Genomic DNA, 144,179 nt, shown 5'->3' with positions numbered 1-144,179 from the left:
TCAAAAGCACTAATGACATACCAACAAAGAGGCATTCCGCTACTGGTTTTGACATACAAGAAGTGCTGAATCACCACAAAACGTATACCGTGGTGATTTTCTGCTTTGTCAAGAGGATATTTCTATCAGTGATGTTGAGAGAAACACGAAATATGATTGGGTCAAGCTGTCTTAAATTTAATACTTTCAAATTATTTTTCTTAGTGATTTTTTTAAAAACTTGTGACCTACGATAATGCTGATCAAGATTTCTACTCGACTAGAAAGTGTAGAAGCAAAGCTTATCTATATAAACCGGATATTTTTTGTCAGTTACCTTAGGGTAAAGACATATTACTTTACCATCCAAGTGTATTTGATTTGAATACAGTAACGGTCTCGGGGAAGTAAATAAATATTCTAAAGAAATAAAGTTTTAAAAACATTCAGTTTGTTGATTTAACTGATCTTTGTCTGAATACATCCTGGCCATCTGTACACTAAATATACGGACAAATTTCGAAAGTTTATCTAGAGAAAAAACATTGCGATAAAATCTTACACGCAGGCTTTAATTCAAATACCTATAAACAACAGTTGCCGCCCGAGGAAGTATTTGTTTGAATTGTAACATACAGCTCTACGTTTTTAAAATACATGTCTTATGTTCTCTTATCACTTTAAATATCAGCCACGGCCAAATTGAACGTAAACCCATCGAAGGATGAGAGAAAATCCCTCAAAATATAGACCATTGAGAGTTTACATTTAGTATTTATGATTTCTTAATACGCATAATATCAGACTCGGAGTGAAAACTGCTCCAAAATTGTTTTCTCATCCCCTCAGCTTGTATTATGTCTTATACGGTACGTATGTAGAACATTGTTGAAATATAACATTAAATGGACAGCTCGTGAAAACACACTTTTATCATAGGAATGTATCGGGAAACTAATTATTTGGTTCAATGATCTCTTCATACACAGTTCAAAGTATATAGAGTATTATCTATAGGTAAAATATAAAAGTTAATTGTGTTAGCAAGTAAAAAACACATTCAATATCAACACAGTCATAATTCGCAAAAAAATGGCATGTTGCACGGGTTTCTTCTCGCTTTACTGTTAAATCATACCTATCAAAAGATAAAACTTTAGTTAAGTTGATCAGACACTGGATACTTAAACCATAGTCTATACAAACGAGCCGTTCTTGTTGTTACCAACAACACTCGGTCGAATTATCGTCTCAAACACATCAACGCAGAGATCGAACGACTTTTAAATAAGAATATGCACTTACATGAACCCCGGTGTCCTAAGAGAGTTTTTATATGATAAATAACTTAAGCATTATATTTGAGGTACTCTCGGGTCGTTTGAATATGAATGCTCTGACAAATCTCAGTACTACAGTATACATCGCATCGGTGCAACATGCCAGATCGCGATACCACCTAAGTTTACAAAGAAAATCATTACGCTAAAAAAGCATCATCAATTGTTTTTAAAACGCGACAAAATTAAAACAATAAATCTATAAAAAAAAAGTTATCAATATTAATTGCAATTAAGAAAAATTGTGGCTTTTTCATGTACAATAGTAACACATTTACAGTGTTTTATTAATTATGTACAGATCACAGGGTTCAACGGTATCAAATAGTCGTCCACAAATAATAGATGGATTTTGTCGGTTTGAGTACAGAAACAAGATGTAGGTAAACAATATAAGTAATGTTTCGTATTCATGTATATCAACTACAAAAGATCAAAAATCGCTCTCACTCATAAAGAATTTATAAAATAGGAACGAAGGATACACAAAAATCACTGAAACAGATTACTACATACAACCATGCCTACACACGCAAGGATTAACAAAGCAATCCTCGATATTCACCGGCATGCTTAGTAAGTGAGACTGTTATCTAGGAATGACGCTTAGCAAAACTTGCACAAAAATAGTTACGATGGCAACAGATCAAAACGCTGTCTGAATTCCATGGAAATCTGTATCATTTATGCATTAATATCAGTTTCTCGCATATTACTTTTTAACTTTTTGTAAACCGCGAGTGATGGGTGTTAACGCCAAAAAAACAGCGATATGTACACAACAATCCAAAACCGTCAGGAGATGCATTTTAAAAGGTTGTTTAAACCGTACCTACACCGAAGTACAGATGGCAGGGGGTGGACCTTACCTACACCGAAGTACAGATGGCAGGGGGTGGGCCTTACCTATACCGAAGTACAGAAGGCAGGGGGTGGACCTTATCTATAACCGAAGTACAGATAGCAGGGGGTTGACCTTATCTATACCGAAGTACAGATACAGAGGTACAGATAGCAGGGGGTGGACCTTACCAACACCGAAGTACAGAAGGCAGGGGGTGGACCTTATCTATACCGAAGTACAGAAGGCAGGGGGTTGACCTTATCTATACCGAAGTACAGATAGCAGGAGGTGGACCTTATCTATACCGGACTACAGATGGCAGGGGGTGGACCTTACCTATAGCGAAGTACAGAAGGCAGGGGGAGGACCTTATCTATACCGAAGTACAGATAGCAAGGGGTGGACCTTATCTATACCGGAGTACAGATGGCAGGGGGTGGACCTTACCTATAGCGAAGTACAGATGGCAGGGGGCGGACCTTATTTATACCGGAGTACAGATGGTAGGGGGCGGACCTTATTTATACCGGAGTACAGATGGCAGGGGTGGATCTTACCTATACCGAAGTACAGATGACAGGGGTTGGACCTTGCTAAAGTAAAGTACAAATGGAAGGGGAGAACCTTATCGGAAGTAAATATAAACAGAAAGGGTTGATCTTACTCAAGTTAATTAAACTTGAAAAGGTGGACCTTTTTCGAAGTGAAGTATAAATGGAAATAGTGGGCCTTGTCTAAAGTGAAGTAATGATGGGAAAGGGTGGACATGACCAAAACAGATGTACAGATCAAAGAAGAAGGATTGTAAGTATTAAGCAGTCGATATTTTCCGAGAAGAAGTTCATTAGTATAAATTTGAAGTTTGCATGTCAATCACCTCTCATGATATTTTAGCACCAATTCATGGTTTATATTTAGAACGCTTCAGTGTTTTCATTATTCATATAAAATATATCTTATCTTAAATGTCATGTTTTGCCACGAAGTCAAAAAATTACCTTAGCGAGTACAGTTCTATATTCTATATGTATGTATACAAGTAGGAATGAAACACAATATCATAACGACCATAATATTATCATTTACCTCTATAATATTTTAATGAACATGGAATATAGCGATCACCGCTAATGATGAAATGGCTATATGTACATATGACAGTTGTCTACAACACTGAAATGAAAGTTACTGAAAGTGATCGCCTTAAACTGCTATGTTTAGGGTCATATACAATGTATATTCTGTACTGTTTACAATAGGAGATTTTACCATGCAGATAAAAAGACAATAAATGGTTAGTATAGTAAAAATTAATTATCTGAAAACGGATGAGGTCGATCAAATCAACAACAGAACTATCTCGGCAACTTAAATGATGTTAAAGGTATCGAGGAGATTGAACAATCTTTTTTTAGCCAAAATAGATTGACAACCTTTAGAGCTACTGATGAACGAAACCCAGACACACGACGTAATCCCGATAAGAAAGACATGACAGAAAATGTTCTCATTCAGCAACAATTTCAGCGTCTGGGTCACTATCACGTCATTATGTCTGTAATGGATAGAGAGTCTTGGAATAATAAACTACGGTCTCCGTCTCCTGGTTAAGTGAGGATTCAGTTATACCTTTTTTCAACAGAACAACATTTCCTCGAGGCATCAAACTTTGACCATAATGAAGGAAAAGTTTAAAACAGATAAAAAGATCTAGAGAGACAATTTACAGACCAAGAACGTAATGAATATTTTGTGAACACAATTAGAAAGCGCAAAAAATTATTATGGCAAGGAAATAAATCTTTAAACAAAATCGAGGAATAGAAAAACAAAATTTAAAATTATACACTATTATATGTCATCTATACATCTACAGCATTAAAAAGTAGGAAGCATACAAATTGTATATACCTGACGAATGGGTTTTGAAACTGACTTGATATATGTATGAAATGGATATTGCACATATTGAACAGGTGTGTGGATCAAAGCAGCCATCAGTTATCTTCTATTTTAGCCTCAAAAGTAACATCTGGCCCTCCAACTTCAATATCAAATTATCTTCCTGATAATTAATGAAGAATTTACAAAATTATGACACGACTGTTGTCTAATTCGAGGTATGGTGGTATTAACAAACGTATTGAAACGATTGAAAGGAACACGCCTGGAAGGATATTGGAATCAATGGTCCATCCCTGACAGTTTCTCTCATACTTCTACACGAACACCGTCTCGCTTCATCATGACCTCTCTCTCTCTCTCTCTCTCTCTCTCTCTCTCTCTCTCTCTCACACACACACACACACACACACACACACACACACGCACGCACGCACGCACACACACACACACACACACACACACACACACACACACACACGTTTTCTCACTCTCAGTTTCTCATAGTGATTTTTAATCGACTGTTCGGTGGGTATAGACCGCATCATCAGCTACACGGCCATCTGTTCTACTCCATAACATAACGTTCTGAAACGGCTGAAACGGAAACAAAACAAAAACCAGGTATAAATACGCTACAACTACGGACAAGGCAAACTATGTAGCCACGTCAAGCAAACCAAGCAGGCAGGATGCATGGTGGATAAAATGGTACCGTTGCGAGGTACAAAACAAATTGTTATACTTACAAAAACATCGGGATGAAACAAAAAAAGGTCCATGCAAAAATGTTAAAATTTAAACTCTTTTTCCGTTCACGTTTTATAAAGCTATATTCAAATCAAAATCGAATGGAAATAATCATATAGATATAAAATAAACCCTATAAACAAATATATATCTAGTCATACGTTCGTCCATGTAAAGCTGTTAACAGTTTTCTTTTGTAAGCAACTAATCAACTGTCCGAATTAAATTAACCACTTTTTCATAATCTCTTACACATTTAGTGCTTTCAAATGAAGAACACATCAGCAGGTCGGATTTCCTGTTTTTCTAAATCAATGACGTCCCACCCAAAAACAAAATGGTTTCATGCGGTTCTTCAACACCGAATCCTTCTTTTATGTCTAGATATAGAACAGGGCCGATGGAGCAATTTCGTCACGTTTCAATTGATCTTAAATACTCTAAACACCAGAATGAGTAATGTTTTGTTACAGAACTTTTCGTCTCATAAAAACATAATCTCAATAAAAATAATAACCTGCAGGGTTCCCGACGTTAGCCACGTGAACAGTCATTGGGCGGAGTCCTGGTCTGGGAGTGTCTGTCCGCCGTACGATCGTCCCCCAGTTTCTTTGCTTCCGTTTTGTAGGTTTTGACGCGTTGTTAGCGTAGTCAACACTTTGATCAGACGTCCTCTTCCGCCTAGAGACCAATGAAAAATACACTTTAAAATAAACGATACTGTAGAACAACTTTTTAGCACTAATGTCAGACTTCTTTACACAAGGCGCAGTGATCTTCTAATACCATTTGAAGAAAACACTGTAAAGGGTTATCATTTTTCGATGGATAGAATGATCGCAGCTTTACCGAAACATTGATAGAAAGCAGCGTGTTTTACGGAACACATTAAATGGAATTGTTTCTTTTATCAATTTTATTTCAAATGTGTCTTTTCTCGCGGTTCAATTCAATACTCGAAATTAACAACCCCGCTCAAAATTCCACTCGGAATAAGATGGCCAATAGGATAATGAATTATATTCAACTGAGCGCGTAAGGAAAGCCTGTATTCAGATAATGGTGACCTGCTAGGCGATATAAGCTTTTAAGGCCTTGCTTGGTAACACCTATGTGTATCTCTACCAGCCTGTAAATTTACTCACTTCAGAATACAGGAGAGAAGAACTACCAGCAGTACGACTCCTATAAGGGAAGCAACTCCAACCACGACAATCCAAAACATTCCAAACGTGACCGTCTGCTCATCTTTTTGTAACTCACAGCTGTAACCATCCCAGCCGCTGATACAGCCATACCGGCAGGTCCCATTGATCGAACACAAATTATCGTAACAATTACTGCTGCAGTTTTTAGTACAATGTTTGCCCATTTTGCCTTTCTCACATTGTACGCAATCACCGTTAGTAAAGGTACATGCACCGACGCATTCCTCTGGACAAAATTTTGTACAGTTCAATCCGAACGTTCCGTCCGTACAAACACGACAAATTCCCCACCGTCTATCACACAACGTACAGTTTTCACCACAAGGCACGTCGCAGTGATCTCCGAAGTAACCAGGTGCGCAATTGTGACAACGGGCGGATGTAGTATCACATCCACCAGCATCACATGGACCTCGACACTCGCACTTTGACCCTGTCCAATCTGCCTTACAGACTAAACAATCACCGGAGGTTCTATTACATTCCGAGGCATCACAGTTTGTAGGGCATGCCGAAAGACAAAACTTGTCATAGAATCCGTTTTCGCATTGATGACATCGTCCTGTGACTTTGTTACAGCCAGTTTTATCACAGTGGCCAGTACACTCGCATGTCTCACCGTACCAGTGTTTCTGGCAGCCGTAACATTTACCACTGTGTCTATGGCAACCAGACCCACTGCAATTCCGAGGACATGACTGGTCACAAAGTTCTCCGAACCATCCAGGTGCACATTCCGAACATATTCCCGTCGATTTGTTACATTCGTCCTTGACCTGACAATGACCACGGCATTTACACCGAGGACCGTACCATCCGTTCTCACATGCATGACACCGTCCATTCCGTTTGCAGATGTTTTCGTTACAGTGTTTCGGACAACGTTTTGTACAAAGAGCTCCTCTCCATCCGCCTTCGCATTTGTAACACCCGCCTGTGGAGTTACATCCGTCCTCACCACAGTGACCGGAACAGTCACAAGTGGCACCGAACCAGCCTTCTGCACAGTTACATTGTTGCGGATTACGACGGTTGCATCCTTTGTCACCGCAAACTGTTGGACAAATGGACAAACAAAGTTCGTCATGGAACCCTGTCTTACAAGTATGACATACTCCTTCCTGGTTACAACCCGCTTTGTCACAATTTCCGGAACACTCGCATGTGGGACCATACCAACCTGTCTTACAGCCAAGACATGTGCCGGTATGCTGATCACACGAGTTGTCAGCACAATTCTGAGGGCATTTAGTGGTACAGTTCGGACCTGACCAACTTTTGGCACATTTATAACAACGACCCTCTGATGAGCATGAATCATTTTCACAGTGACCTGTGCAATCACACTTATCCCCGTATCTGCCGATGGGACAGTTTAGACAATTACCGGTGTGTCGGGCACACTTCGAGTTCAGACAGTACTGAGAACAGGGTCGTAAACAGTTTGTTTCAAAGTAACCACCCAAACAATTAAAACAGCGTCCGCCTTTGCTACATCCGTTTCTGTCACAGTAGCCAGTGCACTCGCACTTCGCACCAGACCAGCCTGGTTTACAAGATGCGCAGGTCCCGTTATTTTTTTCACAAGGGCCATTACAGTTTTCAGAGCACCGAGAAGAACAGTTAGCCATATAAAATCCTTCTTTGCAAGCGTCACACACCCCGGTCATTCGGCCACAAGTATCTGCACAATTTGATGGACAGGCAACAGAACAATCACTTCCAAACCAACCGACAGCACATTCAGTACACCTGCATCAATGAAGAATTTATTGATTTGATAAAAGTGCATTATTTGCAATTGAACAAATCTGATTATAATTTTTTTGTAATAAAAAAAAGACATGGCTTTATTTCAAAAATGTTGGAAATATTATACAAAGAATAGAGTAAATTGAATTGGCCAAGTTACGCCTTACCATCTCTGCAGGCTATACATACAGACTTGTTCCACAAAATGAGTAAAGTAGACGCACTAAGTAGATGTAAAACTCAGAATCTACTAAAATTACTTACGTTCCATTTAAGTTGCATCCCTTATCTCCGCAGTGCCCTGTACACACACACTGGTCCCCAAACCGGCCTGGCTTACAGCCCTTACTACACATCCCTGTCGACTGGTTACACTCATCGTCAAGACAGTGCAAAGGACATTTCTGCTCACACGTGACACCGTAGTAACCTGGAGAACAGTTTTCACATTCACCAGATGACTGAATGCAGGAATGATCCCTGCAGTGTTGGGGACAAAACGACTGACATTTTTCTCCAAAATATCTTGTTTTACATTCGTTACATACTCCGCTCTCACGAACGCAAGTGGTTTCGTAACAGTTTGCAGGACATTCCTGTCTGCATTGTTTTCCGTGAAATCCAGGAGAGCATTCTAGACAAGTTCCGTCGGACGAACAGCCGGATTGGGCGCACTCTCCCGTACATGAACACGTGGATCCGTAATACCCTTCTTTACAGAAATGGCATTGTCCACTGAACATGTTGCACCCATTTTCACCACAATTAGAGGGACAAGATGAATTACAATAAAGTCCATGCCATCCAGATTGACATCCCAAACAGTACTTAGTTTCTTTATCACACCCACTTGTATCACAAAATCCAACACACTCACATTTGTCACCGTACCAACCATCCTCGCATCCAGCGAGGCATTCTCCAGTCAAACGAGCACATGCTTCGTCGACACAATGCGATGAACACCTTACATCACAACTATCGTCATAGAATCCGGTTTGACAGGACACGCACCTTGATTCGGGACATTCATCATTCATGCAGTTGCCCCTACATGCACATGTAAGACCAGTATATCCATCCTGACACGAGATGCATGCGCCTGTAAATCTGTCGCATCCAGATCCCTGACAATTTTCCGAACAGGCATGCTCACACCGCGTGCCGTACCGCCCATCGGGACATTGGTAACACGTTCCGTTATCACGCTGGCATCCCTGTGTGCCACAGTCTTTGGAGCATGTCAAGTTACACCAGCGACCAAAATAGCCTTCAGGACATGGAAGACAGTTTCCGGTTTCCTGCTCACAAGTGTTGTTGAAGCAGTCGGAACTACATGACAATGTACACTTGGCTCCATACCATCCAGGCTTACAATTCTGACATTCTCCCGTGATCCGATCGCATCCCACACAGCCTGTTGAACACGATTCCTTGCAATTAGTTCCAAACAGCCCTGGCAGACAGCCCAGACAGTCACGAGTTGTTTTATTACATCCTCTTACGTCACACCCGGCTAGTTTCTCTATGCACTCACAGTTGTCCCCGTACCAGCCAGCTTCACACCCATTCTTGCAGCGTCCAGCACGTTCACCATCACACTCACATTCGCGTATGTTTTTGCTGTAATAATGGCTGAATTCGACAACGCAGTGTTCGCTACATTTGTTTGTGCATTTTCTTCCGCACCATCCTGGCATACACCCGTTTTCACATTCACCCGTGATGGAACTACAGTTCTGTATGTGTCCGTATATGCTTGTATGTCGATATTTACATCCTTCACTACACCTTTGATCGCATGTTGTTCCATGATATTGAGTTATACATCCAAACTCACACACACCCGTGTACCGGTTGCAGAAATTCCCGCTGTGTATCCCAATTTGGCCTGATTCGCACCCGCTGTTACAATCTTCTTCACATTTTGAGCCTTTCTTCCCTGCAGCACATGGTTCCTTGCATGTGCCATTAAGTCTATCACATAATTTGACGCTTTTGGATTCGAATTCGCTGATCTTGACGGATGTTAAAGAACAAGATGCTGGACAAAGCTGATCACAGCCCTCACCGTACCACTGTTCGGCACACTCGTAGCACCTCTTGTCTGAATCACAGCCTTGGTCGGAACATCGACCCCGACAAGCTGAAAAAAGAACAAAGTGTCATTAGGCATTAGGTTGTCTTCCCTTATAAGATAAGAATCGCAAACATTGAATATAGTCATTGAACAGCTTTCAGTTGTCATTCATGGGCTATTTAACATGATGTGCTGATGTACTTAACTAAATTTGTCCTTATGCTGTTGAAATTCATATGCCTATGAATGCCAACTAAAAACAGTTTCACGCTTAAACCAAGTGATCGGCTCTTACACTTACTTATGTGTTCGACTCTACTGTAACGAGCATTGGTCATATGAGTACTGACAAAACCACATCTTTTGTCGGTCTTGGAAAAGATGGGTGTCTGATGTGTCTTGACTAAATGACCAAATTGATATCAATTGTTGTATATGAACTTAGAAAAGCACTTAGAGATTTTAATCATGTGAAAAGGAGTTACAATTTCTTACTTTCGTGTGGAATCAATTGCATGTTTTTAATGTGATTTTGTTTGTGTGGTTACGGAAGTTACCATGCCGGTTATTCAATGGCGTACAAATAAACACAACTCCTTCGGTTTTGTGTTCAACATTGTCTTACATTTACATGGCAAGAAAAAAGGAAATTTTAATCAATTCACTGAGCAAATAGAATGAATAAAATCGATTTTCGAGTGAGATTCCTAGTATTCCACACTTTGTGAGATGCATGGGTGTAAGGAGCACGACCTGGGGACGGATTTTGCAACTGATCTTAAAAGTTAACTCACCACGTATAAAAACAGCATTTAATAAGTTTCCTGACTAATAAAAACGGAACTGGACAGGACGAGAGTAAGACCCGTTACCCAAAGGTACATCGATCTTTCTGATATTATATCTCAAAGTTATGGATGTTAAATCATAGACAAGCATCTGGGACACGAATTATTTCATACAATATTTTCTAACCAATATCAATATTTAGTTCTTTACCATTTTGCTCCAGAATAAAATCTTGTTAGCATAAGGCCAAATGTACGACCTGTTCTGTGAGCAATGAAAAGAGCCCAGACAAATGTCGTAAGTGTTAAAGTAAAGTTTTGTCAGGGTGTGACATTCATTATATACATGAGGTTACATATGAATGCAAAGGACAACGTCACCGCCAAAAATGGCCGGTTGTTGAGAAAATGTAAAGATCCTAGGTGTTTCAAAAGGGGATGGTTGTAAGAAAAATGTAAGGATCCAAGGTTTTCCAAGATGGCACTGCAACTACAGCACGGATTAGAAGAAACTCATTGGATCTGTACAGTGTTCTATACAATAGACCTCATTTAACTGTCCGGCTAAGTCCCGTCATTATACGACCTGCTAAGTCACATCATTATACCGACCTGCAAAGTCACATCATTATACCGACCTACTAAGTCACGTCATTATACCGACCTACTAAGTCACATCATTATACCGACCTGCTAAGTCACATCATTATACCGACCTGCTAAGTCACATCATTATACCTACCTGTTAAGTCACATCATTATACCGACCTGCTAAGTCACATCATTATACCGACCTACTAAGTCACGTCATTATACGACCTGCCAAGTCCCGTCATTATACGACCTGCTAAGTCACATCATTATACCGATCTGCTAAGTCACGTCATTATACCTACCTCTTAAGTCACATCATTATACCTACCTGTTAAGTCACATCATTATACCTACCTGTTAAGTCACATTATTATACCTACCTGTTAAGTCACATCATTATACCTACCTGTTAAGTCACATCATTATACCTACCTGTTAAGTCACATTATTATACCTACCTGTTAAGTCACATCATTATACCGACCTGTTAAGTCACATCATTATACCTACCTGTAAAGTCACATCATTACACCGACCTGCTAAGTCACATCATTATACCGACCTGCTAAGTCACATCATTACACCTACCTGTAAAGTCACATCATTACACCGACCTGCTAAGTCACATCATTATACCGACCTGTTAAGTCACATCATTATACCGACCTGCTAAGTCACATTATTACACCTACCTGTAAAGTCACATCATTACACCGACCTGCTAAATCACATCATTATACCGACCTGCTAAGTCACGTCATTATACCGACCTGCTAAGTCACATCATTATACCGACCTGCTAAGTCACATCATTATACCGACCTGCTAAGTCACATCATTATACCGACCTGCTAAGTCACATCATTATACCGACCTGCTAAGTCACGTCATTATACGACCTGCTTAGTCACATCATTATACCGATATGCTAAGTCACATCATTATACCGACCTGCTCAGTCACGTCATTGTACCGACCTGCTAAGTCACATCATTATACCGACCTGCTAAGTCACATCATTATACCGACCTGCTAAGTCACATCATTACACCTACCTGTAAAGTCACATCATTACACCGACCTGCTAAGTCACATCATTATACCGACCTACTAAGTAACGTCATGTTAAGGGTTTGAAGTGATGGAACCTGGGAGGCAACGAAAGAAATTGAAAACTTATCTACATAGATGAGGACTTACACAAGTCCCATAATCCAACCAATTTTCTTGTTTTCAATTAATTTTGTCTTAATTCTGAACTTTACTACTATCTAAAATTCACTGAAACGCGTTCACCTCTCTGTGAATACAATCTAGAGTCGAAATGGTTGCGTGTAGGTCATGGTCCAGTGCATATACCATATACAGATAGGAGACTGACATGAAGGAGTGGGGCTAGGACGTTGACTGAACAATGGATGTGTCTAGATCGGGTTTACATGTCCCATGTAACAAATTGTGTCGGGAAATAGACAAGGGACATAAAAGTAGGAGTATATATACTGTACGAGACAGAAGCTGTGAGTGGGATTTTAAAGGAATTGACTCTGGTGCAAATTCGAGATTATGGGTTGGAACGAGGTATTGATAAGAGTCGTTTTAAAGATAGAGCTAGGATGCTCAGTAGGCAAGGCTAAGAGACAGAGTCTGTGATTTTAAAGGATGAAGTTAGGACTCCAAAGAATGATTTGTGTAGACGGGAATACAAAAATGGTAAAACCATCGAAAACTCCAGAAAACAATCATTGTGACATACAAGCTTTCCTCAAGAGCTATATCTGTCAAATGCAATATGCCACATTAAATTGGGGAGATTAGAATCCCTAACCTTACGCTATAACGAAGCAGTAGAAGTTTTGACAAGAAAAAATGACGTTACATGTTCGTATACATGTGCACGACATTTACGTATGAAGCTGAACAATAACCAGAAGAGACGTGACGTATCTTCATAGAAAACACAATTTTGTATGTTTTCTGGCACCAGTGTCATTGATCCGTACACTCCAGACCTTGTCGAACAGCATCGCCTGGCCTACCCTCCCCCGACTTCCATATTTAGGCTGAAAACAAATATCACAACAGAGGACTATTTGTTATGTAATCCAATCAATATATTTCCAGGCGCCAAGATAGCAATGTATGAGGTTGTGTTGTGTGGCATCCCGCTATACTATAGCGCCAAGCAGCATTATAACAAGCATCATCACTCCTATATGCCAATGACTATTTCTTTAGTTACAATGTATCCCGAGTTTCCTTCAAGAAAACCTCTTAAATAAAAAAAATCTACAAAAAATGCAGCTGTGTGTCCTGCGTATAAAAAGTGCAAAACGATAGCACTTCAGAAAGCGTTACAACTCTAAATTCATTTTGTGCTGTACGTTGAGAAACTGATACGGTTGAACTGAATGTGAATGAAATAGTATGTGGACATATTTCATATACATTTAGGTTGTATTTCTTCGCTACTATAGCTTTTAAGAATTCAACACACAACACCCCTTAATTTTTTAAAACAAATCTACGTTCATTCTTGCATGCTAATAACATTATTTGTTTATCTCAGTTAAATAGGAAACCGCAAAATAGCACTGGACCGGGGTATGAGACTGTCACTGAAATTGTCTATCATTTTAGATGAAAACGTAATTTGTTTTTTAATATGTAAGTATATGTGTACAATAGACCAGTCATCATGTACACTTGTTTCACCCCTGAACTCGCACGAGTGATGCTAGGCAAAATGCCCATGGCGATTACATGGGTTATTACCAGCTTGTGTCATCTCTACGGCTGGATGATTTGATGACAGTAGGTGTTTGTCCCTGACTAACCGTCTGTAAATCGGGGTACCAAGCGCCTCAGTGCCGACCTCCGGGTGGGTTTTCTTTGTTCATCGCAATGTGACTACCCATCCATGTCGTTTGTTTCCTTCATCTCTGTATCCAGTTAAACATTAATACACCTCAGAGATGTAGTACTTTTTACAATATGACCCAGTGTAAACAATGCCTTGACATATCTATATGAAAAAGTCATAAAGCCAAATATTCGAGATACCTAAACGGCCACAATTTTTTGTTTTCATGCCTTTCAGTGCATAGGGAAATTCAATTAACTTATAATTATAAACGTCTAATAGTAATTAAATTTCAGAGCAGTGAACTCGATTTGGCGATGAAGATCAAAATCTAATATAAGTCTTACCTAGTCACAGTCTTGTGACATATACGTCACAAACTGTCTAAAAGCTCCGACGTCCGGACGAAGACCATTGAGCGACAAAATGGCAAATCTTCCGTGTCCGATTCATACCTTCGTGACACGTTACATTTCTCATTCTGTATAAAACTGTATACTTGGCGTCAAACCACAACCCGGATTAACAAAGCACCATAACACAAAAATAGCTCACCAGAAGTGATCGACGTACGACAAGGTCATGTTTGAGATCCCAGAGAGATATTGGTGTAAACCATCTTTTGGTTTTTACCTGTTCTTTAAAAGTGCCCCACCCCACCTTTTTTCTCTCTCTATGCTTTTGCTCTTACTTACAAGATATTCAAAATTTCCTCTGATGAAAGAGTGATGATAATCGTTCACTGTAAAATCCAAGATGCCGCCTGTCGGCCATTTTGTTTTTGTGATAAGGCTTAAATAAAAAAGGCACCAGGAAGTAAGGCTTTTGGGGTTTTTTTTTTTAGAAATATCCATTAAAATGTTTAGCAAAGATTGGATAACAAGAACTGGTCATGGACGGACGAAGGACGCCGGACACATGGCTATTTAAACAGCTCACTACCGTCAGATGGTTGGAGCTGTCAGGCCAATCCGACGTGCATCCGAATCACATGACATAACAGCAGTCCCAGAACAACGTACGGACATAAACTGTTCTGTGTCAACATTCGACGCATGGCTAAGATCACAGAGCGCAAACTGTCCAGTGCCAACATTCAACGTACGTTAAAGAACATGGGACACAAACAGTCCAGTGCCAACATTTAACGCACGGCAAAGAACATGGGACACAAACTGTTCTGGGCAAACATTTAACGCACGGTAATGAACATGGACACAAACTGTTCAGGGCCAACATTCGAGGTTCGGCGAAGATCATGGGATAAAACCTTTCGGACAAAGCGTCTGTGACGATGGGTTCTCCAGTTTCATTTTTCGACCTCGTGCGTTTGTAATGGTCGTGTAATGGCCACTGGCATTATATGACAACACAAAAGTAGTATCACCCAATGCAAGTAGGGCAGTGCGGTTGACAATGGATGACATCGGACACAGGAATATATGTGTAAAGTTTGTGTTTACTTTTAAATTCCATTTAAATACTTTGATATCCACTGACCAGATTATCTTAAAGATAAATCCCCGTCTTTCAGGTGTCGTTAAAAACGTCCTGGACGGCCAGTTGCCAGAATTTATAATTAGACCTTGAATACTTGGCTATGTGTTGTATTACATATATACAAATGTGTGTGATGTGACAGTTTTCTTTAAAGCACAGAACACGCCAAACACACAGAATAACCACTGGCGTTTTGGTGGGTATAACTTATACAGCTGACTTAACATCTGGACCATACCGCGTGATTAGTGGTACCGTGATGCTGTTTATAACTCTACAGAAATAGGTATATCAGCATTCTCATCAATTCTTATGAATGCAATAAAACAGCATAACAATTACAGCGGGATACATTTTACAAAACTAAGGATGGACATAATGTATAAATGATATAGTATTTCAAGCGATTAAAGAAAAAAACTGCAAAGTCGTTGATACTGAATACTAATATACAGGTATGCCCTTATTCAGGACTTAATCTGCTTTTACGCGTTTCGGTCTTTTCAACAACTACATAAATGAGAGTTCGTCCACTCCTACCCCGCCCCCGCGGTTTACAATGTTACGCAACCATATGCATACCTTCCTACTCCGCCCCCTACCGCTGGCCTATATCTATCATTCCTTGGATGGCACCCTGTGATGGCTGGAGGGTATAAAAAGGACAAGTGTTTCCTGCTCACGAGCGCTGTTTAAGGTTCATTTAACACCAGACAAATCAAAGACCTGTATTTCAAATATCGCCAGACTAAAACCGATTAAAATACACCGAACCACTCATAACACTAGTTTCACCGGAAAATTTATTTGAACAAACACAACATGGTTTAAACTTTAGTATTTATCATAAATCATAAGAAGTATTCTGTCAGCTTTACGAAGCGTTATAAAAATTATCGCCAAGTGTAAGTATTAAGTATTTTAATCTTCTAATTCTTCATATGTCTGAATGTTTCATGTAATTTCTATAACGCTGAATTCCGTGGTCAACCCGTAATGCACGCTGTGCCCATTTGAAAGCTGATAAAAAGGTATGAAAAGCTGACCAATCTTTGACTGGTCAGATGTCTTTGATATATATATAGTTATGTATATATATATATATATATGATATTATTGATCTAGAGGGAAAAAAGACGGTGAACAGATCGCGTTGAACAGAAATCTCGACAACCAACAGACAGTTCAGCACAAATGTGACACTTTTAATCCAAAGAATCGACCAGTGTCACAAATTAATCAGAAAATCTACCTACAGACGTACCTATCGATATATTTATCACAGGTATACGAATAACGACATACTTACCTACATACCAGCAAATGAATTGTACGATATGTCGTATATAGCTCGCCCATAACATTTAGAGTATGTAGCCGTTGTATAATTGTACGTTGCCTTCAAATTAACTATACTTAGAACACTTTAAAATGAAATTAAATTGTACACAGTTTCCATACACCTATAATGATCAATCTACACACTGTTAAAATACAGTCTCGCATAATTACACTATGCATTTTCTTCATTATCAATCAATTCAATAGTTAGCGTAATATTCAATACCAGAAACAACTTACTACTAATCAGTGATAGTTATATAATCACCCATATCAACCACGATCTTCAATAATAAACACAATCTCCCATGTCAACCACGATCTTCAATGATAAACATAATCTCCCATGTCAACCACGATCTTCAATAATAAACACAATCTCCCTTATCAACCACGATCTTTAATGATAAACATAATCTCCCATGTCAACCACGATCTTCAATAATAAACACAATCCTCATATCAACCACGATCTTTAATGATAAACATAATCTCCCATGTCAACCACGATCTTCAATAATAAACACAATCCTCATATCAACCACGATCTTCAATAATAAACACAATCTCCCTTATCAACCACGATCTTTAATGATAAACATAATCTCCCGTGTCAACCACGATCTTCAATAATAAACACAATCTCCCTTATCAACCACGATCTTTAATGATAAACATAATCTCCCATGTCAACCACGATCTTCAATAATAAACACAATCCTCATATCAACCACGATCTTCAATAATAAACACAATCTCCCTTATCAACCACGATCTTCAATAATAAACACAATCTCCCTTATCAACCACGATCTTCAATAATAAACATAATCTCCCACGTCAACCACGATCTTCAATGATAAACACAATCTCCCAGGTCAACCACGATCTTCAATAATAAACACAATCACCCATGTCAACCACGATCTTCAATAATAAACACAATCTCCCTTATCAACCACGATCTTTAATGATAAACACAATCTCCCACGTCAACCACGATCTTCAATAATAAACATAATCTCCCACGTCAACCACGATCTTCAATAATAAACATAATCTCCCACGTCAACCACGATCTTCAATAATAAACATAATCTCCCACGTCAACCACGATCTTCAATGATAAACATAATCTCCCACGTCAACCATGATCTTCAATGATAAACACAATATCCCACGTCAATTACGATCTTCAATAATAAACACAATCTCCCATGTCAACCACGATCCTCAATGATAAACACACCACGATCTTCAATAATAAACATAATCTCCCACGTCAACCACGATCTTCAATAATAAACATAATCTCCCATGTCAACCACGATATTCAGTATCAAACATTCGAATATATTTCATAGTGAAGTGGTCAGAACAGATATGTACTGAGACAATAGTTCATCATACCGATTACAACTTTCCTGTTGAGAATTTTCCATTTTTCAATACATACAAATGTATGCGTGTCATTTGATTCGGTATGTTCTCAATATCACTGTTATTGTAAAAGATGTCCGCTGCTGACAGCTTACAACACTTAAGCTTTAAGAAGATGCAGATGAATGTAAAGATAATGAGGGAATTATGCGATAAGTCAGATTACCTCCTTGTAATATAAAAAATATATATGGTTCTATTTTGAATACGCAAGTGTGTGGTGATATCGATGGTGCACTGGATCTCAGTTGCAAAACGTAACACTATTTATTTTTGGACCGATCTAAACACATCCCATTTACTTTTTTCATGAATCCGAAAATTTTTCCTTTTTCTTGTATTTTCATGTTTTTGTTGACATGATCGTATGGTCTTGTTTTTTAATCAATACCAAACATAATATCTTATCCATCATCAACAGGCTTATATCCGATCTCCAAATCCCCCCACCCCAAAAACAAGTATTTAAATCTACTAATGTTGTGGAAACTTGGCTAATGACACATGGTAAAATAATAATCCGAAGATACGCGGTTTTGTTTTTTATTTTCATGAAAATGACAAATCAATCATGGGCAGGAATGATATCATGTATATATATATATATATATATATATTTCTTTTTCTATAACAACTCAAAAATTACCATCCAATATTCCATACATATCTGTGTTGTATTTCAGTACCTGACGCCCCACCTGGGCACGGATTGTTTACTTTTTTAAAGCCCAGGTTACAAATTGTGTCTGACACAGGTAGGCCTAAAGGGTTATTCACAGCGCCTACACCACAACGGGCCCATCCCTCTGTACATACGTAGGTATATATATATATACTGACTGAATTATCCAGTTTTTCTTCATTTCCGTGTCAACAAATGCTTACAAATTCGATATCTATTTGCACACGTTATATTTTACGGTCTTTGTTTAAACTTACTGATCACTATCTCTATAGATGCCTTACAAAGAATTACAGCAGAGATGTTTTGTGATAAAATCAAACATGAACACGGTTTGTAAGTATGACGTAACATATTATGAACAAAGCGGGTACTCTTTAGAGAACAGTGTGGTAAAATGTCACTGCACTCACATTGGGTATGTACCAAGGTGCATGTTAGTAGCCATTCTACCGCATTCCTCTTCAGTGAACCCACGAAAATGTCAAACAAAACGTTGGGTTTAAAACATATACCCTAACTTAAAATTATAATTTTCTCGTGTTTACCCTGGCGCAAATCCCTGTCGTTATAACACGAAGTCTCCTTGTTAATACACAATCTAATGTATATACTTTTATAAATACAAATATAGGGATAGCGGGGAGCAGAAATAAAAAAGACCAACCCCCGGGATTTTTGTACGCGATACCCTTAGTAAACTCATCCTTTCTCGAACCCTGTAATAAAATATTGCAGTGTGATTTCACGGGAAATTATCTCGTGATTATATATATATAAAGGGTAGGGTTACTCTGTATGTTTCCGTTGTATTGTCAGAAGTATAAGTGACGATGTATGACTCGACACAATATAACACACCTTTTAGCACCTCCGGGTGATTCAATCACTTTAAAAACCGTTACAACGCAATGATCACAGAATGTACAGGAAACTGTCATTATATAAGTGCACTTATTGAGAAAATTATAAGTAAGAGATAACGATATCCGCCATTAATAAAATAGATCATTCTCAATGTCAGGGCTTTGTAAGGCTAAGATGATTAATTTTAATGACTTATTAACTGAGCTCAACACTACATGTACTTAGGTTTAATCAAGTGGGACATAAAATTTGTATGCAGTTAACTGTATGGAACTTTATCTCATATAAGATATTATTAGACCAACCCATCCCACTTCTGCTGATTCCTGAAGGACATTGCCGGACACCCGAGATAGAAATTGTTGAGTTTGTACATACTTAAGGGAGAATTTTCAAGTTAATACCCAATGCTATAGTTCTAATTCTAAAACCGCCATTGATATGATTGTCATATATCGTTGTAAATATAAATGATTTTTCTATGTTTGACACGGAAAGCAGACACCTGAATAACAGATATCTATTTTGTAACAAGTCTTTGTCGAGAACGAAAAATGTTAAGCAATATTTCCGCTTCAGTGTTAAACTCGATCTGACTCGATAACCACCAGCTTTAACTACGCCAATATCTTACGGTGTTAACACATGCTCTTTAGGCATATCAGTCCACGTTTGCTTACAGGCAGTAAAAGCACAGAGAATTCCCCCCTCACACATATTGATTAATAGTTACAATGTCAACATTTTCTTACCTTTAATTAATATGATGTCACTATCAACAACCGTGTCCATTTCACACACGAGTGTCAGTTTGTCACGTGAGACAGGTGACGATCGGTTTGATAACATCGATCAACACATGATAATCTACTGTTTACCTGGAGGGGTCTACCAACCGACAACCTGTCCTTATAATGACCACCAGGATGAACAGTCTTAATTCAATTATTGGAACGCTCAATGAATATTGATTGCATGAAATCTACATAATTAGCTAGTGTTTTGAATAATTGTTGGCCACGTCTGTGATGTCGTTAACCAAAGGTGGACATTCCTGTTATATAGCTATCAGGATCTCGTGATAACAAATACGTTTCCTAATTAGGTAAAAGTAAATAAATGAGCTGGGAGTATTATTACAGTGGGCATGTAGTCAACTTTATAGCTTGCGTGTATGTTAATTACAAAAAAAAAAAAAAAAACGCTGACATTTATTACAATTTTTATAATCGATTGATTCTTTTAAAAAGTCATCGACATACATATTTTCTATGAAAACATCGGGCATTCGTGTCTCCCAGCGACTAAGACAAACTAACCACATGTCAATACACTAATGCTCGATTCATTATGCTAATCTGTATTTTTTTAAAACTGTCATAAACCCAGTTACATAATTTACAAAACAACTCAGTTTAAAGCTCATGCTACATATCAAACTAAGCGGTCGATGACACGACATTAGGGACCAATATTTTGATACCTTAAAAAATAATGTAAAAATCGACTAAACATCTTTCATAATATATATTTTAAATGTCATGAAACCGTTTACATGTATGCACACACGACAGCTGTTCCAGCTCGCATCCTACCTGACCTGTTATAATACAGAACTTTATAATCCGTTATAATTTATTCATGCACTCAATTCACCCAGTCAATTGGTAATTCAATATTCAAGAAAAGCAGAGACAGATATGAAATAAGAACGGCTGTGATTCTACTTCGGACCGCCACCCTCCCCCTAATGGTGTAGTTGCGTAATCAGTTTGGTTCAATATTGATTTAAGCGTGGAGTCTACTGGGAGATGTGAAGATTAAAATGACATCCCTCCAATAGGCCCGACCGATTACATACACAAAAACACATTAAATAAAACAAAGTCGAGAAAAAGTATGGCGAAACCAAAACATATATCAAATAATGTTATGTTTGTGTATTGTTAATACATGAATACCCATAAAAAACCAAAACAAAACAAAAAATAAAAATTACATATTATTTAGGTTATTTTAGATGTATTATGCATGTGTTACTTACCTGTGACATTCCTCAGTTGTGACATTAACATTAAGAAAAGTATCATCCATTTTGTACTGTCAACAAAGGACAAGGTACTCTGCCAGGCCATGAATGAATGGAATCTGGTGTTTCTAATACCAACGACACTTCAGAACATGTCTGGTGTGAGATATGGTTTGAGAATAGCAAACACGCGTCCACCCTCTTCTCGGATCTAGCCATTTATGACCAGCTGATATATTGAAAAATTACATCCGATTCGTGTTGAGAATTTTATCATATCAGTCACTCAAGGAAAACGGAAGTGAACAATGTTGTGCCGTCCCTGGCGGTGTGTCCCTATCTCATAGCACTTTCTGTATGTAGAGTGTTCGTCTGCTACAGGCGAGTACAGCCGAGCACGTGTACTAGACCCACATACGAGTCGTGTGTGGAGCGCTGAATGAATTCTGACCAAACAGCACGGAACGACACCTGATCGGTGAATGATGACACGCGTAAACAGACACCTACAACAAAATCAAAGGCGTGACGGGAACAAACACCATCAGATTTCTACAAATCCTGCCTCACGTCACAAAGAAATCCCTAACCGCATATGTCAGCACGCGCGGTTAAATTACCTGGCGGTGGAAGGTTACAATGAAACGAAAGCTAATTGCTTTAATGACTTTCACACCTGATCAACAGGTCAATGTTTTTCTCATGTACTTTACCGAGTCTAAAAATAAAGTAGATTCTTTAGTTAGGGAGAGTCCATTTAAATGTAGCACGTGTTTAAAATTAATCTGACGCTGTACACAACTTCAGCCTGAACTCACCTGGCCACCGATTAGCCACTTGGACGCCATATAGATCGAAACCTGTAACTAGCTTGATGTTATGAGTCAGCTGAGGTCTGGTTATAAAATGTGAACTAAGTCAATGGGACGCGAATTCGGCAGGAAAATAAAATAAACGAGCCCGAGCACTTTTGTTTTCATGCGAAATTTTAGCAAACAAGTCGTTTTCATCATGTACGTCATATATGGTGGCTGATTCTTCGTATCAATATACAACACATCGATGTACTAACCCCCCCCCCACAAACAAAGTCGTGATGTCGTAAATTCGTAAGTTGATGTCTGTAATTTTATTGTGCAAATATCGGGTTTAAATGGTACAATATGGGACGTTTTATTTAAGTGTTATTAGAGTTTACAGAACTAATATCACAAATCAAGGGGCTACAAAACATGTTATCACTTAGTCTTTTCGATGATTTGTGAATCGCGTCGTGACAGCTATATTGCTGTGATAAAACGACATATCAGATCCTCGAATTGTCATTGCTATTAAGTCATTCATTTGTTTAAATAACCTCACTTTATGTTCGTTGTAAAGTTGTTAGCCATTCTGTTCCTATTTGAGATGAAATTTCGATGACGTAAACAAAATTTTATGTCAGTTAATTACACTAGCTCTATTAATTAATGACATCAATTTAGAGTTGGATGTACAGATCTTAACATTTATGTAACAGCAGTATAGAAAACTGAAAATATCAACAAAACCATGTTTTTGTTTCGTCAGTAACGCACCAGTACTCAGATTTAAGTCAAGGAATATATTCAGTCCATTATCATCTACTTCCGGATCAATCAATCAACCAATCAATCAATCAGGGACGATCGATCATGTCAATCACTCTCGAGATCGGATAATGCAGTGGATCACGTGCAGTATGAAATGAAAAAGAAATGTTTCTATAAAGGGTGTGCAGAGACGAACAGTAGTGACATGCTTTCATAACGGCGTGAATCACCAATGGTGGCGATGATTAGCTAGACTTTTCACTAACAGATGTACATGCATTTTTCATAAGCCTCCAGTATTTTCCAATGCTTTCATAAAAGCGGCCATTTTATTCTCAATGGATATTTTGTTGAAAGCATTTACTGAATATGCAAATTATCATCCCGATTAAAAGGAAGAAATGTCACTCAGAAACCACAGCACCCCGATGCCATATGATAAGGCTCTGTTTTAGGGTTGTATAAGTGTCTATTGTCATATAATACCGCGACTGTCGGAAATAGTCTCTGTGTCAAGAATTAAGAATTAATAAAGAATAAACATGACGACCTAGTGTGATATGTTAGACGTATCCATGATGTACTTTTCCAGCCAATATAGATATATTTTTGATATATACAATATTTAGATGTCAGATGTAGTCCTCTCGCTGCCTATGATGAAATAGGATTTCATGGTTTACAAATTTTGTCAGATATCCACCTTCACCAGAGAGTCGTATTATACATGTATTAAAAAGCACACACAGAACTGAACATTTGGTGCTGTTATTAAATAAACCTGCTCCCAATCACTAAGTCACATTCGTTAATTAGAATTGATTAACACTCAATGGCGGGACATAGTACAACTATCTCCTATTGAAATGCAGTATTGCTGGCTGTTCAAGAGAACGTATACATCAACACGCAGACTTGTGATGGAATTGGATTATTATCTATTACCAGACATCAGAATCTGTATACAAAATATGACGATGATATTGTCAAGGATAAAAATACAATAATCTGGCAGACATATTTCAGCTTGTTGTTATAGATTGTCAGAAAAAAAAATACATAAGTGTAATGCAATGTTTAAATGTCCAAACCATATCTAGTTGTATTTTAGAAACGCAAACCTCACTATTGATGTACAGATTACATTATAGATGTACAAGTTACATTACATATGTACAAATTATACCATAGATTGAAAATTATACCATAGATGTACAAATTATACCATAGATGTACAAATTATACCATAGATGTACAAATTGCAGGATAAATCTAGAAATTACATTATAGGTGTACAAGTGTACAAATTATAGATGTACAAATTACATTACATATGTACAAATTACACCATAGATTAAAAAATATACCATAGATGTACAAATTATACCATAGATGTACAAATTATACCATAGATGTACAAATTATACCATAGATGTACAAATTATACCATAGATGTACAAATTGCAGGATAAATCTAGAAATTACATTATAGGTGTACAAGTGTACAAATTATAGATGTACAAATTACATTACATATGTACAAATTACACCATAGATTAAAAATTATACCATAGATGTACAAGTTACATTATAGATGTACAAGTTACATTAGAAGAAGTACCGTGTTACTTCTAGTGCTAACATTGATGTCAAATATGCGTAGTACTTGACTTCATGTATTTGGACAACAGGCGGTTTGTTTGACTCACTTACTGCTATGTATACTGCCCTACTGCCTATGCTGCCTGTTTGCTTGCTGTCCCCTCTTCACGTTCACAAGAGGCAGCTATATATTTTTATTCTGTCCTAGTGCCACACGTGATTAAACTTCTCCTTTGGGCTATTTGTCCCGAGTCACAGTCCAAAGTAAAGAAGGTTGAGGATTCCTCTGACATTGGTTTTCGTTGCTCTCGGTTGGACGCCCAGTCTTATTGTTCTTGCAAGAATGTTCATGTTATGACATTTCAGTGAGATGACACTATGAAATCGTTCTTCAATGATCCTTGTGATATGGACTTAGCTTTAAAAAGAAAATAAAGGATTTATCAGACACATGATGAATGAATGTGCTGCCAAGAATTCGTAAATTATTCTATTCTATGCCATTGCTTATCGCAGTGTCACGCAGATCTGCAATTGATTTAATTCATTAAATAGTATATCGGAATTCCGTTCAATTCTCCAGATATGCACAAGTGTATACTGAGCTCTGGATGGGGGATTTTTCTCTACAAAATACGACCCTAAATGCTGTAGCAGATCGAGTGCAAATTATCAATAACTTATCAGCCACATGGAGTCTGCTCATTAATATTGATATACACCAACACCAGGAGGATAGCAGAAGAGTTTCAGCGAATCGTAGAGTTTGCACTCCTTGGCACGAGATTGCCAAGGCACACGTGTGATGTAATCCAAATGAGAGAGTAAAGAAAGCGACACACTGGAACACAGAACAGATCTTTTGCAGGAACTGTATCACATCAAATGTTGCCTTTCCGTGCTCAGGCATAATATCTAACAAACAAAAAATTGCAATGATAGTAACATATACGGCATCCCGTGTTTGCAAAACAGTTGTTTGTGATATTTACTATTATAGAAAAGGAATTTTATTAAATAATACATTATTTTATGAAGTCAATCTGTAGTTTTGTCTGCATAAACAACACACCAGTCTTTTGTACGATGGAAAAGATTTACGATTTCTAGATTTCTTGTTATTATTTGGTCTTGCTGTGACGGACGCTCTAGCTGGCATCTCTATTTTAACTAATGACATAATCTATTGCGACACAATTCTTTGTCTGCATCAACTACCTCGTATCATGTCTGGGATACCATTATGTATCAAGCGATATCAAGCTTCCTTTCGTCATACCCCTTATCACAAGGGTTACCACTTAACACACCGGAAGTTATTACTCGAAATCTGCAATATTATCCATTGTTCTGTATTTGTATCACAAGTGGTTGGCGGATACAGACACACAGGTTAAAAGAACATAAAATTGGATGCAAACAGATTTAACGGAAAACCAAATCGGATGTCCAAACGAGATTTTGTGGAAAATATGAGAAACGTTTAAACTACACAAAGACCACAGACAGAATCAAACAAAACAAAGAAAATTACAAAAAAAAAAAGTTAAAACAAAACGCACACTAATCCAAAGGTATCACCCGTTAAATCAAATGCCCTGCACCTATTGTAAATACTGGAATCAAAGTGAAGTGAGTGTATGATAAAAGCAATATACCAATATCCAAGAATGCTCTTTCGATTCCAAAATTACACCAACCCAAGTGTCTCGTTCCTCTGCTGTATGTATTCATGAATCGATAGGTATATAATACAGAAATGTATTATATAATATGATACGTAGGATAAGTAGAATATTTATACCTAAAATTTTTGTATGGACATCAATTTAGTATTTAATCAACATGTAATATGAACAAAAAAAGAGAAAACATCTTCTCTGATCCATCGTTTGAATACGAAGTTAAATCACCAGTGTTTTCTCGTGCTGAACAATTTGACATGGAGTTTTTACCATTTTTTTTTTTGACAGGAATGAGCAAACACTCTTTTTCCAAACTTTTATCTGACTCAGCAACTTACATACATAAAGATACGATGAGGGAAAAAATTAAATATCATCCAATTGCGAAAAATATTAATGCGATTAGGACGATATCTAAGATACAAATCTCTTTTGGTCAATAATAACGGGAGCTATGGATTTGATTCGGTTGTACGACGACTAAAGGTTGAAATTCGTACGATCAAAACGCTGGTCTTCTGGAAGCCGTAGCTACGAGACCATGAATTGATGTGAACCATCACATCGGATGCCGTTATTTTGGTCACAAAATAATCGGCAGAACATTCAAGCTTGTGACGTTACTCTCGTTATTTAGCTTATTGCTGGCTTTTATTGATACAGGTTTAGTGAAACCCGCACACACAAGTACAGGTTTGTACAAGATGGCCACAGAGAATCCACCAGACTCGTCGTTTGTGTAGAGCAAAATCTCGTGGGTTTCTAACGATGTCCCAAATTACATTAGTAGTCATGTAATCGTATTTCGGAATGTCGAAAGTCTTGATGACATTTTCATTTATGGCATTTTGGAAAATTAAAGGTATTGACAAAGGTTAACGGGGAAACACGGACTACTCTAGGTATCATTATGCTTAAATTTCGATTCATTGGATTAAGCACTGACGTCGATTCACGGTTTTCTACTGAAGAAGAGTAAAATTGATCAATTTTCACGTAGACTTACATTAATATGTAAGCTGTCCCGTACCACGTATTCCAGGTTCGGTATCAGAGGGACAGAATGGTGTTCCGAGAGATGGGTTTTTGTAAAATGTCTATTCCGTTGATGAAGTCCAGACTTTCGGCGCGGTGAATGGAAAAGGAAACCATGCTGAGTATGTCTTATTTTGTGGCTTATAAAAATCAATATTTCGACGTGAGCAGTTTTTATAGCATATACATATGGTAGGAATCACGTTTAAGACGTTGAAAACAAATATTCACCAACCGAAATGGATGTCTAAAGTAAATTTACAACCGTTATGTCTGTATTCATATTTATCGCATTTAATAATGTGATATTTTTATGAAAGCGAGCATGTCGTTGATTAGACAAAAGCTACGTATATGTTTTTCCGATGACAGTATCACGGTCCTTCTTCTATTTAAAAGTGTGTCTGATTATACTGTTAGACATTAGAAGGCATACTTTCCAATCAAGACAAAACTGTAAAAGGTGAAAGAATTTAAATTCGAAAGGTTTTATCCTCATTGATGTCTGTTTATGATATGTAAAATCCCCCACCCTTAGTAACCACTCTTCAATAGGTCTGTTGTCTTAAGCTCCGTGTGAAACAGACACTGACAGAAGTATCAGCATTAGTAACACTGATAATAGCAGTAGGGGTAGTTACAGTTGTGTAAGTATATAATACAGAGAGATGGACACAGCACAATGCAAATTGTAGTTGTAGGGGCAACCTTGTATATTTTAGCTTTGTAGATTGTTCACAACTGGTGTTTAGGCTTGATGTATGTATTTACATTCGCATGTTTGACTAAAATTTCGTGCAAAATATTTATATTGCCTCTTTCAAGTGTTGATATATTTTCGTCTGTTTGTGTGAATTTCACTGTAGACATGACCATAAATGGTCACCTTTGTGTACTTAATATACTATTTTACCTTAGTTACAAGTGGTCGTGATCACTACAGCCAAAAACCATTACTAGGTCATTGGTACTCTCCTGATCGAGTTTGATTAGGTGGCGCAAGTATAGGTAGTGTGAGGTGTAGACAGTTTCGCCTTAAAGACCGATCACAAATTCATATTCTACATTCTAAAATCGACCCACGAGAAGAAAGTGTTTTCTGTAAGAGATCTAGGTCAGACGATTAACCTGACATGAACTAAACCGCATGTTGCTATGGTGATCACACACAACAGGAAAGAGTTCAGACATTTTGTATATGCCGTTTTAGTTGGACTGCTTGGTCTCTCTGTTGTGTGGCTGTCAAACCGAGAAGTCTATGTAGTGTCGGTCTCCTGATCAATCAGAAGTAACTAAGTCACCTGAAGCTTGTTAATCTCTTGTTGACATTCAGCTAACAACCCTTCTCTCGTGTCAATTTAATGACATTCCAGTGTGATGACACTGTAAAACCCATTCATATAGTCGGTATAACGTGATCGGGTACTGCTGTGCGTCCTGGTCATGACATTTCAGTGTGATGACACTGTAGAAAAGACCCTGTAGTCAGTATAACGTGACCTGGAGTCGTACTAAGGTGTTCAGATTATGACATTTCATTGAGATGACGCTATACAAAATGCCACTGTGATCAGTGTCACGCGATCTGGGGTCGTGTTGCCGTGTCCAGGGTATGACATTTCAGTGTGATGACACTATAGAAAAGACCTTGTAGTCAGTATAATGTGATCGGATTCCGTGTTAACGTGTCCAGATTAATATTTGTTCACTGGCATGAGAACTACCTATTTTTTTTAATGAAACACTGGCAGCGGCGTAGCGAATGTTTATTTAGGAGTGTATGCTTTCAAAAGAGGGCCCAGGGGTGAAGCCCTGGTAAGATTGGGGATGAAGCCCCCCTGAAGCTGTCGGATTTTAGTTAATCAGAAATATCTTTTCTATTTACACCTACACATCTTATTCAACAAAAATGACAAAATGCTGTAATATTTTTGTTCGCTTTTTTGGGCGTATGCTTAAGCATACAAACATATATCATTGCTACACCACTGACTAAAGCTGAACCTTATTCGACGGAAAAGCACAAACGCATTGATTTCAAACACTCTCGGCAGACGAGATGAGGGACACCATCTTACAACAGACGAAATACAACCATTTTACGTTAGAGTGCGGTTTCATTAGCCAAACGCATTATCCTAATCAATTAATCGGAAATTAAAATAAAACGTTTACATGTGGAGTAATTAGGAGTAACCTTTCAAAAGTAACATGAACCTATTTCCTGTTTGTAAACAAAGACAGGCGGGCAACAAAAAATTACATATGTACATGTTCACATCTCGTTGGTTCTACAAAGCAATCTATTGTCTTTGAGCTTTGTCTCGCTGTATAGGGAAAAACGGCCGAGGGGATTTGTAGATCAACAAGGTTTGAAGATAACTTATCCAGTTATCCCCCAGAGTATCGGTAAATAAAACAAATTCCTAAAGCCTATCTACTTGTACTGGCTGTTATATAATACAGAGGAACAGCGCGCCAACAATTCTCACGGTGGGTGAAACAGACTGGTGACACATTTCAAGTTACCTTTTCCTGCCTTCTAAACGATCGATTTTCTGACTACGTGGAATATTTATAGCCCTCCATGAAAGATTAAGCGAATTTAAAAGACAGTTTTTCCTAGAAACACATGCTACATTCTTGCATGGTTTTAATTAACCTAGTCACATATAACATGCGGGTAAATGTTAGATAGAAACAAGTATCTATTGCATGTCTCTAGCGCCATCGTTTAAAGAACGCCATTTTGTTTTTTTGTTTACTTTTGGCATTGAGTTGGAAATAATGTAACGAATTGAATTGAATTATAAAAGCAGCTAGTACAGGTCGCCTAACTAGCCACAGCTAGTGGGATTTCCCCTTTAGTCTATCGGTAGAATGTCCTGCTAGAGACCGTAGGGTTGCTAGTTCAAACCCTGACTGAGGCAGGGTGTTTTTCAATACTCTTTACTTTAACAGAATTTTATATCACCAAACTGTAAATAATATACAAATAATTGATTCCGATAATATACTCCCTATTGTGCCTCCTGTTTTTCACTGATCAGAGCTGAGAGCTGTAATGACTGACCTTGACTCTAGCGTGCCAATACGTAAGCCATTGTCGACAACACAATGACCTTGACTCCAAAGCACAAGTACGTTTATAAGCCATTGTCGCTAACACAGTGCTCTCCAGACGAGGGATTACACCACCCTCATTATGGCGTATAGACGAATGTGATTTAACATCGACATGTACATCACTTAAACGTTTGTATATAATAGACTGTTATATATACTTGGTATAACGACCACAATATAGAAATCCATTAGAAGTGTTAGTAGTGGAAATTACACACGAGTAGAATGTATTGATACACAGCTTAGGGAGCAGATGTGCCAGTTCACGGTTTTGTCAGCGACTGTTATTACATATTATTGCCAAATGTAACAAACAACCTCGAGTATTTAAGAGAGGGAGGGTGAATAAAGATTTTGCAAGCTGAAATGATCGATCGATGAAGCGATCCACGTTGAACACATATCTGGAAAGTTACAAACGTTTACCTCAACAACACACGCCTCGCAATCAACTGATGGTCTCAAACAGCAAACATCTGGCAATCCATTGATGACCCTAACAGCAAACGGCTATCATTTTAATGATACAATATTATTGGTCTATTAATTCATTGATGACCTAAAACAGCACGAGTCTCTCATGTCTAATAATCCATTGTTGATGTAAAACAGAAACCCTCTTTATACTCATTGATTCATTCAACTCAAGGAGTTTGCTAATTCCTAACACACGAAACACGTGTCTAGCACATATCATTGTGTTACTGTTGACACATTGTATTCACGTAATACAGGTCTAAATGTTATATTATGTAATGGTTCGTTTTGTAGTCTCTACAACCCAACCATGAACAACCTAAGTTCAGAGGAATACTCGCGGTTTCATCCTCTGCTTTCACCCTAAATGTAATATAGTATAGATGTAATATTACATTTATACGAAAACGTCAAAATTCAAATGAGAAATATCACTGAAATTTCTTTCATAGTTTTCATTTGATATTTGCTGTAATAGTGAAATGTGCAACATTATCAACAACAATCAAGAGATTAAGTATATTCCCTTTACGATATAAAGAGTATTTTCGATCAATTCTTATTTTCCTTAATACCCGGGTATGTGCGTGATTCGTTCCCTAGAATCATTGAAGACTCATAGAACAAGATCAACCATTTATGCAATGGAATCTAGTTTGGTATAGTATTAAACTTGTCTTGAAATTTGAAATTCCATGAATTTTGTGTGATTTAGATTGTTGGACAGTGAGCTCACATTCTAACAAATTTAATTTCTTGTAACACAACCAGTAGAAGATTTTGTAGTGCAACCGTTTTCTATGACTGAATGGTCACCTTCATCAGATCGTCAATTCGTTAGTTCTAGTACGTTCCACATTGGTCACTTGTCACGTGAAGGTGACCATGTAGTCATCGAAACGTCACATTCAAATTTTCTAGGTTGTGTTATAATAACATCAATTCTATGGACGTTACCAATTCGAAGAAAAATGCTAAGAAATATCATCAGCTTTTATATTACTGAGTATTTTAATATTCGTTCAGATAGATTTTGATGTAATAGATTGTCCTTATTGGTGTCAATCCTTTTGACCCACAACGCCACCAAAAATTCCTCAGAGACGAAAAAGTTGTTAACCAGACGTTTACGGAACTCAACGTGGAGAGTGTCTATATTTTATGATAAAAAACAAATCAAACAGAAAGTACTAAACTTGTTGCATGAGCCTCGGAACAACGTGTAAACTGTATTGTCATGTGATTGGAAGATAAAATGTAGGGGATATTTAAGGAATAACATCAAAAACTGGTTATGCACAGCGCACTTAAAAATATCAAATATATTTGTATCGCCCACATATGACTGAAATAGTTGACTGAGAAATACGGAAGGATCTGCACATGAGATCACAAGGAAGAAAATGAGAACTTATACATACAACTGTACGATCGTTGTGTCAGGCACAGATCGCGCGATCGCCCCCAGTACATTACGCCATACATCCGCACACAGGAACTAGGAGACGCTGGGACTTTGCGTAAAGGCCTCCTTGTCGAAGTAAGGGGTTGTTGGAGTCACATGCAGGCAGCTAAAAACTCTTTGTAATATCATAATAATTGGACGTACCCCGCTGCAACTAGATGCTATTATTAGCAACATACTGTGAAATATTTGTACTAAATTTCAAAAATTAGAGTGATGTCCCTTGTCCTTTGTCAACGTACGAGTTAATCGACCGCGGACTTACATTTTCACAATTTCGTGTATATTGCCGAATGGATCCATGTTGTACAAGTTTGAACATTTGTTAATTTCTTAATCATGTTGCACTGATGGTTAAGATATTACTATTGACGTGCTTAATGACGAGAATCATTCGTCAAATGAACATTTTCCATCATATTCAGGCAGAATCCAAGCGCCATTTTGTAGCAACTTTTATGAACAACTCCAGGAATCTATGGGCATTGCTTTGGTTGGTCGACCAATCAGCTTGAACATTGGTGGGAAATAAGGTTAATTATATGCAAAGCTGTCGGCAATGCTTTTTCCTATGGCCAATGAAAATAAATACCGTCTTTTTAATATTCATTGCGATGCCCAATACTGCCGGTGTCGACATAAATTAAGCCCAATTTTTTCTGAGTTATAATCAATTCGGAATGCCTCAAGATTCTACCTTATAATGTAGGGTCACAAGCATACAGAATTCCTCTTGGTTATACAATGTAGCTAACAAAACGAGATGATAAAGTAACAAACTTCGCTCAAATATTTATATATTTTATTTAACAAACATAAAAATACATGTCTGCCTTGACAATGATTAAATGAAATTTACATGAGCAATTTATATAAAAAAAATGATCACACTTTTTGGTTTCTTGTCACTGCATATATAGTAAATAGGGAATTAACGGTAGTTTTGTATATGTGTAATAGCAATCGTATTGAAATACATATACATGCACATTTGTATACATGGCATGAATCAATCAAATTCATTAATTCAACTGATTCGCAACAGATGAGCTTAACACATGCTCTAGAAGTTATATTGGTACCATGGTTAGAAAAAAACTTATTAATTCAAAATTAATCAATTTGAAAGAAACTTTTGATATTTAAGGTAAATGTTGGAAAGTTTTTTTTACAGTAATACAATAAAGAAAACAAATAAATGAAGAACCGACGATCATCCAAAGAATGACTTGTATTTGTATCCAAACTCCTGCAGTTTTTTTTCTAAATAGTCACAACAAATTGAATTGAACATTAAATGTCTCTTATACAATAGAATCTAAATTTTTGATGAATGAAATCAGGCTCTCATATTATAGTTCATTTCAGAATGAATGTACTCATTACTGCAAAACATTCTCTTTGTTAGGGCATTTAGTTTTCCTATGTGCAGAACCACATATGCTACATGTATAGGATTTAACTTTCAGTCTTTTGTGTTTTTCTAGTTCAAAGATTCTGTTTTGCTTTTCCATTATTTGTTTCAATGCTGCATTACCTTTATGGTTTGAACTACGGAAATATTGTTTTGTGACAACATCATTGGCTTTCTCTAAACCCTGCTGGGTAAACTGTGATATTCCTCCATGCATCTCTATGAGCTCTGGGACGTGGTACCTGAGTAAGTGAATGTATGGTGTAATGTCCCTGCACTGGTAAGCCAACACAAAGAACACCAAGCATCAACTTTTTCTACAAGTTCATTCACATCACACCTAGACTTGAGCATGGTGTTAATAACACTGAATTGATTCCAAACCTCCTGAATCTGAGAAGATCTTTCTTCACTCAATCCAAGGTCTTTGATTTGTAACTTGCCTAAGACAATTTCTTTATCTGGACCCTGTAAATCTGTATACTCAAACTCTTTGTTTTTATTGATAAAAAACACAAACTTAACTCCGATATTTTGTAGTACATTTTCAAATTGTGGTATGCATTTCAACTTTGTTTTATCAAGTACACCTGCGCTTAAACTTCTTTGGGATGAAATATTGTCTACAGTTCTTAACTCGGTGATCAGCAATGCCAAAAGCTTATCCATAATTCTCAAAAAAAGATGAAGTATGTCAACAACAACATCACAAAGAGGTATTTCTGGGAAAAGCAGGGGATTGACAACTGAAAATGATTGCCGTGGTTTGACCTGTGACCTTTTATGCTGCTTTCCTCGAGATACAAATTGACATGTATATTCTACCCTAGCACCCTTTTCCTTGTCAGTTAAAGACCAACATTTGCTCAAATCACAGCGCTCATTTCTTGAACAATTGCAGTAAATACAATTGTAGTTGGCTTGGATGGAAGACATTCCCAATGCCATTAAAAGAAATTTATAATCTCCTCCAAGATATATTTTCACATGAAAAGATCTTTCTCCAATATCCAGCTTTAAACCTTGAAGATCTCTGACCTCATTTCTCAGATCTGTCAATGCATGTCTTAGCTCATCATATGCCTCTTTAGTTTTTACTATTGCCAAGGGATAATTTCCTTGAACTGATACACACTTCGAATCATTCATCACAGTAAATGTGAAATTGACAAAGTTCATATGTTTTCCAACGCGAGTTCCATCTCCAGATATTTTTATTTTCAGCACATTTTCAGGGGCAAATTCAGGATTGTCTGAAACAATGTCACTGATAACGGCTTCAAGTCTGACCTTCAGAGACTGTTGTACACCTGACCCATCTGGTGTATCTCTTATATCAAACCCAGAGTTTAGATGCAATATATACTGGGAAAGCTTATAACTACGAGGTAGGGAATGGTACAACATGCTTATTTCATGATAAGCATTTCCTGAAATGTTAAAAGAATCAAGAACATATATGAGCATGTTTAGTTCCTCAATCTCATCAACAGATAAAGAGGTAGTGTCATCTTTTACTGATTTGTCAGAATCTACTAGTGTTATGACATTAGGTCTACCGTTGTCCCGCATTACATTCACAGATATGGGTTGGCAATTAAACTCTTTGAGAAATGACAGAGAGGTTTTACACTTTTGGGATTCAAATTTTCTAACTTTACTTTTGTATGATGGTGTACAATCGCTTAATTTTCTCTTCAAACCTACTCTTGGAGTTGATGTTAAATTGCTCTTTTCAGACTCTGACTGCTTTTTCAATTTTTCAATAAGCTTCTCATTTTCTGTGGATAAATATGAAATTGTGTTTTCAAGCTTACTTTTCTCTAACAAAATTTTATCATTCTCAATTGTTTTTTGTTCCAATTTTGCTTGTATTTTATGTCTATCTAACCCAACATTCCAATGGTACATTGCATTTTCCAATTTCTTAATGAACTCTTGGTGCTGCCTTCCACCCTTCTTGTGTTTCTGAATACTTGTGTTCCTTAATCTATCAAGTTCAACTTTCAAAAGATGTCTTTGCTTGTTATTTGCTATAAATGAAATATTCATTTCATCTTCCAACATTTCCTGATATCTTTCCATACATTTTCCTAAAGATTTTCCCCAAAATTCTCCAATTTTCAATACTTTAAAAAGAACTTTCTTTGGAATAAGCATATCTTTTGTATATGGTGAAGGATTTAATCCTTATTGTAACTCCAAATTAAAAGTCTGAACTAAAAAAAAACCTCTAGAGAATGACTGGTATGTCTATAACTTATCAGCATTTAACAAGTCTGGCCACAAAACTTTGTTTCCAGGGCTCACAACAAAAGCAAAACAGAATGTCATTCCTCTGTTTAAGTAGGTTTCCTCTGCATAATCTGGATACAAAATGTATTCTTTCATCGGCTTTCTTTCATGGACCCAAAACCTCACTGTGTCTGTAATGACAAAGAAATTGTCACCTTGCTGATTTATAATCCTGAAGTCCCAACTAACCCCAAGGAACTTTTCCAAAGCATGTCTATTTCTGATGCAGTAAACACGCTTTCCATGGGTCACTTTGTGTAATACTGCCTTTGATATTAACATCCCAACATCCTCTAGACTTTGCTCGTTGATAGGGATCCTTATAACTTTATGGGTGTCTTTCTTTCCACATGAGCACAGCTGGTCTTTAATTTGGATCTGTGAATGGGGAAAAAAGAAATATTTATCTATTTGTGATTCAAAAGAAAAAGTACCATGTACCAAAGGTTATTCAGAATCACCGTGTAAGACTCTCCATAATATTCTCCAAATTTTAAGTATTGTAAAAATCAAATAATAATAAAAAGAAAATTGACAAATTACAGTCCTCCAACGAGCATGAATTTATATGCATATAATGAATTTGTTTAATGTAGGTCAAACATCAAAAGGAGCTCACAGTGACCTACTTCTGACAGATGACGCACGAGCTTGGCAAGGTGAACTCATAACCGAAGACAAGTATGAAGTTCCAGTGACACTTACTATAATATATAGGAGATATAGCCAGGACAAGCCTTTTTATGTAGGTTAAAGGTCAAAACGTAGGTCACAGTAACCTATAATTTGGTACACTTTCAACTCAATTAGACACTTTTATATATTACATTAAAATAGCTTCTCCCTCAGTAGATGTACCTGCAGCTGCTGTAGCAGAAAGCTGTTTATCATACATGTACTTCTGCTCTCCTTAATTGCATCCCACTCTAACCACTCATCAAATTTGTGGGAGTATCCTACAAAAAGAAGAATTAATATCAGTCACATTTTGTATCTGACCCCTCACATGAGATAGATCAATACCGGGTGCAAGTGTTTATATCAGCAGCAATCATTTAAAACAATCAAAATCAAGTACTATAAGAGAGACTACCACTGGACAATATACAGAAATAATCAAATCCTGATTTATAAATATATTTATATAAATTATTTTTCTGATAACAAATATACACCTGGAAGGACACTTTTACTCTGTTACTAGAGCACTAGTTCAAAATTGTTTCAGATTTATGTCATTATGATTACCTATATAGTGGACTCTACTTCGTTGGTCATTTTGCTGTAATATCGTCACTGGATAGTAGATATCGCTTGACTTTGTCTTTATTCCAGATGTTCCAGATCTTGAACTTGTTGCCTTCTCACCTTTACCAAGTTCACTTAAGGGAAAAAAATGAAATCAGTAACACCTTTATTTTAATCACTTACATGAATACACATGTTAAAACAATAGCTATCTTATAATATTAAAGGATGGGGTATTGTTCTGTAACACAGGAACAGAAAAAATGGGCCGCCAGACCCGCTGGCTCAAACCCAGGACCTTCCAAACTACAAAGCGATGCTCAACTTATTGAGCTAACTGGTCACAATTGATCTGCCCAGTCCAGTTTCACTACAGTACTATTTACCTAACACGTTGAATTTTCCATGGAGTTAAAACTTAAACATCTGTCAAGATCTGATGCTTGTTATCAAGCGAAGTTAACTACTTATTAACTTTTAATTATCTACTGATCTGAAAGATCTAATACTTAATATATATCCCCCTCCACACACACACCCTAGCCCACACCGTGGCATGTAACATGTAGGCCTATTATGAATTATAATTAAAAATGAATATCTAACCCCAGCGTCGACCACATATAGATATGTGTGTATTGAAAGGCGAGGCTAGGTCTAAAGTGCTCTACAAGATGTATTATATATAATTACTGCGACATGGGCGTGGATCCCCATGTCAGATCCCTGGACCCAGGTAAAGGTAGGATTTTCAATATATTTTTAGGGGTGGCCATTGGGGTGGTGGTGTCGGCTTGAGGTAATCTTTCATTGTCAGGACTCAGTAGTCCCACAGAAGAGACGTTCCGCAAACAATACCTATTACGGGAAACCTCTCCCTCAGGCCGGGCAGTATTTCCTGGGGTATGTAACTGGCAGTCACTGCATCAATCGGAATAAAAAGGTAAACTTTCAATCGAATGGAGCTGAATTAACAACCGAGTCTAGTGGGAGGGATAAACTGTTAAATAATAACATCATTGATTACAATAAAAACGAAACTTACTTGTAATTACTGACCTGTCGGCCGTCTTTTGTGCAAATTTTAGGATCTCGTCGCAACCCCGCCAGTAACTCCATCTTCTTTTTTCTATTAGGTCACATGATTTAGAACAGGGGCGATAACTCACGCTAAGGACAATTATTTCACGACATGATGTCTATTGACTAAGACCAAAACTTAATTTAACGCCACCCTCAATATGATTTAAAGAAGTTCGAAGGGTTCTGTTCACGTCTTTGTCGTAGACTGCGAGCAAGACACATATAAAACAGGGAATATAGCTTTTCTAAGAACCCTTCCGACTATGCTGATTTGTACTGATAATTTGATAAAAATTGTATTGCCTCAATCGATGTTTTTCGCGACTTTGAAAACTTTTTCAGACTCGTTTTTTTGTGGTTTTTTAAAAACTTTTTACAAGTTATTTTTCCAAACATTTATCTCTTTCCTCCATTAACAATGCGCTTCACAAATTTCATAGATTACAGAATAAAATGGACTTAGACATCAAAGTTCGGAAGTAAAGGACTAAATTGTTTAAGGCTGTCGTTTAACTATTAGTTAGTAAACGTTGATCAAAGGGAGACAACTGCTTCAATTTAGTTTCAAATCGATTCTACCGAATTATTTTATATCAGTCTCGCGTTATTTATGGATTCTCAATCTTAGTTTCCCCCTTCAATTTCATTGATTCACATGGTAATTAGTTATATGTCTACCATCAACTTTCTCTTTTCTTTTTTTACGAAACTAATACAGTAACGATACTCTTTATACCTCACTTAACAAAAGATTTCCAATGTTGACATCATGAGGTTGTTTTGGTTTGTCAGCAAAACATGCAATACCTATTGACAAGCGTCATGGACAAAAAATGTACTTAAAAGCGTTGGGAATTGAAACGTCCAACCATGCTGAAGTTCCTGGCGGACAGACAGACGGGATTGGACGATCCATTGGTCATGAGGAGAGCCGAAACCACTCGCCGGTCGTACGCTCTGGATTTGAGCAAACGCCGTGATTTCGAGGTTGTTCACTTAGGATGTATCAACTCTATAGACATCGATCCCGTGGAGTCGAGATAGTAAGTTGACATGGCCAGAGTCCATGAGTTGACTTAGAGGTCTCTACCAGTCTGAACATTTTCGCTCCTAATCTTAAATTGTCTGAATTTTTGTTACTTACTGGTTTTTCGCATCAGGGAATCGACAACCAATAAATAAGGATGTGATATCTGCTTTCTTGTATCGAGTATACTTTCACGTTTTGTTACAATTTACTTCTTCTTGTTGCTTTTCTCGATAGCAAATGACTGAACAGTCAACGCTAATTTGGATAGAAAATTCCGGGATTTTGGCTTTTCGATGCCTAATGATCAATAATATGAGAAAATCTACCTTCAATCGTGACTATATATTTTTTGTTACTCTAAGACTTTCAGAAATGCACACTGTAAGCTAATACATATTTCAACAAGATTTATACACAATAATCATCTCGGAGATATCAAATATATATTCATATGTATATAGTCTATAGACTGAAAATGAAAACCATAAACTTGTTAAGCAAAAACAACATCAACCATATGAGTAGTTTCATCATATCAGAGAGAATGTATATAGAAACATTACAGCAACCAGTATCATTTGGGTGTAATGAAGGCCACACAAGTCAAAAGTTCACATGATGCTGTAGAGGTTCCACCCCAATTCTGCCAATAAATGTACTGCATGACCCTTTACCAAACATTGGACATTTTGAAAGATATCCATGTCCATGCCAGACATTGGTTTGGCTTTTCGATGCCTAATGATCAATAATATGAGAAAATCTACCTTCAATCGTGACTATATATTTTTTGTTACTCTAAGACTTTCAGAAATGCACACTGTAAGCTAATACATATTTCAACAAGATTTATACACAATAATCATCTCGGAGATATCAAATATATATTCATATGTATATAGTCTATAGACTGAAAATGAAAACCATAAACTTGTTAAGCAAAAACAACATCAACCATATGAGTAGTTTCATCATATCAGAGAGAATGTATATAGAAACATTACAGCAACCAGTATCATTTGGGTGTAATGAAGGCCACACAAGTCAAAAGTTCACATGATGCTGTAGAGGTTCCACCCCAATTCTGCCAATAAATGTACTGCATGACCCTTTACCAAACATTGGACATTTTGAAAGATATCCATGTCCATGCCAGACATTGGTTTGGCAATATGTGATGTAGAAGGGAGAGGAAACTCAGTTCAACCAGATCTTGATTTTGACAGGATGTAGAAAAATCTGTGGCCCCTATACCAGGTGTCTGTTCAATTATGTCTTATGTTTAGGACATAGATTTTATTTGGTTTGGCTATTGTTTTACTGTCTGTTGACAGCCAGCTGAGTCATTTTGGCCCAAACTATTATATCAAATGTTTTTTTTATAGCAAAAAGGGATTAATTTTTCTTGTTTTGAACATAGGAAATCTGGGTTACTGATAGGTGTTACACAGGTGAGACGTCGATTGACACATTTGTTGTTCATCAATTGACACACCTGTTCATCAAATACTTAAATTCAATACCAAAGATACAGTATAAAAGATATATTTGATGAGTTCCAAGGTTTGAATACCAGAAGAGGTTTTGAAATAATTAATGACCTCTGTTACATACATGAATTTTCTGAGAGACACATGAAAAGGAGTTCATCTTTATGTACAATGTACTGTCCAAGATACCAAACTTTCACTTTCATGTTTACACTTAAATACATTTTTTGTTTTAGTTTGCTATCGGGAAGTTCTGATGGGTCTGTTGCAGTCCATGATCTTGAAAATTTCACCGGTGATGTGAAGTATACTTCAAAATCTGTGTGCTTTGCTGGTCGAGGTAGTCGTTATCGCCACAAGCGTACAGTGGAAACAGTGATTTGGTACCCGTTGGACACAGGAATGTTCATCTCAAGTGGAACTGACAAACTCTTAAAAGTCTGGGACACAAATACTCTTGTGGTATGTTGATATTAAGATATATATAATGTACATTGATGTATAATTATATCTGCCACTTCAACGTTAATATATTCTCAATCAATATATGTGGTTAAACTGTTACCTTCAAGTTAAAGGCACAGCATTTATTTATCTAACAGATTTTAAGTCCACTATTTTGGCTATTCAGCAGATTAGTTTACACAGAAGCACAGCAGATGACCTCATTTTACATTTTACAGAAGGTGAAGATTGCTTTGGGAATGGTGTCAAGATTGCACAAGTTATTTCCCTTCAACTGTGTGACTTATTGCTACCACAAGTGAAATTAAGATAGTTGTCTCTGAGACAAGCACTTCTTATCATAATTAGATGCATTTACATGTTTTTTTCTTCTTGCTGAAAATATCCACTATCTAATTTAATGACAGTGTTTGAAGTCTTTGACTAAATACTACAGTGATGGAATTCAAAATTGAATATTTTTGTAGATACCATATGCTGTGATTTTATCATATATTTTATACATGTATCACCAACGTTTATGAATATTACATTTACATGGCACATATATATTGACATACTTTTTTGTTGTGTTGAAGCCAGCGGACGAGTTTGAGTTCAGTGGCATCGTTTACTGTCACGCCATGTCCCCAGTAGCCACCAAGCACTGTTTGATATCTGTGGCCTGCCAGAGCTCTACTCTCAAGTTGGTTGACCTCAAGTCGGGGTCTGCCACACACACTCTAAAGGGCCATAAAAGCTCGGTCTTCTGCACAAAATGGTCAACCAGGGATGAATTCTTACTGGCATCAGGAGGGTAAGGATTTATGAAAGCATAATAAAAGCTCCAATTTCTACAGGTACACTCCAAACTTTTAAAAAATCCTGTAAAAGTATTAAAATCTATAACAAGTACCCATCATGACTACAAGCTGATAAAAACACAATGATCTATATTTTTCTTACTTGTGTGATGTATGTAAATGATGTATGTAAAATGCTGTGGTACTTACAGTGTTTGTATTAGCTTCACATAAAGTAAGATAAAGGGTGGCTCACTGCACAGTGTTTGTACTAGCATCACAAAAGGTAAGATAAAGGGTGGGCTCACTGCACAGTGTTTGTACTAGCATCACAAAAGGTAAGATAAAGGGTGGGCTCACTGCACAGTGTTTGTACTAGCTTCACAAAAGGTAAGATAAAGGGTGGGCTCACTGCACAGTGTTTGTACTAGCTTCACAAAAGGTAAGATAAAGGGTGGGCTCACTGCACAGTGTTTGTACTAGCTTCACAAAAGGTAAGATAAAGGGTGGGCTCACTGCACAGTGTTTGTACTAGATTCACAAAAGGTAAGATAAAGGATGGGCTCACTGCACAGTGTTTGTACTAGATTCACAAAAGGTAATATAAAGGGATGGCTCACTGCACAGTGTTTGTACTAGCTTCACAAAAGGTAATATAAAGGGTGGGCTCACTGCACAGTGTTTGTACTAGCTTCACAAAAGGTAAGATAAAGGGTGGGCTCACTGCACAGTGTTTGTACTAGCTTCACAAAAGGTAAGATAAAGGATGGGCTCACTGCACAGTGTTTGTACTAGCTTCACAAAAGGTAAGATAAAGGGTGGGCTCACTGCACAGTGTTTGTACTAGATTCACAAAAGGTAAGATAAAGGGTGGGCTCACTGCACAGTGTTTGTACTAGCTTCACAAAAGGTAAGATAAAGGGTTGGCTCACTGCACAGTGTTTGTACTAGCTTCACAAAAGGTAAGATAAAGGGTGGGCTCACTGCACAGTGTTTGTACTAGCTTCACAAAAGAACACATGGAGGAGGGGTTTAGGATAATCAGACTTAGTGCCATTAGCAGGGGAGGGGTTATAGATAGAAATATTATTGCATTCATATCAGAATAAGGTGGGAAAAGTTCAGGATATAGATTTGACTTTACTGGCATCAGAATTATGAGTGCTATACTCACAGTATGAGTGAGGGAGAGGACAAGGATATAAGATACACTATACTCATATCGGTGTTAGTGGTGGAGGGAGTTAAGGATAAAAAACTTACTATACTCAGATCAGTGTTAATGGTGGAGGGAGTTAAGGATAAAAAACTTACTATACTTACATCAGTGTTAGTGGTGGAGGGAGTTGAGGATAAAAAACTTACTATACTCACATCATTGTTAGTGGTGAAGGGAGTTAAGGATAAAAAACTTACTATACTCATATCAGTGTTAATGGTGGAGGGAGTTAAGGATAAAACCTTATTATACTCACATCAGTGTTAGTGGTGGAGGGAGTTAAGGATAAAAAACTTACTATACTCACATCATTGTTAGTGGTGGAGGGAGTTAAGGATAAAAAACTTACTATACTTACATCAGTGTTAGTGGTGGAGGGAGTGAAGGATAAAAAACTTACTATACTCACATCATTGTTAGTGGTGGAGGGAGTTAAGGATAAAAAACTTACTATACTCATATCAGTGTTAATGGTGGAGGGAGTTAAGGATAAAACCTTATTATACTCACATCAGTGTTAGTGGTGGAGGGAGTTAAGGATAAAAAACCTACTATACTCACATCATTGTTAGTGGTGGAGGGAGTTAAGGATAAAAAACTTACTATACTCATATCAGTGTTAATGGTGGAGGGAGTTAAGGATGAAACCTTACTATACTCACATCATTGTTAGTGGTGGAGGGAGTTAAGGATAAAAAACTTACTATACTCATATCAGTATTAGTGGTGGAGGAAGTTAAGGATGAAAAACTTCCTACCAAAGGTATACTCACATCAGATTTAGTACCTAATGGATGCGGGTGTCATACTCACATCAGCATTAGTGGGGGAAGCTGTTAAATATATAAAACTTACTATCATTGCACCAGAAATTGTATGGTAAAAGTTGAACCATATCTACAATCTTACTAGACTGTTATTTGGAGCAAGTTATTGATGTAAACTATACCGTACTCACATGTTCGTCAGGAGACTGAACTTTTTTTATGCTCTCTCTCAGTCAGGATAACCAAGTACTGATGTGGGATATTCGCAGTGCGAAAGGAGCTCTTAAATCATTGGATCAGTATAACGGCAAGACTGCTGATAACCATTACACAGGTACACATTAATCCTGCTTCTCATGATCATTGGTGTGGTCTTGTGTGTCTGACAGTGTTACATATATTTTGTATGTCACAATATGTATACAACATAATCAGGTTACAATATGTGTACAACACTCGGGTTACAATATGTGTACAACATTCGGGTTACAATATGTGTACAACACTCTCAGGTCACAATATGTGTACAACATAATCAGGTTACAATATGTATACAACACTCGGGTTACAATATGTATACAACATTCAGGTTACAATATGTGTACAACACTCGGGTTACAGTATGTGTACAACACTCAGGTTACAATATGTATACAACACTCAGGTTACAATATGTATACAACACTCAGGTTACAATATGTATACAACACTCAGGTTACAATATGTATACAACACTCAGGTTACAATATGTATACAACACTCAGGTTACAATATGTATACAACACTCGGGTTACAATATGTATACAACACTCAGGTTACAATATGTGTACAACACTCTCAGGTCACAATATGTGTACAACACTCTCAGGTCACAATATGTGTATAGTGATGTCACAGATTATGTTATTAAAATTTTGAATTTACTAATTCAAGAGCTCAACAAAAACTGACATTAAAAGAAATAAATGATTACACTGTACTTACATAAATAATGAATAGGTTAATTGATCAGTTTATGGGGGTGTGGTCCCGGAACACATTAACCTTACTGTCAAACTAATTCAGTTTCTTGTTATCAACAATTACAATGTACACTACAGATGTACTTCATTTCGTACAACAAAATTTAGTGTATTATCTTTTGTTTGAAAATTAGCTTAATGATGAATTGGTGTACGTGCTATGATTGCTAAATAAGCAACGTTCAGTAATTAAAGTACAAGTATATTGTACTCCTATCCTTTCAGAAAAAAAAGCCAGATAAAACAGTGTTTTGTTTGGTAATCATGGCTGTGTATTGCATCACCTTATTGGTGTATAACCTTCTCTCTGTAAGGAATTCACTCTAAGAAAACTGTAGTGCATGATGAGTGTTGATTTCGCTGTGGGTCATCGATAACATACAATAAGATTGCAGGTCTGGTTACTCTAGTAATGCTGAATTTGTGTTTAATAACAGAAGTTTTGGTAGAACCACTCATGCACGAATAATGGATCTGTTTCATGAAGTAAGATAGTGTGTGCTTGTAAACTTATATATGAACTTAATTTTAACTTTGATCCACTCGGATATCATTTGCTTAAGGTTAAGGAGATTACAGAATACATTTATTTGGCACAAATCTGGCCAATAGTGCAGGGTAATTATAAAGCCTTGAAATTGTTTCAGCTAACACTGCTCACAGTGGACATGTGAATGGGATGACCTTCACCTCGGATGGCCTTCACTTGGTGACCTTTGGAAGAGATGACCGTATTCGACTATGGAATGTGGCTTCTGGCAAGAACACGATGGTCAACTATGGAAAGGTGAATAACGATTGGAAGAAGAACATTGATATAGGTATCACACAGGGCTGTAGTCCAGACATACTCTTTGTACCTAATGGTACAAATATAGAAATGCTTGATATATTCAGGGGCACCCAGATAGATATTTTACGTGGTCATTACAAGTGTGTCAACTGTTGTATAACTCATCCACACTATCAGGAGTTGTACTCCGGTGGCAGTGACAGGAACATTCTAGTGTGGACACCTGATACAGAAACTGCCTACGAGGACTATCTCAAGGACAAGCATGATGCAGACAAGGAGCAAGTGGCTCGAATAGCTGGGGTTGTGGCTCAAAGTATATTTGCCACAGCAGATACTTGGAGTAGTGATGAAGACAGCTGATGATGGGCAGGCACTATTTACAATCCATGATAAATTATTTCATTTTGTTCCATATGTTAAAATTCTTTGGAAAAAAAATATAAATGTTCAGCTAATGATGATGTTGAATATTTTAAAAAATTTTTGATAGATGCATGAATGATATGTTGTAGTCACCAGTTCAGTAGACTCCGGATAAGTGACAAATGATGGAATATGTTTTAATTCTATTTCTTTAGTCAAGAAGCAAATTTCTAGAGTCTGTGTGTATTACATTTTTCTGGCAGTAGGTCCATGTCTGGTAATAGACCATCCATATCTATTGCTGTTAAGCAGAATCAACGAAAACATACTATTTATTGTGACTGTAATTAACCCACCACTTGACTTTTGGTCAGAAGTTATATGTTGGCCTGAGTGTTTATACCTAGATTTTTTCACACATTCCTTGTAGGGGAAATGTAGGATAAAGTTTTCTTAGCTAACTGTACAATATCTGATATTTAAAAATTATATGAACAACTGGAAAGTGTTCACAGTTGATAGCATTTTTTGGTTGGTTACATTTACACATTGTAAGTCATTTGTATACTTCATGACTAGGATTTTACTACTGTAACATGACAGTCACAGAAATTAATCTGCTCTTCTATCAGATGTTTCAGTGAAGTGGTGAACATTTTTTTTTTGCATTAGAATAGTAATTCAAGCATCTACCACATACTTTACTGGTGTACATTATGTTCACTCAAATGACTGCATTTAATTATTTTTTTACTCATTGAAGCTTGCATCTTTAATTGTAAAAAGAATCTATTTATGTAAGTATAACACCCTAATACATATGTTTCCGTAGCCTTGAAACAGTGTGTATTGTACAGCTACATATTGTATAGATGTTGCCCAATTTCCTACGTAAGATTTCACTTAAAATGGATACAGTGTACAATGTGTAGGTGCTAAAACTCCTTTGAATTTGCTAGATAATTGAAGTCATATATACATCTGTTCTTTTTATTTGACTTTTTTTTATAACCTTTACAAGTATTTATGAAAGATGAATGTTTTGAATGAAAATGTGTAATTATTTTAATGTCAAAGTCTATAGACTTTGAAGTGTAGTGGTTTGCATAAAAGAATCACCTGTGTATAATGTAGACAGGGATACTTTCATGCAAGGGTAAGATTTTCAAACTTTCCGAAGTGTTAAACTGCAAAAATGATATCAACAGGGTCGATATCTCTCTGTCTTCATTTGTAATGTGGTTACATGTTTCCAATACTTTTCTTTTATTTTATTCTGCAAATTTTGATGGTGAATAAAATTTTAAAAGTTCACCTATAAAGCTATTGACCATATGACCCTATAGAGGTGACTTTTTTTAAACTCACCAGGCCTATATTGCCTTTGAGCTTATGCTGTGGTGTAGGTCTATAGTCCTTCCAATATTACCATTAACTTTTCCATTTTAACAACTTCTTCTCAATAACCAAAAGGCCTTAAATCACAATATTTAGTTGGTAAGTTTCTTGGGATGAATATCAATGATGTGAAATAATGATCTAATTGTGAAAAGCCTTAAATATTAGGGTAGTATTGCAGGCTCATTGGGCCTCTTGTTCAGAATGAAGTTTGTAAAGACATTCACTCTTTCCCTGACAAAAACAAAAAATTGCTTGTGAAACTTAGAATTATGTCTTGACCTTGTAGGCCTCATAAGACATGTCTTTGTCTTGTCTATATGTCTACTACAATATACAGTTGTATGGCTTATTTAAAATAAAGACCATAATTTTACTGTGTTTTGATGTTTTATTGATGTCCAAAAGGCAGAGTAATCATATGTTGTAGTGTGGTGTCCATTGTCAATTCTCTTCTTCAGTTAACTTCTCAATAACAAAAACACCTAGAGTCATGCTTGCATTGAATATTCTTGGAATGAATGCTAACAAGGTTTGTAAAAAGTAATAACCTTGACCCATATCCAAGGTAACAGGGGCCAGATTTGCTATAATCTTCAAATATCTTCCTCTCAGTAACTTTACATCATAGAATCATGGTATTGACTGGAATTTTCCTTCAAAGATACCTGATAAATTTTGTAAAAAGAAATGACATAGACCAATATTCAAGGTGATTGAATAAAATTTGTTTAAACTTTCCTTCAATTAATTTCTACTCAAAATGACTGACTTTTCACAGGGCAATACGCCAAACAAACAAATCAATAATAACACAAAATTTTAATCAAATAAATTTTTGTTTAATTTGTTAAATGTGTACATACTACTGTCTATTACACTATCAGCTACGTATAGATATCCATTTAACTGTGAGACATACACCACATGACATAATGTATATGTGCTTACCTCTCGCATTCAAATACTTTGTCAAATGTATCGTACAAGCATATCAATTGATACATATGTATAGAATAAATTACAACAAATCACAAACATACACTTGGTTCAGTTTGTCACACCAATAGTTGTATGGACTAAAAACTTCCTTCATTAATCACTCACAAATCATATCCTACCAGATTAGGATTTTTAAACAATGCATCAAAAATATATGATGCTGGGCTAAAAGGTATCTTATAACCCATAAAGTAAGTCATTTTATACCTGAATATTTGACATTACCTGGTATATCTAAATATAGATCTATTATTCAATTACTTCACTAATTTAATTAAGTATTGTGTGGCCCCATGTAATAAATCAGCACAATTTTCACTTCTGATGAAATTATGATAAAATATGATATATCAATTAGAAAAAAAGAAAACAATAAAATTGTGCAAGCCTACATCACTCCTGAACAGTTACACATGGCAGAACTCTCACAGGTAACACACATTCATCATGATACTATTTAGACTATTTATCAGCAGCGTCTAAAAATTATTGATGTCAAGTAATGGTAATAATATTTACTACGTTAATACTGAACAAAAGCTCCACAAAATGATGCATGGAAGCATGATACATACATCTAAACCCAGAGAAGCAGAGGGTTTTTGATACTTTGAATAGGAACTGTTTAATTCTTCTTTAACCTTGTCGTAACAAGTCGTTCCAGTCCTTTTCAATGCCCACCAGTACATATTGTCAGTATTGGTCTATCCGAAATAACATACCCGGTACCTATGGTAAACAGTTTGATTTACATAAAAAAAAATGAAAATTTCTGCCAAAATATAAATGTGATTATAGTGCTACACAAGGACATGAATGCAGGATCATTTTCAGGTTTTTGAGTTTGTGGATGAGTTTTTTCATTGTTTTACAAAAAACATTGTATGGTTTTAACTCAAAACTAATTCAATCTTGTTGAAACATATTATGATGCTGTGATCTCATTTTGGCGAGAAATCAACATGTTTGTGACTTGAGTTTGTGATCAAAGTCCTTAGATCATTCTTCCAGCTCCCCATCTTTTTCTAGTTTAAAAAGTATTGACATCAAGTAACAATGAAAGATGATAGTTACTACCACAAACATAAAACAAAATTCTGTAGGGGTCAGACACACATCAGGTACCCCATTGTGGCACTCCTTTCTAAATTTGTGTAACTAAAACTTCAAAACCTGACTAAACTAATTCATTAATCTGAAAGCTGTTTAATATAAATCCTGTTTATCCCAGTTACAGGTAATTTCATCATCATCATCATCATCATCATCATCATCATCATCATCATCATCATCATCATCATCATCATCATCATCATCACCACCATCATCACGATCATCATCATCACCATCATCATCATCATATCATCATATTGTCATCATCATCATCATCATCATCATCATCATCATCATCATCATCATCATCATCATCATCATCATCATCATCATTTCTCTATTCCTCTTTTGTACTCATCATCTCTCATCATCACCATCATTTCTCTATTCCTCTTTTGTACACTAAAACATTTATCACTGAATAACAAATGCAGAAATATTTCCCTGAAACATGTAATTTAAAAACAAATTCTTGAAATACCAGTAATTGAAAGACGGTGTAAAAATAGTTATGGACGGAAATTGAATACCATTGCATGGTGAACATCTCGTATTAAGTAGAATTATCGTAACTATGTCCTAGTTATTTTATCTTGGGAGGTATTTTTTTGTAAGTTATTTTACCTACCATTTTAGTATGTCTTGACTGGCTACAGTACAAAAATCTGAACTTTCAACATCTGTTTTAACAATTTTTCTCTTGAATATTTGAATAAAGACAAAGAGGACAATGTTTTCATTTGATCCACTCTCAAAATTTCATTCATTGCTTTTTAGAAAATATAGGATTTTAAATGGAATTCTAACGAATATTAATTAGGACATTTATGCTTGCATGATGACAAACCATATGAGAATTTTTCAGGTATTGCCATATAATGTCATTATAACTATTATTTTATTCTTATACAAGCTTGTGTTATTGTGCATATAAAAATGACTAGCCACTGCAGGACCCGTGGAATAGATACATTGTAAGTATCTTGTCAGTATTCCATTAAACACTATAGAACAGTATATGGTATCATTTAAAATTCTGAATATTGAATAATTGTAAAAATATAATTCTTTTTTGCATAGCATCAGTGTGTATATACATCGTATATGCGTAGATACCACAAGTACCCATTTGTCTTAGTACATGGTGGACTATCACTGTTTAGATACAAAACAGGAATTAACTAATAAGTGATGTTACAGTGGTAGAAACAAGCATCAAAACATTCAGACAAACTTGTTCATTACCTGTATTGAAATAGTTATATAGACTTATGTTCATGATGACGTCTTATGGTCACACAATTTCCAATTCAATTTGCAGCAGTTTAAAAAGTTCAACATTGTAGTCCTAAAAAGATGACAAAAACAACTATTTGATTGCTAAGCGTGATTTTTTAAGTTACACGCTTTACAATACAAAAAAGTGGAAAAAGTAGAACACAGTACACAATGACGTCAGGTTCTGGCAAGGTACAGTTGTAATAGGAGTTAGACAAGAGTAGGAGAGAGAAGTGAGCCTAAAAGCAGGTCAGTGCTAGCGCAGACTGAAGATTACTATCGATGTCCAGACTTAAATAGCTTTACATAATAGAGTGAGATCAACCAATGAGAAGCCCTGTTACGTAAGGAAGGAAATTACTAACATGAAAGTAAAGGAAGTTAATAAATTTAGATGCCCGGATGACAGCACAAGCCAACGGTGTTAATATGAACAAATCCAATACACGATAATGCATTAACAGAACGTTACAATCAATGTAAGTACATAGTAGTTTATTTATATACAATACGCTTGCACTCTCACATTCACACGCAACCAGTCATTCATTCACAAATATTGTTCCTTCCACACAATGACATTTTCTAAAACAGATAAACCAGTTTGGCAGGAGTTGTCATGAGACCTTAATTTAGAAAAGGTGAAATCTTTTCATGGCTCTTCGATAGCAACTGCAATAAATCTTACCTAAATTTATACAATTATCATATAATCTGATACCTGAAAAATGAATGAAAACTTCTTTGAAATCTGTCTAACAGTTCAAAATTAATTGTGATATTATCCTAAATACCCAAATCTATTAGTCCAGATGTTTTATCTTTGGAGTCTGTCATTAAGGCAAAGAAACCAAGAATATTGGGTTATTAATCATGCAGACATACTTCTGATGCAACCAGTCTGGCGGTCTCAGAGTAATTGTTAAAAGCGATAATGATGTAAATACATATGCATGTAAATAAAATCAAAGGGGCGTAACTCTTCGAAGAGAAACCTTTCTGCATGTGCAGATTTGCGTACAAAAAAAATCATTCGTTTTGGCTGATGTTCTGACACATTTCTGTCCAAAGATGACTGACCAGGCATTATAGGGAGTACAATATGGTAGATTTTGTATTGTGAACCAAATATTGCAACAAGCCCGATACATATTATTCATGCTAAAGGCATTTTTTAAAAAAAATACTTAAGAATTAAAAATGCAAATATTAATTGCCAGCAGGTAGAAATGACATCCAAAAATACTGATAGCATTAAAAATCAAAAGCTTGGAATGCCATATATGTATAAATTTGAAGTCATTCAACTATTCAGCTTTGAGTCAACTTTAACAAATTTCTTTTGATTGTGATTGTTAAATGTATACTTGCTCATATTGTGTTTCACTTGTAAACATCCAGTTATAACATAGAAAATACAGTAGGGTCTGTAACTACTGGAATCAAAGTTCCATAATACTGTTGGTCTAACTTCAAAATAGACTACAAAATCTATGCAATACAGTAATGGAGCAAAGACCAGATCTGCTTTTTTTTGCCTATAGTAGATACACAGAGATAGGGTCAATGCTATTTTGAACATAAAACTAAATATGTAAATTGTTTGAACTAAATGTATGATGCTTATCTAATGATCACATATTTGTTCTTTGAACTTTACACTGATGATGTATAATTATTTTTGATGGCAGCAGTTTCAATAGTTAAAAATACATGTATCAACTTAAAATCACTTCCAATAAAGGAATCCCTTAGATCTCATACAAAAAATTCCTTGTCTGCTAATATTCTACATATGCACACTGTTCAGATGAAACACACGAATACCTGTTACTCTTGAATTAGAGATAACACACGAAAGAAGTGTCCTCACATGCCCTTCACGAACACCTATTACCTTGAATTAGAGATAACACACGAAAGATGTGTCCTCACATGCCCTTCAGAACCCATGTCTGTCACAGTCCTGTGACGGCCCTACACAGTGACTATACCCCTGATCAGCTGTATATAATGTCCACACATGCCCTTCAGGGCCCATGTTCTGTAACAGTCCTGTGACGGCCCTACAGAGTGACTATACCCCTGATCAGCTGTATATAATGTCCACACATGCCCTTCAGTAACAGTAACAGTCCTGTGACAACCCTACTAGTGGCAGTGTACCAATGATCAGGGACCCAAACTCTGCACCCTACTGGCTTTACCTGACCTTGACATGACCTGTCTGGTGATTTTGCATTTCGTTATCTACAGCTGACCTTAATATGACTACCAACTCGACCTTCAGAAAAATGAGTATGGAAAAAATTACCACATTCTTTGTATCCACTCTGAGTTAGAAATTCTGTTATGTTCGTTTGCAATTTGTTGAAATAAACAATATGACTTGGCAAAGGTGTCAGATTTACTTTATACTCCTGTTTCAGCCACCGGACTGGGTGATTATAAAACTGGTCTGCCTCATCCGTGTAATTCTCCTTCCTAGACAAGTTGGGCTCACATGTCAGCATCCTCATACTTATATTTTGGTGCAGATAACTAAAACAGACATAAATAATTATAAGTATGCAGCATTCTGTTTAATGTCATTATTGAAGTCAATATATTATTTATACATTATTTACATATAAGATCTTAAATCTGTTTTCATTTCATATGAGCGCTTATGAAAGAGTCTTTGAACTTTGTATTTATGAAAGCAATTTTAGCAAATGTTATAAATTCCCAAATGAAATGAAAATATTTACTTATCACATAGCACAGAAAATTTAAATTTTGACAGATTTTGAATTCAAAACATGGAGTACAAAATCAATCAGAGGCAGCCATTTTGTTACGCTATGTTTTAATTCATGATGTAACCTGACAGTCTATTTTATGAATTTACAATCTAACTGGCACAGCAAATGAAAAACATATGTTACACTAGTGTTATACCAAAGTGCAATCCCGCACTCTTAACCTTAAACTTGGTAGAGTTCACCACCAACAGATTAAGTTTTTATCAACCACTTATCTTTCCTACACTCAACAATTTAATTTTATCTCCTTTTTTTTATTGTGATGATATAACATATAACATAATGTACTATCTAGATAAGATGATGTACTATCTAGATAAGATAAGTACTATCTAGATAACATGATGTACTATCTAGATAACATGAGTACTATCTAGATAACATGATGTACTACCTAGATAATATGATGTACTATCTAGATAAGATAAGTAATCATCTTCAGGTCTTTATCGCCTGCAGACATTATTAACACATGACAGACTACACAGGTACAAACAATGAAAAAAAAGATTCAAATCTGTATTTGTTTTATATCAAATATCACAATTTTCCTTGAAAAGCACTTATTACCTGTAGTACGGTGTTGAGTGACAAGGAGTGAGAAAAAGAATGTCCATACTTTTGTCCAAACTCTGGTCATATAAATATTTCATGACCACAACTGTCCCTCTTTGGTGTATAAGCCCAAAATATAAAGCTGCAGGAATGTTAATGACCACAAGCATCACCACAAATATCTTTGCCTTCATAAGATTATATTTATGTTGTGTCTTTTGCACGACTATTGGATCTTTCTCACTTTCTTTTACTGGTGAGTCAGATTGCTGCTTTGCACTGCCCCCTGGTGAGGAACTGGTGGCTCCATCTGGTGATTGATTTGTGTCTGTAATAACTTTGTCAGTACTTTGTAGCACTGTTTCTTTATTACTTCCTGTAGAGTCTGTGACCTGGCTGTCCACCCCTGCACTTGCTGTACTGACTGAGCTATCCGTACTGCCCAATCCCATACTCGTTGTACTGACAGAACTCTCTGTACTGACACTGCTGACAAGACTATCACAGCTACTGTAACGACTCGCAGCATCCTCATCTGTCAAAACACCGTTCTGCTTCTTCACCTTCCTTTTCTTCAAACGTGGTCTTCGACACAATGCTTGGAAATATACACCGCAATAATGCATCGAAAGTGGCAAAATAGGCATCAGGAATCGAAACTCTTTGTGGGAAATGAAACTGAAATTTGGAAAAAAAACCAAAATATTATTTAATTCTAAACAGCATGTAAAAATAACATGACCAAACCTGGAGGGAGAAATATGCTACTTTCATCAACTACCATTAAACAGGACTGGCTTCATTGTTGGAAACCCATAATTAATTCTAATTGTGCTGATCTAATCACCTGGAGTAACAGACATAAGCTGTGTGGGTTAAATCCCTTTCTGAAGGATTGATACAATATCTACAACATAGATAATATATCGATGTCCAAGTTTCCATGAATAAGTCTAATGAGAACAGAGAGATCAATTGAGACAGTACCGAAATCTGATGATTTTGACAAACTTCAACAATGATAGATCTATATACATGATTATATCTGTGTCTTATAACATTTCTATCTATTGGCATAACAATTATTTAACAACAGTAAATAAAAAAATCTCCTAAGGGAGTGGGAGAGAACTGATGTCCTGGTTGTCTTCAGTCGTCAATCGGATCATGAAGGAATCAAAAATGGATACCCAACGGTATTCAATAGAGCCACATCAAGGAAGGTAAATTTTTACCGTTTTTCTGACGACAGCTGGCCTAGCTAGCCGAAACATGTCAACTTATAATAAAACCATAGAATCCAGATGTTGATGCTCCATCTCCGACGTCATTTGAAATTATTTTACAAGTTCTTTGACACCAGAAGATATGTTACAAACTCACAAATTTGTTATGATATGATTTCCTTTATAAGTTTCTAAATAACACTTGTGGGACTTCTCTTTCTTTTTGGACAAAAGGATTCAGCATACACCATTGAAATAATTAAAATAATCGTGAGATCTACCTAAACCTACAAAAAAGCAACTCTGTGTCATCAGAGCTTTCTATAAATATCTCCCACATGATCTCCAGGCGATAAATTTACATCTGAAAGGATTATCATTTCTTAACACAATTCAGTAATTGAACAAACGAACCATTAAATATGTCATATCTGTTCAGGGTGCTGTTTCCTTACTTTTTTTGGGTTTTTTTTGTATAAATTGATTAGATTCTTGTACATGTAAAACCAATAAGAATACTGGTACATATGTATGAAGTGTGAACAATGACGATAAAAATTTTTTTAAAAAGTAAATATATAATGAAAATTACAAAGGGATTCAATCCCTTGTCAAAATTACAATACACTCTGGAAATTACATCCAAGTAAAACATCACAAGTAAAGCAGGTTTTACACATTCATACACATAGTGTTTATGCTTCTGATCCTAACGATTGTTGGAAAATTACAGAAACCCAAGGTAGGAATCCTGATATTTCGTTACCTGTATGCAAATATAGTCCAGATAACAAGAAATAGGAGAACTTTATTTTTAGCCTTGTATGCTCCCAGGATGAAGGGAAGGAGATGTGTTGCCATGATGACTGGGTAGCCTTGAGTGATGTACCAATGCCAGGGATGGTTTCCGTAGATAGATCCTCCACCATGCAGTACATTAAACTGTAGGAAATTGTAGTGGACTAGGATCCAGTCTCCATGGTAAGCACTGTCCAGGAATGTGGAGACCAGGAAACACACAGACCTAGTAACATTCAGAAAGATTATTCAAACAGGTGATCTGGAACCTTCAAGTAAAATGTCTGTTAGTGATCTGGAACCTTCAAGTGAAATGTCTCTTAGTGATCTGTAACCTTCAAGTAAACTGTCTCTTAGTGATCTGGAACCTTCAAGTAAAATGTCTGTTAGTGATCTGTAACCTTCAAGTAAAATGTCTGTTAGTGATCTGTAACCTTCAAGTAAACTGTCTGTTAGTGATCTGTAACCTTCAAGTAAAATGTCTGTTAGTGATCTGTAACCTTCAAGTAAACTGTCTCTTAGTGATCTGTAACCTTCAAGTAAACTGTCTGTTAGTGATCAGGTTAAAAATGATCATTTATGTTACTTTAAGCAGTGAATTCCAGTATTGTTATTTAATTAGATAGAGTTATGGACTTATGCATGCCTTTCTATTGATGACTTGATAAAGCCTGGCACTGCTCCTCTCTAGTCTACAACATTAAAACCATTGACTGTCTCACTATCTTTATTATGATGAGACATGAAACGTCTTACTATAGGGTACAATATACCCAGTGTGATAAAGTCATTATATGGAACATAACTGCAATTTGAAAATGTCATAACAAAAATGCAGATATTGATAAAAAAGTAACAATAAAATTATTTGAAATAATTTGAAGGATTTTTTGACAATCTACCACACCATTGGTACGGTAAATCACAATACAGATCATTGAAAGTAAAAAAATCATGCCATGTTTCTTTAAACCACCACCATTTTTAAGTCAATTTATTTACGGACAAGTAGTTACCCAATAATGAAGTAATGTTTGAGATCTTTAACCAGTCTCTGTTGGTTGTTTTGGAGGTGCCAAGAACACATGAGGATCCAGATGACAATTGCTGTAGGACGGATTAGGACGGACATGGCAGCCAGGGCGACAAACTTTGGCACAGAGCACCTGTTGATGTTTATTTAACATCAGGTTTTACATACAAGTCTTTAAAAATTCTATATCAAAACTGATATAAATACATCTCTTGGTCTCACTTGAACTGATCTTGCAATAAAGTAAATATCATGATATGGTTTTCATTAAATTACCTATCTCCTGAATCTCTTCAGTATGCTATGAATCTTTTGTTTGAAGTGGTCTGGCTTGTAGTGATATTTGTAACCAGGGTTATCGTGAAATTAGAATATCAAGTCACAAAATATAAACTTTTAATAATCATATGTAGTATCAGTAAATATATATACATGTATTGAGTTCCAAATTTTACATTAAGGTATCTCTATTAGATCAATAAAGTACAAGATATTTATATATATAGGTCCTGTGGTTAAAGCTTAAGTAGAATACAAACCCTTTGATGTTTGGCCAAGGGAAGTAGTACAATGCCATGGTAATGAGGACAGTCTCCATACAGTTTGACAGTGTGCGAGTACAGCAATAGAGAGTGAACCAGGACAGAATCTGACACAGTAATGTCCATTGGGCAGTGGCACGGTCACTCAGTTTCCATGACAACTTAAACAGGTACAAGTCACCACATGCTGCTATTACTCCTTGAAGGATCCTTGGCAGTTTTATCTACAGAAGCAAACATGTCATATCCTCAGCATTTATACAGCTTCTATGGCTTGAGGTCTCAATTATACAAAATATAACTTTTAACATTTTATTTAAAGTTTCAAGACAAATTTTCACTTCACATTTGTTTTCTTTACAGATATGAAACAAATACAAAACAAACACCACAACATATCTACTCCCAGCTCCATCCCTTTACTCAACTGAAATGTATAACCATACATATTCACAACACTAGTAGTTTATGTTTAAGAGCTGCATGACAACTGTGTCTGTTACCTTAGCTTGTGCAGTTAAAGATACAAGGAAAGCCAAAACTGAGAAATGACTCATTAAAATAAAACAACAGCTCCCAGAGGATCGTGATGCCAATAACGATATAATACTTATTAGTTCTTTATCAGTTGGATCTTTTCTCTTCTTTTCTCTTCTGTTCTTCCAAAATTCAAATCTTACATATCAAATCTGACAATGATAAGTGAGAATGATGTAGTAATAACCACATACCATGGTCATATTCCAAGATGGCCACCTGTTGGGCGTTTTTTTTTATTCTAATCAGTCTCATAACCGACCATGCATAATAAGGGATTAGGGCGAACCTACATATGAATGATCCCTCCAGTGTAATTTTTTTTTTAATTGACATAAAGTTGTCGAAATCAAAGATGGCTACCTGTCATCCATTTTGTTCTTTGTGAAGTGACGATAACAAGAATTGTCTACGGACATCAGACAGAAAAGGGAAGAAGACAGACTTTGGTGATTTGTACACTTCCCGTTTTTCATGTACAGTAATTATTGTAGAAACAATAATGTTAATACAATTCACATTGAATAATCAACCACATAAAAATGCTGTTATGAAGGCAATCTCACCAACAAAAGTCGATAATCTAATCCTAGAACAGCTAGGATTTTGTACAGAAAGGCAAAGATTGTTGGATAGAAGTAACTGCGAATTCCTTGTCTCCATTCCCATGTAAGATAACCATAGCTAAGGTAGATGTAAGGTAAATATGTTGGAAAATATGTAAAAGAAATATCAGCCATTGAAGTGAATGCATTTTTACATCATGACAAAAAATTATAAATTGTATTGAAGGTATTGTTAGAACTTTCACATTATGAAACAGTTATATCTGCATATGTTCTCAGTCCAAGCAGTAAGTTTTGCCAATTACTGTTTCCGTGTTTACTAGTTATACTTTTTTGTGAAACACAAACTCTGTAGGTAAAGATTTAAATGTTTACTACTGCAGTTAGAGTTTGAGTTTGAAAATGTCAAGCACATACACGCATACTGTATTTACTCATGGTTCCTTTGAGTACAATATGGTTGTTTAATTTTGCAGGGCAAGCATCTCGCCATTGTCCTGGTTTTATTGGGCTATTTCCAAAGGATCCAATTTTGTACATATCTATACATATAAATGTATGTAGGCATATTACCTACATGCCCTGTGATTTTGAGTTACTGTAAAATGGTTGCTACATATCTAATATCACACCCTATCTAATAAGTGTGAAAATTAACTATTCTCAAAGACATTACCATCTATACACTATTTACTGAATCCATTAAGTAAGTATATTCAATATCAGGCTATTTTTAGCTTGTTATTCAATCCAATTTCTAGTTACATGAAAAGTCAAAATTGTTTTCAGCATGACATTAACCACGATACAAAATTCTCTGTATTTTTGTTTGCATATCAAATAAACTTTCACATTAAAATCCAGGCAAAATGCTTGCAAAACCAATTTGCATACCTACTTCAGCATGTGCTTGGCTGGTATTTCAATTTGTGTACATTCAAATCAACTTATTTGTTGAATAGAACTAAATTTGTACCAAAAGGATACTCAAACACAATCTTGTGGGCCACCTCCAATGACTGCCAATACTCATCAGGGACAAAATATGTCTGTATCATTAATGCATTGCAGACCCTTAAAGCTATTAATCCAAGGAAGATGGTCTTTTGTGTTGCCATCAGTTTCTTGACAATCAATGGCCCTAGAACTTCTTCCTGAAAGATATATCCTTCTTCCTCTTCATCTATTTCTTGCTCATCATCTGAATGAATTGGTGACATTGGGCATGAATTTTTAACTCGATCACGGGCATCCTGGTTATGTCTAAGCTTTCGTCTACGAATGGTAGCAGCTCCCTTTCCTTCCTTTGTCATATTAGCATTAGTAGGAGTTGCCTAACTTAGTACCATTTGTATTTCAAGATGACCTTTGATCTACAAAAGAATAATCAATGATTAAACCCTAAAACACAATAAAACCAAAGCATTGATCAGTTTACATCATGAGACAGAGAATACATGTACAGTGATAGCAAAAAAGCCTTTTCTATAGTTTACTGATAAAGATATGTTTATATTCATTCTTACATTCTATTGGTGTAATGCCAAAATTATATAATCAGTTAATCATATCATGCAAAAGTTGCAGGTTAATGTGGCTGTGTCAGGACACTTGAAAGAAATGTGTTTTTCCTGTTTTTTTTTATCATTTTTTTTTTTTGAAAAATTTAATAACACTTGCATCATGGATAATCCAGGGTTTATGCTTACTATCGCTCTCTGCACCCATTTAACATTTCATTACAAAAGTGAATGTTCCGTGTGTGACACTATATAGACATGACAAAAAGACCAGTTTGATCTTTTTAGGTACACCAAACGAATCTTAAAGTCACATATCCGGATGCTGTATTGGATTCTAAATTGGGTATCGCTCCTTTATAACTTTCAAAGGAGTGCATCAGTCTTTGATTAGTCTTTTTCTGTTCTAAAATCCGTTATATACCAATCAAATAAATGTGCCTTCAATTTTACCAGGAAATGTTCCAGGTGCACAAAGGGTTACAGTTCCTTTGAAGAATCCTGCCATAGATTTTTTTCCCTCCGAGTGAAACATCATCAGATAATATATGGTCTATATCAAACTACTTCATGTAGATTTTAGAACGATCGGTCACTATAACAATAACGATTTATAGATTCCATATTATTCAAAATGCCAGTTCGGACCTAAGTTTTTAACCCGTACTTATTTCAATTTTCGGACATATCTTTTTACTTACCAGGTCGACCTCTTCATTATTCTATTGAAAGTTGTAGGCATATTCTTGTCGATCAATATTTAATCAGCATTGTTCCATCAGACCAATGAAAAACTGACAAACGTGTTCTGTACCAAAGTACGCATCAATCGATCGTCTAATCTTCTCGGTGTCAATCTAAGGCATAAATGATTCCTGTTGGTATTCATTTCAGACAAACGCGCAGCTGATTTAGATCTTTGAAGAGTGATCTTGCAAGGGAGTTAATACTTTAATAGTTCACATAACTGTACGAAGCGCATAGTTGGCTGTGGAAATTGCCTTGTTCGTTCGTTCGAAGGGCGAAAGGCCGTAATAGTGAATGTAACACTCGTTAAATAAAAACTAATAAATAGATAATTGTGAAAATTGACATGTATAGAATACAACATTTTCCTCTTTCTTCCATTGCATGTGTTTTTCAGTTATATTTATAGCTGGAATATTGATTGTCAGGATCCAATGTAAAAAGTAAACTTTATATATTGATAAAGAGGAATTAACCTAACTTATTGTCTATACCTTTAGACATATCCAGTAAATTCTATTTTCATTAAGAAACTCTGAGCTTTGTTCAGTTCGTGGTTAAAAATGGTGTAAATTTCACTCTTTTTTTTTTATCCCCAAGAAACGCGTTTGGGGGCCGTAGATATGGGCTCCGTCGGTCTCGCCGTGCGCACATCTGTCTGTCCACGCGAGGGCTTTTCCAGGCAATAACTTCAACACTTCTTCTCAACATCACAAAACTTGCTGTATATATTAACTTAGTGCTCTTTTTGTGACCTTTGGCTATTGACGACATTTCATTTTTTTAATATATTTTTTCTGTTACCATGGAAACAGGTAACCCTCATTACAAATTTCAGTTTTTTTCTGGACCAGTAGTCTGAAACCGTTCAATTTAATCGCTGAAAACTTTTTGACTTATTAAGCTAGTAGTGTCTTTTGCTGTGGAGAAGTCATCAATATAAATACTTCTGTTACCATGGAAACAGATAGGCCAAAAGACAAAGTTCATTTTTTTCAGACCAGTTCTCTTAAACTGCTCAAGGTAATTACTTTAATTAATTAGGAGGGATAATGTCATGCTTTCCGTTATCTTGTTACTTTTTGTTTTGTTTTGTTTTTTTACGGACTTTGACCGTGTGGTCCTTATTTTCTTTGTTATTCTAAATATTTACACATTGAAATGTAAAATAATCATGGAACGTCCCGGAATCAACGCAGATAGGGTTGGTTGGTTGTATATAATTAATTGGTTATAATCGGCTGGTGTTCGGGAATTTGATGCTTTCGATTTATGCTTTCTTCAAATTTCCTTATCGACAGTGTTCAAGAATATCACGTCACAGTGATCAAACACTTAAATTGTCAATTTTCGATGTGCTGCAACAATTGGAGATTTTATTATGAAATAAACATACGTCTTTAAGGTCTCACTTTCAGTTAATAGGGACTAACATACAGAGATTCTGTGGTATAAATTGAGTTGATATCGTCACAAATATGTTGATTCTATTTGTGATAAACTTAAACAATGTAAACAAAAACCTAATGTGTATCAAGCTGTTTAGAATTTATGGTTGTGATTGGCTTCGTGTGGTAGGGTCAGTGAAATCTTGAGTCGTGCAAAGTACAAAGGTTTCTAAAATTTCCTTATCGACATACGCTAGCCACGTCCATGTTCTCAAACACATATATTAAATCCACTATCACCAACAAACGAGCTTTTAATGGTTGCCAAGACGTGTGTACATTTGTTTAACAATCTGTGTTATTGGATAATGGTGGGGCGCATTTAGGGATAGCACTTAGCTATAACTGCTTAAAGTGAATGTCCAAGCATAGCGGTGAGAAAAATGAGGACACTTTCACATGAAAAAGAGAAAAATAAGGACACTTTCAAATGAAAAAGAGAAAAATAAGGACACTTTCAAATGAAAAAGAGAAAAACGAGGACACTTTCACATGAAAAAGAGAAAAATGAGGACACTTTCACACGAAAAAGAGAAAAATGAGGACACTTTCACAAAGCAAATAAAACCCAAACGAACTTAAAAAGTAATTCGAATAAAAATGACATATGTAAGACAAGAAGGCATTATAGAAAAATTGTTAACCAAAAACAAACGAAAAGAAATTAAAAATAAAATGTGGAAAGTTTATATGTTTGATCCAAAGTTGTTGTAATGAGCTACACGATTATTTCTAGAAATTAAACACTGATTACGAAAGAGAGGAAGTGTCCCATACGTTGGTTCAATCTAAAAGAGGACCGAAGGGCCTGTATCGCTCAGCACTGGTTTGGTTTTTGGTTTTGTTCGCTGAAATTGCTTCATCTAGCTCGGGAAGTTTTACATCTATTTGCTTTAAAAGAACCACCCTCTTTCTCAAGAATGGGGAGGTCGGAAGTTAACAACCACTGTGTACTGTTTATGCACAATTCAGTCTACTTCACCCAAGGATGCTTCAAACCGAATTTTGCTAGTTTTTCCTTTTAAGCACCGCCCTTCAGACCCCTTGGTTCGAGATCCATTATTACATTGAACGCAAGCCGAGCCTACCAGCCTCGATGGACCCAATGTCTCTAGTATACTTCAGATCCAGTCTGATAGTTCTGACCCCCTAGGTATGTTTGATCTTGCTAGTATGTCTAACCCGACATCTATCTGGGAACCAAGGGTGATAAAGTGCCCGGATCACAATCTAACAACACTGGATCAAATACTACAACACTGGGTCAAATACTACAACACTGGATCAAATACTACAACACTGGGTCAAAATACTACAACACTGGATCAAATACTACAACACTGGGTCAAAATACTACAGCACTGGGTCAAAATACTACAACACTGAGTCAAAATACTACAACACTGGGTCAAAATACTACAACACTGGGTCAAAATACTACAACACTGGGTCAAAATACTACAGCACTGGGTCAAAATACTACAACACTGGGTCAAAATACTACAACACTAAGTCAAAATACTACAACACTGGATCAAAATACTACAACACTGGGTCAAAATACTACAACACTGGACCAAATATTACAACGCTGAGTCAAATACTACAACACAGGATCTCATGCTTCATCTGATGTATATTTCAAACACAAAACATGGGTACCACACATTCAAGCCTATGGAACGAAATGTCTTGATATGGCTCACAGAATCAGAGCCACATTGGAAAGTCCATGAAATATGTTAAGATCAATGTGGTTGACAAAATAAGCTGCCTTTTATCACATGTAAACGTTTGGGAAAATATGGATCACCCATTGGGATCGAACAAAGAATTGGATAGCAATGAAGGTATTGGTACATGACGGTTAGTTGCATCTGGCCTAAGTATCTAGTAGAATCTATAAAGTATCCTTCCTAGTTCATCACCTTCTATATCTGGATTAACAACCTTTTAACAGTGCTTAAGGATGTAGTCCCATACTTCAATACAAAATGAACTCCGACATGATATCTTTCATTTTTTGTCTTTTTATATACTTGGCCATTTATAGTTGTACTGATACGTTGAAAACGGACGATTTCTATGACGTTTTGAAGAAATTTCACTCGTGGACTCCATTGTTTTGACGGTATATTTGACGGCGTGATTCGGTGATTCAGCGTTTTTAGGGTTGCCGAGATACTTCTCTTGAGTATAACTCTGGAAGTTTTGTGTAGATTTCAACTATATTTTGCATGAATTATCATCACAAATCACTTATTTAAAATTCGTGAATTCCGAATTGGTGACCACTTTCCCGGACTTAAATGACCCGGAAATAGACTTCTCAGCTGTTTTCTTGATCTTAAAAAAACTAGTTATTTTGGTGAAAGTAAAAATAATAACAACAATAATACTAGACGATGGTCAAATAAAAGATTTATGTCATTTTAGAACAATTTCGTTTTTGGTTGCTACGGAGATTAAATCATGTTAAATCAAATGAAAACTGGACATTTTCACATGATTTTGTTTTTAATATCCAAGAATCATGCTCGTACCTTTTCATGAAAGTTGAAAATTTGTTTGGAAAATAACAAAGAATGTCTTATATTCGGATTCTTCCAAATAGTCATTAACAATCATATGTAAAGTTCCAAAGTGTTTGAAATTAAAGTGACTCTCGGTTGGGCGAATTGGTGTCGTTGACCTCGGGTTGGAGGCTATCTTAAGCTTTATGACATTGTCTCCTAGTATACAGTGTTAAGGTCCTATTACCCTCCAGGTAGATTTCCATTCTGATGACCCCGATGACCCCGATGACCCTTAGCATCACTGAGGAGTCCAAGAAGTACGAAACAGCTGTAGGATACAGTTTAATTCATTATTTGGCATGATTGCAATTAATACTGCCTTGAAATGAGAACAGTTCATATTTTGTACCTATGCTGGAGAAATAGTTCCGAAATCTCGTTATTACGTGTTAATCGCTTCTCTACGTATCATTAACGGTAAATAGGACAAACATTGTATTCTGTGAAACAGAAAAAGATTAATTATCTTGATGAATCGTAATGTAGTCTGCTATTTGTCATTCATGATATATATTTTTTCTTTCAAAAGACGCAATGATTTGAAAAAAATAAGCGAAAGGCATTGGGTTGTTAGATACATAAAAGCATCGACTGTCGTGCAGCACAATAAGGCAATAACTGTTTTAATATTGCTATTTTAATATCAAAGTAAAAAAAAAACAGTAAACACAATCGTAATTGTTCAGTAAAAATAAAGATTTAAATCGTCACATCCCACATAACTTGCAAAATATAACATTATAACAAATCTTCGCTATCACGTGTCAAATTCAGTTATTAAAAATAATTAATTAAAAACAAAAAGCAGTGCCAATTATGAAGTACAAATATCCCTTTATGTGGAAATACAGAAGCACATAATATATATATTATGCATGCTCTATGATATGACAATTTCTGTTTGTTATGAAATGAATTACCAACGAATTTAATGGCACAAGCGCAATAACAATTACACACTAATATCCATGATTTTGTATTTCTTTGGCGAGCTATTATTTTCACGAGTCTTAATTGATTTTGAAAACAAATCGAGGCGATATGTATCCATTATGCCAATCTGAAGCAAAATTCACAGAGCAATGCAAGTTTGTTTTATATCATGCAGGTTAAATATTTACAAATAAAACTAAACTTGTCAAATGTTTATCATTACAACAATTAATGTGTGTACTTTCTTTAGTGACGTATAATTGTGACATGTATCGGGTCACCCGAGAAAGTATCAAAGGCGAAAATCGTACGACCTCGCCCACGTGTTATTGGACACCGGTCATACGAACATTCATTTCAGTGGTGATAGGGAAGTCGTTTTCAATACATCGTTTGACCTTTTTTCTATTCATGAAACCTGACATTTGTGAGGACGTTCACCTTTGATGAATATGACCAGGTGAATATCAATTATATTAGAATATCTAGTTAGGAACAGGAAAGTCTATAGATACATGTAAGAAAGATAGATATACCACAACACCTATACTCAGCAGCTCCACTCGTTAAGTGACTATATCTATATACAGTTTACAAATTGCAATGTTCCTTTTCTAGACAAATTATGAACTTTCTACCAATTCAATAAACACTGTTTTATGTCCACCGTTTACATATTACCAGTTTTACAAATAATGAATGAGAACTGAAAAAATATACTTTGAGGCAAAATAAGGGAAGTTGTACATCATTTCAATCCCGTTCAATGCCGTTTAACAGAACACATTACATATTCAATCACGATAGAAAATTTAGACAGACATGTGGATGAGCAACTATATGTTTTAAGTAAGTAGATGAATGGGAGACAAGACGATATATTGATGATAAATACTCGATAAAATTCTCGTTCTCTTCGTCCTTGGAACATTTCATGGCAAAATTGAAGGTACAAACGAAGTTATTTGCTTGGTCTAGAACAGGTGCCAGGAAGAAAACCCCAACCAATCACAGGCTAATACGCTCCTTTGAAGATTACAAAGAAGCGACAACCAAATTCGTACATCAAAGGATCAAACTAATCTGCTCGTCTTGTCCACAAGGTGTCACACACAGAACTTCAATTTTGCCATGAAATGTTCAATGGGTGCAGAGAGCGAGCAGAAACCCTGGATATCCAAGATGTAAGTGCCATTTAATTTAAACCGGGAAAACACATTTCTGTCAAGTGCCCTGACACAGCTCTTTCTACTGAGCTAAAGAAGCACACGTTGTCAACCGAGTAGCAGAGACTATATTTAACTCTATGATCACTCCAATCTGCTCCTTTTGCATATCACATACATATTTCTATTACATACTGCCATTTTGGCATGATAAATTTATACCAGTTTGTCTTCAGGCAATCGTATCACTGTAGGAATTGTCCAAAATTTCACAAATGCATATGGTAGTTTTCATAACTGTCAACCACAGGGATTCATTCGTGTTTTCCATTCCACCCTTCGATAGCTAAGTTGCTGCCACGAACAGTCCACCGTACTCGTTAAAAGAATATGGTAATTTACATTTTTACAATTTCCAAGTCAAAACCTGTCACACTTTAAAACCGATTCAATTTTAGCACTTAACATTTCGATCATATTCGATGTGGTGCGCGACATGGTATCAGTATGGAGGCTGATGGGAAATGGCAGATGAACCGTCATTTTTTATGTTCACGCGCGGTAGACCATAGTAAATAAATTGTTTTGTCAACAGGTCACTGGAGCTTGCATTATCCCACGCACCCATCATGGCGCTTGTGCGTGCATGCGTGGAGGCTGTGACGTTTATATACTGCAATAATGGCGGACTTGTAAGCGTGTCGGGTTTCTTTGTTTGTCGTCCTTCTGCTTGCAGTCTTTGTTGCAGCTTGGTGTTCTTGATAACTTGCTCGGTGACGGCAATACGCCACATCGTCCAAAGATGTACATTCTGACCGGGGTCAAAAGTCTGCATATTGCCGGTGTTGTAGGCTCCAGGAGCCGATTTAGACCTAGAGGACTCGGGTTTCCTCTTGTTTGGAGGACGAGACTGGTGCATGTTGTTAGCTCATCGACTGCCCTTTGTTGAATGTAGTTTCCTGAAAAGAAATCAATCAGTTGTAAGACCAAGGTATCAGGAGAATTCATAACTAGGTCGGTTTTGATTAAACGAGAGCAAAATGAGAGCAGAAGAAATATTTATTTACAGAGAAGCTTGTGAAAGTTAAGGTTGAAAAGACAAGGTTAGCCATGATTTAAAAAAGATAAATATAAGTTATTTCACGATCTCAAATGAGAACCTTGTCTTTGATAACTAAATTTTTGTATGTAAGCATTATACTTTCTACCAAGAGCGTTTTATCACTAGGTCGACTAACCAAACCTTTCTCAAAGCTTCTTGCTACAACTCTTAATACCATCAAATCAGAGTTTAAGTCTTTGACGATGTCGGACATGTTTGAACACATTCTGATGAAAATGCAGATCTTAATTCTCGCTCGGTTATTCACAGCATAAGGGCGTGGCAATGTTCTGGTAAATTTTCCGCATTAGCCAATCAAACGAACGCTTACCGAGTCTTGGAGGTGAATGAAGGTGAACCAGATAGATTCCTTAATCCATTTGTGCATCAAGTCCTTTCGTCACAACCTTTCTACAATACCTGTACAGCATATTTATATGTCAATATGATTAAAATGCATAATGATAAGATGTATCCACATGTGACGAAAAGACTGGCTGCAGATGAAATCTTCTATTAGACCGTCCGCTTTGTATGAAGTTAGAGTGCACAAAGGTCACCAGAACAGGACCATTTACAGGATGTTATTAGATCCTAAGACGGAGCGAGAATTAGGATCTGCATTTTAATAAGATTATTTTGGGCAACCATTATGATAATTCTTTGTAATTATTTGATACTCATTTAAATTCCTTCATCACCACCACCACCATCATATTTTTCTTCGTCATCATCATCATCGATGCTACAAGTCTTTGGATATAGAAAGTAAATAGTAACAGCTTCCGGCTTCTAAAATTGTTGTGGTCGGTAAGTTCCACATTTTCACTCACAGGTAGAAACACTTGCAGTAAAACCTCTGGACCAAGTGAATTACAAAGGTTGTTTATTTACTTCGCCAAGAACATGATACACTTAAATGTGAGGATATAGAACGGGAATACTGGCCTAGATGAACACGGTACACATACTAAAGTTATCACTCAAGACGAAAAAAAATATATTAGCGAGATTATCTTTAAAGATAGCTAATGGTTGCATATAAAACACTGTTTAACCTCAATTTCCCCCTTCATTTAGCAATATATTTTCAAGGATGTTAAGAAACACTTATTGCAAGAAGTTGGCAACAATTTGTATGTGTATATTGTGTTCGTATATATATGTCGGTATCTCAAATGGGATGATAGGTTGCCCGTTATGCTCCGATCAATTACTTAATTGTACAAACATGGTGTCGCCACAAAGACTCTCTCCTTTCTATCTTCTTTTTTTTAGACATATCTGTAAATCCTATCTTAAGTGTTGCCATTGTGAACTGACTGGCTGGTCGCCATTGACTGTTCCTATCAATTATAAAGTGTTATCCGATCTCCTCTGTAACTCAGGTAGTTTTCGTATGTAAAGTAACCATGGCGATTAACGCACATTTTGTGACATGAACCAACGTCATAATGATATTGTACAGTATTCGTAAGACTCGGTAGTGAACTTTGTTAACCAGTCTACCATTAAAAACATCGCTATATTTCTGTGTCGTTTGCCCCAATATGTTTATGTTTTAATTTTTAGATATTATACATTACTCATATCCTGTGTATACAGTTGGACATGTATATTTCAAATTAAATGTATGTACGTTGTACAGCTAGAGATGTATGTGGTTGATACAACAATTGCCAACACTTAAATTTACATGCAACAGACTTTTTATAAAAATCTTTACCACAACCCGACATAAGTCATCTTACACAACCAACCAGTCAAACCCTATCTGTATTTACGTATTTAGCAAGCAAACAATAGCACAAATCGCCCGACGGTAACGCTAACCGAAAGATCAGTATTTATTTAACTCACCTGTCCTGCTGCCAAAGATGCAACGATATTAATTCCGACTTTAGTATAAACCGGAAAACTTCCTACCCTTCCTGTGTCTACATGTACTGCCCTAGGCACCTGCCAGGTACGCTGATGTATTTATGGTTGACGGATTTCTGTAAATAGGGTATATTTTCAGTGTATCTCATCCATGAATAGACTGGGGAGCTCGAGCCTATTACCGACGTGAACGACCACCTTCCCAATTGGCTAAGTATCGTCGGCTAATTTTAGCGTGACTGACTGACAAAATAATTGGAAACATAAAGAAAGTTTGAAATAATTTTATTCTGGTTTTAAACGAGATAATATTCACGGAGACGATTATGGGCAGAGATTGAGGTGTGATTTTCACTGTATTCTAAATCTTGTGATATACATTCAAATATTGCGCTTTATCTCATATACCAGAAGCAGCATTCTATCTATTTAATCAAACCAGATGAAATGTTTTGTTGTCCGTCGTATCTGGTAAAACAATAACCAAAAGAATGGCATAAAACATACACTAGACTTTCACCTTATACACTGACGCAAAAATAGTGTTGTCTGTCTTGGAACAATGAGCAGCTAGATTTGCTGTCTGGATATACATTTATAAACAATTGCCATCATGGAAATACGCGTACATTGAATATCTAAATTATTTTTTCTATTATTATGCGATCAAATCACGGGTTACCACTTTAGCAGCCGGAATTGCTGCATTGGTCTGGATTTAGGAGCCGTATAGGGCATTTCAAACTATACAATATTTTAACATTTCATAATCTTTGTTCATAATCTTGTGTTTTGCAAAATCTTGTGAATAATATTGTAAATCTTGCGTTTTATATTCGTAATCTTATTTACACCCTGAAAATTGTTGTAAATTTTGTGATATATGCTGGTGATTTTCACTGTATTCTAAATCTTGTGATATACATTCAAATATTGCAATATACCAGAGCAGCATTCTATCTATTTAATCAAACCAGATGAATGTTTTGTTGTCCGTCTATCTGGTAAAACAATAACCAAAAGAATGGCATAAAACATACACTAGCTTTCAATACACTGCTAGTGTTGTCTGTCTTGAACAATGAGCAGCTAGAATTGCTGTCTTGAACAATGAGCAGCTAGATTTGCTGTCTTGAACAATGAACAGCTAGAATTGCTGTCTGGAACAATGAGCAGCCGGAATTGCTGTCTGGAACAATGAGCAGCTAGATTTGCTGTCTGGAACAATGAGCAGCTAGATTTGCTGTCTGGAACAATGAGCAGCCGGAATTGCTGTCTGGAACAATGAGCAGCTAGAATTGCTGTCTTGAACAATGAGCATCTAGAATTGCTGTCTTGAACAATGAGCAGCCGGAATTGCTGTCTGGAACAATGAGCAGCTAGAATTGCTGTCTTGAACAATGAGCAGCTAGATTTGCTGTCTTGAACAATGAACAGCTAGAATTGCTGTCTGGAACAATGAGCAGCCGGAATTGCTGTCTGGAACAATGAGCAGCTAGATTTGCTGTCTGGAACAATGAGCAGCTAGAATTGCTGTCTTGAACAATGAACAGCTAGAATTGCTGTATGGAACAATGAGCAGCCGGAATTGCTGTATTGAACAATGAGCAGCTAGATTTGCTGTCTGGAACAATGAGCAGCCGGAATTGCTGTCTGGAACAATGAGCAGCTAGATTTGCTGTCTGGAACAATGAGCAGCTAGAATTGCTGTCTGGAACAATGAGCAGCCGGAATTGCTGTATGGAACAATCAGCAGCTAGATTTACTGTCTGGAACAATGAGCAGCCGGAATTGCTGTATGGAACAATCAGCAGCTAGATTTACTGTCTGGAACAATGATCAGCCGGAATTGCTGTCTTGAACAATGAGCAGCTAGAAGTGATGTCTTGAACAATGAGCAACTAGAATTGCTGTCTTGAACAATGAAAACAATGAGCAACTAGAATTGCTATCTTGGAACGATGAGCAGCTAGAATTGCTATCTTGGAACAATGAGCAGCTAGATTTGCTGTCTTGAACAATGAGCAGCTAGCAGTGCTGTCTTGGAGGTAGGTATATGCAGTACTATCGATACCCGGCATTGCTGCATACTTCACACTCTCACAGTGGAAAAGTGTGGGTAATACATTACTCTCTACCACAGTCCACTCAGCACCTTATCCTCTTTCATGTATAGTCATGGTTACAATGAAAAAGTCGGTGTAAAGTAGACTGTAGTAACAAACTTGTAAAAAGGGGAGATAATGATAAATTAAAACTTTCTTGTTACGGGAATATCAAACATCCCCTCATTTTTTTTTATAGAAAAGTCTGTAATAAATAGGATTTGTCTCTTTTACCAAATGACCTGTTCATATAGTAAAAAAATCAATTACTTCGGAAGTTAAAATGCTCCGTGTATGAAAATGATCATCCTCGATACTCAAGGGATTGCTATCACTTTTGCTCTCTGCACTCCAAACATTTCACAAGATATATGAAATATGTTTCTTCTTCATCATCATCATCATCATCATCATCATCATCATCATTTCTTTATTTCCTCCAAATATTGAAGAATAATAACAATGACAAATATTGTAAATTTAGGTGAAAATTAAAGAAAAAAGTGCAAGAATATATGTATATAAATATTGAACAATGAATGTGAATAACCAATCCATCAAAAATGGAGATTTTTAGCAGAACACATCAAACATTAGATAGGAGATGGCCTTTACTGAAAAGTCATATTGTAGGCCTTTTCAGAAAACATTAGACAATCTTTAATAAAAAATGTAAACAAAAATGAATCGTCATAAAATGATTCATAAATGTCCTCACTGGAGGCACCCAACAGAGACGCTATCGAAATGTGAATATTGTTTAAACATATCCTTAAATATTTGTATTTGAAAAGAAGTATCATGAATTATAACATGAAAAAAATGAAGAAAAAAAGACACGAAACATTAAAACATGAAATCTTATAAATAAATGTTTAATTAAGTCAGGATTAAGTTAGTACATTTGTAAATAGACTATTACGAACATAGATTGAAAAGAAAATCTCAGTAAACAATATGAAATTATATTATGGTTATTACGCATACTATTTACTTTGTCCAAATGATCTTAATAAGCAATATTTTGAGAAAATATAATGTTTACCGCTATTCGCGTAAGACATTCAGTCTCGTCATCGAAGCCCCCGCATTGCACCTCGCAGATAGAACGTATGTGTAAACCTAGTGCGCTGATAAACTTCAATTGCTGCTGGTGTTAGTTAGCAGAGACGTGGTATATACGTCTCTGCAGATAGTGACCAACGGGCTACACAGTTAAAGAGTTTATGCCTCAACAATGGCTGCTGTAGATGTGAGTAGGGATATTCCCGATATTGAGGTAAGATTTACACACATTCGTGTACACATGCATTTCATTGCCTTCATATCTATAAGTTGAAATACTGACACACGTGTAAGTTTACAAAAATATTAAAGTTTGTGGTCATAACTATATTATTTAGCATTTCCGTAATATATATAATTTTACTTCCATTTCTGGAATAAAATAAATCGAGGTTAATTGCGTGGTTACTTTGGGAAATGTATGCTACCATACTGTGATATGGAGACTTAAGGATGTATGGTCCTCACTCCGGACATGGAAATGTCCAAGGATGAATGCAACCTTATTACTGTGATATGGAGACTTAAGGATGTATGGTCCTCACTCCGGACATGGAAATGTCCAAGGATGAATGCAACCTTATTACTGTGATATGGAGACTTAAGGATGTATGAATCTCACCTTAGTCATGTGCTTTCCAGCAAAATCTAATGACAATTTATTTGTCTCCGTGTTTGTTTTTGTTAATTCGAGCAATTAAATACAAAAAATTTCAATAGTCAGCAGTGATTATGGCATGAGAAATGTTTACTGTGTCACTATGCAGTATTTGTCTAGTTTGTCTTTTATTTTAGCTGACAGGTCGTATTGCTGTTGGGTATAAAGGTATACCTTTTTGGCTAAAACTGTGTCATGTTTTATACAACCCAGATCACGTACATACGCAGAACGTCATATAAATTTTTTTTCATTGTCACGCAATAGCATTCATCAAAATAACAAAAAAGAGAAATAGGTCATCAGTATGGGATATGATGATGCTCTACTTGTGTCATATTTCCTACACACTCATCAGCCAGGGGAACTATCACAAGTAATTGAATTGCTAATCCATGTGTTGACAGTACACTTACACTACACATGAGCAGATAAGGACTGTATTGATGTAGCCACATCTGCCTGTGCAAGGCTAGTGGCTAAACCAGGACCAAGAAATTATATTGGTCAAACTTGATTATTTTTTTGAAATCTGCCTATGAAAAAGTAAATAAATTTTTTAATCAAAGTGGAACACTCTACAAATCGATATGTTTTTGGCGAAACACGTATTAAGGACCTGACTTCACTTGTTATAATATTCCAGCAAGTCCCTTATTGAACCTCATAGCTTGGCTGTTTTCACTGTTGTTAATGCCATGCCATATGTTTGGCCCCAATTTGGGTCATATCAGATAACACTTGAATCGGATCTAAAAACGTATCTCCATGTTATTTGACTGGTCTATGTTGGCTTATGATAGGATTATCCTACAGGATACATAAGGGATTAGATACATTATATATAAACAGTAAGAAAATGACATTTTCCTATCAGTGAAATTTAAACCTTGACCCCCCCCCCCCTCACCCCCCTCCCTCCCCACTACACTTATTTTTCCCAGTATGACTTACCAAACAGTAAAACATGTGGTGGAAATAAGTATAATTTACAATGTATATCACATAATTGAATGGTATGTATTGCAGTTGCAAAGGTTGGTGTGTATATGATTGTTAGAGTACAAGTTTAAAGTTCTGAGGAGAACTTGAGCCATGTATGGCTTTTAAGAAATGCATTTATGTGGCAAAGTGGCAAAGAAATAACTAAACTTGAGATAGGTTTCTGTAGAGGAAGACAGGGGACAGTTGGGGGTTGTACAGAAATTAGGGCTGAGTGAGAATGTGGGGGCCACGTAATGTAATTCATTATAAAGCATTTAACTTAGATATTCTAAGAAAGAAATGATTCAAACATTTCACTTCTGTGACAGTCCGATTCTGCTACACATTTAACTTTCCCTTTTTGGAAAGATTGACCCCTTTTCAAGATGTCTCTTTTGCTTCTTCTGGCGGCAATTAATCCGGATTCATTCCTGTCCATCTGATTTTAGTTAATAGTTGCAAATTCAAAACCGTTTAAAAAACAAAATTCAACAATTTTAAATTTAAGCATGATCTCTAAATAAAGATAGAATATAGCTCAAATATGTGTTCCTGAAAAGTAATTTGTAAATATTAATGCAGTGATATTTTTCTTACTGAAAATTATAGATATGTAGAAAAATCCTAGAATTACACAGTATAAATGAATATATCACTTGTGAGGCAGAATTCATGCACACTCATGGAAGATAAATGCATGCCATATTTCTAGTTATCTAACCTTAACATTGATCTGTTGAAATTTCAGAGTATCTTGGCGCTGAACCCGAAAGTCCTTCACAGTGCTAGCCTGGTGCCTAGTGCTGTTACCAAACAGAACAAAAAACACTGGAAAAGAAACCAGGAGAAAGGATGTTCGGTATTTATATTATAAAGATACAGTTTCTCCTCATGTCTAAATGCCTGTGTTCTTATGGATATTTTCTATATAAAATTCATGAATGTTTTACAAAAGGATGATTATCTGTTAACTACTAAATCCAGGGTAAAATTTGTCGCGGTTTTATACTATTTAATTTAGATGATGCAGTCGGGGATTGAGTTTTAAAATGGTTACATGCATCGAAGACAGGTAAATGTATTTATTGTACTGCTGCAAATGTCAAATTTGTCTAATTGATATCAATTTAAACAATTTAGTTTTGTTTTTGTGTATAATTTGAGAAATAGGAGTATAACTTTGCTGTTGAAACATGACACCAGTAGCATTTAAAATCAAGCAAACTTTCATAGATGTTGACCTCACTGGGTAAAGCTTTTGTTCAAGACATCATTTTCATGGTGCACATGTCAATGTCAATCAAAGTCATATTGCATATTTGCGAATGAGAAATTTGCAGATCAGGGTTTCACCACCATCATTAATTGTTATCGTCGACCAAAGAAATGTTAAATCTGGGATGATTTAGAAATGTACTTTCTCAGCTCAAGTCACAATGTTACATGTAGCTGCTTTTGTTAAAAAATTCAAAGAAATATAATGTATTTTGACGAAAATTTGACCATAAATATAGAATTCTTCATTTTTTTCAGTCTTGTGAATCTAAAGAGAAGAATTTTTCTGATATCAAACACACAACTCTGAGTGAACGAGGAGCCCTGAGAGAAGCATCCAGGTATGGAACGTTCACCATGTTTTTGTCACATCTAGCTTAACCCCTTGTTACACAAGTCTCCATAATCAGCCTCCATCTGGTCACATGTAGGTCCCGTATCTGAGCTCATTTACAGCTCAATTGACTACAAAAGGCTCCAGCTCGGCCTGACACAATTACGCTCTGACCTGACCATACAAGTCCCACTATTTAACTTCTGATATTCTGCTTTCCCTTCCTTCCCACCTTACCATGACATAATACACACTAGTGTAACCCAATGCTATCCCTTTGTCCCTTCCTCTCATTATTTCTGTAACTGGTTCAAACTTAGGTTTTCATTTTGTCTACATTTGTAGGTCTGTTCGTATCATTTTTCCTGTTTTATCCAGCAACAATGGTTTTAGGATCAATGTTGTGAGAAAAGATGTGGCTGTTAGCACAAATGTGTGTGATATTTATAAACTACGACAACTTACCACAGCATTCTGTTTGGATGCCACTGTCAATGTGGCTAGGTGTCAAGAAAAAAGTCATTGTTAAGTACGGATAGATTTTCACATTTACATAACAATGTTATGCATGAGCTCATTCAGGTACTTCAGTCCTGACTACAACAGAATGATAAAAATTCAGCGGTAGAAAGTTTTTAAGTTTTAAGAAATAAAATTCTTCTCAGCATATTCTTGTTTACTTAACACCAAGACAAGTGTAATACATTTGATGATTCAGCTGTGTATATCCATGTCACTTGTTAACGTGTACATGTAGGGATGTGTGGTGTATTTTAATCTGCTGGGACACCAATGCATAATTCATAAGATGTAATCCCTTCAGTGTGCTGGATGACCAGGTAGTCACCCATAAAACACCTTGTAAATATTCAATATCATGTCTACCAGATTCTGTTCACAAAAGTTTCCCTGTCATAAAAATTGGTTAACTACATTTTATTTGTAGAAATTAGAAAAAATTCCAATAATTAAATTTTAAGAATACAATCACAGCTACTTAACTACTTGTGTATATAAAAGTCTCAATGTCATAACTTCGAGGAAACACTTAATGAGTTTTGTGATCGTTATTCTCAGCATAATATATAACTTGTTAAATCATCCATACTCATATTTGCCTCATTAGAATTCATGCTGTGATCAAAGTTATATCTTGGATATCTATATATATATATGTAATTCTTAGATTTTTGTGATCATTTGACATTTCCAGAGAATATGTGTATAATTTGCAGAAATTCACCCAAAACAAAATCAGAGACCTAAATAATGTGATTATATATGTCTCGGACAAAATGTACCTTTATGCGTAGGTAGTGGGTGATTATGGTGATAGAGGGTAGGTCATCAGCTTCATTCGAACTCTTGTAGGTAGACTTATATCAACAGGTGTATCGTACGATCACCTGGTATTTTTTATGTACTACGCCAATTTAACATGTCTGTAAGATCCTTCTGTACTTTTTATGAATATATTTTGTTTGTGTACCTAGAGTTTACTTTGATGTTGCCTTGGTAGAGTTATAGATGTGTAGCATGGGTATCTGTAAAGTTTTAAAATTTGTTATAGCAAATAAGGCTTGTCGTGTTTTCCAACCTATTGCCACTTTGTCCATCCATCTGTCCGTCCATTCGTCCAACCATTCATTTTCCTTTTGTGTCTGGAGCTTTGCTTTCTATACAGTAAAGCAAGGAAACTTGGTGTATACATTAAGGGCCCACAACCCCTCAATTACAAAGTTATTGTCCTTTGTGAGAATTTTAACTAGAGCACAACATTAAATTGCTTGCATTTAGCCTGGGATAATTAAACTTGGTGTATACATTATTTATACAATTACAAATTACATTGTACCATATTCAGGGTTTGTAAACCCTTAATTAACAGAGTTAGTGCCTCTTGTTATAGTCGTATGTCAGGAGTATAACTTTGCTTTCTTTTATCTAGGACAAAATACCTCGGTAGATACTTTTTCCATACTAAAGGAATGTACATTGTTCCAAATTCAGGGCCTGCTACTCCTTAATTACAGAGTTATTGCCCTTTATTAAAATTTTGTGTACAGAGCATAGTTTTGCTTTCATTTAAACTAGGGTATTGAAACTTGGTGTATATATATTGGTAGATGATGTGCAGTGTACCAATTCAAGGTTAAATTTAAATTTGTTACATTTGTTAATTTTGTTAACTTTTTGTGTCAATACATGAGTGTAATTTGTATGATGAAATGTATCCCACCACATAGGGGTGTAATTTGTATGTTGAAGTGTGTCGCACAACACGAGTGTTAGATGTGTGATGGTCACTCCACAAAAACATCTAGATTTACATTTTACGTGGATATTTTGATATCAATGACATCAGTGAAGGGTTATTTTTTTTAAATGTATAACTGTATATATATTTCGTAGATAATAATGTATTATTATATATCTTACTGCAGGACACGTACAGTTTATCATCAGTCATAAGACAGGTACAATCTTGTTAACTAGCCATTTATCATGTGTATACATGTTTGTTGTATTTAATATAAGTTTATGTATATTTACAGTTTTCTCTGTTTAGATATAATGTTAGTTTATTCTTTGCAAAATTCAGTTTTTTTTAAAATTTTTTGCTTTCATTATTTTGCATTATGTTGTTTTTATTGCATTAGCTTATTTCTGTAAACATTGTTTCCATTACTGTAAATATGATTTGAAATCAAAACATGTATAATTACCCATTATGTAAGATATTGTTGGTAACTAATGCAACATTTACTTTCTGTGTTTGATGAACATAAAAATACTAAAATAAAACTAAAACTACAGAACTCATTTCTGTGATTTCATGCTAATGTACTACAAAAAATCAGAAATGATACTAATTATGTCAGTGATTATTATCTTGATACAAATGGTCAAAAATCTAAAATGAAAATTGTGAAATTGTATCAACATATATATGTGTTACTTACAATGTTTGTATAATGTTATTGAATTCATAAAAAAAAACTTACACTAATGTCTTATAAAAAATTTCTATCATATTCGATGAACCTTTATCCTAATTTGTTAAGCTATTGCTGATGTTCACTTAACTTAGATTTGTTGAACTCTATGTTCACAATATGTATGCTGATATGTAACACAGTTCTTGTTTTTCACAGATGTTTGAAATGTGCAGATGCTCCCTGCCAGAAAAGTTGTCCAACACAACTGGACATCAAAACCTTTATCACAAGCATAGCAAACAAGGTAAATCCTCAATTATATAACCTGAAGTATAGGTCCTCAATTATATAACCTGGTGTATAGGTCCTCAATTTTATAACCTGATGTATAGGTCCTCAATTACATAACCGGATGTATAGGTCCTCAATTATATAACCTGGTGTATAGGTCCTCAATTATATAACCTTCACTTATATTCTGTATAATGGTAAATTTCAGAACTATTATGGAGCAGCCAAAGCCATTCTGTCTGACAACCCCCTTGGCCTGACCTGTGGTATGGTCTGCCCGACCTCTGACCTCTGCGTCGGTGGCTGCAACCTTTATGCCTCGGAAGAAGGACCAATCAACATTGGTGGATTACAGCAGTATGCCACTGAAGTAAGAACCTGTTTTGGTGATGATGCTTTGCTTTGTAAATTATAAAAAATTTTGTCATGTATAGGAAATATTGTCTACTACACTAAAATGGGACCATTGTTAATTATACAAGTAATTCTACATAGTTCTCACGTGAAATAATGCATTGACATTCTGATGTCCGATATATTGAAATGCTTCTTTGTTATTAGGTATTCAAAGCCATGAAAATCCCCCAGATCCGTGACCCAGGGTTGCCTTCTCCTGATGACCTGCCTGAGAGTTTCCAGGCCAAGGTGGCATTGATCGGCTGTGGACCAGCGAGTATCAGCTGTGCAACTTTCCTGGCACGCCTTGGCTATTCAAATCTGACCGTGTTTGAGAGGAATGATTATATAGGAGGACTAAGGTAACTGAAAAATATCTTTTCTTTTATTAAGGATTTCTAAATTAAACTTCTACAACTTTCTTACTGAGAACTTTTTGATCATTTTCAAAACATTTCTTTAATTGCATGGTGCTATATATTAATTTAACAATACTTGATGTTTTTGTTTATATATATATATATATATATATATATATATTAATCATTTTGTGTAGATACATGAGTCTCTTCATTGTTAGTCAAGAACTATAGAAACTTTGTTTATTTAGCTCCTCGGAGATTCCTCAGTACCGTTTGCCCTACAGTGTGGTAAATTTTGAAGTGGAATTGATGAAGGATCTTGGGGTCAAGGTCAGTATGTTGTATATTTTGTTCCATATTCTCTCATCTGCTCAGTGTTTTAGAATTATTGACTTAGCCCACAAGTCCCTTTAATCATGAGTAATAAAACTGAATACCTGTCGTGTTGGATTACTCCACTGAGCAGAAAACTTCACAAATCATTTGAAAATGTGATATATATAGTTATTTTCTTTATTTTGAGTGAATAGTAACAGAATGTTTCTGTTTGTGATTTTAAATACAGTATGTATACTTCTAAGGTTTTTGTGCCCAAAATAATCATGGACAGCAGGGAGGTGTGTGTAATATATGGGACCAGTATATATTAAGTAAATCTAAAGTAAAATATATATTGAAAGTTGGGGAAACCTTTGTGTAATATTTGTAAAGGTGTGTGATAAGTACATGATGCTTTAGAGAATGTCTTTTTATCTGAATCTTCGTATGTTTGAAATAAAACCGTGTGATATCTTCCTAATTGATGTAGATTTAAATGGTCGATACATGTGATACTTTAGGTTGTGCAGGGCAAGGCGCTGTCTACTAGGGATCTTACCCTGGTGGGCCTGAAGGAGCAGGGCTATGAAGCTGTCTTCCTCGGGATAGGTAAGTTGTTAATTACAAATTACTATAGATATCCTTATGGTTCACTTCAAGGTTATATTGTGTACCAAGAAAAATAAATTATTGTGATAATTTTTACCCTATTTAACAATTCAGGTTTCAATTAATTAAGTAAATGTATAACATCGCTATAAACTCATTAATTTTTATTTCTTTTGAAAAAAAATACACTACATCAAATTTGTGATAAGTGAATAAGATATTTTAAATTCACATATCTATTAAATCAAATCTCCCATCCAACTACAGAGCCAAAATGATTTGAATATATTTGTCCTGTTTCAGGCCTCCCAGACTCTAAGAGAATTCCAATTTTTCAAGACTTGACTGAAGAGATGGGATTTTACACCTCTAAGGATTTTCTGCCCAAAGTCTCCAGAGCCAGCAAGGCAGGTGTGTAATATACAGGACCAGTACATATTAGGTAGATCTCAAGTATGAAATATATTTAATTCAGGGAAACTTCTGTGTCGTACTTGCAAAGGTGTGTGTGATAAAAACATAATGCCCCAGAGAGCCTTACCTGTAAAGGTGAGACATCAGTATGTTTAGTGCTGCAGAGAGAGTAACCTGTAAAGGTATGACATTACTGTGTTGTGCTCCAGAGAGCCTTACCTGTAAAGGTGTGATATAAGTTTATTGAGCTTCAGAGAACCTTACCTGTTAAGGTATGATATTAATGTATAGTGCTCCAGGAAACCTTACCTGTAAAGATGAGACATCAGTGTGTATAGTTTGCCAGAGAGCCTTACCTGTAAAGGTATGACATTAGTGTATAGTGCTCCAGAGAACCTTACCTGTAAAGGTATGACGTTACTGTATAGTGCTCCAGAGAACCTTACCTGTAAAGGTATGACGTTACTGTATATTCCTCCTGCGAACCTTACCTGTAAAGGTATGACGTTACTGTATAGTCCTCCAGAGAGCCTTACCTGTAAAGGTATGACGTTACTGTATAGTCCTCCAGAGAGCCTTACCTGTAAAGGTATGATGTTACTGTATAGTGCTCCAGAGAACCTTACCTGTAAAGGTATGACGTTACTGTATAGTCCTCCAGAGAACCTTACCTGTAAAGGTATGACGTTACTGTATAGTCCTCCAGAGAGCCTTACTTGTAAAGGTATGATGTTACTGTATAGTCCTCCAGAGAGCCTTACCTGTAAAGGTATGACATTACTGTATAGTCCTCCAGAGAGCCTTACCTGAAAAGGTGTGTGATTACCTGTAGTGTCCCAGAAAAAAATTTAGTACTCCAGAAAGTGTGATTTGAATAAGAAAACCTTTCTATGTAAATTGTTATTCATTAAAATGCTTTGTTCCAGCACTACTTGAAACTTTTCACAAAATCTGTTCTGGAATTTGAAGGATATTTCTTCTGTTTATGTTGTCGATTGGACTTCATCTCTGGTCACATTTAAATTCTGTACATATATTTGGACCTTGCTTTGCTTGGATATTTAACTGCTGTGTGTTGTTAACAGGTATGTGTGCCTGTAAGAGTCAGCTGCCAGCTGTAAAGGGGAAGGTGATTGTCTTAGGTGCTGGCGATACTGCATTTGATTGTGCCACTTCAGCCTTACGTTGTGGGGCCAAGAAAGTGTATGTGGTGTTCAGGAAGGGATTTACAAACATCAGGGCCGTACCAGAAGAGGTAACCCAAACATATTACTGTCTGCAGAGATCTTAATGGTTTAGAAATTATTTTACCCCATGTGGATAGCAATTTACAATGTTCTGGAATATTACAATCTTAATTTAAACATTACATTTCTTCCTATACTTAATCAATTGTCAAAATGTTGTCCACGCTGAAAGTCAAGAATTTGTGGTACCTCAGGACCCACCAAAAGCTCAGAATCAATAGTATGGGGTGAATTGGTTTTGTTTCTCTATTTTATCCTGTTTGTTTTTGGACCTGTGAAGTTCATATCTTTAATGGAAGGCATAAACATGTCAGATTTACTGTCACGTGTAGGATATTACTGATGTTCTGGTTTTAACACCAGCTCTTCACTCTTAGAGAACATGTCAGATTCTTTGTCACATGTAGAATATTACTGATGTTCTGGTTTTAACACCAGCTCTTCACTCTTAGGGAACATGTCAGATTCTGTGTCACATGTCGAATATCACTGATGTTCTGGTTTTAACACCAGCTCTGCACTCTTAGAGAACATTTCAGATTTACTGTCACATGTAGAATACTACTAATGTTCTGGTTTTAACACCAGCTCTGCACTCTTAGAGAACATGTCAGATTCTTTGTCACTTGTAGGATATTACAGAATGTATGGTGAACAATTCAGTTGTACTAGGATAAAAGATTTACTGTGAATGCCCTAGTAGTACTTTGGGAACACCTGTCAGTATTACTATTCCTGTTTCAGATGGAGCTAGCTAAGGAAGAGAAATGTGAGTTCCTGCCCTTCATGTCGCCCCGTCAGGTGATGAAGAAGGGAGGACGTGTGTCAGGGATGGAGTTTGTGCGCACCGAACAGGACGATGATGGAAACTGGGTCGAGGATGAAGAGGAGACTATCAGGATCAAGGCAGACTACATCATCTCTGCGTTTGGATCTGGATTGTCAGATTCTGAGGGTTTGTAGTAGATTGTTAGAACAGATATTATACCTCATTAATTTAGGTCGGAGGATACCAATGTGTCTTCTTATCAGGCATGCAGTTGACAAAAGATAAAGCTCTCTCCGCTCATATTAAGATTAAAGTCTTAAAACAACTTCTTCTAAATGACCGAAAGGCTGATTAATGTTATTCAGCCAGTAACAAATAGAAATGAAAGACTTTTATATTTGTTCATATGAAATAACCTAATATACTTTGAAAATAAAAGGGGACAAATGTGTAAAAATTTAAACAACCTCACTTCTGAACAATCAAAAAGGCGTAGGGTCATGCTCCTTTTTTTCTGTTTTAGAATAATACTGTTAAATCTTTCACTTATTTTTTTTTTATATTCTTTTTGATGATTTTCTGAGGAGATATGCACATATTATGACACATTTACTGGTAATTTAATTTTTAGCAGCATTGGTTATCGGCCGTTTTTTGGCAGATATTTATCATGATAAGGAAGGCAGCAATAAAATTGGCAAACATATAGAGGATAAATGTTGTAAATATCTGAACTGAGATTGATCTTACATCAGCCATGCACATGTTACAAAGTACCTTATTCCCTTACCATTCTCATGTGTTCTTACCAGTGGTGGAGGCTATGAAGCCTATCAAGTTCAACAACTGGGGTTTACCAGAGGTCAACTCTGACACCATGACGACAAGTGAACCCTGGGTATTCTGTGGGGGTGACTTGGCTGGTGTGGCCCAGACCACAGTGGAATCGGTCAACGATGGCAAGACAGCTTCCTGGTACATCCACAAATACCTACAGGTGTGTTGTAATGTTGAATTTAGACCGAGGACCTGTTTCATTGTCATTCAAACACCCATTGAATACTGTAAATCATTTTTTTCCTTCTTGGTTACAATTTCCATATCACATGTTCATAGGGACTTACCGTCATGAAACAGACTATATATACTACACTGTTCTTTATCATCCATGTCTTAATTCACACTTATGAACTTTCCTGAACTTTCCTGGCCGTGAAATGTGTCAAAGGAATAAAAAAGAAAGATGGTTTACGGTTTTTCTTCTTACTTTTTATCCCATTCTTTCTCTAATAGTTCACCTGTAATTATATTTACAGTCTCTCCATGGTCTACCTGTTCCTGGAGTCCCAAGTCTGCCAAAGTTCTTCACAGCCATTGACAGTGTCGATGTGGGAGTGGAAGTGTGTGGTCTAAAGTTCCCCAATCCATTCGGTCTAGCTAGCGCGCCACCTACAACCAGCAGTGCCATGATTCGCAGGAGCTTTGAACAGGGTTGGGGGTTTGCCCTCACCAAAACATTTGCTCTGGACAAGGTATTCTTTTTGACAGATAGTAACATGTTATAAATGACATAGGTCTTTGATTTATTAGGATACACACATAGGTTTATAGATTCCAGTTTGAATTTATTAATACTTGTCAGTTTTGACTCTGAAATTCCTCAGTTGAGGAAGATTTTGGTGTTGGTATTCAACATTTTACGCAAAATTTAGCAACAGTTTGTTAGATAATTTCTAAACACCTTCATACATATTGATACGGAATATAAATATGTTGTAGGATATTGTGACAAATGTTTCTCCAAGGATTGTACGAGGGACAACCTCTGGTCACCTGTTTGGTCCTGGTCAGGGTGCATTCCTCAACATAGAGCTAATTAGTGAGAAAACTGCTGCTTACTGGTGTAAGAGTGTCACTGAACTGAAGAGGGACTTCCCTGATAAGGTGGGTAAACTGTGGACAACCAGGGGGTTCAGTATGTTGAAAAATATTACAGAATTTCTGTGATTTCAAGGAAACGAAAATTAGTGGTGGTGATTATGATGGAAGGAAGTTTTTAAATACTAATTTTCATCCATACTTTCAGTATATGTAAGATGTTGTTGTAGTATTAAAGTATGATTGTTTGTTAATTTTGTGAATTTTGTCAATTTCTGCACCTGAACAGATCCTGATAGCCAGTATCATGTGTGCATACAGTAAGGATGACTGGATGACATTGGCAAAGATGGCAGAGGTAAGGAAAGTGACTGATTACATTTGAGGAATCATTTAATGTGATGTTTGCAGTTTATGTCTAACCAAACTGGACAAAATGAGACCTATACATACCATAATGTTAAAAACATGAATTTTTTTTAGTAAAATCATGTGATGTATTTGTTTTCAACAGGAATCTGGAGCTGATGCACTGGAGCTGAATCTATCATGTCCACATGGTATGGGGGAGAGAGGCATGGGACTGGCCTGCGGACAGGTAGGTCTGATAGATAGGGATAGATCACAGGTAGTGGATGAGAGGGTCACTATATATTGTTTAGTGGGAGGGTCACTATACACTGTATATTGGTGGGGTATAGGAAGTCATGGTATATTGTTTAGTGGGAAGGTCACTATACACTGTATATTGGCGGGGTGTTGCAGATCATTTTATATAGTTGGATGAGTGGAGTGGGTCGCTATTAAAACTGTGTATTAGTGGGGTATAGGGGGGTCACTATATATTGTTTTGTGAGTGGGTCACTATTAAAACTGTGTATTAGTGGGGTATAGGGGGTCACTATATATTGTTTTGTGAGAGGGTCACTGTTAAAACTGTGTATTAGTGGGGTATAGGGGGGTCACTATATATTGTTTTGTGAGAGGGTCACTGTTAAAACTGTGTATTAGTGGGGTATAGGGGGGTCACTATATATTGTTTTGTGAGTGGGTCGCTATTAAAACTGTGTATTAGTGGGGTATAGGGGGGTCACTATATATTGTTTTGTGAGTGGGTCGCTATTAAAACTTTGTATTAGTGGGGTATAGGGGGGTCACTATATATTGTTTTGTGAGAGGGTCACTATTAAAACTGTGTATTAGTGGGGTATAGGGGGGTCACTATATATTGTTGGGTGAGAGGGTCACTTTACACTGTATATTGGTGGGGTGTAAGGGTAACTGTTTATTGTTTTGTGAGAGAGTCACTTTACACTGTATATTGGTGGGGTGTAGGGTGACTATATATTGTTTTATGAGAGAGTCACTTTACACTGTATATTGGTGGGGTGTAGGGTGACTATATATTGTTTTATGAGTCACTTTACACTGTATATTGGTGGGGTGTAGGGTGACTATATATTGTTTTATGAGAGAGTCTCTTTACACTGTATATTGGTGGGGTGTAGGAGTAACTATATGTTGGTCAAATTTCTAAAGGTTTTATCATTAACTGATAGCATATGCACCACTATTGGGATATTTGTGAAAAAAATCAGTATATAAAGAGGATGGGAATGTCGTCCTGGTGTAGTATAGTTTACTGATGATGATGTTGTTGTTTTCTGATAGGATCCTGAGATGGTTAGAAACATCTGTCGCTGGGTACGAGATGCCATCAAGATCCCTTTCTTTGCCAAGTTGACACCAAATGTCACCAATATTGTCCACATAGCTAAAGCTGCATATGAAGGTAAGACAACTCTCAGGACTTTCAAACAATTCTAGAAGCTGAAATTTCCATCAGGTTTGACTGTATGTGATATGTGTGATGTACACTACTACATTTAAAAACAATCTATATATACAAAATGTATATACTCTATGACACTAGGCAAGGCGGATGGGGTGACAGCAACAAATACAGTGTCAGGACTGATGGGACTCAAGGCCAGTGGAGCTGCATGGCCGAACATTGGCAAGAGCAAACGTACCACATATGGTGGGGTGTCTGGTAATGCTATTCGTCCTATTGCCCTACGAGCTGTGTCGGCCATAGCCAATGCTATCCCAGGGTTCCCCATTCTGGCTACCGGAGGGATTGATTCTGCTGAAGCTGGTCTCCAGTTTCTACAGGCAGGAGCGTCAGTATTACAGGTAGGTTAAAGTCTCCTTCTCTGTGGTACCAATTCATTATTTACAAATCATCGGGATCCTTGTACATATCATTATAAAGTAGATATTCCAAGTGAAAAGATCACAAGAAGGAATAACATATACAATATTTATGTCAAAAGGCATTTAATATAATGTTGTATTCTTCGTTAAAATAAAAATAGTGGAGACTATGAAGTTAATGTTATGTATTTTCTCAGGAAGAGGCCTTGTGTTTGTTATGTTAGAAAGATATATTGTACATTTCTAATGACAAGGTGTTGTGCATTTTTACGTTAGAAACATTTGTTGTATATAATTTGTTTAGGTGTGTAGTGCAGTACAGAACCAGGACTTTACCCTTATTGAGGATTATGTGCTGGGTTTGAAAGCCCTGCTCTACCTGAACAGTCTGGAGGACCTTTCTAACTGGGAAGGTCAGAGTCCCCCTACTGCACGCCACCAGAACGGCAAACCTGTGGTTAAACTGGCAGATCTTGTTGGCCAGGTATAGTTGATGAAGGATATGCTTTTTTATGTTGAGTCAAAATATACAACAAAAAACCAAGATTAAATCCATTTTATATCCCCCCTACTGAGTTTATAATCACTTTGTGTGTCTGTCCAGGCATCTGTCTGTGCAAAACTACAAGACATCTCATGAACCTCAGGACAGAGTTAGTTTATATTCACACCCTAGAATCACATCATTATATTCTACTTATAAGATTTTAGAGGTCACCATTCAAGGTCAAAGGACAATCTTGTGCCTTTTTAAATTTTAAAAAACTTGTGTAATATAATTCACACCATCAAGTTGTACACCCAGTTAAATTTTGGAGACCTTTGTATAGGTTAAAGGTTAAAATCACTCTAAACCACTTAAGAAATAACAGCTTGTGTTCAAGATATTTCAATAACACCTTAACAGATCTGAGAGTCAGGGTTATTTGAGTCCTTGCTAATTGTATTTTGATTAATTTTTTGAAGTCAAATTACACAAGTTAAATGTTGATATAAAGCTTTGTTAAGTCTTATTATATAAGTTGACTGGAGGACAGTGATTGTAATCCTTACTTTATGAAATTTGTCTTGTCAGGCACTGTTGTGATAAAAACTTTTTTAATGTACTCTGCTGGTTTCAGAAACTCCCATCTTTCGGTCCATATGCCCAGAAGAGGGCTGACATATTGGCCAAACATTTCAAAGAGGTTGATATTCTTGGTGAGGAATTCCAGCCTGATCCCCTCCGTCCGGCTAACGTACCAAAGAAACCTGTTCCAAGTGTACAGGTCAGTATATCAATGATAAGCCATTAGCGATGTCCTGTATAACATCAGTACTGTTCTCAGTACTGTTTGAACTGTTAGAGTTTGTTGCGGTCCTATCAATAATGTTATTTGCTGTAGACTGTCCATAATAGAAAAACTTCGGGCCTTTTTTGATAGCCATGAACATAACATGAAAATTTATGTTCTCACCCCAAAATTAAATATAAATATTTAATATTAAAATATTTGATATATATTTAAAATATGTGTTTACTGCATACACTAGATGTTCCAATAGGGGATATGGTTATGATCTTCCTGTATAAGGTAATATATGAACTATTATAATGTTTGTACTGTATCATTATACCTTAATCTATATGTGTATAACATATTCTGTTAAAGGAGGTCATTGGTAAAGGCCTGGAAATGATTGGATCATACGGAGACTTGAACAATAAGGAACAGGTGGTGGCCCTTATTGATGAGGTAAGTTAGGGGTCAGGGGTCAAATCAGAAACAACAATGGTCAGGTGGAGACCATAACGATTAGGTAAGTCATAATGTCAAGTTGAGGTCAAGAAGTTAGGTTATAGTAAGATAACATACTGGATAGAGCATTTGCACCAAAAGCTGGACTTAACAGATACAGGTCTGTCCTCCGATATTTGTTTTCTGTGTGAACACACTCCCACAACCTCTTTGTCATTGATATCAGATGATATCAATTATATTGACCACTTTTTTTTTTTTTTTTTGAGAATACTGTTATTTGTTTTTTCTGTTTATACAGGATATGTGTATCAACTGTGGCAAGTGTTACATGACTTGTAATGACTCTGGTTACCAGGCTATCAAGTTTGACCCCCTTACTCACCTGCCACATGTCACTCAGGACTGTACAGGTATGTATCTAATCTTATAATTTTAAATATTTAAATCTAAATGTCATACTACCTGACATACTATTTTACATGGAATCTTCAATGTTCCCTTGTAGGACAATGTTATTAGGGCATTGTGACAAACATTGTGGTAACATGAAGTAGGTCACAGCAGTCTAATTTTAACCTGGAATAGGTCACAGCAGTGTATTTCTAATTTGGAGTAGGTCACAGCAGTGTCTTTTTTTACCAGGAGTAGATCACAGCAGTCTAATTTTTAACCTGAAGTAGGTCATAGCAGTCTGATTTAGATCTGAAGTAGGTCACAGCAGTCTAACTTTAACCTTGAGTAGGTCAAAGCAGTCTAATTTTCAACCTGAAGTAGGTCACAGCAGTCTAATTTTAACCTGAAGTAGGTCATAGCAGTCTAACTTTAACCTGGAGTAGGTCACAGCAGTCTAATTTTGATCTGAAGTAGGTAACAGCATTTGATCTTTTAGCCCATGTTTTAATTAATGAAAGAGACTTTCACTTTGTTTATTTCTTAAGAAAAACGATTGGATCTTTCCCATATTTCTCTTGGTCTCTTATATTACATGTTAAATTTTGAATGACCGCCATCTTGGATTTTGACAATCATGGTTTGTTTTTGCAATTCTTGGAGTATAAAGATCTTATTTTTTTAATTCATATTTGAACATGATGGAACTTTTCATTTGTCAGATTTTCAGTTTGAAACAAACATATAAAAATGAGATTATTTTAATGAAAAAGAACTAAAAAAAGAAGAAATTATAAGGATTAACTTTCTCTTTTATGTTATTGACTAATAATCTAAACAAAATGATAAGTTAATCATTAATTATAGTGATGTATGTTTAGTTTTGTGGCTGCATTGAAATGAAAAGATGGCAGCTTGGTGGCCATCTTGTTTTAGATACTTAAAGGTTGTGAATTGTATTTGCATATAACGAGATGATTTGTGTAAATAATTTTTTTATTTCAGTTTAATTTGTTGAACAGTGTTACTATTAGTTTCATTCACCTTGTCATTACATTTAATATATAATTAAAAACTGTAAACAGTGAGGAAGGGAAAAGGTCTTACTTATATGCATTGTTTGTATATACATTTACGGATTTGGTTGTTTTTTATCTACAGGGTGTACACTGTGTCTGTCTGTGTGTCCAATCATTGATTGTATCACCATGGTGAATCGTACAGAACCCTACATACCAAAACGAGGGATTCCTCTTAACACTGGCTACAACACCATGCCTGGAGTTCTTCTGGAGACTAACTAAGGACAATGTCCTCATTCACATTGTTAACACCTACATACTTCTCTCAGTGATACATGAACTAGGGAAGGTTTCCATGCCCGTTTACTTCAGTCAGTGATACATGAACTAGGGAAGATGTTCACGAGCATACACTACAGTATACTCACAGTAACAGGCTAACTCAGGACTGTATCTACACCTTCACAGACTAACTAGGGGGGTGCCCATGACCTCACAGTAATTTGCTCACTATGGAGGGTGTCCATGTTCTCAAATAACAAGCTAGGGAGGATCTCCACTCCTACAAGCTTTTGTAACTTTTATAGGGAGAGTGTCCATTTCCTGAGAATAGAGACTAACTTGGGAGGGGGTCCATGTCCTCGCATTATTAAACAGAGACAAAAGTAACAGAATGAGGACAAAGTTTTGGTAAATATTTGTATACGTACTGACAGGTAGATTACAAAAGTATGCAAGAGTTATTTCCCTTACACTGAAAAGTGTCCTATAGCCAATAGTTTATCCATTACCCCAGTTACATAAGACAGCTAGTCAGAATTTTATATTTAATGTCTATTGTATCATTGGATGGGACCACATTGGAGAGATCATTTTGATGATATTTTTTATAAGGGCTATTAATCAGAAGTTAAGTTTCATATATTGTCCATTGTTTACACTAAAAATGCCTTACTAAGCCCCAATATACAAAACTTTCACTAAAATAGTGAAGAGAAAATACATTCTATTTACAGCAATATTGTGAAAATTAACTTAACTGAGAAATATTGAAGACGATATGGTACGATTGTTTTCATATCAAAACTGAAAAATTACTTGTTGTAAACATGCCTCCATTTACCATCTTTGCAGAAGCAATGTTGTAAAATATTTTTGACCTTTCCATGAGAGATTAATATTTACTATATAAACAAATATACACTCTATTTAGATGACACAGTGAGCCCTTGAATGACTATACACCTGCATTCTACCTTTGATATGAGCTTGCAGCACGTGTGACATCTCACTTTACCTGTTAACATGCCTACTACACCTGGTCATTTGACCAGGCAGATTGGTTACCTAAATTTGTTTTTTTTCACAACGACCTTCTGAACTTTGTATGATATTGGTTTGCATTTTAAGTGGAAGTCTTTTTTATTAATCTTGGCTTTTTTATATCCCACCACCAAGATTTCCCTCAACTTATGTATGTTTTAATGTTATCTTTGTATAATAATGTGGAAATTTTCTCAGAAATTTTCTGAATTTTGTAAATTTGCCAAATGATTGATGTATTGGGGCATTAAGTAAAATTGGTTTGATATCAGAACTTCTTCGTTCAAACCAGTTCTTATTATGAAGATGTTTAGGTTTTTTGTTAAGGAGATACCTACGTTTGTTGGTATTTAATAATGAATTTTGATGGAGATATATACATCTCTGATGTTGTAGAATTACACTGAAAAAAATAAAGTTGCTAGTTAGTTTTGTATACAAGTAAAAATGTTATATATATGAATACTTATACAGTACAATTATATACAATTATATGTCTAACAGTGTCATGTTATATTAGTTGTAGGACATTCAGTTCAAGTTTTCTTCTTATTGTTATTTGTCAGTTATCAGTTATAATAACGAGACATAGAATTGAAATGATATGTAAATTGCACTGGAGTTGAACTGTGGTGTTTTGGTTTTTGACTGATGATGCCAGTGAAATGCCTGTATTGATGTATGCCTTGTTTTGTAGCCAGTTTAAATAGTTTTTTTTTACGTCTTTATAGAATGTTTGTTGAATTTTTTTTTTCATTGCAAAGACAATCTTAAGACTTTGTCATGGAGTGACTTATTGAGGACATCACAATAGTGTTAAGACATAAGTGTCGTATAATATTGACGGCATGATAAAACAGGCCAGTTATATATCTATATAATGTAATTATAAGTTCTAATACCCCTTAGATTTATACCTACACTCTTTCTGAAATTGAATTTTTAAAATTGAGAAATTTATTTACGGTCATGTTCATGGTCTGGAGGGGAACATTTCAAGATGGTAATGATGAAAACACTGTATGGTAGTACTGACAATCTGGTCTCAATACTCCATACGAGGAGATCTCGATACAGAGAGGCTCAACATCATCTATAAAAAACATACAAATGAGATTTAAAATGTATGAAATATTTATCCAAATTTGATATTGATTGGAATTTGAATTTTACGATGTGAATTAGGATGGAAGAAATTTCCATTTTTCTACTCGCTTTTCTCGTTCCTATGTAACTCATTGCGTTGACAGTTGTATCTTGATGTTTCCATGGAGTAGATTCTGCATCTAATTTATACAGTAAATATCAAAATATTGGTTCAAAACTAAAATTCTTTTTTACATAGATGATGTTTCAACAAAAAATTTTGTTAGCCTGATTAACGCAGGATTTCATTTAAGTACAGCTTATCATTAAAATATTAACAGGAAACAGTATAAATGAATATTTAAACATTTAACATGACAGTACCCCTACTTATATTTTTTCATTTTCTCATATATATGTATTTAGGTTTTTTTGGACATAGTCACCACTTTCATATGTGTAACAATTAAGTGAACATTGTCTTTCCAGTTCCAGATAAAGGCATAGAAATCCAGTTTGTGAATGCCTGGTTCTTTACATATATGTTCCGTCAACTTTTCCCCTCCAGACCATGTATATAAGTGCTATTTTGATAATTTGAATTTGAACTTTACACGTACATAGTAAGGATGTATTGTACATGTTGTTGAGTACATATATACAAGCTATATATGCAAGGTTGAACATGAGCAGCATTCAAGATTCGGCTAAATGTTTCATACTAAGAACATATATTTTGTACATTTGCTACTTGGCATATTTTATGAGCTGTAGTTTGTAAGAGTTATCCCCCTTTAAATACTCCTTGCTGTTTTTTTCCCCATGTGTTATTTCAAACTCGGAACTCTTTGAAAGATGATGTTTGTACAAAAACTTCAAAATTACATTTTGTTGATGTTTTTTTTTAATTGATTTACAAGCATTGGATCTTTTCAAATAAAGTGCCAGATTAGTTGTGTTTGTTTAAAGTTTTTATTATATCCCCACTGAGGCTGAACAGAGATATATAACACTTCTAACCATATTTCTGTGTGCCATGCTTCAGAATTCTCATTCAACCCTTTACTGCCATTCTTTTAATTTCAATTAATGTCAAACAATCTGTTAGTTTTACTGTATAAGAAATGACGACTTTATAACTCCAGATCCAAATCTGTGCTGAGATAAGTTGTTGATGAAGTAAACAATGCTCTCCCCTTTGGAACACCTGGTCTTAATCTCTTTGTTCTCCCTTTCCTTCTCCCGTTCTTACATTTGTATTTTGTTGATTCAATAATTTCATCCACATGTTTAGTTGTATTTTTTTTATCAAATCAGAATTTGTAGAACATTACCAACCATATACTAATATAACAAACACACACAGATGACAAATCTAAATCTTTATTAATTGGTAAATAGTTCGATGTAAATATCACAGACTTTTCTAGATGATGTTATACACAAATATAAACTAAAACATCCAGTAGTTGTAAAGTAGCTAGTAATTAATGTATTAACATAGTAACAGACTAAACACGTGGAGTCTTTCATAATGAGTATCACAAAATAAAAGGGAGACCAACATAATCACTAGCACATAAAGAGTAAACATTGACTTGGGGTGACTAAACAATAACACAGAATTAATAAACAGTAGCTTCCTGTCTTTGATAATAATTTTACTATCAAATTTTATGGACAATTTATCTGAATGAGATTACAAAGTCATTTTCTGTGAGCAGGAAATCCCAAACAACAAAGGGATATAACTCTGAATATTGTCAGCATGCCAGTTGGGACAATGCAAACAAATTTGTATCTAATACTTGGAGAAATAAAATTTCTAGAATGTTAAATGATGTTGTGAAAATTAACTGATGGCTTTGAAATAATTACTTGTATCCACATGTAATTTGTTGTATGCACCATACAAAAAAAAGGTCCAAAACTTCGTCAAATATTTACAGCATGAATGTATCAGATTCAGCACATCAATTTCCTCTGATACATAATTTAATCTGATCAAGGGAGATAACTGATTCAGCACACTAATTTATTCCAGTACATACTTTAGTCTGATCAAGGGAGATAACTGATTCAGCACGGCAATTAACACCCAGAATGTAAGCTAATTTTTGCATTGAAATCATGATATCATATGTTGGATACCTTATCAGAAAATATTTTACCCACTTAAATAAAGTGGTGCTACAAAAAAATAAGGGGAAATAACTGATCTAGTACAGAAAAAATCCATTACAACTATCAAAACAAGGGAGATAATTGCTCACTACAGTTACCCTTGTTTGTTTTGATTATAAGAATCTAGAATGATCCATGATTTACCTACTGAATAAATGGCCATATGATTGATGAGATCTACAAGTTTATACAAAATGATTTCTACCAGAACACAATGTCACAGATGATCATATTATGTACAAATAAATATTGATCACAAGAATTTTCTTTGATATGCTTTCATCATGACACCCAAGTTTTAAGGTTTTAATATGAATAAAATGAGTTACTAATTTCAAAGATATTTGTTACAATTAAACAAGATAGCTAAAACATATTGGAGTGAGCAACATCTTCCTATTTTAGTAATCAAGATTAGCATAATTATGTCATAATGATTCCAATATTTTTTTCATGACATCCACAAAGACCTGGTTATCTTGCTACTTTGTAATTATGATGTTGAATAATTTCAACAATAATTACAATTGTAAAGGATATATTTCGAAACGATGTCAAATATTTATAATGTTGCGAAATATTTTTCATGGATACCTGAAAAATGTGAAACCCACGAAATGAAAGGAAGCCTGGTGATAACCTACTACATGTATATACCAGAGGTTGATGACAACCTTCTGCCCATAACAGTCTAGTCAAAACCTAGTGCTTGTCAAGTCCCTGTTATAGCCTACAACTTATCAATAACTCGTGATAATGACGATCACAGCCTTGTGTTAGCTTATATCATAAAGAATTTAATTAATGGCATATCCAATGAATAGAAAAAGAATACTTGTCATATTCTTATCCAAATCTTTAGTGTTAAAGTGAATTTTTGTAAGATATGTGTAAAAATTTTGTGACTTTTGAATTCCATCATATTGATTTTTTTATCATTTCAAAGGTCAAGGATTTGAATGATGTATAAATGCAGTAGGATGAAGCTACATAATATCTGTAGGTACAATTATTCAGTAGATATGACTAAACTGAGGCATTCAGGCTTCCTTTCCCTGACAAGTTGATATCATAGCAAAAACTGGGGATTATCTCCCCTAGATAGAACTCTCAAGAGATGTGACATGGCATTTTGCACCAAACCTTGCAGTCTAGATCACTAAATGAATAAACTTACGGCTTTAGTCATGAGCTTAGTGACTGTACAGTGCCTCTAACACTCTGTACTCACTACAATATCTTTATAATTTTACAAATTGCCTTTACTAAACAAGACTGCATGTTTGAATGGTCCCAAGAGGTTAAATTCTATAGTCTTTCATATTTTGGTAACTGAATGTCAGAAAAATCTCCTGATTTAGTGGACAGTCAGACTTCAATAATATTTCACCTCATAAACACTGATAACAGAGCTAGTTAATTAGACATTTAAACAAGTGTGTTTATATTTAAATGTATATATATATAATATATAGAAGAACATTAAAATCTTTTGTAAGGTTAGGAAAAAATACATCATTAGATTTATACATATAACAATCTTTAGACAAAACGTACATTTAATTAGAAAAGTAATTAATATAGACATCTCAGATATCATAGTGTATCTCTATTGTAGGATCATCAACACAATAGCACTTTTCATATTTTGATTCATGTTGATGTACATTTATGATACAATATTGTGTCATTTTAGTGAATCATTTTGTTGTTGAATCACAGCTATGGAGTCAGACCAATTGTGACTGTTAAGATGGCACAAAGGATTAGGACAAAATACAAATCAAAGGCTTTGGAGATGAATTACCATGACTTGCGAAATAAAAACATGGTAACTTGTAAAATGTGATAAAACTTTGTAGGTGAGTCTAAGAGTTGAATGGGGAACCATGATGTGATGCCCTCAGTCAGCTTGATTTCCAGAGAGAGGTCAAAAGTAAAACCTTGTGTAGGACAACGGAAGGAAACAGCACTGCAGAAAATGCATTCAAGTTTATGATGGCGACAATAAGTTGAGACAACCTCCCTTTTTGTATATAAACATTTGTTTTATATGGTTGCTAAACAAGGGGTCAGGAAAAAAAAAACAAACAAAAAAAAAAAAAAAGAAAAATACAAATTTCCACAAGCTCTGTTGATACCATTGGAAAATATTGAAGACAATTCCTTCTACTTTCTGCCCACTCAACTACGGAGAATTTATACGGTAGATTAACTCAGACCAGTAGACCAGAGTTTCTACAGGGGCAATGGCAAATAATGGTTCATGTAAACTTTTATATAAATATCATCTGTATCCTTGTGTGCAGGGTACCCAGTCATAAGCCAGGATTAGGATGATAATGCTATGATAAGGCAAACAAAGGTGGTTACATTAGCATGTATCATATACCATACGGAAATGTCCTCAGGAAGGGGTGATGCCCTCAGATACATTGTGGTAAATACAACTCTCTTGTAAGTAAGTCTGAAAAGTTCCCTTTATCATGAAACTTTAACTGCAGAATGATATTGTTATAATTAGCTACATATATTTCAAATAAATTAACTAGATGTACTTTAAGTACAGTATGAGGTGGGACTCGGCTGAGTCTAAGGTGGACGGAGGTTTAGGTATATCACAGATCTTCGATAATGAGTGTTTGTTGCCATGGTGACTAATGTCCAAGGTAACGCCTGATCAGTTGATGGCAAGCGCCTTGACCAGGTCGAGGTATTTCTGAATGTCTACCATTCTTTTAGCATTCATGCATTTATCAGCCGCATCCTGCAAGTATTTCCTGGGAAGTGGTAATCTGTGTTTGACCGATTCTTCCAACACTTCGTCGATGTAAACTCGTCCTAAAACACATAAACAAAAAATTATGTAAACGCGGCCTAACACATCCCAAAATATTTTACTTTATACAACTGCAGACTTTCATGGACATTTCCTATTTGTAACTGTAGCAGAGGTCACAGAGTCCAGGGACTAGTAAGGCAGGAGTCCCTACATGGGCACCAATGTAACAGAGATAATATATTTCATCACCTCCTCCAGGATTCAAACCTGAGACTCCTGGCTTACTAGTCTCATGCTCAATCGATTGAGCTAAAGAGAAGTTTTCTCTAGTCAAGCGGTATTTTCTGACTAGTAAACTTACCAGGGCTACATAACTCTAAGTGCTTAAATCATTTTCTTCATTTTTGGACAGGGCTCATAATCCCTACAGTAAAATCTCTTACATACCTGTCTATACTGAAAAGTGCAATTAGTCCCTACAATTAAATCTCTCACATACCTGTCTATAATGAACAGTTTCGTTAGTCCCTACAATAAAATCTTTCATATACCTGTCTACAATGAACAGTGCCCTTAGTCCCTACAATTAAATCTCTTACATACCTGTCTATAATGAAAAGTGTCCTTAGTCCCTACAGTAAAATCTCTTACATACCTGTCTATAATGAAAAGTGCCCTTAGTCCCTACAGTAAAATCTCTTACATACCTGTCTATAATGAAAAGTTTCGTTAGTCCCTACAATAAAATCTTTCATATACCTGTCTACAATGAACAGTGCCCTTAGTCCCTACAATTAAATCTCTTACATACCTGTCTATAATGAAAAGTGCCCTTAGTCCCTACAGTAAAATCTCTTACATACCTGTCTATAATGAAAAGTTTCGTTAGTCCCTACAATAAAATCTCTCATATACCTGTCTACAATGAACAGTGCCCATAGTCCCTCAGTAAAACCTCACACACATGTTCTGAATGACCTAAAATCCTACAACCAGAATCTCAATATATATACCAAAAAAAAAAAAAAAACAATACAGTCTATGTAACCTGTCTATAGTGGACAGTTCCAATTATCTGAACAGAAAACCCTCAAACACCTGTCTATAATGAAGAGTGGCCATAGTTTGTACAGCAAAACCTCTCACACACACACACCTGAATTATACTACATGTCTATAATCATTTATTCAGCCCGATGATGTCTGTAAGCTTACCTGATGACCGATACCTCAACTCATCAATCCCGTACAGAGTTTTTCCTAGACTCGTAATTGTGGAGAAAAGCTCCTGTCTTTCCTCCTGTTTTTGACGCATCAACTCCTGTAAATTGGACCAAAACAAAAGTGTCATCGTATTGAAAATTCTATATAATTTGAAATTTCCACATATTGTTTCAAATTTTTCAAAGTTTTCGAAGTTTTTAAGATATGCAATAATTGTATGTAAGGTTTCACAGACTTCATGTCAAAATTCTGCTGTAATACTGTAAGTGAACAGAAGATCAGCATCTTCTGTAGATGAAGGAGTAGAGCGTAGAGCTTCTGAATGACCTGAGAAAATCCTACAACCAGAATCTCAATATATATACCAAAAAAAAAAAAAAAAACAATACAGTATTTTTCTAATTACAAGTTTCTGTATGGTTTTTGTGTTGATGATGGCAGTCATATAATTACATTTTATATATACATCTAATCTGTAAGTCATTTTTTTTTTCTGTTCAATATCACGCATTCTAAGAAATCAATATTATCATTTACCACATATGTCTGTACAAGTTTTCATGTTAGAAAACTGTAGAAAAGAATCAACCGTGCTACAATATATTTATCTTCTTTTTTCCCCAAAATAAATTTGTTTACTTAAGGTAATTACATGTGTTAGGGTCATGCTCATTGTGGTTTCCTAATTATCAATGGATCAGACCACATCAAATGTTTCGTCGCAGTGACCAGTCAATTAATTTTTCTGTAGATTTTTTTTTTTTTTTAAATCTGATCTCCAAAAAGTACCTGCGCACTATACGCGAGTGCGCATTATACGCGAATATGTACGGTAAGTAGAAAGTGTTTGATAGACTCTTGCAGACACACGATGCTCTCTAAGAAAGAAAACATATTGCCTTTTACAGTGTTTATTATTGAATTTTCATCATCAATGTATATCATACAAGTAATATTATCTTAAAATGATTCTATCACTAAAGTATATCCGTAATCTTTTATGGAATTGTGTACATGTTAAAAGACATCTGGTTACCTGTAAATTAACGCTGATTGTGTAAGGTTGAAAAAATATACTTGATTAATTATTTTGTTATTAGTGTATAAAGAAATCTGAGGACATCTGAGGAAATCTGAGAAATTTAGACAAAGTGAATAAATCGTTTTTTTTTTTCTGAATAGAACAAACTACAAGGAAGAATAAACAAAGGATGGGTAGATTTAACGATGGTGTTAAACAGCTTTTCCTGACAAGACAGTGCATTAAGGTATCTTCAGAATAATGCACAATTTATCATCAAATCTTTCTCTTTTAAATACTGAAATTCTGATCACACATTGATAGCTCCCCTATGTACATACAACATCTATGGTATATCTATCTGAGTGTTGTTGTCAGACAAACAACAGTGTATGTAGATAGAACATCTATGGTATATCTATCTGAGTGTTGTTGTCAGAAAAACAACAGTGTATGTAGATAGAACATCTATGGTATATCTATCTGAGTGTTGTTGTCAGACAAACAACAGTGTATGTAGATAGAACATCTATGGTATATCTATCTGAGTGTTGTTGTCAGACAAACAACAGTGTATGTAGATAGAACATCTATGGTATATCTATCTGAGTGTTGTTGTCAGACAAACGACAGTGTATGTAGATAGAACATCTATGGTATATCTATCTGAGTGTTGTTGTCAGAGTAGTGCGAGGGTATGTAGACAGAACATCTGTGGTATATCTATCTGAGTGTTGTTGTCAGACAAACAGCAGTGTATGTAGATAGAACATCTGTGGTATATCTATCTGAGTGTTGTTGTCAGACAAACGACAGTGTATGTAGATAGAACATCTGTGGTATATCTATCTGAGTGTTGTTGTCAGACAAACGACAGTGTATGTAGATAGAACATCTATGGTATATCTATCTGAGTGTTGTTGTCAGAGTAACGCTGGTGTATGCAGACAGAACATCTATGGTATATCTATCTGAGTGTTGTTGTCAGATAAACGCTGGTGTATGTAGATAGAACATCTATGGTATATCTATCTGAGTGTTATTGTCAGATAAACGCTGGTGTATGTAGATAGAACATCTATGGTATATCTATCTGAGTGTTATTGTCAGATAAACGCTGGTGTATGTACATACAACATCTATGGTATATCTATCTGAGTGTTGTTGTCAGACAAACAGCAGTGTATGTAGATAGAACATCTATGGTATATCTATCTGAGTGTTATTGTCAGATAAACGCTGGTGTATGTATATAGAACATCTATGGTATATCTATCTGAGTGTTGTTGTCAGACAAACAGCAGGGTATGTATATAGAACATCTATGGTATATCTATCTGAGTGTTGTTGTCAGACAAACAGCAGTGTATGTATATAGAACATCTGTGGTATATCTATCTGAGTGTTATTGTCAGATAAACGCTGGTGTATGTATATAGAACATCTATGGTATATCTATCTGAGTGTTGTTGTCAGACAAACAGCAGTGTATGTAGATAGAACATCTATGGTATATCTATCTGAGTGTTATTGTCAGATAAACGCTGGTGTATGTAGATAGAACATCTATGGTATATCTATCTGAGTGTTATTGTCAGATAAACGCTGGTGTATGTAGATAGAACATCTATGGTATATCTATCTGAGTGTTATTCAGTAAAATATGCTTCAATGAATGATAAATCATTAACTTCCTGCAATTTTATCTTTTATACCGTGTATTATCAATTCTACATCCAAGGTGTCGCAGAATGCCCTGTTGATTTGTTGTACTCCATATCACTTTAATACTTTTATACCAACACCACCAGATAATTTTCAGATCACTAGTGTATTCATTCTAGTAGATATCAATCTATTCATGAATATTTTACAAATATTTTACTGTAAGTGATATCACAGAGAAGAGGAAAAAAGGTAGACACCTAATCCAGAAGATGTTTTTTTTTTTTAAAGATTTCAAATGTGTGATAGGATTCACACATTTAAGATATAGAAAGTTACACTATACCATAGATATACTTACAAGCTCCTTAAATTAATAATTAGGAAATAAAATAACAAGAAATCCAATCAATGATCAATTCAATAAACACACCACACAAAACACAGGTTAAGAGGTAATCAGAATGAGTTAGGACAACATCACAGAAAATCTCTTCAGGGGAGGTAACAATTTGAATTACATTGTCCATGCACTCTCCCTTTACACAAATCAAAGCTTCAAGTATGTATATTCCAGAATGTATTAAAATTACCAACAGATAGAAATCAGAACTAGAAAACAAGTCACATAGATCCTGACTGATATCCGTCAAAATTGTCGCGGTTTATTCACAACCTCGATTTGGTGTAGAAATCTAAGATGACTTCAGCTACCTTGACCATTGACCTGATGACCTTGACCAATGGTCAGTGGCAGACCTCTTGATTTATCAACCAGCCCTGCTTCATAATACAGGACAATAATTTTTTTCCAGTATGCAGATACATAACATACAAAAAGTTGGACTGTGACCCTAAATTTACATAAAGGGCTTATGATAAAATTTATTTATTTTACAAGGGTATACCATTTCATGTCTGCTCGGGAAATTCAATCCTGTATGTTTAGGTGAAAGGCAAATGTATTACCAATGGCCACCTGACCACCTCAATAAGATTGAAATACTGGTAAAAAAAGGACTGTATCTACATATCACTCTACATCACCATCAGAAATACCAAAAATGGTCACCTTCTGGAAATTGATTCCAGAAACAAAAATTGCTGGATATGCAGACAGAGAAAAAAAAAATCGATGGGGAGGAGCACAGGAAATTTTGCTGCAGGGCCTGATAAAACAACCCATAACATAATCTTGATTTTTGAAATCTTTAGCAATCACTCTGGCAGTAGATGAGAAGCAGATGTCAGTAAGTGTCAACATCAACAACATTTTTTTTTAATCTGAATTCATGTTAATGACTCTTAATAAAAAGAACACCTTGAATTCCTTCAATTAGTAACATGAAAGAGCAAACAATGCCACAAAACCACAATTGTTTGGTCACTATAAACACCTTTTCACTGAGAGCATTACCTCATTTCGTTCTTGCAATGCCTTAATTTCATTTTCCATCTTGTAAATCTCATCCTGCAACTGTCGGGGTGACTCTGGTGGGGGATATTTGGTTATTGGTGGGTATCTAGAGCTGACCTGTGGTATCAGACAAGGAACCCAATGTTACTCATCACATGACACCCTGTTGCTTAGCAACACTAATAAATACACTACGCTCTACTATATATTAAAACCATTTATAAATCTGCCTAAAAGACTCAAGGTCTGACGTTTAATTCACCAATATGCTTTCAAGATTTCTCCCTCTGATAATGTTCCCTAGCCCCAGAAAACATTTGATGTATGTAATTATGAATTTATGAGAATTAAATTATCTTCTTTTTGAAACTCAAATCCAACTAACCTAATTTCAGAAACAAATCTATTATGACATAAAAAAATCAAATTCTATTTATATGTCTAAGCAGATTAATTTGACTACATTTTGATTTTAAGTACATCATACATCAGGTGGGTAATTATAAGCCCTACAGATTATTTCTACAACTGTTCACTACATCATGTTTTTGAGAGTAACTCATTGTTTAAATTAAGGGATCAATGATGTGCAGGAGACAGATAACTAAAGTGAAATTCTAAATCATGCAGCCTTTTTAAAAGAGATATATTACATATTTAACTTTTTTACTGTTCCACTACTTCAGAAATAAATCCACAGAACAAATAATGAATGTGACTTTGACACAAACTTATTTCAGGTATTTCAGTTGAAATACCTTCAGAAATAAAGTTACATGAAAGATGTCACTGAATGGGTTGTTGATTTTCTATAATAAGAAATAGTGACCTTGACCCCGACACAAACTCATTTGAGGTATTGTCAAAATTGACCTTTGTAAAAATTCTTTAATAAATGAAATCTGGCCTTGAGATATATATCACTTAATTGAATGGGGATTTTTCAAATCTATTTTTATAGTATCCTTGACCTTAATCTTCAACCTTGACATATGTAAAATTGGGGGATTTTCATACATGACCTTTGCATTCATATATGAAGTTATTGGAGCTATGACGTGAATTGAGAATGGGATGTGATGGGATGGACATGGTTAGCACTACATATATTCCCCATCCCTTTAAAATTGTGATGGCATAAAAAGACTTAATTAGTCTGTGAAACAGATCAGTATCATGCCGAGGGTTACGGTACCTAGTGTAATGTTTTCTACAGGTTTTTGTCCTGTACAGTGTTACATAATTATGTAGGTTTAGTGATAATTGTAGATCATGCAAATTAAAGTGATAAAAGGAGTAAGTGGAAACTATTAAGAGATATTTCTTTTGCCAACCTTTCCTTTTTTTTCCTTAAGAAAGAAAACAAAAATGAATATAATTTTGTGCCATTCAATATATTAAAAAAAATATTAAAATCAGATGATCTGTTAAAAAATATAATATATACCAGTCTGAACAAGACTTTAGATTGTTTTAGTCCTAAAGTACCCCCTAAGTTTATGTCACAGAGTACCTCCAGTATGTAACTCCCTTAGTTTAAGTCCCTGAGTACCTCCAGTATGTAACTCCCTTAGTATAAGTCCCTGAGTACCACGTGTATGTAACTCCCTTAGTTTAAGTCCCTGAGTACCACGTGTATGTAACTCCCTTAGTTTAAGTCCCTGAGTACCACCAGTATGTAAATCCCTTAGTTTAAGTCCCTGAGTACCTCCAGTATGTAACTCCCTTAGTTTAAGTCCCTGAGTACCACCAGTATGTAACTCCCTTAGTTTAAGTCCCTGAATACCACCAGTATGTAACTCCCTTAGTTTAAGTCCCTGAGTACCACATGTATGTAACTCCCTTAGTTTAAGTCCCTGAGAACCACCAGTATGTAACTCCCTTAGTTTAAGTCCCTGAGTACCACCAGTATGTAAATCCCTTAGTTTAAGTCCCTGAGTACCTCCAGTATGTAACTCCCTTAGTTTAAGTCCCTGAGTACCACGTGTATGTAACTCCCTTAGTTTAAGTCCCTGAGTACCACGTGTATGTAACTCCCTTAGTTTAAGTCCCTGAGTACCACGTGTATGTAACTCCCTTAGTTTAAGTCCCTGAGTAACTCCCTTAGTTTAAGTCCCTGAGTACCACCAGTATTTAACTCCCTTAGTTTAAGTCCCTGAGTACCACCAGTATGTAAATCCCTTAGTTTAAGTCCCTGAGTACCTCCAGTATGTAACTCCCTTAGTTTAAGTCCCTGAGTACCACCAGTATGTAACTCCCTTAGTTTAAGTCCCTGAGTACCACCAGTATGTAACTCCCTTAGTTTAAGTCCCTGAGTACCACATGTATGTAACTCCCTTAGTTTAAGTCCCTGAGAACCACCAGTATGTAACTCCCTTAGTTTAAGTCCCTGAGTACCACCAGTATGTAAATCCCTTAGTTTAAGTCCCCGAGTATCACCAGTATGTAACTCCCTTAGTTTAAGTCCCTGAGTACCTCCAGTATGTAAATCCCTTAGTTTAAGTCCCCGAGTATCACCAGTATGTAACTCCCTTAGTTTAAGTCCCTGAGTACCTCCAGTATGTAACTCCCTTTGTTTAAGTCTCTAAGTACAACCAGTATATAACTATAAGACCTCACCCCCAATACATTCAAGACACTTTTGTTCAGGTAGCAAAATATCAAAACTTTTCATCCTTCATTGGACCTACTTCTATATATAAATATATGGTTACCATTGACTACATGAAACATTTCTGATAGAATTCAAATCACTTCATGCATGGGTGTCTGGTAATGTTCATGTGCCAAAGGATAATGTCACATAGCGAAACAATCTGACAAGTGTGTACAACACAGAGCTTAATTTTAACTAAATGAGGTGGAGGATGTATGTTAATTGATGCTGAAGACCACAGTCTTGGAAGGCTTCTAAGTCATGACTAAGGCACCAGGAGGAAAGGAATTGATGGAAAAAAATAGAGAGTGCTGGAGAAAGAATAGCTGTGGCGCAATACATGGTGAATAAGGAGTATTCTTACATCTTCACTTCTATAGGACATCTGTTGAGCACGGCTTGGGGACGGCTCCCGTCTGTAAGACATGTTGCCGTTGTATCCCTGATTATATGTGTCTCTGTTGCTGAAAGAGGGTTGGTAACCATTGTGCTGCCAGTTATCTTCAGGTGGGCGATCTGATTGCTGTCGATACCCATTGTAGGATGGGTAGTCTCTGCGAGGAGAGCTTCTAGGCCAGGACTCAAATGTTTCCAGTGTGGGCTTAGCATACTCTAACGGACGCTTGCTGCGTGGGATATCTAGGCCGGTGGCGTCGGGCTGGATCATCTCCAACACACCAAGAAAAGCCTCCCAGCTGTCAAAGAAATAAACAACATTGAGAACAATATCTCCTTTAAGGAGAACAATGTATCAATGCGCCAAAATTCCCCACCATCTAAAAGGAACAAATTTTGATATAAGAAATGTGAGAGTTCACACTATTCTCCAAGGCAGTATTTTGCAAAGGGTTTCAATGGAAGCTATCTATGAGTTTATACTTTTCTGGATTTCCATGGCAACTGTTAACTTACATCACAATTGAATTACTAGACCTTGCCCTTATAACCCTGAAATACTTTCCAGAAATAACTCAAACTTGCTTGGTTCACACAAGGGTAATAAAACTATGAAAACCAGGTTTCAAATTTATATTAAAATCTTTTTTCAGTTTTTTTTTTACATTGAGAAAGATTTTACACATGAAAACTGTTTGTAGACTTATGCATGTATCATTCCATGCTGCTACTGTGCACATACTACTCACTCGAACTGTCCATCATGAGGCCTCCGCCTTTTCATGTAGAGGAGATCTTTGAAGACGTCACTCGGCAGATTTACTTTGTTATTGCGCAACACATCAAGGATCTGGTAAAGAGAAAGTATGTAATTATTCAGGCAGCTCTTTCAAACCTAGTACCAAACTCACTATGTAGTATGTATATAGTATCCTCATAAAGTTATCGCTAAGCTGGTTTTGTATGGTGTGGTTGACATAACTTTCACATTCTGATTGGAAAAACAGTTGCCAAATGTATCAATTCAATTTATTACGAAACAATAACGTCTGCAGGGTTTTCCATAAGAGCTGGTCACCGGCCAATTTGACCGGCTACTATGATCATTTGGCCGTCTACACCAATCCAGTTCCGTAATAATGTTCCGTACACGACTACACGTACACGGCAGGCCACCCCCATCTCGCCGCGTTGCGGCTTGGGTCGGCTAGCTTCACCAGCCTCCTACTTTCACTACACAGCCTACTACTAACAAAATTATGGAAAAACCTGCGCCTGTCTTGTACCACCATAATAGTCTGTTCTTATGCTGCTTTCTGTTTAGTTTTGGACAATATTTCGACACTGTCACCAATATCAATCAATACCTCATGCTCTGACAAACGTCCTCTATAAGGCTTATCCCGTGATTCAAAATCCTTCCTAATCGCAGACATGTTTATTCGTATTTTTTCATCAGCTAGTTGTTGCTTGGCAATCTGTAATGTTTTTCCAAATGTTCGATGTATCTGTGGGTTGAGGTCATCCATCCTGTTCAATGTGAAGAAAATGATGTCATATTTCAAACCTCAGATAATCAATTGAAAGTCTCCGAATATCAGTTGTAAGAAATTATTTCAAAATTCAAGTCCAAAGGTCACAAGATCATGATACATAAATTGAAAGGAAAAAATCTACTACCTTGGTAATTAAGCATTCATCAAATTGGTAAAATATCAAAATATCTCAGGTTTTTTTATCAGGAATATTGTTTAAACACATTTTATTGTAGAATTCCAAATTACCAATTGTTAAAGTCATCACTGATTAAAAAAAAAAAGGAGAATTGAAGAATTTGTGAAAAAAATTTTGTGTCATGCTAATTAGGTGTCTGAAGTCCTTGATCTAAATCTTAGGTGACACCACACCAGATTGGCCAGAGTATACAGTAACTCTGATAAAATTTTTTTACAGCTGTTCTAAAACTAGTCTACTTTGTAATTATATTACAGTTTACAAGACTTCAAAACAAGAAGTACTTACGGTGAGTTTGTTCGACTCTGCAACTGCTGTTCGAAGCTACTTTGTCTGTAAAAAATTATGAAAGACGGTAACAGTCAGAAGTTCACTTAAACTGATGAACAACATCCAAATCACATCATTTTAATCTTCGTCTTAAATTATGGTTTAACTCTGTTAATATTGAAGAAATTAAAAATCATGAAAGTCAAAATTAAAATTTTGGTACCTGCAATGATAATTAAAAAAAACTTACGGCTCTTTAGGCAAAAATTTCTTAAGATATCTAATAAAATCCCGATAAAATATCCATCCATTCTGATTTCGGTCAACAAATTTAGCCGCTACCAGTCGCACTGTATCAGGATCTAAACGTATCTGGAAATAAAATAAATCGTAAAATTAAACTGTTTTAAATACACATGAAATCAATTGTAAAGCAACAGGATTAGTATACTTATTCTACGATCATTTCCCAACCTTTGTACTGTAAGCAATAGCGATTGGCAGCTTCTTTTTTTCAATATCACAACTAAGCTTACCTGATTCGATTCAAGAGCTTTTTTCATAGCCACTAGTGCACATGTGCCGTTTTGTGCCCAGTCCGAAGTGATGGCATCGGCATGAACCTTATCCAATCGTTTCCGTGGAATTCCATCCAATTCCACACTGACAATGTGTCCTAACTTCTCTTCCTCCACTTGCGTGAGCTCAATTGGTCTCTGTGGGAGAGTGCCGAGATTTGCGCTCCATAAATACTTTAACAGTCTATTGCGCTCCTCGTTAAGAACAGTTCTTGGCGTCTGTTCAATGTAATCATTATGTGAGTATGAGTTTGCAGACACGTCTTTGGCAGGAGGATGGCTTTGGTAGTCGTTAGAGATAGGATGTGGACCTATATCACTTAGAGCTTTAGGGAACTTGGTAGAATCATATGTACGTCCATTAGGTCTCATTTGGTGTTGATCGCTTATCGGCCGTTCGTATTCTGTATCCTTCATATATTTGTCGCCATATTCTGTTTCCAATTGTAAAGCATTTGGGTTTCCTATCTCTGGTTCAAATATGGTGGACAGCTGGTTCTTGTTTTTATTAGTTGTAAGGGGGTCCAGCTTCAATCCTCGTGCCAAAGATTTGGAATCCGGACGACTTCTGCCTACATAAGTTGGCTTTCCATGAAGGTTTGACTGAAAGTTATCCTACAAAATATAATAAATCAAGATAATTATAAGATATCGAGTTGAAAGTGTTCTAAACTCAGCCTAGTGAAGTCAAAATTGGTATTTTAACCATTCGAAAACAAGAAAAATGCCAAATACATAGCACAAGTGGTACAGAAGATTTCCTGATGGAACATTCAATAGGATCTTTATATAAAACAGCATCAGTTTATTTTGTAAATAATGAAAAATAATATCAAAAATCACAATTATAGTTACATTGATAAGAGGTATTGTCTCCATCATTCTTTAAATGTCTGACATTTCACTTTATCCACTAATTTTACAGTTACTGAATGGGTATAAGTCAGTTTACATTAAGCCTTGGATCTAGATGTGGCAATATCTTTCCCCTTTATAAACAGCTGAATATTGACCTCTGCATAAATCAAAACTTCCCGGATCCTTATCTACAATTTGTTTGTTAATTTAAGTAAAAGTGATGAAAGGTGATAGAATTAAAACAGAAATCATGCATAAAAAGTGTTTCTGTGGGTTGGCTGTTATTTACACAAATGTTGTTATACCTGAGTATTCTATGTTTGTAAGGTATAAAATTGCTAAATTATTTAAAACATTTAGTTATAGAATTTTATCACACATTAATATTTAGGCAAAAAAAAATTTTTTTGTTCCCATGGAAACTAGATAACACTTGTGATGCCCAGCCTTATGTCTTACAACTAATTCAAATGTGGTGTACTATTTGATTTATAAATCTTTATGAAATTTAAAATACTATTTACCTTTATTTAGAGGTAAAAATTTGTTATACAAATTCTAAATTTGAGATTGAGAGATGTAAAATTGCATTGATGATCTTTACATAAAATCAGTGCATACCTGAGATTTGAGAGGCATAAAATTGACTGATAAAAAAACTACCTGAGATTGAGAGGTATAAAATTGCTATACCTGAGATTGAGAGGTATAAAATTGCTATACCTGAGATTGAGAGGTATAAAATTGCTATACCTGAGATTGAGAGGTATAAAATTGCTATACCTGAGATTGAGAGGTATAAAATTGCTATTCCTGAGATTGAGAGGTCATTGATATGCAGGTAGCTGGCACAAATAATTTCTTTTTTCAAAATATAACAAATGAAAAATAAATATTGTTATACTTCAGCAAAACTTATGATATCTACAAAATATCATTAATTTGCAATTAGGTTCATATAAGATATGAATGAAAGATGCAAAGTACAGAGATTAATTAAAATCTATAGTTATTTGCTTATGACTTTATAAAAGACAATCGACTACCGATCATTGCATCAAAACAAAGTTTTTGTGCAGTAAAAAGACAACATTTTAATAAGTCAGTGATAAAAATGATGTCTTCCCTGACCTTCTGTGATATTTCTACTGACATAAACATCATTCTGATTGGTCAGTGATAGAAGTGATGTTATACAAATATAAACATCATTCTGATTGGTCAGTGATAAAAGTGATGTTATGCAAATATAAACATCATTATGATTGGTCAGTGATAAAAGTGATATCCTCTCCAACCTACTGTGACATTTCTAGATATAAACATCATTCTGATTGGTCAGTGATAAAAGTGATGTTATACGAATATAAACATCATTCTGATTGGTCAGTGATAAAAGTGATGTTATACAAATATAAACATCATTCTGATTGGTCAGTGATAGAAGTGATGTTATACAAATATAAACATCATTCTGATTGGTCAGTGATAAAAGTGATGTTATGCAAATATAAACATCATTATGATTGGTCAGTGATAAAAGTGATATCCTCTCCAATATGTGACATTTCTAAATATAAACATCATTCTGATTGGTCAGTGACAAAAGTGATGTTATACAAATATAAACATCATTCTGATTGGTCAGTGATAAAAGTGATGTTATACAAATATAAACATCATTCTGATTGGTCAGTGATAGAAGTGATGTTATACAAATATAAACATCATTCTGATTGGTCAGTGATAAAAGTGATGTTATACAAATATAAACATCATTCTGATTGGTCAGTGATAAAAGTGATGTTATGTAAATATAAACATCATTATGATTGGTCAGTGATAAAAGTGATGTCCTACAGATATAAACATCATTCTAATTGGTCAGTGATAAAAGTGATATCCTCTCCAACCTACTGTGACATTTCTAGATATAAACATCATTCTGATTGGTCAGTGATAAAAGTGATGTCCTCTCTGACCTACTGTGACATTACTACAGATATAAAATTTCTGATTGGTCAGTGAATTGGTCAGTGATAAAAGTGACACTGTTGCAGTAGATATCTTTAATATTGCAGTGTAGAATGTGCAGTTTCGTCAAGGTAAGATGATATTTAAAATCCAATACCTTGAAAAAAATTTTGCAGAATTTATTTTTTCCTCTTTGATACAAATATGGAAATGTTCCAGAATATTAATAACATTTACAAAACCAAAAAAGAACACAAACTTTAATGTGCCAAGCTAAAATGGAAACCAACTCTACGTAAACTGTGCGACGTGCAGTTTCTGTCGTGTAGCAGTGCTGCGAATTCAACAGATTTACTTACCCAAAAGTGATTATTGGCTACAGGCTCCTTATGGTAAGGTAAGAAAGTCAAATCAATGTCTGTTTGTTGACTTTTACCGTGAACATATTTACTTAAGCAGTCTAAATGATATCTTTGTGATTCTAGAACGACCACAACATGTATAGTGTTGTACTTGAAAACTGACACCATCCTAAGGGCATTATCTCAAATTCAAAGTTGTTAAATATTTTTAAAAAATTATTTTCTTCCTGCACGTAAATTTAAGTTTAAATGTCATTAGCATATTAATCTTGTAATATCTGTGTAAACTCTCCAAAACATGATGACAATGAACAAACCCCCGCTAACTGTTAAAAAGATTTATTGTAATGAATTTTCACTTAAGATGAAAAAAAAAACTTTCAAATGAAAGTCTTACTTTTGATTAAAGAAGAAATGAAAATATGGCTCCTTTTAAAATCAGACAAAATTAACATTGATGAAACACAGAATGTCTTTATTTTTATATCATGTCTCCGAACATTAATCCATGAGAAAAACATTAGAAATATAGAGAGAAAAAATTGTAACCAGGTACACCTGGGTATAGAATGTTTTAATTTTTAGGTACAAAATGTTAGTTTTCAGAATTGAAATGTTTAGAGAATTCAGACAGAGAGATATAATAATGACTGGTAAAACTTCGTCATGTTATTAATCAAATTTGGAAAATTCTTTAAAATATCTTGTGAAAATATGTTAAATGTTAGTTATGTTAAAACAAGTTAAAATACTCTTAAACTACCTGGAGAAAGTTTTGTAGTGTATTAATTAAACAAATCCAACACTTAGTAATTATTTAATCATATTAATTAAATATTATAATAAGGAGTTGCTTATCTTTCTAACCCCTATGAGTGATCCTTATTTCATATAACAATGGTCCATAACACCAAAGATTAAGCTGTTCAATGTAACTGAATTGAATTCATATGAAGAAAAAAAATAAAAGGGACATTCTGTTGGTTTCATGAATTACAAATGAGAGGGGGAATGATCTGTCTCTCTCTGAAATAGAAAGACTTCGATGACTTAGCAATAACTCGGCAAAATTTATGAGAAACATGAAAGTTAAGCACAAGCAATCAAATGGAACATCTATGAAAAGGACTGGACATTTCCACACAAGCAACAGCAATGCATTTACACAGTCTAAGTGTGTTTTGTAGGGCTGGCTTTCCATCAGCTTTATTCCCTGTGATCACACATTTTCCAAAAATTCTACATGAATTCTGCATCAATTAAATTCATTCACTTACAGTCTGGCAAATTCCAAATTTTCAGCAGAAAATAAAAGCACAGAATAAATATTAAAATGACACAAAAAAAATTTGATTTGAATGACAATGCATGTACATGTAGCTGATGAGGATTTGTGAATGTATAAATATGTAGGACTGGTTTGATTAAGGAAGTATACAGACACAGACAGACAGACAGACAGACAGACAACAAGAGTAAAAACCAAAAACCCCTTCACTGTGTAAACATGCATTATAAAATTGTCCAATGCTTGAAATTCTGCATTGGATTAGAAAAAAACTTTTTCCTCCAAAAATTAACTAAATTTAAGATGATCTACCAAATTCCACAATAGAGGATATTTTATACAGACATTCAAAATTTAGCTAACTTGATTTAATTGACTTAAGAAAAATTGAATCCAATAAAGTTATTATTGGTTATAAATACATATATACAGTGAAAGGGTTGTTTAGATGGGGGTCTACATGTGGGGTCATGTGATGTCACATCTCTCTCTGGCCAATCAGCCAACAGCCTACCTGGTCAAAGTCATCCTTAGGCTGTGGATAATAAACAAAGTGTTAACAATGAAATATATCTAGTGTTCTCAGTTTGTTTAGATTGTCAACAATAATCCTCAAACTCCTGTAAACTTCCCGAATTAAATGTTCATGATACCATAGTGAACATCAAAAATCCTAAAAACACATCAAAAGTAAAAGATCTGACCTCCTATATTGTTATCTTTTTAGCAACTGTCCGGATCCTTGATCACAATAACATAGCTTTATTTAAATTTTTAAGTTATTATCTGATTTAATTTAATTTATATTTCCTTGTTTTAATTTATCTAAATCTTCGAATTTAATTTCAATTACTGACTTTAAATCTAAACAGACTTTTAACACCAGATTATGTGATATTATTTAAGGCACATTCTTCCTAAGCCATATCATGAGGGCATGATTCTGTGTAAAATAATGTCATAAAGGCATAATTCTCCATAACATAATGTCATGAGGACAGCACTCTCCTCAAAACAATGTCATGAGGTCATAATTCTCCTTAAAACAATGTCACAAGGACAGCACTCTCCTCAAAACAATGTCATGAGGACAGCACTCTCATCAAAACAATGTCACAAGGACAGCACTCTCATCAAAACAATGTCATGAGGACAGCACTCTCATCAAAACAATGTCATGGAAGCAGCACTCTCCTCAAAACAATGTCATGAGGACAGCACTCTCATCAAAACAATGTCATGAGGACAGCACTCTCCTCAAAACAATGTCACAAGGACAGCACTCTCATCAAAACAATGTCATGAGGACAGCACTCTCATCAAAACAATGTCACAAGGACAGCACTCTCATCAAAACAATGTCATGAGGACAGCACTCTCATCAAAACAATGTCACAAGGACAGCACTCTCATCAAAACAATGTCATGAGGACAGCACTCTCATCAAAACAATGTCACAAGGACAGCACTCTCATCAAAACAATGTCATGGAAGGACAGCACTCTCATCAAAACAATGTCACAAGGACAGCACTCTCCTCAAAACAATGTCATGAGGTCATAATTCTCCTTAAAACAATGTCACAAGGACAGCACTCTCATCAAAACAATGTCACAAGGACAGCACTCTCATCAAAACAATGTCACAAGGACAGCACTCTCATCAAAACAATGTCACAAGGACAGCACTCTCATCAAAACAATGTCATGAGGACAGCACTCTCATCAAAACAATGTCATGAGGACAGCACTCTCCTCAAAACAATGTCACAAGGACAGCACTCTCATCAAAACAATGTCATGGAAGCAGCACTCTCCTCAAAACAATGTCATGGAAGCAGCACTCTCCTCAAAACAATGTCACAAGGACAGCACTCTCATCAAAACAATGTCATGAGGACAGCACTCTCATCAAAACAATGTCATGAGGACAGCACTCTCATCAAAACAATGTCATGAGGACAGCACTCTCATCAAAACAATGTCACAAGGACAGCACTCTCATCAAAACAATGTCATGAGGACAGCACTCTCATCAAAACAATGTCATTAGGACAGCACTCTCATCAAAACAATGTCATTAGGACAGCACTCTCATCAAAACAATGTCATGAGGACAGCACTCTCATCAAAACAATGTCATTCACTCTCATCAAAACAATGTCATAAGGACAGCATCTCATCAAAACAATGTCATAGCACTAATTAAAACAATGTCATCATTCAGGACAGCACTTCATCAAAACAATGTACATGAGGGACAGCACTCTCATCAAAACAATGTATAAGCACTCTCATCAAAACAATGTCATGGAAGCAGCACTCAAAACAATGTCAGGGACAGCACTCTCATCAAAACAATGTCATGAGGACAGCACTCTCATCAAAACAATGTCAAAATTTGAAGAAAGCACTCTCTCAAAACAATCTCATGAGGATTAGAGAAAAAGATATGAAATTCTGCAAAACATCATGCAGATAAGAAAATATTCATGGTTCTTAATTGAAACAGGTGTTTAACTCTCTACTGGTGAGAACTGTATCCAATCACATTGTTTTCCTGTTGGAAAGTTGGATATCAGGGTACCTGGCCCCTGTGACCATACTCACCTGCTGAGCACTGAAGTAGCCGCGAGCACCCCGTCGTAGAACATCAGGGTTAACATTGTTTGGCTTGTCCGCTATGTCATTGAGCTTGGAAATGCTAATTCCACCATTGCCATTGTACCTGCAAAACACAATCACTGGAGTGTAACACACAACCACTGGAGTGTAAACACAATTACTGGAGTGTAACACACAATCACTGGAGTTAACACACAACCACTTAAGTGTAACACACAATCACTGGAGTATAACACACTATCATTGAAGTATAACACACTATCACTGAAGTATAACACACTATCATTGAAGTGTAACACTCAATCACTGGAGTGTAACCCACAACCACTGGAGTGTGACACACATTCACTTGAGTGGAACACACTATCACTGAAGTGTAATACAAAATCACTGGAGTGTAACACACAGCTATTGGAGTGTAACACACAATCACTGGAGTGTAACACACATCTATTGGAGTGTAACACACAATCACTGGAGTGTAACACACAGCTATTGGAGTGTAACAATCAATCACTGGAGTGTAGCACACAACCATTTGACTGCAACACAATATCACTGGAGTGTAACATACAATCACTGGAGTGTAACATACAATCACTGGAGTGTAACATACAATTAATGGAGTGTATGTTGTAAGAATGGAAAATACTTTTTTGTAACAGTGAAATAGACATGACAGTCATATAGAGATAATTATATAGAACTTACTGATTGGGAGAAAGGTGCTCTATAACAGAAACCTGTTGACCGCCAATTATTTTGGTTCCAATCACTGGTGTGTTTGAGGTACCGAACGGTGCTGTGAGACTGGTCAGATTCTCATAGGTACGAAAGTCAATCCCACCTTGTTCACTCTAGAAAAAATAAAACATGATGATAAAAATATAATTTATAACTCTAAAATTTCTCAGCGTGGTTCTTTAGAAGTTTTCATGGTTGTCTGCACTGAAACATGACCTACAAACATGTCACACAAGTAAACCAATCAAATCAATGTTAGAAATCAGGTTATATTACACTATTTATAAGCTGAAAATACACTAACAATTTGAATCCACTCCCAGAAACAGAATATCAAACGTTTTTCTTTTCTTTTCCACAGAAATTAATATATCTACAACAGTAAGTCTCTTGTGAAAGACAAATGACAGAAGGATGGACCTTGTGAAGGCTAGAAACAAAGACAAATGACAGAAGGATGGACCTTGTGAAGGCTAGAAACAAAGACAAATGACAGAAGGATGGACCTTGTGAAGGCTAGAAACAAAGACAAATGACAGAAGGATGGACCTTGTGAAGGCTAGAAACAAAGACAAATGACAGAAGGATGGACCTTGTGAAGGCTAGAAACAAAGACAAATGACAGAAGGATGGACCTATATGTTTATGTTACAGTGCTCTTCATGTAATGAAAACAGATCTTGTACAGTTACGATTCGTAACCGAGTGTGTGATATTTAACCAAGTTTACATGATCGAGCTTTTTTCAAATGCATAAAGGAATTGTTCTGTAGAGGTGTACAACATTCAGGAACAATAGGTCAACTATCACAAAGAGTTCTCAGCGATGACATTCTCTTATAGACAAAAACACAATATACCAGTAACTAAGTTTCCTACAATGGTCTAATCATCTGTGTTTAATTTGTTTTCAAATGAAATGTGATTAAACATGGCTACTGGTGATAGAAATCAGTGAAGTGTTTACATAGCAGATATGGAAAGTATAAAAGGGTTCAATGTAAACGAAATAAACCTGGGTAAACATCGAGATTTATAAATGGGGCATTCTTTAGATGTAATGTGACTGGGTCTTGCTGCAAGCTTAATCTTTCCTTTGGAACAATTCCTGGTTGACAAGAACCATGCAGTGGAGTTTTAAGGTAGTAACTCATGAGGAAGGCAAGATATTCAAAACCATAATCAATAAGGAATGTGGTAAACATTTTTCACAGGGAAGTTCAAGTCACTAATATCACAACAACTTTTAACGTAAAAATTTTTTTTTTTTTCAAAACTCTGAAATGTGATTGAACAGGAAAGTTCCACTAGTTACCAGAAAAGCTAGTTACTAAATAAATATCGCTCCATCACTTGAAACAAAACTTTATTATTTTTTTTTAAAAATGAATTCAGGTTAGTCCATTTTACCATTTTTTACCTGATGTAAGTGACTTGGATAAACAAAGTTCTTTATTTCCCAAAGGCTTCCCACAACTACAAGAATGTTCTTGGAACCAGCTTTAACAAGGAGTTGTCTTTGCTAAAAATCAATAAATGACCCTAACTGTCAAGTCTCACACTTCAAATCTTGAAAAACTCACTCTATCTGAAAGTAGATTTTGTAAACAAATGTTTTGCATCTAATAAAACAAGAAATTAAAATAAATCCAGGAATGATGATTTGAAGTTACATTGTACAGCATAGAGGCATTACAAAATAAATCGGAGTGACATTAGGGACAAACCGGGCGATGTAATTTACTGGGAATGAGAGATAATGTAACTGTCAGATTAGGAATATCTATTTGGAGACTGACTACAAGTCAATTATTAGGAACAAGGAACATGTCTGCTACCATATTGACTAAACTCACATACCTATATCAAGTCTGCTTCATACATTGTTCATAATGTAGTAACATTTATCTGACTATAAACACACACACCTATATCACGTCTACTTGATCAGTTATTGATGATGTACACGGTAGTAACATTTATCTGACTATAAACACACACACCTGTATCACGTCTACTTGATCAGGTATTGATGATGTACACGGTAGTAACATTTATCTGACTATAAACACACACACCTATATCACGTCTACTTGATCAGTTATTGATGATGTACACGGTAGTAACATTTATCTGACTATAAACACACACACCTATATCACGTCTACTTGATCAGTTATTGATGATGTACACGGTAGTAACATTTATCTGACTATAAACACACACACCTATATCACTCTACTTGATCAGGTATTGATGATGTACCTAGTAGTAACATTTATCTGACTATAAACTCACACCTCTGTATCACGTCTACTTTATCAGGTATTGATGATGTACCTAGTAGTAACATTTATCTGACTATAAACACACACACTCCTATATTACGTCTACTTGATCAGGTATTGATGATGTACCTAGTAGTAACATTTATCTGACTATAAACACACACACCTGTATCATGTCTACTTGATCAGGTATTGATGATGTACCTAGTAGTAACATTTATCTGACTATAAACATGCACACCTATATCACGTCTACTTTATCAGGTATTGATGATGTACCTAGTAGTAACATTTATCTGACTATAAACACACACACCTATATCACGTCTACTTGATCAGGTATTGATGATGTACCTAGTAGTAACATTTATCTGACTATAAACACACACACTCCTATATCACGTCTACTGGTACTTTATCAGGTATTGATGATGTACCTAGTAGTAACATTTATCTGACTATAAACACACATCTATATCAAATCAGTACATGAACACTATTGTTGTTGATGATTTAACAATTTTCACAAAATTGTTTCAAAGTACTTTCAAGTGTGACTTATTTGCAGGTATAATTTCTATAAATGACCACATTTTAATGGCATGTTTTTGATGTGGTTGATAGGCACATTAACAAATACAGATCTATCCTTGAGCTCTCTTGAACCTGGACTCAATAAGAATTTAAACTAAAGTCCTGAATATGGTAACAAAGAATTAGTATAGCCCAATTCAACATATCTCTGTGCCATTTGTTCTTTAAGAGCTAATAAATATTTGGCCTGTACGTGTTCATGTGTGTCGGTCTGTTTACAGAGCTATGAAGACAATAGCAGGTCAGACAGCTGTAGTCTATAGATATGTACATCTTAATTACATAGTTAACTATACTCAATTAAACACAACAATAAATGCTTGTCAATTCAGAATGTTTAGCTGTGAGTTGACTATGTATTACAATACATTAGCCCAATAAAGCTGTAGCACCTCAAACTTTGTCAAATATTGTTGAAAAAATTCCCTCGTTGTGGAAGAAAAGTTTTTGTGAAAAAATGCTTATATATACTTTATATATACATATATATATATATATATATGTATACATTCAACTTTAGAAGCCATATTTTTAAATATCATTGGAAAAATCCTTAAAATTAAAAGGATTGAAAAAATATTAAAAAGAAAAGAATATTTCTTTTTACTCCCACTATACCAGAAAAAATGTCATGCAGTAGAGCCAAAAGCTACTCAGTATCACATGTACACAATATTCCTGATCCATTCAAGAATGGGTTAGATCAGTCAGTGCTTAAATGCATCAGAAATTGATGGTGTATAAACACACATTTATTACATGTCTCTATGACTTTAACACCCCTCTTCACAAAAGTATTCAAATATTCATTTTAAATAAACTAAGGAAATGTGTTATATTTTTTGTGAAATAAAACCCAGATACTTATGCATTCAAAAGCAGTGTAAATCTGTTAATATCGTTTAAGTTGGTTGTTTATTTTCATATCTCTTATGTAAATGTTTTGTGTATTATACATCTTGACAATTTACATGTATCAAGGACATGTGGCTATAGTGCTTATATGTACCAGGTACCAAGTGTTAAGCACCAAGGAGTCTCAGTGCCTATTTTGTAAGACAAACTCTTATCAAGATATTGGGTACAATTGGTTGTGGAACTACAGAACATAAAAGGGTGATAAATGGTGTATGTACGGTAGGATAATAGGGCCGTAAACTTTTTTTGTGAGATTTGATGGACTGAGTAATTAAAGTAGATTGAAGAATTAATCTCAATTATGTAAATTATGGATCGAGAAACCGGTGTTGGCTCTTTGTAATCTTTCCCTTGCCCTCCATGCCAAATTCTAGATCTCAGGATCCAGAAAATGGTGACGGCTCTATAAAAAATTTTCCTACATGTATCTCTCTGACAAGCCATCCCAGATTTCAGTATACAGAAACTGCTGTATACTCTACATAATCCTGCCCCAGTTCTCCACGATGGTCCACTTTGGATCTCAGGATCTCTATGTAATCCAGCCCTTCTCTACATGGCGGCCCATTCGAGATCTAAGGATCCAGAATCTCTACGTAATCCTGCCCTTACTCTCTATGACAGCCCACAAACTCTATGTAATCCTGCCCTTACTCTCCATGACGGCCCACAAACTCTATATAATCCTGCCCTTACTCTCTATGACGGCCCACAAACTCTATGTAATCCTGCCCTAACTCTCCATGACAGCCCACAAATTCTATGTAATCCTGCCCTTACTCTCCATGACGGCCCACAAACTCTATGTAATCCTGCCCTAACTCTCCATGACAGCCCACAAACTCTATGTAATCCTGCCCTAACTCTCCATGACAGCCCACAAACTCTATGTAATCCTGCCCTTACTCTATATGACAGCCCACAAACTCTATGTAATCCTGCCCTAACTCTCCATGACAGCCCACAAACTCTATGTAATCCTGCCCTTGCTCTCTATGACAGCCCACAAATTCTATGTAATCCTGCCCTTACTTTATATGACAGCCCACAAACTCTATGTAATCCTGCCCTTACTCTCCAGGACTGCCCACAAACTCTTATGTAATCCTGCCCTTACTCTCCAGGACTGCCCACAAACTCTATGTAATCCTGCCCTTACTCTCTATGACAGCCCACAAACTCTATGTAATCCTGCCCTAACTCTCCATGACGGGCCACAAACTCTATGTAATCCTGCCCTAACTCTCCATGACAGCCCACAAACTCTATGTAATCCTGCCCTTACTCTATATGACAGCCCACAAACTCTATGTAATCCTGCCCTAACTCTACATGACTGGCCACAAACTCTATGTAATCCTGCCCTTACTCTCTATGACAGCCCACAAACTCTATGTAATCCTGCCCTAACTCTCCATGACGGGCCACAAATTCTATGTAATCCTGCCCTAACTCTCCATGACGGGCCACAAATTCTATGTAATCCTGCCCTAACTCTCCATGACAGCCCACAAACTCTATGTAATCCTGCCCTTACTCTATATGACAGCCCACAAACTCTATGTAATCCTGCCCTTACTCTCCATGACAGCCCACAAACTCTATGTAATCCTGCCCTCACTCTCCATGACAGCCCACAAACTCTATGTAATCCTGCCCTTGCTCTCTATGACAGCCCACAAACTCTATGTAATCCTGCCCTAACTCTCCATGACAGCCCACAAACTCTATGTAATCCTGCCCTTGCTCTCTATGACAGCCCACAAACTCTATGTAATCCTGCCCTTACTCTCTATGACGGCCCACAAACTCTATGTAATCCTGCCCTAACTCTCCATGACGGGCCATTCTAGATCTCAGGTTTGTTTACTTGTATTGATTTTACATACATCTAGCTACTCCAGTTGCTTCTGAATACAGCGTTAAAATTTATTGACAAAAAATATCAAAATTAAATCAATACTACACATACAGAGAAGAACTGGAAATTCTAAACAATCACTTAGCACAAGCAAGTGTTGTTCTACAAATTAATAAATATATGTGAAAGTTTTCTGTTATACAATATAATCCCTGTGTATATGTAAAGGTAATACATCTCTCGACAAAATACCTTCAACAGGTACAGCTCTACATCAATACCCGAATACCAGTAAAGCTAACACACAACTCCTCAACATTAACTCTCACCAAACTACAACAGGCAAAACTTAACACTGATACCCGAATACAAGTTTATGACATATGCATCTCTAAACTGTGTCTTCAAAAAATGACAGCATCACGTAGTACAAGAAGGATGTCACGGACAGCAAATAATACAATGAAAATCACTGTTTATTCTGTATGTTTTATACAACAAAATGCTTAATATCAACAAAATCATATTCTATGCCAGGATTAAATACACTTAAGTGACACATGTGCTACAACACATTGCATTGTGCTCCCTCCCAATACAAGCATGATTTATACAAGTAAACACATACACCTAAATGACACACAACAAATTGAAAAATCTTGTCTGTAAAAACCTTGATTTACCATAATTCATTGAGATGTAGAAGGAGGACGAAATATTAAATTGGATGTAGAATCACTGACTGGTCAGTCTACTGGCTAAAGAATCCTAGTCCAGTCGATGTAATCCAATGTTTACCTAGGGAAATATTTGTCCCTAAAATAATACTAGCGTTCCTGTACAAATTTGTCCTGTACAAGGCGACACAGGTTAACACAAGGCCAAGATATAACAGTGGGACATTTAACTAAATAATGACCTGTTGTCGCCGAGTAAAGTCTTGGTAACAAATGGATACATAAAGTTTTTCTTATCGTCTCCAGTCCTAACAACCACAAGGAAACGTGTTAGTTAACGGGCGTAAAAATTTACCTATGTTAATAAAGTGTAAATCGTTAAAAATTAATTACCCATTAATAAAACACCTTCATTGTACATTTAAAATGTGTGATCTTCCGGCAAATATTTAATGTTAGTTTAACGATAATAATCTTTAGCAGTTAACAGTTCCTGTGTATTGACCAATATCAAATGTTTACATATTTCATATAATTATCTTCCTAAGATTTGACAGTAATTTCAATGATGAAATGATTTCTTTACAAAGTTAACATAAACGCACAGAGTTTACTGGGTCAAGCCTTGTTCCATTTAATAAAAACTTGTATAAATATTAAACAACCCATTCTTAAATCCATGTCAGCAAAGGTACCTTTGGTGTTTGAAAAGAATTAATCTGTAGTTATTAAATAGATTTCACAAATACCTTATGTTTACTATAACTGTTGAATATGACTAGAAGCCCTAAACATCTGAACCAAGAACTTTCATCACTTGTATAATGAATAGTTAATGAAGGCAAGCCTGCATCAATTACCAATTAACATATCATCATTACACAATGATTATATACAATACTACATCGTAAATGTAGTAGACCAAATGATTATCCGAAAAACAGATCCCAGTTAATTTAACATTACAGAGGCTGTTCAACCTCACTGACAGGCAGATGCTACTGAAGAGTGTATCAAATATTCAACTTCATGTGGGAATTGGAACGGATAAATATTCAACTTAGTGTGATGTCATCCACATGGCAATATTTGGTATTAAATTATGCATGGTAGTATCATATTTCTGGAATGCTGACATGCTATTTCAAGCATATACTATCACCACAGATGTCAGGCTGTGTGTAAACGTTATCAATGTAAAACTCTGGCATCATCTTACAGTACATTACTGAACTGCTTCATAAAGGTAGATATGACACACATGTAAAATATTTGGAGCCCATTTATTTTTCTCCAGTATGACCTAAATATGTTTTTAAAACAATGATGTTATGGGATTTTTCTGTTCATTTGTGACTATGTTAGCCATTTGATATTTTTCACGAATCTAAACAAATTCAGCATGTAATAATATGTCACCAGAGTGCAGACTTAAACTGACCAGGAGAAACTGAAAAACACTCAGTCATGAAAAAAAGATGGAACAGCCGTCTTTGAATTGTTTTAAAATAAATAAGAATGTGAGAATTTATTTAATGATATATTTTGTCGGACATGGTAAAAGTGAAAAGTGGCCTCATTTAGAATTTTGAATATATCCTTAAAAACACCAATAATTATCAATAATGAATATTTCAGGTGAAGAATTTGGTGAAATTGAAATTAACACTGGAACCTTCCATAGGCTGGTGACTCAATTACCTAATATATATTTGTCATTAAAGACATTCCCTTTGATGTTCTGGGTGTCCTTCCCATTCATCTCACCTTCACCTGTTGGTGAGAAAGGTGGATCTTAACCTCTCTGGAAAGATGGTTAAGTTAGCAAACATAAGGCATTCAATCCCACCAACAAGGAAGGGGGGTGGGGGTGGGGGTGGGGGTAAGCATTTATTTTTCTCTTATCCTGCTTGCTTTTTTAGGTACTCATGTGTTTTTTGTTGTCCCAATGATTTGCATCCTTAACCCAATTTAATCGTGGACGTGGCATCAGTGAATTGTTACTGTGACATCATATCATTGTCCCGATAGGGGGAAAATCCCTGTCACAACACTTGGGTGAGACAAGGAAATCTTGGACAGGTAAAAAAAGTGTGGATTTACCTGTCCAGGGTAAGAGAAATACTGATCTCTCAGTATGTTGTGACTGAAAAACTTCTTGATGTATAAATATCAATAACTATTTAAACCACTAACTAAAACTCAAAATTTTCCAATTTTGTTACTGGTGATTAAGTTCCTATTCAGCCTGAAAGACCATATTTCGATCCGACAGAAGGCTTCTTCATCAGTATTTATCCTGTCCAGACAATCATGAGAAGACCCCTCTGAATAACACTATATTTTTTGATGAGAGAATCAGGATGTTGTGAGGACTTATAAATTCTATCACCACTCACCCGTAAAGGATAGCCTTTTACAGCCTGCCTGGGATAAACTTTATCCATCTGATACAGAGGTAAAGGCATTGGTAGTCGTTATAGTGACCAGACCTGGTACATCAATCCATTAAAAACATACATCTCTACAGCAACTAGGATAAACATCGACAAGTTGAGGTAATATTCCGTGACATGATGGTAAAGTTTTCAGATCTTTATTGAAACCTCTATCATGCCGTGCGGGCACCAACTTACAAAGGTTCATTGTTCAATCGCCCAATCAGGACACAACGTGGGTCATTGATACGGATTAATTTGTTGATGTACCGTTAATAGATGGGGCTCATTTCAGGTATAAATGTCTCTCCAATACATCTTCAAAAACTGGCTTTGTTCTCTAAGCTATTTACAGATCTGGCATTTCTACACAGGTTGGTGTGTAACTGAAAATGATACTGCAGACCTGACAATACGTTTCACAGACAAAGCATTACCAAACAATGGTAGTATTGCTAGGTACAAAAAAATGGAATTGGCCCATGGACAAATAAACAAGTTAGAAATCAGGCGAGTACCTTTTGACACAGGCCAACATAAAACTAGATTTGCGTACCTTATCTTTTAAGATTGGTGGTGGCTGCCTCTGCTTGTTAGCATTTATCCTTTCCCGTCGTCTCTGCTTCCCTTCCCCGGGCAGAGGTTCATCCGGCCACACCCAAGCCATCTCTTATGATAATACTACGGTTAAGATGGACAGATAGTCCACAGGCACCAGTCTTACTCTATCACCAGTGAAACAGATACACGTCCTCGGTCCTTCGACTTGTATCACCGTGTCGTCAAGTCCCTCTCAATTACACCATTTTTATTAAAATTCAAATGCTTAAACTCAGCTATAGCAACCACAACTCCCTCTGCCCTTTGGTTGGCTACCTTAGGTGGACTGGTGAAATGTAAACTTTGTTACGGCTGGCAGTAAGTGGTAGGTCTTTCCTCTGTCTATTGGCACGAGGAGATGTTGACAAACTTAGTCTTTGACAAACACTTGAAGGACTGTGTTGTTGGTGTGGTCACAGAGTTGCCTATCCATGTATATATTTGTGTGTGTGTCAGTATATATCACACCTTACACCTTCGGTTCTCCTCCACATGACACACTACATAACCCAGAGGACAATAAATGCGAGATTCATCTGATTGTCAAACCAATTGATTTTGGTGAAAGAAAACTAACCCATGCAGGCCATGCTTTGAATTTGATAACGGTAGTGCGATATTTATGTAGCTGCCTGACATTCATACGTTAAAGGTATCTATTGGTCTATAAAGAAACCCAAAAGGAAGATATACATAAGTAAACTCAAACATGACCTTAGTGGTGTTCATAGCAACGGTAGATTAACATTCACCCTGGGACCATCGGTGATGACATATTTCTGTCAGAGGAAAAACTTATCATCAGTAATAGTGAGAGCTATAGCAAATCAACATATCAACATATGCCATTTAAATGCTGAAAGACACAGGTATCTCTGCTTCATGTCCTGTCCTGCTTCTCCTAGGGCCTTTGTAAAGGTACCCACACCTGTATTCAGGTAAATATTTCATCTAGCATGCCGAGAACTTATTCAGTATCAACAGCGGTTATCTCAAGAGTAACAAACCCATATATAATCAATTATAACCAGAAAACGTAACTCCAGTACAGAATGGTTTCTCGATGACTTAACGTGATCTGTATTTATACAAGTGCCATGTCTAACAATGAAATTTAAATATCTACTTAATTGTTAATAATGATGTCAATTTCACTAAATAAACTCTTGTTGTCAAATTAGCCATATTTCTTATTGAGTACAATAAATCACTTTGTGAACAAAAGATCAAGTGGACTACTGTGGAGCACATACCTTTCATACACATATTAATTGATTTACAGAATTAAATTTCTTTCCTTCAACACAATTTCACACCTAATCATGACATGTAGTAAAGGAATGTTAACCTGAGGAAATCAAATGATAGCACACAAGTTTCATTGCAGGATTTCACCATAATTGTTTTCTTACCTGTGAAGTTAGGTACATTTGTAGTAGTAAAAAAGCATAGATGTTTTCCAGAATATAGTATTAAAAACACTTTAACAAAAAAAGCTTTCCATACTAATTTAAATAGCCCCAAAGGTAAGAAAATTGATTTCTCAAATACAAGTACTGTTTCATGTCAAATTGTGAACTGACATGTTGCATCAAGAGAAATTGCTGGCAAGAACCCTACGAGTTGCTGCAGTGTCAATGTCTGACTGCTGAGTCCCCATATACTCCTAACGTAAGAAAAAGCTGCATGTTGGGACCCCTCCCCCCTCTCCACCCGCCCCTGTCTCCCCTGTCCCCAGTGGTGTTGGTGGTTTAATGAACTCCGCCATTTAAAGAAATAATTGCCTATTCAGTCTATGTTTACTTGAAATCCACTCAGGAGTGTAGAACGATTATTGCTTTAAAGGGAAAGTTTACAGACAACGGACAGTGTACAGCACACATCGATGAACATAACAATCGCAACGAGTCAAACACAGAAAGGGTCAAATAGATTGAAAATTAAAGCAACTTGACCATGTTAATGATGGAATAATTTTTACATTCTAAATTAAGGATGCGCAATGCACTTCAAAGACTTCCCTTTCCCCTAAATGTCGAAAATGTAGACAGTTCAGCAATATTTGGCTCTTGTAATGGAGGGGAAAATCATTTGTCCAGTGTGGTAACATAATTGGTTGCAGCTTGACCTAGCACCCCAAAATTTTATGATCAGTCGATATACACATAAATAAGAATATTGGTTCAGGTGCCAAGTGACAAACTCCCTCCCCCGTTATGGTTTCTGAATGAATCAACCACCTCTTATCAATTTTAATATTACTTAAATATTTAATTCTTTCATTTTCACAAAAAATTGAAAAAAGACACTGTTTAACCTGATACAAAATCTATAAAAAATAAAAAAAAAACAACTATAAAGTTGATACCATTGGTAAACTCAGGCTGAAAATTGTATCAGATAACAGTTTACTACATATCAATTTACAAAAATGAGACTTATTTAGTTGATAGGGTATTTGATTTTAAAGGCCTAATTTAAATAAATTCATACCCTCTATTCTTTTTTCAAAGAAAAAAGAATTTCTTTCAGGAGGGAATATATGTATTTTTTCTGTATTAATACATGTAGGAAATATCAACTGATCACTCAGATTTGATATGTAAGATAACATTTAAAGAGCGACTGAGGGATAGAATTATTCTGTACGTTACTTCGGAAGCCATTTATCAACTTCATTTATACAACAACTTTCTGTGGGAAATATATTAAGGTGTCACATTGGTGGTGTTCAGTGTCCATCAACAATAATATAGTCATGATTGATTCCTTAAATCTTATCAGTTTAGACTGCTTTCTCCTCCTGGACTTAAAATTTTTCTGTCATCCCCATCAAACTTTAAACATTCGACAAATGCTGGTACATGTGTGAATGAATAGCAGATAGCGCTAGCACTGCAGTTGTTTTGGAAGCTGTAGATTTGGGAATTAAGATATCAATTCTTTTTTTAAAAAATCTCACTATATAATACACAAAGTTATCAGAAAGCAGTTCATTTCTTTCAGTTCTTCTCATAATTTAAAGTCGTGTCCTCTTTTAGAATAATTTGAACAATGCAGGTGAAAAACCTGACTTTGTTTATGAGTATGCATAAACTGTCGGGGGTTCCATAAGTTATATCCCGTGTCTTTTAAGCAGTTGAGCCTGAGAGCGAAATCTGACAGGATCAACAATTAATCCATCAAAAACGCTGGGGACTGAAAACACTAGAAATCTGTCCTTAATCTTAGCTAAAATTTACAGACACAGGTCTCTGTGATTTATCTGTGAGATGGCAACATTGCTACACAACACTTAATGGTCAAATATTTGATCATGTAGTTATTTTGTTAAATAGGTATTAGAGGATTATAGTTCAATCTATGTGGGTCAATATCGTAAACAGATACCAAACATCTTAGTTACTGTGATAACATTTTCACATTCTTGAACACAACAGCCATGTCTTCATGTCAATTTTTTTCTTTCGACAACTGGAAAAAAGTTACAATTTTCATCGTAAAATGATCCCATTCCTACCAAAGAACAACATCAAGAACTATATTGTTAAACATATTTAAGTACAATCACAGCCGACTCTAATTCAAGCAGATGATCTCATACCTCTGCTTACAGAAACTTTACCTCTCTATAGTGACAGTCTTTACGTAATTATACCTACACTTCCATAAACTTTACCTCCCTATAGTGAAAGTTTATACCTAATTATACCTAAATTGACAGCCTATACCTGATTATACCTACATTGACAGCCTATACCTAATTATACCTACACTTCCATAAACTTTACCTCCCTATAGTGACAGCTTATACCTAATTATACCTATATTGACAGCCTATACCTAATTATACCTACATTGACAGCCTATTCCTAATTATACCTACATTGACAGCCTTTACCTCATGAAACCTACACATACAGGAACTTTACCTCTCTATAGTGACAGCCTATACCTCTTTATACCTACACTTCCATAAACTTTACCTCTCTAAAGTGACAACCTATACCTAGTTATACCTACACATACAGAAACTTTACCGCTCTATAGTGACAGCCTATACATTATTATACCTACACATACAGAAACTTTACCTCTCTGTAGAGACAGATTACATACAATGATACACAATCGTTGCTTTGAAAATAATTTACCTACGAAACTAAGAGAGTAAGACGGTTGTGCGAACGTTTCAGCAAGTCTTCAAACCCGGAAGTACAGGTTAGTACTGATCAGGGGTAGCATCATATTTCATATTCGATAAACATATTAATAGGTCCAAGCATGGATTTAAAGCAAAGTACCTGAGCCTAAATCAACCGACCCCACTTATCATCTTCGTCTCCGAGACGCCTTTATCATCACGTGGGTTCCGAATGCAGGAGACGCGATACAAGGGCAATAACCCTACCCAGCAAAAGGGGTTGGAATTCATGGTAGATTTTATTTCTGTATAATAGAGAATTGTGTTATGTTGTCAATGTTCAGAGCTTAAAGGTTTATTTAGTTACTTATCAGATAAAGTAACTATGTAAATAAGTTTTCGTTCGCAACCCATGTTAAACGCGACCAGGATAAAAATCTAAATGTTGTTTTTCAGTTAGAATAATTAATAAAAATGGTTCCTGGAACTAGTAATTGATGTCAACGTATGTGCCTCTTGTTTGTGTTGTCTACCTAGAACGTTTCTCGAACCGACAAGGGAATCAGATTTTATCTATTTATTAATGTATTTATATATTAGACGGAGACTGTCTACAATCGTTGTGACCTTTGAATATTTTTTGGAAAGAGCAAAAGTTTACAAGCTGATTTATATCGGCAAAATATTAACCCTTGGATATGAAAAGGCACCTAAAGCCTCGCTCTGCTACTTCTATAAATCACGGACTTAGATAAGTTATCTATGAAGTCAACTGTAACTAGAATTACGATGTCTGCAGTAAACATGTGTACATTATGTACATAGATACCATTTAACAACGCCTTGGTGATGTGTATACTTTTTCGAAAACAGACTGACTAAACCAAGGGAGATAACTCGTGCAGCTTTACACAAATGGGGCATTGTGCTGTACGAGCCAGTTGTCTTGAAACATCAATGTTCTACCGGTGCGTTTAGACATACTTGGCAGGCGACAAATTGAGGAACAGAGCATTCATAGTTGTTTGCTATCAAAATATCCTTTGATTACAAATAAATGTATTGACTAATGGAGGACTTTTACATATCATTGTCGATCAAGAAGGCCAGTGTTGGTATACAACTCTACCAAATTACATGGTTTGTCCTACATAATGGGCACACGTCCATTAATTACCAGAGACCCGTGATCGTATTCATGTATATTGGAGATTTGTAGAATACACCAACTCCAGATATAAACCAGAAGTACCCGGATATCGAGAACAGTTCTATTCCACAGTGGTTTTAGACTATTCTGTCGTTTATGAAAAGGTTATTCAAAATAGGTATTTGTGACCGTGTATTCCATAATGCGAGGTCAAGTCCAAAAAGACAGTATGTGTATATGTAGCAGATATTACTAGCTCCGAGATCTACACTGTACTCCACAGATAAAATGTACTGCTGCTACCCGAACGTTCTCTGGAGACTCCATGCTTTCCTGTTATGGCGCGCTCTCAACACGTCTGCTTCTTATATCTATTACATAACAGTACATTCTCATGAAGTGTAGAATTTGAGAGTACATGTGCCTGTCGCCTTACTAGTCTCAGCTAGTGGAAATAGCGGTTAGGTGTCGCTAGTTCACATCCCGACGGTGGCACGGTGCTTTTCATCACGCCTTCTTATTACAGTAACACATTCTTCGTAGGCCTGATGCTACACGACATCAAACGCTCAATAGGCCTGCTACTACACGGTAGTTCACTCTCAGTAGGCCTGCTGCTACACGACAGCAAACTCTCAGTAGGCCTGATGCTACACGACAGCAAACTCTCCGTAGGCCTGTTGCTAAACGACAGCACACTCACAGTAGGCCTGCTACTACACTACAGCACATTATCAGTAGGCCTGCTACTACACAACAGCAAACTCTCAGTAGGCCTGTTGCTACACGACAGCAAACTCTCAGTAGGCCTGCTGCTAAACGACAGCAAACTCTCAGTAGGCCTGCTGCTAAACAACAGCACGCTCACAGTAGGCATGCTACTTCACGACAGCACACTCTCCGTAGGCATGCTACTACACGACAGCACACTCTTGCTGCTACACGACGGCACACTCTCAGTAGGCCTGCTGCTACACGACGGCACACTCTCATATATTCCCTTTTTCCTTCCTCACCTATCCTCCTTTCTTCTTTACATCCTTCTTTTTTTGTAGGCCTGCTGCTACACGAGGCCTGCTGCTACACGACGGCACACTCTCAGTAGGCCTGCTGCTACACGACAGCACACTATCAGTAGACCTGCCCCTCACTGCTGCTGCGTGCTACATTCATGAGAGCACACTCTCTTTATGCATGCACGTGCATAAAAATGCATTTTTAATCAAGATAGTCAATTCTAAAAACATGTTCTAAACTGAACAGTTTCTGAATTATACCAATATCAATTAAGAAATCAATTGAATAATCACCATGAGAGTGAATGTTAAGTGACACGAATGCATATTTAAAGAGTAATCGATAGCCAACAACTCCGTATAACAAGGAATCGTAATAGGGGTGTAAACATAATTATGGGAGATCTGATCTATCAACGCATATGAAATAATCACGAGATCTGTCTCAAGTGTTAGATGTACAGTATGATAACGAAAGGTCATGACGGAAGAGGCAAGGCTGGATTTGTTCTACCACCGGGGAACAGTTCCCTGATTATATCGTCAATTGGTTGTCTTTATACCACCTACGTTAAAAGGGTAGATGATTGAGTACTTCGTATTTGTTGTAGGTAATTCAATTTAATGACGCTTTTAAATGTACAAATCAAGGAAGGATTTCACGAATTTCAATATTTTTTATCAAATTAAACGGAGCGATAATGAAAAATTAGCTGTTCTCTTTCATTATTGAAGACTCGTGGTTATTGACTGAATTCGTACACTTGTGTGACTAGCTGTTCTTGGTGAACTTACCATTACAGGATGTCTTGAAATTGACATCAACTATAATCTTCCTAAACCTGAGGGCGAACAGTCCACTATCCGATAAAAATCCCGAGCCCAACCCTTTACCTCATGCTGTGACTGTGATGTTGCGGGAACATTTTGAGTTTGCATTATAAAGTTTAAAAAAATTCCACCCAGTTTTGGAAACGTGAATTGTTAATGGTGAGTGAAAGGACACAAGGGACTCTCCAATTGTTTCGTTTCATTGTTCAATTACTTTAAATATTTAATTGTGTTTATTTCTAATTGCAAATTCTGAGAAAATGTGTAGTTTTCTTTGTTATCAGAAACTAGCAATAATAGTTGGCGTTTTATTTAACAGTCAATAAACGTGTTTTCTCTCTCTCTCTCTCTCTCTCTCTCTCTCTCTCTCTCTCTCTCTCTCTCTCTCTCTCTCTCTCTCTCTCTCTCTCTCTCTCTCTCTCTCTTCCCTCCCTCTCTCTCTCTTGTTTGTTTGTTTTTTTTAAATTTGTTTTTACTGTTTCCCGTCTTTGTTCATGAGGTGATTTTTTCTCTTCCTTAATCAAGGAGGGCGTTAATGATGTAGTGCTACAGTGTATGTAGAACAAAGGCAGGCAAAATAAAAATCGGACAACTGTTCCGTATCATATTAGTTCTTCTGAGAACGCATACCCTAATGGGCCTAAGGTAAACTAAGCACAATTGAAACATTATGAATTTCCTCTTTCAACTGTTTACATGTTCGATATTTCATTGTTTCCGATTCAAACTTGTTTTGATCAACAAACGTACAACACCACAGATTGATTAGCCGTATATAATATGTAACAATTGTTTCCGTTATAAAAGTTTACGTCTGCCTTCAATACCAGGACTGTAAATAGTACGGTCTCCCACGGTATTAACTGGAATATCTGACATTAAAGTTCACTTGCCCTTTATTTCATTACACTTGCCCTTCAGTGGAATTACCGTGAAATCTCCCCCAAATGGAAAACCAGCAGGTTGTCATTTGTGGATTATTGACAAATTGACTAGGTACCGCCTGGACCCCCACCCTTAGTATTACAACTAATGCTACAAGTGTCACAGACATTCCTGTGGTTCCAGAGGTCATTCAGTGCTTTTAGATGTCTCTTAATAACCTTGAACCCAAACGTCTGTAGTACATTTGCACTAGTCTAGAGAATCGACTGCTCCATGGGCATCAATCACCCAAGAAGGGGGCCTTATCCCGGAGTTAAGTCGCTAAATGCTCCTTAAAGCTTATGATCAATACCTGCGGTGGCCCATACACAGATGTGTAAGTGACCTTTCCCAGCACGAAACGACAAATGTCATCGTTTTGGGACAAACTATGACACAAAATTACGAGTATTTCGGTTCAAGGACATTCTAAACAGCACTTTCAAAAAATGATATTATAAGTTTTTTTCAGTAAGGTTAAATATCATAACTATACTACATTAAGTAAATCGTCACTTCCTGTTGATACATGGACCTATATTGATCGGAAACAATCTGGAGCAAGCAGAATGCATGTCATGGAGTCTTGAGAAGTATCATAGTAACTAATGTGACCTGTCTATACTGTGGACACTGATTTCTGAAACTGAAATTTATCATATACTTCTAGTAGTCCGATCCTCTGATGTAGCCAGAGCAAAGATAAAAAATATAGCTGTTATATCAACATGTCAATAGGCTTAGTCATATGACAGTCAATGTTGGAAATCTCGGTAAGAATGACGTCAGCACGTCACCAGAGGTTGCAAAAGGTTAAGATTGTGAGATTTTTTTAACCTGCGGACAAGGGAAAGTGCTTATGTCACTCTGTGAACAAGGTGGAGAAAATTGTCGCTGTGTAGGGACAAGGGAGAGGCGTTGACGTCACCGACATGCAAGTAGATAAGCAGCGAACTGCTGTGATGTTATACCAATGGATTCAATGAAATCAATTTAAATACAGAAAGTACAAAATATTTTATCTTCCTTGATACATTCCCTCTTACCACACAATATCACAATTTGACAACTAGGCAGTTATGATAAATTGAGAATTTGCTCATTAATGAGCTACTAGAACTGAACCTTCGTCAGTGTAAATGACTCAGTCAAATTCTGAAGTCAACATTGTCTGCTGATAGCAAGATGTAACGAGACAGACTGACTGTTGTAATGGCGTCGTCAGTTCCGAAGCGGAAACACAAGAAAACAAATAACCTACACCTAAAGACTGAATGTTTCGAAAGAAGGACCTTAGGACTTTGTATTGTTTTGGAAGAATTTACAAACGCTTAATTAATTCAAAACTGCCCCAAACACTTTGGAAGTCGAGACTCTGAACCCCCGTAAAAGCCGCACTTCTCTGGGCTTACATGTGAATACTGGCGGTGACCATGTCTTTCTGCAGCTACCCGCCCATTCGACGTCATGATCAGGCATTCGGTTGTTGTCAAACGGTGGCACGTCAGGTGGCTGTGATCAGTTGAAAGTCTTGTTTAGCCATCCACTCGTATGTTTACATTACTTGGAGTCATTTAGTCATTGAGCACCAATAAACACCACTTGTCGAACGAAGTCTGAAGTGGATCATGCCAATATCGATATGCATATTGCACATTTATCATCCCAAAACATCAAACATACATTATAGATTGCGATGAAGTACCTTGTGAAACCACATGTCTACTGAAATTGCCCAAAGTCAATAGGTATTATATCAAACCTGTTTCAGAACGCTACACGTACATAAAACAGAGTGGCTAGGTGCAATGTTTTTCCTATCACTACTGGCTCCCACTGCTGATACACGTTTTACCACTATCATAACTGATATAGGTCTTATGTATAACCTTTGTATGTTTCTTAATAACTGTAACTACTACATGTGTAAATAATCCCTTTCACTGCTACATGCCGGGTGTCGTCTATAAAACAGAAGACGCTTACTCTTGCGGATCACATGACCTTGTTTTCCTTCTCCTTTTTCAGGAGTCTCCGTGTAAATCCTTTTTTTAAATATTTTGCTCTGATTTTATTGAACTTTGAGTTTGGATTATGATAATGATGACATGTTGGTATTTTGTGTTGTTTCTTGTAGCCATTATTGGTATGATCATTTCAATAATTGTTACATTGTACAATAGGTTCATAACTGTAACAGTGGCAAATGTCATCATCCCCACGACATCTATATGTTTAATTTCTGTAACAGTTACAGGTTCGTCACTCTCGTGACAGCTATACGTTTCATTCTTCTCATATTTTATCGCAGGATTCGTCGCTCGCATGACATCCCAGAATTTTAGTCTGTCAGAATGAAATAAAGTTCACCAAATGGCGTCACACCTTTTACGCTTAATGTGGTACTTGTCAGCATGGATAATGACTTCAACTTTCAATATCACGAGGTCTATGAATGCCAAAAATAAATAAAATACATTCTGTATCAAAACACTCACCACCTTTAGTGTGACACTATATGTTACACTAATGCACCGTGTGTTTGTGTTATATTACGTTGAATGACAGCTATGTGTTTATCTTGAGTGAGTACTCGGAGAGACGGTATTAGTCTTTGTATTTTGATAAACACACACTTAACCGGTCCGTATTTAGTAAATTAAGTTTTTTTCCAAATTAATTAAATGTATAAGTGTCACTTCTTACCTAATCATTTGTTGTGAAGCCTAGTTTCTCTTCTAGGTCATTCTACACCACATTGGGATTTAAATCTTTAGTTAAGCATTCCTCTATTATGTCAAGACCTTTGTTGACTTCGTCAAGCTTTTTGTTGCATAGAGTATATCTAGTGGTTTCTCGAGGTATGTTTAATACTTGGTTTATACATTAGTGTTGGGTTTTATTAACAAAGTGATAGAGGGATGTAACTCAGCAAGCTGGTGACCAAAGAAGCAGTGTTCAATGAAAAAGTTTAAATGTCGCTTTATCGAAATGACAACTCAATATTTCATATCAAACCAGAAACCTGTGACAGAAACATTAATTCGAGGTCCCCGTGTCCTTGAATACCAAAAGAGTTATATTACTACATAATGCTTTTGTAGCAAGTCCCGGCTGGATACATTTCAATTGGTGCCCAATGATTTTTTTGTGCGTCTTTCACTGATCATTAATTTATATACCATTATATGCAAGTTAGACAAACATTCGCACTTGATAACTATCATACATCATTTATGTTTTGATAGGACCTTTAGCCTCGCATTATATCTAAGGATTTATATTAACACTACTGTACTCGTCATGGTCACTGTAAATGGTCAATATTGTGTGTGGAACTCGAAATAATTGAATACAGCAACGCATTAAAGTGTATCATTACTGGATATCAAGGTCAGAAAAGAAATAGGAGCTATTTATGATTTGTTTGAGGAATATATCGACCAAAGCTATCAAAATGGTATAATTTACAAAAGTCATGAACCCACTAAACTTTTATAAGTATTCAAACGACAACTGGGAAACGGACAAGGAACAGTGGTGAACGTCAACACAGTTGATGAAAGTCAATTGGAGGTTTTAACTGCCACTTAGAATTAGTCAGCAATAAGAGAGGAGCAGAACGTTGAATCGTTTGTATATCACGAGACGGATCAGAACCGATTTAATGTATAAACCACAGGAAGTCGAAAGAACATTGAAAAACGTATCTCAATGATAAATCAAATTTCAGAATTATCAAACAGGTGATCGACCAATAAACAGATTAGATAGCAGAAAAATGAATAGTGATATGGATCGGCTGACTACTTGTGGACCGTGGAATTACTTTTTTAACAAACACTGTAATGTTTGGTTCTTCATAAGGACACAGTTCACTTCTTCACTTAGAACATGTTATTCTGATGACCATGGCAACCAAAAGCAGGACATGGGATGAGCGAGTAAAAAGACTGGCGAAAAAATCACGAAAAAATAATCCAAGAATTTATAATTACATGTAGCTGCGTAGTTACAAAATTTTATCATTGCATGAATATAAAGCTTTGTTGAATGTCAGTTGGTTTTCAACGTTACCCATATAATGCTAACCATTTTCATAAAACAACATATGAATACTTTCTACGCAGTAGTCGCTACATATTCTTCCCATACTATTAGTTAATCACGTATATATATGCATCTAGACATTCCAGTGTGATAGTATATTCTAGTATGCTTATTTAGCCTCAGAATACAACACATTGATTATGGAATACCGGAAGTAGATTCGTTTGTATCTAATAGTAATTCCGAGTTAGCTGTCTTTTAAATCATTTCTGGTATTGCATCATGTCTTTCAGAGTATTTATGTAAATAGGTAAGTATAGTTTTGTCACACACCTATTTCAAGAGTCCTACAACTGATAAGGTGATTGATCGACACGTAAAGGAAGCATTGAACTCGCGATCTAAAATGAGTAAGGACATTTCTCTGTAATGATCGAGAGGTTTAATTTCAGTCAGTCTTTCGCCGTGGAAATAATACAACTGCAAAGAAAAGTCTGGTGTTATAATTTCCTTGTTCTGGTCTTTGAGTTTTGAATAGGATTCGTTTTCGTTTCCCTGACAAAAAAAATTGTGATTTCGCGTTTTCGTTTGAGAGCATTCATAACAGGTAAAGGATTTTTTTCTGTCAATCTCTAAACATGACTTTCTTCAATAACAAATAGGAGTATTGTGATGCCATTATGCTATTGAGTTACATTATCAGCTATTGAGGAACTTCTGGTGTCGGCCATTCTCTGTCAGTCAATATCTCGTAACACGAACATTTTCAGGTGTGTTAGTATTTCCCCTTGTAAGAATTACGATAATTGATTCATATAAAAAAATCAAAAGTTGTTCTTTAAGGAAAATCTAAACCCTTTTGTATTCTAAAGGTAAACCTGAGGAAGAAATTCTGAATTAATGTTTTACACGTTGAAGGTCCAGGTTATTTTTAATGCGACCTCCAGTTCTTTTTAGGTGAAGTTGTTGTAGTAAATAACAACCATTGATACGAATATAAGATACATATTAAGATCTAGATGCCATGGTACTTTTGAATGAAATGATAACGACAGTTACCTGACACTGGTAATATGAATTTATAATAAAAAATTATTGCCTATCTATAGGAGAATTAAAAATTTCGAAAACTCGTAAAAAGATATGAAAAAAATAATTTTGTATTCCAGCGATGACTATTGAAATACCATTACCAACACGACAAGGAATCTTGTTTGCACTGTCATCAATGCTGTTAAAGCACGGGGGACATTTTTAATGTTAGGTTTACTTTCTGTGAAATGAATATGACAGGTATAACTAAGGGTAATAACTCGTTAATGTATTTTCGAAATGCAAACAATGAATCGATCCTGTTGCGTAACAATTGTTCAGAGAGAAAAATTTACCTTTCACCAATATATATTTTTAATATCTTTAAGAAGTTAGACAATATATATTTTTTTGAGAGTCTTTGATGTTTGACTTGGGTTAAAAGGGCGTTGATAACAAGCATTATCACAGCGGTACATGTATATAGCTAGAGGCAACAATTAAATGTAATGATTTTTCTGTGTTACAGAATTAAAACACCACCGACTGAGACATTAGAACATTCCCCTGAGGATATACTATGTAAAGGACATTAAACAAAAATAAAACCATTAATTATTTCCCTTTTTTAAACTTTATTAATCAGATTGTTTACTGTACGATATCGATCATGTGACATTTGATCTATTACAAATTATCGAGTTTCATAACGAGTGATGGTTGCTATGGCAAATGATGACGTGGAAAAGGTATACACATACCACTTTATAAACATCAAGTCTATTTTAAACGACTATGGGGGGAAAGCATCTATATTTCATGACTGTGATCGAATATGTAAATATTTGAAATATTACGTATTGCAATTTGACACTTTAAACAATAAATACAACTTATTGAAGTCGTGAACTGGAAATATCGTTGTTGAAATATACAGCATGGGACTATGGTTTAACCAGACTATAGGGTTACACATGATAAAGCAATTAACGATAAGTGACAGTAACCGGAAGCCTTCATGGAATTTTTGCACGTGGGGTGTTTCTATGGACAAATCGAATTCTGGCCTGTTGTTAAGGTTGATATCGACAATCTTTGCTGTATGCTTGTATGCGATTGCCCCATAGCGAATCAATTGATTGTTGCATTATACCTTGAGAGTGGTACCGCGATACAAAACATTCTTGTTGTTGACAATGGCTACGATATGGCCTTTTACCCCAGCGCTTGTTGGCTTTTAGCATTTAAGTCGTCACATAAATTGTAATAGTCGACAGAAGTGCTCGTAACTCTGTCATCTCGTTCACTCATGTTTGCCCTGCCTGGCCCTGTTGTACTACCGAGAAAAAAAAGGAGAGATGAGCAGTGCTCGGTTATTGCCAGCCAATGACATGACAATAAAAGGGATATTTAAACAAATTTAACATACAATTGAGTTACGCCAGAGCGGAACAAAAAGTCGACATAAAAAGTGGCCCTGCTCGAGTAAGATAAGCGTCAATGAATAGTTGATTTATGTGAATTTTCGGATTCCGAACAATTTCATAATGTATTTTAAAATTTTCGAAGGTAGTTGAAGGTAACTCAATTTAAGTGTCCAATTTTTCACCAGCAAAATTGCAATAGTATTCAAACAAGTCGACTTTCAATACATTGTCGGATGTGTCGGTTGCACATGAACCATGGTGTCATGTTTTTCTTCTGAAGGTTTTTTTTCCGTCCTCTTAAAGAGTTTATTTATCATACTTCAAAGAAAGCGTTTTCTTACGTTTATAAATGGGATGCCTCTCTTGGTAATTTACAGCAGCACTTTATACAAAAGTTAACAACTGTTTCATCAGGACATTTACATGTAGTTCTAAGCTTTCATAAAAGACGGATGATTTGATATTATTCAACAGCTTTTAATTGCAAGATCTTAATTACGTTAAATTCATATCAAGATATTAAAGTTGATATTTGAGTGATACCTGTTGTAATAACTGACTTTGTAAGAAATATCACATGTGCTTTGTGCTTTAATGACTTAGAACTGGCAAGATATTTTATCTCTACGTTAACAACATCTCAATATCTGTTGTTTTTATTGTAACCGTATTTGTTGTTACAACTAACCCCCATATCTGTTGTTACAACTAACACCCGTATCTGTTGTTACCACTAACCCTGTATCTGTTGTTACAACTAACCCCCCGTATATGTTGTTACCACTTACCCCCGTATCTGTTGTTACAACTTTACCCGCATCTGTTGTTACAACTCCCCCACCCCGTATCTGTTGTTACAACTGTACCCGTATCTGTTGTTACCACTAACCCCCGTATCTGTTGTTACATCTATACCCGTATTTGTTGTTACAACTAACCCCCCGTATATGTTGTTACCACTTACCCCCATATCTGTTGTTACAACTTTACCCGCATCTGTTGTTATAACTTCCCCACCCCGTATCTGTTGTTACAACTGTACCCGTATCTGTTGTTACCACTGACCCCCGTATCTGTTGTTACATCTATACCCGTATATGTTGTTACAACTAACCCCCGTATATGTTGTTACAACTGTACCCGTATCTGTTGTTATTACAACTGTACCCGTATCTGTTGTTACAACTGTACCCGTATCTGTTGTTATTACAACTATACCCGTATTTGGTGGTACAACTAACCCGCTGTAGCTGTTGTTACAACTAACCCCCGTACCTGTTGTTACCACTAACTCCCGTATCTGTTGTTACAACTAACCCCCGTATATGTTGTTACAACTATACCCGTATCTGTTGTTACTAATAACCCCCGTATCTGTTGTTACAACTAACTCCCGTATCTGTTGTTACCACTTACCCCCGTATCTGTTGTTACAACTTACCCCCGTATCTGTTGTTACAACTAACCCCCGTATCTGTTGTTACAACTAACTCCCGTATCTGTTGTTACCACTTACCCCCGTATCTGTTGTTACAACTTACCCCCGTATCTGTTGTTACAACTATACCCGTATCTGTTGTTACCACTAACCCCCGTATCTATTGTTACAAAAAAACCCGTATCTGTTGTTACAACTAAACCCTGTATTTGTTGTTACAACATTACGCTATCTGTATCATTTTGTTTCGTCAGTTGTTACCATGGCGTCCGTATCTGTCCGTATCCAATGATAGCTTACCTGTTGTATTCAATTGGAAAATCGAATTCTCTGCAGGAAGAGACCGGTGATGTTAGTAACAATACCTTGTAACATTCTCCGGTGTGTTTCCGGAACATGACAAATAATTGGATAATTTTGTATTTATTCCGAGTGATCACGGTAATAATTCATTTTGTTTGTTACAAAAAC

The 144,179-nt window shown here is 35.9% G+C and overlaps 6 protein-coding genes across 7 annotated transcripts; 2 read left to right on the top strand and 4 right to left on the bottom strand.

Moving 5' to 3' along the window:
• Positions 1-4,502: 4,502 nt before the first annotated feature.
• Positions 4,503-22,114, bottom strand: LOC132545556 (multiple epidermal growth factor-like domains protein 6). Of its 2 annotated transcripts, none has more exons than XM_060209244.1 (5): positions 21,975-22,114; positions 8,040-9,921; positions 5,961-7,775; positions 5,333-5,496; positions 4,503-4,809 (listed from the first exon to the last, which is right to left on the bottom strand). In XM_060209244.1, exons 1-5 carry the CDS (start codon positions 22,063-22,065, stop codon positions 4,805-4,807), a joined length of 3,957 nt encoding a protein of 1,318 aa, XP_060065227.1. In that variant the 5' UTR covers positions 22,066-22,114; the 3' UTR covers positions 4,503-4,804. The 2 variants fall into 2 exon arrangements, with proteins under 2 accessions (XP_060065227.1, XP_060065226.1); XM_060209243.1 differs by having other exon boundaries at positions 4,503-4,662.
• Positions 22,115-34,553: 12,439 nt separating this feature from the next.
• On the bottom strand, positions 34,554-36,494 carry LOC132545546 (uncharacterized). The gene has a single exon (XM_060209231.1). The coding sequence runs from the start codon at positions 36,492-36,494 to the stop codon at positions 34,554-34,556; it is 1,941 nt and encodes a 646-aa protein (XP_060065214.1).
• Positions 36,495-39,733: 3,239 nt separating this feature from the next.
• Positions 39,734-48,669, top strand: LOC132545576 (DNA excision repair protein ERCC-8-like). Its single transcript, XM_060209267.1, has 5 exons — positions 39,734-40,003; positions 41,717-41,942; positions 42,524-42,741; positions 44,947-45,047; positions 46,383-48,669. Exons 1-5 carry the CDS (start codon positions 39,831-39,833, stop codon positions 46,889-46,891), a joined length of 1,227 nt encoding a protein of 408 aa, XP_060065250.1. The 5' UTR covers positions 39,734-39,830; the 3' UTR covers positions 46,892-48,669.
• A 4,878-nt stretch (positions 48,670-53,547) lies between these two features.
• On the bottom strand, positions 53,548-62,036 carry LOC132545614 (GPI mannosyltransferase 3-like). The gene is made up of 8 exons (XM_060209309.1): positions 61,968-62,036; positions 60,734-61,119; positions 59,747-59,864; positions 58,641-58,867; positions 58,085-58,234; positions 57,037-57,294; positions 55,060-55,722; positions 53,548-54,226 (listed from the first exon to the last, which is right to left on the bottom strand). Exons 2-8 carry the CDS (start codon positions 61,057-61,059, stop codon positions 53,932-53,934), a joined length of 2,037 nt encoding a protein of 678 aa, XP_060065292.1. The 5' UTR covers positions 61,060-61,119; positions 61,968-62,036; the 3' UTR covers positions 53,548-53,931.
• Positions 62,037-74,397: 12,361 nt separating this feature from the next.
• On the top strand, positions 74,398-95,497 carry LOC132545637 (dihydropyrimidine dehydrogenase [NADP(+)]-like). The gene is made up of 23 exons (XM_060209335.1): positions 74,398-74,503; positions 76,680-76,790; positions 77,465-77,547; positions 80,696-80,783; positions 80,979-81,140; positions 81,332-81,528; positions 81,777-81,858; positions 82,368-82,455; positions 82,759-82,866; positions 83,955-84,124; positions 84,861-85,071; positions 85,698-85,882; positions 86,202-86,417; positions 86,665-86,829; positions 87,053-87,121; positions 87,278-87,361; positions 88,435-88,555; positions 88,697-88,959; positions 89,285-89,464; positions 90,102-90,248; positions 90,633-90,716; positions 91,021-91,132; positions 92,274-95,497. Exons 1-23 carry the CDS (start codon positions 74,462-74,464, stop codon positions 92,414-92,416), a joined length of 3,111 nt encoding a protein of 1,036 aa, XP_060065318.1. The 5' UTR covers positions 74,398-74,461; the 3' UTR covers positions 92,417-95,497.
• A 3,910-nt stretch (positions 95,498-99,407) lies between these two features.
• LOC132545645 (uncharacterized) lies at positions 99,408-127,763 on the bottom strand. The gene is made up of 16 exons (XM_060209341.1): positions 127,653-127,763; positions 118,288-118,433; positions 117,562-117,679; positions 115,467-115,487; positions 113,662-113,688; positions 110,429-111,085; positions 110,143-110,264; positions 109,911-109,955; positions 109,256-109,418; positions 108,638-108,738; positions 107,857-108,187; positions 106,171-106,185; positions 104,837-104,953; positions 101,140-101,145; positions 100,725-100,830; positions 99,408-99,568 (listed from the first exon to the last, which is right to left on the bottom strand). Exons 1-16 carry the CDS (start codon positions 127,761-127,763, stop codon positions 99,408-99,410), a joined length of 2,247 nt encoding a protein of 748 aa, XP_060065324.1.
• Between the last annotated feature and the right edge of the window lie 16,416 nt (positions 127,764-144,179).

This window comes from Ylistrum balloti, unplaced genomic scaffold (genome assembly GCF_031769215.1).
Source record: "Ylistrum balloti isolate Yb309-2 unplaced genomic scaffold, AGI_CSIRO_Ybal_v1 Utg369850, whole genome shotgun sequence".
NCBI classification, from domain to species: Eukaryota; Metazoa; Mollusca; class Bivalvia; order Pectinida; family Pectinidae; genus Ylistrum; species Ylistrum balloti.
This window is presented reverse-complemented; position numbering and strand designations above follow the sequence as displayed.

What these genes read in the sequence shown, in the direction of transcription:
- LOC132545556 (XM_060209243.1), bottom strand. Translation starts at nt 22,065, where the DNA reads ATGGCCTGGCAGAGTACCTTGTCCTTTGTTGACAGTACAAAATGGATG. An exon ending in ACAACTGAGGAATGTCACAG is followed by an intron (nt 9,922 to 21,974) that starts GTAAGTAACACA and finishes TTCTTTTTTCAG; the next exon opens with CTTGTCGGGGTCGATGTTCC. An exon ending in CTTCTCTCCTGTATTCTGAA is followed by an intron (nt 5,497 to 5,960) that starts GTGAGTAAATTT and finishes ATTGGTCTCTAG; the next exon opens with GCGGAAGAGGACGTCTGATC.
- LOC132545576 (XM_060209267.1), top strand. Translation starts at nt 39,831, where the DNA reads ATGCTGAAGTTCCTGGCGGACAGACAGACGGGATTGGACGATCCATTG. An exon ending in TTCTTACTGGCATCAGGAGG is followed by an intron (nt 42,742 to 44,946) that starts GTAAGGATTTAT and finishes GCTCTCTCTCAG; the next exon opens with TCAGGATAACCAAGTACTGA. An exon ending in TGCTGATAACCATTACACAG is followed by an intron (nt 45,048 to 46,382) that starts GTACACATTAAT and finishes AAATTGTTTCAG; the next exon opens with CTAACACTGCTCACAGTGGA.
- LOC132545614 (XM_060209309.1), bottom strand. Translation starts at nt 61,059, where the DNA reads ATGACAAAGGAAGGAAAGGGAGCTGCTACCATTCGTAGACGAAAGCTT. An exon ending in GCCCACAAGATTGTGTTTGA is followed by an intron (nt 59,865 to 60,733) that starts GTATCCTTTTGG and finishes CATCTACCTTAG; the next exon opens with CTATGGTTATCTTACATGGG. An exon ending in TGGACTATATTTGCATACAG is followed by an intron (nt 55,723 to 57,036) that starts GTAACGAAATAT and finishes TCCAAATTTCAG; the next exon opens with TTTCATTTCCCACAAAGAGT.
- LOC132545637 (XM_060209335.1), top strand. Translation starts at nt 74,462, where the DNA reads ATGGCTGCTGTAGATGTGAGTAGGGATATTCCCGATATTGAG. An exon ending in TCACAAGCATAGCAAACAAG is followed by an intron (nt 80,784 to 80,978) that starts GTAAATCCTCAA and finishes GGTAAATTTCAG; the next exon opens with AACTATTATGGAGCAGCCAA. An exon ending in AACCTGTTCCAAGTGTACAG is followed by an intron (nt 90,249 to 90,632) that starts GTCAGTATATCA and finishes ATTCTGTTAAAG; the next exon opens with GAGGTCATTGGTAAAGGCCT.
- LOC132545546 (XM_060209231.1), bottom strand. Translation starts at nt 36,494, where the DNA reads ATGCTTATTCCAAAGAAAGTTCTTTTTAAAGTATTGAAAATTGGAGAA.
- LOC132545645 (XM_060209341.1), bottom strand. Translation starts at nt 127,763, where the DNA reads ATGGCTTGGGTGTGGCCGGATGAACCTCTGCCCGGGGAAGGGAAGCAG. An exon ending in CTAAGGATGACTTTGACCAG is followed by an intron (nt 113,689 to 115,466) that starts GTAGGCTGTTGG and finishes CCTTACCATAAG; the next exon opens with GAGCCTGTAGCCAATAATCA. An exon ending in CCTCATGATGGACAGTTCGA is followed by an intron (nt 108,188 to 108,637) that starts GTGAGTAGTATG and finishes TTTCTTTGACAG; the next exon opens with CTGGGAGGCTTTTCTTGGTG.